This window comes from Onychostruthus taczanowskii, unplaced genomic scaffold (genome assembly GCF_017590055.1).
Source record: "Onychostruthus taczanowskii isolate IOZ18803 unplaced genomic scaffold, ASM1759005v1 scaffold21, whole genome shotgun sequence".
Classification (NCBI taxonomy): Eukaryota; Metazoa; Chordata; class Aves; order Passeriformes; family Passeridae; genus Onychostruthus; species Onychostruthus taczanowskii.
In genome coordinates this window covers 615,109-737,004 of record NW_024499351.1, presented here as the reverse complement: position 1 = coordinate 737,004, position 121,896 = coordinate 615,109, and the positions used below count along the sequence as shown (strand labels likewise).

Here is a 121,896-nt window from a genome sequence, read left to right as displayed (position 1 = left end):
CTGTCTCTCCTTATCTTAAGGTGTTCTTCCCTGTTCTTGTGATTAAAAAAAAAAAAGGAATAAACAAAAACATTATCTATGCCATATTCCATAACTGCTCTTCATTTTCTGACCATTTTAATTGTTCCTTACATAGTAAAATGGGTACTGCTGAGAAAACTAGCATAGGAGTACAATTCCAGAGATAACAGGATGGAGATAGTAACGCAAGAAGATTTTGTGTAAGAACACAAGAGAACAACTAGTAATTGGCACGTAAACAGAGCTAGGAGTTCACAGAAACCACATATACAATTACATTTACAAATTAATGTAAATGTTTGCATTATTATTAAGTTATGGATATAGCCTCAGTTTTCTATTTATAGACAAAAAACTTGAGTATAGAACTTATTCTGGTTGCATTAAAACCTAAAAAGTTTCCCATTTGCAACTGACTGTGGCCAGTTTAAATGTGGTGCTGTGACTTGTGGTACTTGAGTCTTTCAAGTGTTTCACAAACAAACAAACCCACCAACACCAAAACCAACCAACCAAAACAGATCCAACATCAAACAAAAAAAAATTCACAAAACCAAAACCCCCCAAGTTATATATGTTTCATTTCAGAAACTGTAAACCAGCTCAGATCGAGAAGCAAATAATGCTGGAACCCTCAAAACTAAATTATAGCTTGTCTCATTTCAAATGAAAACTTAATGCCTGCAATATTCTATTGGCACTTGGGGTTTTGTGGTTTTTTTTGTTTTGTTTTTAAACTTTTTGTTGTAACATTGTCTATCACCGATGCCAAATTATACATAATAATTAACAGTGTTTGAAAGTGACGGAATTTTTGATAAAAGAAAGTGACACTCTTCTTTTTCCTGATATAAATTTGATTACTGTTCATAGCAGCCATAAGAGGGTTTCATTTTATATTTATGATACTTTATACTTGATACTTTGTTACTTTATATTTAGCGAATCTCAAATCTCTCATCTCCCACCTTGCAAAGCTCTAGAGACTATGACAAAAGCATTAATTCTCACTGAAGAAAGTCTTAGCCTTCCTTTCCACATAAAAATTGGGACTGGAAGGACGAGAGGGAGGGTAGAGAAGAAGAACCAAAACCGGGGGAAAAGCCCCTAAACAATCCATAAAGCAATATCCCAGTCCTAGAATGGTTTTGGCCATGAGCCCTTCCAGGGACAGGGCATCCACAACTCCCCCCAGCATCCAGTGTCTTGCTAACCTCCAGGTAAAGCATTCCCTCCCAGCATTTTATCTGAATCTCCTCTCTTTCAGTTTCAAACCATTCCACCATCACAAAACACCTTTAAAAATCCCTCTCCAGCTATCCTTGTAGCCTCTTTTGAGGCTCTGAAGTCCCTAAAAGACTGAAAGGGACTCCAAAGTCTCCTTGGAACCTTCTTTTATCCAGGCTGAGTAACTCCAGCTCCCTTATCCTGTCTCCATAGCAGAAGTGCTCCAGTCCTCTGAGCATCTTCAAGGCTTCTCTAGACTTGTTCCAACAGGAACTTTGCCTTCTCCTGTTGGGGACCCCAGAGCTGGCCACAGCACTGCAGGTGGCGTGTCACCAGAGCAGAGGGGCAGAGTCACCTCCCTCAGCCTGCTGGCCACCCTGCTTTTGATGACAAACTGCTGATTTGTCCACAGAGAAAAATACATTATTCTGTACTACAGTAAACACTACAGAAAAAAAAAAAATGCCATTGCACAATGAGCATTTTTTCTAATATTCCCTTTCTTATCATTCTCCATGAGACTGAGAGGCTTTTGCCATGCTGACAGCATGGTTCTTTATTGCTATTTTTTCAAATCCCTTAGCATCACTTTTCTTTAGTGCCCATAATCTGTCCAGATTTCCCATTAGGTAGTGATACAGCAATATTCTCAGTGCCAGAGAAAAGGTCAGAAGTGTATTTTCAACTATAAGTGATTCTATAAAAGACCAAAGAACATTAATTTGACCCTGCCATGCTTAATGCTGTGCCTTCATTTTAAAACTGTGCACAGTTTTACCAGCTGTTTTTATTCACAATTACCCACCAGATCCAGAACAACTGCAGAAAGATCAAGTGCAGTAAAATGAGGAGTGAAATTCATCTGTGTATGCAGCTTTCATCAGCTGTGAGCACTGGTGTCAGTAAAACCAGATCAGTGGAACTCAGTGCAGGCTGTGAAAGAGGAAGCACAGCTGTAATTTGATGTTCACAATCTTCAGCTACTCGTAGTATCAATGAAGCTTGATTATAGGTTGAATCTATGATTCTGGCAGGTGAAGAAAATATTCCATTGGCTACAGAAGCAGACATAAACCCCTGAAGGCCTTTCCTAGTGCCTTTTTAGTACAGGTTTGCCAGTGCTTTGCAAACATTGGCCTCAACCACTGATTTCCTGCACTTGGGCAAGTATTTGTCTCATTATTTATAAAAATCATTGCAGTCCCATTGGGCTCCACATCCCAGCCAGTGCAGCCTCAAGGCTGCTTTGGTGTTCCACCTACAGCACACAACAGCTCCAAGCAACTCCATTCCACATTGGCATGGCAGGGAACAAGGCCCAGTGAGAGGGCAGAGTCCCCGTGAACCTTCAGCATCTTCCTTTGGCTCTTTCACTCCTGCTCAGGGACTTAATCACTGAAGTGTCACTGCCAGAACAAAGACAACATTTTACCCTCTGGTTAGGTATTAGCAATTCTCATTCACCTTGTTAAATTTTTATTCAATAAGAAAACCTGTTTTCCAACAGGTGCACACATGGTTTAAATAGAGTTTGTGCTTGGGCACTGGAAACACATCTGGTAACCTTGTCTTTCTGGATCTCTTTGGGGCTTTTGCCAACAGCACCTCAATTCAATGAAAGTTTTAGAATATAAAACCCCATTTCTCTTGTTTTATTTTTTTTTCCCTGCATAAAAAAGGAAAGCAGATCATCACTCTTATGATTTTTTTAACAGACACTTAAGAAGAGTTCTATAAACTGATCCACGTGCTCTAATTACTGCACAGTTTTATATTCTCTTAAAGAGTGGCTGAGACGTGTCTGCTGCATCATGGCAAAGTGTGAGTTTATCTGACCCAACCATATTGAAGCAACTCCTTAGGGTGGAAAAAGAAAGTGTGCTGGCAAGTTGAATTAAATGTAAACTTTTTTTAAGTCAACATAAGACAGTATTTTCCATCCCAACCTTTTCTTACTTGCTCCACACTGATGCACATCTTTAATAAAATGAACACATGAGTATTTCTTGAATCCATTAAGGGTCTAAATTGTAATTTTTAGCTACAGTGAATTAGGGAATGAAATACAATATTAGTTTGACAAAATAAAGTCCTTTTTTTTTTAACTAACACTAGGGCTGAATGAAACCAAGTGTTACATTTCTAGTTTTTAACAAAAAAATTAATGGTACAATTTTATAAAATTTCTGGCACATCAAATTTTGGAAAGTTTTACACACCAAACCATGCTTTTTAGCAAAAATATTAATGGTACAATTTTATAAAATTTCTGGCACGACATCAAATTTTGGAAAGTTTAACACACCAAACCATGCTTGAAAGTGTTTAGTTCTATCCCTGCTTTACCACAAACTCCTTGAACTAATAAATCTTTAAAACAGGGAAGAGAAAACAAGCAGACAATTGCTTTTCTAAATACCGTTTTCTCTAAAGTTTCTTTATCCTCTTTCTTCCCTCAGCAGTGAATACACCTGGAGAAGGGATGGCTCCTAATGTTTCCCTAAATACCAAGGGTTTGTAATTAGAGTAGTTCACATCTGCGTTTAACAAGGAAATCACTTTGCACCAACCCTCCGTCCTCCTCACCCAGAGAAATTCCTCTTATCTTTTTCACTTAAAAATGAGCTGCTTTCAGCTGTAATTTCCTTTTATTGCACGCTCCCCCCTACCTTTCTTTCCTTGAAGCTTGCAACACTAACATAGAGACCTCAGCATCTGATATTAACATTAGTTTTGCCTACAACACCCAGTGGAACATCACAGATTACTTATAACCACAGCGAGATCTGCAGGGCAAGAATAAATGAAAAATATTCTTTATTTAAAAGGCAGATTGAGGGACAACGCTGAGTGGCATTCCTGTAACAGCACTAACTCCCAACACAGGATAAATGGTTTATCTGCACAAAAAAAGCTCACAGTGTGAAAAACGCCAATCACTTGTTTTTAAAATTTTAAAAGTTTAATAGTAATAAAATGGTTATAAAAATAGCAATATAATTAGAGTAATAAAAATTTGGACTATTTGGATTAGGACAATATGAGACAATAAGAACAAAGTTACAGATGGTCCGGGTACCTCTTTCTGGGCAAAATAAGCCCGAAAAAGAATTAATCCTTAAAAGCAATAGCCTGTTGCATATTCATACATTTCACACATAATGCATAAATTCCTTTCAAAAAAAGGATTTTGTCTGGTCAGTGTCAACTTCTTCCTCTTAATCCTAACATCACCTTTAAGGCTGAGCAAGGGGGGAAGAAGTTAATTTCTTCTGATAAGAGGGGAAAAATTCTTTATCTCTGAAAGATTTAGGTGTCCTGTGGCTGCTATCTCAGTGCAAGTCCTCTTTTTAAAAAAAGTATTTTACATAGCACAGTTTCTATTTTAACATTGTTATAATCTAAATTTATTATATTAATTCATTACATTTAACACACTACTTAAGAAAATTAATACAGCATAACTTTCTAACATAACACATATAATATTAATTTTAATATTTGCGAAAAGCCAATCATAAAATACACATTTTTCACAACAGGGACAGATGGCCACCATCAAAACAAGTGAGATCAAAGCCCTTGAGGAAAGCCATAGAGCACCTGCCCCATTATACCACAAAAAACCAAAAAAATCCACTGTATCCTTGGTGCCACAGGCTAGCAGCCAGCTTCGACCATGGTAAGCCTGCCCCATTATACCACAAAAAACCAAAAAATCCACAGTGTCCTTAGTGTCATAGGCTAACAGCCAGCTTCGACCATGGTAAACCTTTAGGAAGCGGAACCCCTAATCCTTAGGGCAACGTTCTAGTCCCAGGCTGGAAACGGAATACACAAACTGAGGTAAGGGTGACCTCAGAGAGCGTGCGGATGGCAGCAGAAAACCCACTCGCCTCAGCAAAGCCGCTCTCCCGCCCTGAACGCCACCATCCCGGCCAGGGCCGCTCTCCCGCCCTCGCCATCCCGGCCAGGGCCGCTCTCCCGCCCTCGCCGCCCCCGGGACAGCGCTCCCTCACCACCGAGGCTTTCAAGGGAAGGGCGCGCGCCCTCCCGCCTCTCCTGCCCGGCCCTGATTGGCTGCGGCGGGAGGGGCGGGGCCGGGCCGCAGGGTGACGCGTCAGCCGGGCGGGTCACGTGGCCGCGCCCTCCCCGGTGCGCTCGGGGGCTGCGGGATCCGGCTGCCGGCACCGCCGCCCCCCACCCTGCCAGCGCCGCTCGCAGCCCGCACCAAGGGGTGAGCAGCCGGCTGCAGTGCTCGGCCAGGTCAGTGCCGCCTGCCGAGGGGGCGCGGGGCTAGCGGGAGTGCTGTAGGGGCTTATGGTGGCGACAGCGGCAAGGAGCGGTCGGTGCGTGCTCTTGAGGAGGTCTTGGACGCTGGAGGAGGTCGGGTCGCGCTGCGGTGTCGGAAGAGCGCTGGGGGAGCGGCGCCGCGCTCTCTGAGGAAGGTACCGGGGGGGTGGCGCGGGAAAGCGGTGGTGCTCTCTCGGCAGAGGTGGGTAGGGCAGAGCTCCCCTGCCGTGCGCAGGCGGCCACAAGCCGCCCCCGAACCCGCCGTGCCTCTCGGAGCCCCCGCTCCGCGCACTCCCCACGCCTCCCTCGGGCCCGCCCCGGGCCCGCCCCCTGCCGCCGCTGCCGAGGGACGGGCCCGCCCCGCCGGCTCTTCCCGCGCTGCCATTGGCCGGGGCGGGCGGGGCCGCGGGAGTTGTCACGTGGTTGGCGGGGGGCAGCTGGAACCGGTTGGTGCCGCGCCGCCCCCTCCCCACCCCCGTCAGGCGGCCCCGGGCGGCGGCCCCGGCAGGAGGGGCGGGGAGCCCGGGCTTTGCTGTCCGCAGCTCCGCACAAAGCCAGCGAGCCCTGGAGCGCCGCTCCTTTCCGCCAGGTTAGTCGGCGCCGCCGGCCGCGTGTCGCGGCGGGACCGCGCGGTGGCGGAGGGGGCGGTCGGCGCGGCTGAGCGGGGTCTGTTCGAGCCCTGTGCGGAGAGGGCGCTGAGGCGCGGTGCCGCGCTCCCCGCAGGACCGGTGTGTTATCTGAGAGGACGTGCGGGAGAGGAGCGCGTCGGCCGGGCACCGGGACGTCACCTCGGGTTCCCCGAGAGGCGGGAAGAGCGCGGCTCCGTGCGCCCGGGCCGGGGGTGCCGTGCCGGGCGGGCTGCGGGCGCTTCGCGCTCCCCGCGCTGTCCGGCCGGGCCCTGGCCGCCACCCGGTGTGTGGCTTGGTGGGCGGCGGGCCGGGGAGCGCGGGGCCTGCGTCTCTGTTTGTTTACGTCGCCGCCTAAAGCCCCGGCCCGGGGCGGTCCCGCGGTTGCCGCATTATGCAAGCGGCCGGGGCGGGCCGGGGACGTGGCGCGCCGCCTCCCGGTCGGGCTCCCGCGGCGGGCGGTGCCGTGCGGGGCGCCGGGAGCTCTCGGTCCGTGTCGGAGCGGGCAGCGAGGGGCGGCGGGCTGGGCGCGCTGCAGCGCCGCTGGGATCTGCCGGGCGTGGGGGTGTGCGCTGTGCTGCCGTCCTTTGTCTCGGCTCTGCGCTAAAGGAACACAGCGGTGGTGCTGCCGGCTTGAGGTTTGATGTTATTGATCGCATAGGAAATAGTGAGGCAGCTCCAGATTAAGCTGAACTTTAAAAATTAATCTGTTACCTGCACCCTAACCAGGCACAGATTCGTTCTTCCATTTTTCCTTTTCTTTTTCCTGTTAAGTTAATAACTTGTCTTGTTAGTATTAGCGTTATAATTTATCAGAGCACGCAGTGTTAGATGGAGGTTAACCTTCAACATATTTTAAATGTTAATGGTTGGATGAAATAGTTGATAAGTGGAATTATTTTTATCGCATATATTTCCATTCTAGCACTGTTTCTTGTACAATAACTATATAAGATGTTAAAAAAATATGAGATTGCCATTGGTCTTGAATAGTTACGGATAGCCCAAGCTGCCATGTAATTAGTCTTTCAGTAAAGCACGTAGCCCCTCAACAGAATGGATGCAGGCTTTGGAAATGTGTTAAAAAAGTGGTTTGTTGAGAGCTGCGGGAAGCATTATACATGTTATTTGTCCAAGTCAATCCTAAATGAGGAATGTTAGTGTGATCACAGAGAGCTAAATTACTCGCTGCCTAAGATCTTGTCAGCCGTACGTTAATAATAAGCAACAATTCACGAAAGAGGAATCAGACTGACGTTGCTCTGTCTCGCTTACAAACGTGCCCCAGCTGTTTCCTGTCTGTTTCAAGAACTTTGCTAAACTGTGGCATAGCTGAGGCGGAAGACTGTCACATGGACAGGTATTTGCCAAATGCTGAAACAATTAACTTATTGTTACTTAAAACCAAGCAGATACATTGTGGGTGAACAGAGAGAATCATGGGTGATGTGACCCCGCACACGGGGAGCTAAATTGATACTGAAAATACAATCCTCAAGATACTTTTCTCACTTGCTGTGTATTAGTGTGATGCAATTTCAGAGGTGTCACTTGGGCTTTGCTGTTTTCTAAATGTCAGTATAAGGCTGTTGGTAAAATTTCAGCCTTTGAATCAGAACAGCACGTCCAGATCTTCTGTGCAAGTTTGTTTGCTGTCCAGTGTTAGCACTGCAATGCAGGAGAGACCTGCTGACTTCGTCCTTGCTCCTGCAGTCAAGGTGCAGTGGGGGGAAGAGGAGGGGGCAGGAAGAACCCTCTTTGGCCTTTGGTTGAACATGAAGGAGTTGATGCTGTAATGCTGTTTCTAAAAATTCTCTCCCAGTTGTTAAAGGGAATGCCCTGACAAATATATCCTCTGACGCTGTTCTAAAACCCAGGTGTCGTCAGCTACTGTTACATAATTTTCTTGCATGTCTAATTTGTTGCTTTAGATGTATGCTGTAATATCTGATACCTCATTAGGACTAACCACAAGCAACAAAATCTGTTCATCATACTATAAGATTAACCAGATAGCACTTGGTATCTTTGGAATATCACAGTATGTGACTTGGGATCATGCCCCTTTGTTCAGCACAGCGGTAGATCTGATGCACGCTGGATTTTCTATTGCTGTGTGTAGCACATCTTTTAAGAAGGTGTAAAATCTGAGCACAGTACCTTCTCCAGCAGTGCTGGGCTGTGCTCAGATTCATGGTTCGTGAGGGAGGCTGTAAGGGGTCAGAGGCTGTGTCAGCCCCAGTGCTGCCAGTGTGTCCTCCCAGCTGTCAGATGACTTTGCTGGGACTGTGGCACCTTTCCCCTGCTTCAGCGTGGAGTTGGACTCCTGGGTGTTGATACAGGTCAGGAGTCTCTTCTCTTAAGTTGGAAAGTATCAGCTCAAAATCACAAAAAACCCCCAAAATACTCCAGCTTTCTAGTTCTTGCTGATTTTATCTTTATATGCAATAAATGGAGAGATATTTTCAAATAATTGAGCATGTTTACATTTAGGATTGTGCACTTCCAGGACGTGCAGCACGATCTGTGAGGAAATGTGTGCTAGCATTATGAAAGAGCCTGTTTGTGCACAGAAGGTGCTGGTGGGTTGACCATGGCTGTGTGCCAGTTGCCCACCAAGCAGCTCTGTCACTCCTCTCCTGAGAGTGAGAAAGGTGGAAAAAGCTCCAAAAAAGGGGTCAAGGTAGAGGCAGTTAATACAGCAAAAATAATTTTATTATCTGCTTCCCCATTAGGGAAGCAGGGCTTCCATGTAGATAGGAGCTTCTCTGGAAGACAAGTGTCTTAAATGACAAACACCCTCCTATTTTTTTTTTTTTTTTTTTTTTTTTAATTTCTCAATCTCTGAGCTGATGTCATATGATAAGGAATGTCCCTTTGGTCAGTTTGGGTCACCTGTCCTGGCTGTGTCTCCTCCCAGGATGTTGTCCCCCCTGCCCCGCAGCCTCCTGGTGACAGTGAGGAATGTTGGAGAGACAGCAGTGATGCTGTGTGAGCACAGCCGAAACTCTGGGTGTTATCCACACCTTTCTAGCTGCCAGTACAAAGCACAGCTCTGTGAGGGCTGTTGTAGGGAAAATTAACTCCATCTCAGCCAGGCCTAGTACAATGGGTTTCATTTTTCTGCAGCTAACTAAGCAAATTCGGTAATAGAGCAGGCAGAAGTAATCTGACACTAAATATCAGATGTCTGAAAGTACTAAAATGCATTCCAGGAATTTCGTGGCACCTGTGTACTTAGTTGCCCAATTACCTTTGAAAAATCCCATTAAGTACCTATAAAATGTATGAGTTTAAAAAAAACCCTACCCATTAAAATGATACTTTGTGAGCTGTATTTTTTCATCTCATTGTAAAAATCTGTGCTGCATGTTATCCTGTCATTTTTAAATATAATGTTACCCAAGAGAGTTTTGGGTTGATAGCTTTCCATCAGAATTTTTCTTACTTTTCAGTTTATTAGATAGAGATTGGTGGCTTTTTGTGCGGAGAGAAGGGGATAAATGTGACACTTTGGTGTGAGTGATACATTTTTGCTTTCTTACCAGCATGTTGCCAAAGTCTGATTATCCGTAATGGATATGCTAAGTGTAACCAGCCTTTCTGCAGCCCTTACAGTCAACTTAGAGTTGATAAAATCAGCCTTTCATTCAGGTCAGTGCAGTTGCTTGAAGTGTTCCCTGCCTAATTTTGGAAGCCCTCTGTCCATGCAATGAAGTTCAAGGCCTTCAGGCTTGTAAGTCTCCACAGTTTAAAAAAAAAAAATCCCATTGTACTTCAAGCCTGCCCTTGGACCACTAGAATCAAAGCCTCAAAACCTCTTGAAGTTGCTATTAAAAATATTGGCTGTAATGGGTAGAGAGCAGGTAACCTGGCTGCATGACTGCTGTGAATTTTTATGACTCTGGAATTTGTTCAGTGTTTGTTATATTCCATGATTGCCCCAGATTACCTGGTGTGTATTTAGCTAATCCTGAAAAAACATAAAAGATATGGTACAGCAAGCAGCCAGCACCTCTTAAATCATATTGGAAAGGTTAGGGAAGTTAAGGGTGGGGCAGAATAATCCACTAAAGCTGAAGGTTTGTGAAGGGCTTTAATATATCACCAGCCCTGTAAGCCTTCAAGGTTCAAATGGACATCAAGATTTGAATTAATAAATCAAGTCCCTGTCCTGGTATATTTCTAGCTACAACAAAAAAATATTTTGGTCTTCCCCATCCACGATGACATTTATTACCTCATTTTAGAGGAAATCTGTGATACTTTGTGACATTTTAATAGTCGATTGTATTATGGCATCTTTTTGTTTCTTACCTGCATTTTCTAGAAGTTCTCTTTTAGAATCAGGGAGAGGAGAGTTTGTATTTCCTATTCTTTTCTTCCTATTATTATTTAATTTTGGGGTTTTTTGTTTGGTTTGTTTTTGTTTTTTTTTTTTAGTGAAGTGCTGATAAGTCTCTACCTGTGTGTGATACATCTTTCCCATGAGGAGAACTGACATTCAAGTGTTCACTGCTTTCTTGCATGTGGTTGTAGTCTATAAAAGCTAACCAAAGGAAGAGGAGCAATTGTTTGCAGCCAGGTTAGCATCTGAATGCCTGTTGCTTCAGCAGATGTGAATTCAGCTTCATTACTTTTGGACTCAGAGGTTGTTTAAAAAGGGTTGTTGCACAAGGATTTCTAGTTTGTAAATCAGCTCAATCGATTTCATTAATATTTGCTGATTAGGAAATGTTTGTCATTTTTAATGTAGCTCTTCTGATTTGCTTCAGTTCTCCTAAGCAGTAATGACATGACCCCTCTGAGCTGAAAATTCTTTGCATTCACCTAAAAGTCCATCATTACAGGAGTGGGGAGGAAAAGAGGATTTTGTTAATTCTTTGCCAGCCTCTTTGGCTAAGCAGTGCTGCAAATCTGAAGGAAGGAACATCCTGTTTCAAAGATGCCTGACACTTAGAGGTCAGAGGATTTGATTGTTCAAGCTTGTCATTCCCCTTTGGGAATTAAATTATTATCTCTTTTCAGGAACCATCAGTAACTAGACAGCTAAACTGAGGTTGTTTGGGTTTTTTTTCCTCCCCCTGCAGTAAAATGTTTTTGTATCATGTCTTGAAAACACAGACTGCTTTTATAAGTGCACTATAATATATCACATAGGTTTGATTCCTTAAAAAAAAGTAGACCTGGTTTTTCCTTGCTGTCTGTTTGCATTCAGTGCTCTGCTAGAAAAGATGGTTTTTTCAGTATGAGGGGTGGTACTTTGACCCTAAATATAAGAGCAATACTCATACTTGCAGTTCTGCTAGAAGAAACCAAGCTCTTGCTTAGTGAAGTGGAATTTTTCTTTTCTTCATATACATCCCTTGGGTAGGCTGAGTAGGCTTTTGAGATAACATGCATTTTGGGTAGAATTTTGGCAATTTTGCAAAGTCAGTTTATCAAAACCTCCTTGCAACTGACTACTCCTATATAGAAAAGTAAAATTATATTACTAGGCAGTTTAGAAAAGCCCACACCTGTCTGGAATGTAGGTACACAGAATTTTGACAAGATTAGCTAAAAGCTTTATAGACTTAGGAAGATTTTGGATGATTCTCTAGGAGCAGTTGGCTAGTTAGTTAATTTGCAGTAGGACACATGCTGGTTTTTGTGAAGTTTAAATTTGAGTCATTGCATTGGCTCTGGAAACAGCTCTTTTTTTTTTTTTTTTTTTTTTTTTGCAATCCAAAAACATATTCTTGCTTTGGGGAACTGGGTGCACCCATCAGCTTTCGTTTTCCTGCTTGACTTTTGCAAGGCATTTTTGCCTACTTCATTTCCCCTTTGGCTCCTCTGCCCTTGCAGTTAAAGGCTGTCCAAACCGGCGTTTGGTGAGCACGGCCAAGCCCCTGACTGCTTGGTGGCATCATAAATGCACACTAGTAATTTTTATTCTCTGCATTACACTGGGATTTTTTTTGTCACATTACACCAGTTTCGTGAGTCCAGTCTTAGTTTCAGCACTGAAACGTGCTGTGCTTCTCTGTCTATAAATAACTGCTAAAAGCAAGTGCTAGAATGTGTCACTTCACATACACAGAGACTAATGACACACAGCTGAGAAAGTCTCTAAAGTTCCTAAAGGGCATGTCCTTCGTGGAATTCCTGCTTATCAGCTGTGCTTATTTCTAGTTTCAGTAGTCTGGCATTTTATCATTTGCAGAATGATAAAATTTGTGAAACACAAATGCAGAATTGGAATATGTGACCGGAAACCTTTATATGTCTACTGTTTTTTTTTCTCTCATTTTATTACTGAAAAGTCATTTTCCTTGACAGGGAGCGGGAAAATAAGGGAGGAGGAAAAGGAGTGTAAAGTAAAGGCAGCTGTAGTTACAGTAGCAATTGAGGAGGAGGGTTAGAATTGAGAGGAGGAGGAGGAGAAAAATCCAGAAGAAACAGTGCTGACGGTTCAGTACCTGCAATAACATTCTAAATGCCCACAAAGAATGAGGTTTGATGATGAGCTTCTTTTTCCCCTCCTATTTTGTATCTATCTTTTGCTTTCAGGACATATTTAACTGTCCTATTCCCTTTGGAGGCAAGGGCTTCCCCTTGTAGTAGTAGAGCTAATGAAAGGCAAATTTTTCTTCAGTGTTGTTAGTTCTTTCTGATATTGTTACTAAAAGATTGCTGACCAGGATTGTACTGAAATAAAGTGCTATTTGTCGTGTTCAAAAACAGCAATAGTAACATTCTACTTCCTTGGTTAAAAAAAAAAAACCAAACCAAACAAACAAACAAAACACACACAGAACAAAAAGCCCCCAACAATGATGTAAAGAACTGGATTAATTGAAAGCATTGCAAATTTATTCTGCACATAATTAGTGCAATTATTTTATAGCCCATGTCCAGATAGATATACTTGGGTAGTGACACTCTAGCAACATCCATATGTGGACTTTACTATGACTGCTGCTTTTGTAAATAATATAAAAGGATGTGATATATCAGTAGTGTTTCTGCTGTAATGGTGAAAATGGGGTTCTGCCAGGTTATTTTTCAGTCAAGGTGTTGTCCATTGGAGGAGAAAATTGAGGCAGTCGTCCTGCTGTCCTGGCTAAAGGCAGTCTCTTCCTGCTGTGCTGCTTTGAAGACTGCTTGGTGCTTCCTTCCAGTGGCTCCTGGTGCTCTTGTGAAAGCCTGGAAGTAGGGGAGCAGAGTCCACAGGGATGGACAAGTGACAGCAGAGAGCTGTCATCTCTTATGGGTTGTTCCCCTTTTCCTTCAAGGTGGTTGTGCTTCTCTGTGGAAACTTTCTTGTGCTTTGTAGAGGATGCTGAAGAATAGCGCTGATGAGGCTGGAGTTACTGTTTGCCAAGGATCCTAATCTTAAATCTCTTAAAACCTTCCAGTGGCCTCCTTGGAAGCAAAATTAGTCAGAAAGAGAGTTTTGAAAAATCTCTGCTGAAGACTGATAAATGCTGCAGAATACTGATATTTGCATATGGTATTTGATTTAGTTGTCTTTTTCTTATGCTAGTGTTGCAGCTGGATGCTGTTTTCTGGGTCTGCAGCTGCTTTTAAAGAGCTTTCTACTTCTACTGCTCACTCAAACAGTAATATCACAAGTGGCTTGCTTCCCTCTAAGTGGTGGGATTTCTGCTTCCTCTTACTTAGAGCAGCAGCAAATGTAGTGATTGTTCCTCAAATTAGTTCTCTTTCTTCCCACTATAGGAGATTTCAACGATCCCAAGACAAAAGTTCTGCAGAAATGACCTCCTGTCAAGTCACTTTTGAAGTAAAAGGATCATCAGCACCAGGTATTCAAGTCATACTTTCTCACTTTTGTATGATTGGTGTAGGAGAAAACAATGGAGCAGTGTTCAAAGGCTGTCTTGTCTGTTTTCCTCAGAGACAAAAGAAAGTATTAGATCAAATATCAAGGTGATACATCATTGTAAAATGTATTAAGACAGAATTTGAAAATGAGAGCTACGAAATAAATTTTACCTCTTTCTCCAAAGAAAAATTTCATAATGTGCTAGGCATTTTGATGCTAACTGAAATGGTTACCATTAGTTTAAAATCTTCTCTCTTTCGTACCTTTTTATTCCATGGAAACAAGTATTTGTATTCCGACCCATGATACTTAGGCACACATTGATGTGTTTTTCCTTTTTTTTTAATCTCTCTGCATCCCTGTTGAAAGTTCTCACAGGATTTGACCTCTGTCAGAAGTTACAGACAGGAAGAATATGCAGCTTAATTCAGTATTCTGTCCATGCAAAAAAAAAAAAAAAGAAAAAAAAAAGTGTAAAGTAACTTCTGTTATCCAAATGAGGAACACAAGGCATCACATCAGGTAGAACATGAAAATCTGGTATTGATTAATTGTGCATATTACGTTGACTTTCATCTTCAGGAACCTGGAAAGAAGGAGTTGTGTTTAACCACAGCTGGTAACTGAGGTCCACAAAACTGCTCCCAGCCGTGTTCCTTCCCAGCTTCTTCCTTCCCAACCCCCTCTCTGGTGGGGAGAGAACAGAAAAGGCCTTGATGCTGTGAGCACTGCCCAGAAATAACTGAAATATCCCTCTGTTATCAGCGCTGCTTCCAGGACAAATTCAAAACACAGCCCCTGCTAGCTGTTGTGAACAAAATTAACTCTACCCCAGCCAAAAACCAGCGCAGAAGTTACACCAAAAAAGTAATTGATTGTTGCCTAACAGAAGCAGATGAACGTGGGAGCAGATTGGCAAAATTCCTGTGCCAGGCCAATACCAGATGGCAGAAGTGTCTCCTGTAGTTGGTGCGGAAGAGAACGATGAAAACACTGTACAGGTTTTGACATCTGCCCTGTGTTAGACCTCTCCTGTGCTTCTCCCTCGTGGTTTGGCATTTGGGAACTGAAAACTGGTACTCAATGTAGTCATGAAGCTGTTAGTAAGGATTAGAGTTTTTTTACAGCATTCTGGAGAAAATTTTAAAACTTGAGAGTAAATTGACCTTAGCTCAATACCTTGCAGCTGTACCATGGAGTAGTGCAAGCTGTGCTCCTTGTCCTGCTTACACTGTTGCTTCCACAGCAACACTGTCACTAGCAAAGCTGACTTTGGATGTGTAACTTCTTCCTGTGCTAATAGTATCTGCAGTGAAAAGTAGGATTAGTGAGAACCAGATCCTGCCTCAGTGGCTGTTCACAAAGAATTATCTGGAAATACAGCATCAAGGGATGACACAAAAGGGAGCTTCTGCTTATGACAACGTTGATATTGTTGGGGTTTTTGTTATTATTGTTGGATTACTGAGGCTGTTGCAAGCTTTGAGTTGGAGCAGAAGGCTTAGATTAACCTTCTTTGCGGTAGCTGAAGGAGCTGTGCCAGGAGCAGCCTTGAATTCCATGACAAGGAGAGGGGAGAAGCTGAGGACCCCCGAGCTTGAAATGCAAACCCAACCCAAACCCCACTGTGTTCAGAATTGCCTATGGAGAGGCAGTTTGCCATGCATTTCACTTTGGCTTTACTGGGATAATTAAGGCAGTGTTTTACAAATCCTAATTCGGCCTCAGTGCAGTTGTTGAAGGGAGTTCAGAGTGGCTGCACATCCAATTCAGGCATTCCTTTTGTGTGTGGTGCCTTACTGAGTGAGAGGTGGTCACAGGTCAGTTTAAAATAGGAGCCCAGAGAACTATTCCAGCTGGCACCTGTTAAGAGGAATATAATTACATGGAGCCTCAAAGCTTGGCTGTGTGTACACGAAGATGCATTAAATACTGCTGTTTTAAAGGGATGTTAAAAGAATTTTAGCTTCTTTTTAATAGCTCTACTCAGAAATTCTACCTGTGTGGTGTTCAGGTGGTCTTCCCTCCCCACTTTATCTCCTCCCTGCCAAAACAAATCATCACTTGCCTCAGGATAAGGAGGAAAAGAGAAAGCTAACATAGGCAATTGCCTACTAAATATACTCATAATGTAGATTTTTGTCTGCATTTGTATGCTTACAGTGAGCATCCAGAAAGCTCTGGCTTCTTTCTTTTTTTTTTTTTTGATGAATTGCAGCAAAAGATTAAAAAAAAATAACCAACTGCTGAAGTTCAAGGTGTTATGTAAAATTATTTCAATAAGCTGCTTTCAGAGAAATATTTCTTTATCTTCTGTAGATTTTTTGCAACACCTGGGTCTGCAGAGGTTTCTTTCATAAGCAGGTCTGTGGTATCCCTTATTAGTTTAACTGGAGAAAAGGGATCCAATTTTAGAGACAAAAGGGCATCCTCAAAACTGTAACTATATACTTTGAAGTGTCAGCTGTGATTTCTGGCTTAGGAACAGGTAGTGTACACTGCTGATCTACTTTGTATCTTGGGATTATTGTGTCCCCCACACTGCTCATTTTGAGAACAGGAAATAAGTCAGAGATGCTTCTGTCATTCTTTCGTGGTGCCTAACTGTACTTTAAAACTCCATATTTTCTCATTCTGCAACAGTTTTTTTATTATGTCTAAAAATCTTGTTGAAACCCTGTGAGAACAAAATACTAATTTGTTCTTTCCGTTAGTATTTATCATTGTTGTTCTTACAGTCAGATAGATAACAGGTTTTATATTAAAAACAAGGGTAAGTTGCAATGGTCACTTGGGATATCCTAAAATTAAATATACTGTTGTGACCTTTTGGGTTCTGTATATATGTGTGCATTAAGATAAGTGTGACAATTTCATGTGGGTTTTTTGTGTAACAATGTTACATTTTGATATCCAGTAAAAACTGAAAGTGTAGCAGCAAAATGAACTTTATTTCTCTTGGGAATCAAATTAGTTGGGTTTGTTGCCTTGGGAATAATGCTAGCAACCTCCTGTTTGTCTGTGCCTTCTAAATTGTTGGCGTGACTTCGAGGGAATATGGACATACATTAAAAAATACAGAGTATCTAGGGAAATAACCATGTTACCTTGAGATGAAACATTTTACTGTGAAGATTCGCCTGTCGAATTCCCAGAGCTGTTTGGAGCGCTATTCCTTAAGAATGGTTTGGAAGCCAACCCTTTTAAGGGCTGGGGCTGGCATTAGTCCCTCTCTCAGGTCCTTGGGGTGGTGAAGAAAATGCTGTTCTAGTTTTGGGTGGGGTAAGAGTCCTTTCTGGACAGGAGGGATTTTAGGTGAGTGATTCTAGTATACATATTTAAAATACTTGAAAGCTTGACTGTGGCTGTACTTTTTAATGCCATCTAGTCTGAAGTAATGATGATTGTGGGGTTTTTTCTGTTTGGATTTTTTAGGAGAGGTTTTTGCAATATGTGGGAGCTGCAGTGCTTTAGGAAATTGGAATCCCCAGCTTGCAGTGGTCCTCCAGACTCCGGATGAGTAAGTTGGTTTTCATTTTTGTTTTTTTTAGGGGGATTTTTTTCTTCACTTTTGAATTTTTTTTACTTGTTCCTTTTGAAGTAGCTGGAGTTCTGGAGCAACAAATTTATTCTGTCTTTGAGTTTGTAAAGTCCCGAGCTGCATGTGCTGTTAGTAGAACTCCAGAATTTCTTGTGTTGCCCTTGAGCACTTTGAACGCTTAGGAATATGTTTAAGAAAATACGAAACTTGGGTGTGCATTTCCAGTTACAGATGGTGCTTCTGCTGTTGTAGCTGGCATTTCAGTAGTTTAGCTTTAGATATCTGGAGTAAGAAACTGCTGTGGGGCAATTCTCAGTGCCATGGCTGTGCAGCAAGTTATAGGAGATGTATAGGACAAAAAGAAAGTAAAGACTATGAAGTTATTATTGTGCTAGATAGAAAGCAATAGGGAGGAGATTATTTAAACTGAGAGTTGCATTGAAATTCTTAAGGGGGAGGGGATGTGTGTATAAGCATGAGTGTACATAAAGAAAGTTTAAATGCAGTGGAAGAATTTAGTATTTTCTTAAAATGGTGCCAGCTTGTGGAAGCTCTGTAGTGAAGGAAAATAAGGTTTGCAGGCTGTGTCTGTAATTCTGTCAGTGACTGGCTGTGTCATCTTGGATGAGTCTCTGAATCACTTCACCATGTTTTCCCCATCTGCTCAACAGGGATGAGAATTCTTGCTCTCTTAAAGCACTTCAGATCTGTCGATCACAAAGTTCAGTTTCAATTCTAAGTACATCTCCTATTCTGTGCATGTTTGGCTGAGGTACTTTGTAATAACTTTCCTTCCAACAATACACCAGACTTTATTTTAGAATATTACTCAGACATGTGTCTGAGGTGGCTTTTAGGCTGTATTTTGAAACTTTTTTTTTTGTTGTTTTTTTTCTTTTTTTCTCCACAGTGTGCCTGTGAAAAGATGGAAAACTACTGTAGAGCTTCCTAGAGGAGTTCCTGTTCAGTATCGGTATTTTAAAGGATACTTTCTAGAACCTAAGGTATGTACAACCTTGGCTCATCCCTAGTAAAAATTCCCATACTTGAAATGAAAAAAGGACTTCCTGAGTTAAACATGAGATTTTTTTTAGAAATAGGTCTTGAATTGCTACATGTGAAACACTAAAACATTTGTGGAAATACTCACAGTTCACGTCTGGAAATACATGACCATATGCTCTTAACTGTAATTATATTCTCTTCTTTCTTTTACCAGTGTTAGTGTTCTAAAAATTTCAGTGTTAAAGAAATCCCTGACATTATTAAAAGCTTAAATAATATGGTGACGTTCTCATAGTTACAATATAGTTGCATATGGATTTCAGCAGGGCATGGATCTCAAGTGATCCGTGGAAGGAATGTGATACTATGTGATATCTATCCTATATGATAGGACAGAAGCAAGTGATAGTAGGAGAAAAATGGTCAGTGTAGGAGGTGCATTAAAATTTTAAAAGTTTTTAAAATCACTGCAGATTTGTTTTTGTGAAGCATGAGAAGTATTAACCAGATTTTGTGCTGCATAATTAACATAAATTCATCTCAAAGTGAAAAGGTGAAACAAGGGGTGAGGCATCCCATTGTTTTGTGTATGTTTGTATATAGGAATTTGCACAACTTGGAGGGAAAAAACAGAGCCAAGAGACTGAGACAGATGTGTTTTTGCAGGTATTGATGTCAAAACTGCATATGACTTTAATGAATTAGAGTTTAATGTATGTGGCAGTGTACTGGTTTGTAAACATTGCACTAGGGCAGGGGGAAATTCTTCAGATGGGAAGAGACTGCATCCAGGAAAAAGCTGGGCTAAGTTGGGAAAATTGAACTCTTGAACTGTTTTTCATGGTAATAACCTTAAGAAATTTAATGCTGCCTTTGCTGTATTTCTTATTCTATTAATATCCTGTAGCTGTTCACCCTGGGCTTTAGTTCCCCATTGAAACTGGGATTATGAAGGCTGTAGCTAAATGTACAAAGGAGTTACAGAACCATCTCATCAATATCTTTTAAAAACTTCAAATTACTGTCAAGAGCATGTAAATTTTTGTCAGCCTTTTTTTAACTAAAAAAAATCAAATTTGATGGAGGTATCATTTCAGTGAAGGATACTAATTTCAAATGAAACACAGTTCTGGTTTTTTCATTAGAGCATGTGAAATAGTTTAGTCAGAAACTGGTATTTAAATTGGTACTTTGAGGCAAAGGAAGGGAAGGCCAGTAATAGATTTATTTTGCTGTGGTCAAACTGAGGTCAAAAGTAGATTAATTCTTACAGCTCAACAGCTCTGATGGGACTCTTATTTATTTATTTATTTATTTTTTTTTTGCAAATGCCCAGAAGTTTAAATGTAAGCAAAAGTAGCACACTCAAAAAGCAGTGTTAGTGAGCAGAGGCTGAGTTAAAAGACAATACAATTTCTGTTTTACCATTTGCAAAAGTTTACCCTCTGTGTTGGTGAGTGTGTTTCTTTGAGTAGGTGCTCTGTGTCGTGCACACTTTTGCACCGTGTGATGCAGGGTCTGCCAAGGTAAGTATGAATTTTATGCAATACCAGCATAAAGGGCTTCTAAGTGTAAAGAGCAGGAAAAAAGGAAACCACCCTACAAAAAAAGGCATGTGAATTACTGGGTGCAGGGTTGTCAGCTTAGTGGCTTTACTTCTTATAAAAGAAAGTCTTTTGAAGGAAAGAAATCCAGGTGCAATGTTGTTTTCTTCCTCTTTTTGTAAATCTCTTGCAGAACAATGAAAAAGTAACAGGAATGTCATGTACAGTATAGTGCAAGTGAGAGAGTACATGGAGAATTTTAGCATTAAGGAAATGCTGATAAGGAAAAGATACTTTTAAGTAAATTATTCTGCATATTTTTATTTCAGAATTTTTTTCATTAGGCATTGCATGTGATTAATCTCCTAAATTTGACAAGCTGGCAATATGTGATCTCTGACACTTAATTTTTTATATCAATTTTATGTGTAGTGAAACAACAGTGTAATCTTAACTATATGTTCAAGTCTGAGTGCACGAATTTGACATCACATAATTAGTAAATTGTGCTGAGAACAGATCCATCTGAAGTTAGCAACTTCTACAGCAACTGCACCTGTGAAGGTGCTTGGGTTGGACGTGGTGGCAAAGATGGGGCTGATACATTTACACAGAGAAATGGTAGTTCCTAGATTACCCACAGTAGTGCTACAGCCTAGATGTGAAAAGAGATAGAATAATGGACGTTTTAGTAAAAACAAAAAAAAAAAAAAGTGATGTGTTTTTCTCCCTTCCCTTTAAGAAGGCCATAATTTGATGTTAATTTTTTTTTTCTTGAAGGAAAGTATGATGTAATGGAAAGTCTTGTTTGTAGTGAAGCATATTGGTGTTAACGTAATTGTGGTTATGTAAAAAGAGCAGGTTTTTTTTTTTAAATACTCAGTATATTGAAATTCGTAGAATTGTTGCATGAATATAAATATATATCCAAAGAACATTTTCCTATAAAATTGGTGTCAGGTCTTGGCTCCTGCATATCAAGAGATTTTACTGTGTTTCAGACATTTTGATCTTAAGCATTTAAAAAGAAAAATGAATACACACACTTGGATGAAATGAGACAGTAACTTAAATTATTTTGGTTGAGGTTGTTCTTTTGTTGAGCATGGTCTGGGACCAATGAGCTCCCTGTGAGGATCTTCCTGGGCTTTATTCTACACCCACTTTCTGTTTGTGGCAGTGGGTTGTGAGGGGGTTTGTGTGAGGCACACCAAAACTCCCTTGGCTGGAATTTGTCTTCTGTGTATTTTACGTTTTAGAAGAACAATTTTACATGCATTGTTTGCATGATGCATATTCGAAAACCTTAGTAAGGAACACACCTTAATCTGTTCACCTGTGTTCTGTACTTGCTTTTAAAACTATAAATAAGCATGCAAGTTCAGGGCTAGTTCTTTCAAAGCAAGTGTGAAATAACTAAGCTGTCTGTGCATGTAGCAGGACTTTAAAAACTGGATTGGAGGACATCTTTCACACTTTCTGCTTAATTACAGAGGATTCAAATGAGGGTTAGATTTACTTTTTTTAAGTGCAATTAAATAAATCCATTTAGTGTCTGGACTGTAGTAATAAAGTTGAATAGGCCTAGACTCAGTAATTACTGCCTTAAAAAAGCTTTTTGTAGATTAAGAACCCATGGTTGTCTTGGTAGTAACAAAGGCATTATTATCTGCTGAGATAGCAGATTGTGTGTGAAGCTGTTATTGGAGGTACCAGAGCTACAAAGTCTCTCCTGAGCTCAGCATTTCCTGCCAGGTGACTTTTATGTGCTGCTGCCTTGCAAGTTGGATGCGATGGCTGAATGGCTTTAATTATTCAGTTTAGTGCTTAATTATTGTCTTCTACATGGTACAGAAATCCAGAGGGATTTTGGTCAGAAATACAGCTTTAGCAATTAAGTCTAATTTAGCTGTTTCATATTATTGAAGTAGATTATTATTCTTGAAACATAGTTTTAATTAGTGAAGTGCACTTGGATAAATGTGTTTGTGTGGCGTTTTTAAGATTTGGTTTGGATTTCCCCCCCCTCTAATGCCTGTCTGTTGTGTTGCCTTGAAGCAGGAACCCGGGAACTGATCTCCTAAATTACCATTTTAAACATCCACAGAAGTGTTTTCATTATTTAATTGTACTGAGTACCCAGGCACTTTGTGCAGATGGTGCATCTGCTTTCAACCTCAGAACCATTATGCTAGATAGGCATTTTCCCTTCATTTCAAAAGTGTCTAATGACTGCTGGAGAGGGAGGCCCCAGCTTCTCATAATGGAAGAAGACTTGATTTTTAAAGAAAGTTCTTGAATGTCCTTTAGAAACTTGAAAATTGAATCAGATGTTCAGCTAATCAAGATCAAGCAACGTAATATTCGTGTTGGCTTTTAAAAAAAATAAAAGTGTCTGTATTAGTAGAAAAAGATCCACAGTGCCACTTATCTCAGTGTACTCCCCATGAGATGCTTGATGTGACATTTGAATGGGTGCCCTTTTAAAACTGTCCTCTAGAAACTCTCCTTTTAGGCAACGTTGCCATCCTGTTAATATTGATGAGACATCGTTTAGTTCTGCTGCTCAGCTGGGCTGCTTTTCAGATGTGGTCAGTATATGCCACAGAAATGACATTACTGTTTTGACCTCATTGTAACAATGGCTTCTGTTACACGTAATTAAAACGTTTTTTAAAAGCCTGTAAACTCAGAGAGGGTCTGAGCAGGAATTGAGGGGTTTCTTAGGGATGTCTGTGCCTTTTCTCTAATCAGTTGCCCTTTTTTTCCAGGTAGCTTTGCTTGGCTCTTGTTAGTGTGGAAAGTGTTGAGGGTTCCTGGGATTAAATGCACAATCAGTCCATTGTATTCCTTTCAGGAGAGGAAATTGTGCTGAATGTATCCGGCATGGTGTCCTTATTGTTGGGATAATGTTATTCAAATTTATTCATCATTTTAGAACCTAGCTTTAGAATGGACAGTTACAGTAGTGTAAGAAATAATTTGATATTTTCATGCAATGCACTGGGGGTTTTACAAGGAAAAAGCTTTGCTTACCTTCTGAAGCAAACAGCTTAGTCCATGTTAGGAAGATTTGCATTGCCCAGGTTCACAAACTAAAGCTGTACATGTGTTCATGGGAGCTGCTGCTGGAGATCTTGCATGCCTGCATGGTGGGAGTAAATGGCAGCCTGCCTGCTGACAAACGTGGTTTGCAGCTTTAGAAACTGTCATTGTGACAGGCAAATGTCACTGGGCTGTGAAAGGAGGGGAAAGAAACTTCTCATTATTTACTTTTCTAGAAATCCTAAGCGTGGACACTGTGACAGTAGTGAGAAGTGGGGAACTAAACTGCCCCATAACAGGAATAAACTGGAAGCAGTAATATAATTTTATTTATATTTTGTATGCATTCTGTCTTTAAAACATAACTAAGCATATGTGTTTTATTCTGACATGACCTTGAAGTGTGGACGCCTCTGAACTCATTAGGAACATTGCTTTAGCTGAAACTCACAGAGCAAAGCCATCCTACTGAGCACTTGTTAAATGTTTGGTGTTGGCTTGCTGTTAACTCACCCAAAGGGTTGGGAGATTAAATGTGCTCAGTGTATGTCAAGAAATCCCATCTGCATGTAAAGAATTTGTTGGGTAATGTAACAAAGCTGTAATGGAACAAAGCATTATGGAGCTGTGTAATTATACTGCTGAGTTTGGAGCTTGTCTGGACGTCCCTGTGGGTCTGAAATCTGTTTAAACAAGAACCTGAACTGCTGGAACGAGCTGGCGTTGAAGTTTCCATGTCTTTGGTAATAGTAGCAAATTTTTTTGGAAATAAGTTACTTAGGCTCCAAAACATCAAAATGACAAATTGCAGCTATTTGATAGTGGTTTTTACATCTGATTGTAACAACTGTGCCATGCTAGGAGAAACTTCTCAGGGTGACTGAAGTGGTAACCAGGCATGTTCTCTGTTGTTAAATTGTGGTTACCTAAAAGCTTTTAACTAGAAAGCTATTTCAAAGTTAAATTTTCTGAAAGAAGAGTTTGTGTTAATTTTCTGGTTATCTGAGTCTTGGCTATGTTTGTCAACAAATGTATTCTTTTGGTGGACAATATTTCTTTTTAATGAAAGTATCTAATTTATCCTGGTCCAGCTGGAATAGACTGCGGGGTATTCATTGCTGGCTGATTGGGTCAATTATTTATGTTTTAATTAGATGATAAATAATTTGCTTTCCAGTACCACAACTAAAATAACTGTGTTTTATAGTCTTTGAATTTAGTAAGGTAAATTTTGAAGGAGAACTCACCCCTGTAACTGCTATGTGCATGAGTAGGTGCTGGATGCTGTTTGGAATTAGAGATGTGGGGTATGTTTTTCATAAACTGTTGCTGTAGCTTGAGAACAAAGTGACACTCTTAATGAATTCAGAGATTTTTTTTTTTTTTTTGGTATTAGAAGGAAACTAAAGTAGTCCAGCAGAGTATCTGTTAGCAGTAAAGGTTTAATGATTCCATGTAACCTCTCTGCCATGTCAGACTGTCACAAGTTTTGTCATATGTATTCACAACACATCAGACAGAGTCATCAGCAGTTGCAGGGGTAAGAAGCCTCATCTGTTTTCTTTCTTTCTTCTTCAGTCTTTTTCTCTCTCTGTTCCTCTCCCTTTCTTCTTCTTCTTCTTTTACTCCCTTAAATCTCTAAGTTTAGTTCACAACCATCCCAAACAGCTTCATGGGTACAAAGTCAGATCTAACAAAAGAAATTATTGCAGACATTTAACTTTTAAATTACAGACTATCGATGGTCCCTGCGAAGTCATAGTTCACACGTGGGAGACTCATCTACAACCACGATCAATTACCCCTTTAGGTATGGGCATCAACTGCATCTGTTTGAGGCATATGCATAAGATTGCTGATATGCTGCACACTGGTTTAGAGGGATTGATACCTGTAGTTGTAAAATACTTAAATTTATTAATGTGTGGGAGGTATAGACTTTTTTTTTTTTTTGCAAAACATGGGCCTTACTCTCAAAATATATATGTATACTCAAAATATATATGTAAGTGGCTTCAAAATGGGAGTGGATGTGAAATTCTTTGCTGTCATCCTTAAGATTATGTGGGTTGGTTTTTTTATTAATTTGAAATTTTAATAATTTTCTGTAAGCTTAATTCTTTGAGACTAAGGATCCATATGATCTATTTAAAGAAAATGCGGGGAGGGTATGAAATCACTGTGTTTTTTAATTTAAGTACTATTTAATTAGTAAAATTTTAAACAAAAAATGTTTAATTAGGCTTCTGTCAGTAAATGGATTAATGAAAGTAGAAACATGAATGCACTTATTTACCCAGCAATTTAGCAGAAATGTATTTTGCTGAAAGAAAGGGTGGTATGCAGACTTGCATATGAGTTACTAATGCTTTTCTGAACAGGGAAAAAGTTTGGGTTGTAAGAGTGACTGAAATAACCTTTGAATGTAGCTTGTAGTTTAGATCTCTTATGCTGCTATGGCATGTTTTATGCACTGTCTTTTCTAGCGCATAAAAAATACTATTTTCTCCACACTTAGAAGTTCACATTTGTTAAGAAACTTTCTAATTATTTGAAAAAATGTCTTTTAGAAAGCAGGTGGTATCAAAGAATCTGTTAGTCATTAATAGCACCATGATCATGTTCTGTTCTCCCTTTGCCGTTTTTTTTCCATTTCAGTTGAGTTAGTAGTGTTTCTATTCACATAAGAAGGTTATTTCTGTATTTGTCAGTAGCTGATAAGAGAAGCAGCCTATCCTCTGCTAGGGCCTAGGCTTTATCTCTAAATTTAGATTACCTCATTCAAAGTAGAGATTTTTTTTTTTACCCAGGTAATACTGAATTCTTCATAAGCAGTTTTTAAGAAAATGCAGCAATGCACAGTATGTTAGCCCTGGGTCATTTTGATCCTAAATTGTTGCCTGTGGTTATTAAGAAATTAGATTAGGAGCCAAATGATTCTTAGGGGAAAAAAAAAGGGATTAACCACTGTAGAGGCAAAATTATGTGAAGTTTCATGTTTTGAGAAGTGGATGGTTTGTTTAGACTATCTGTTCTGTTAATACTGATGAATTTACTTAGTGCCTTAGGATTTCAGTTCTTAAAGCTTTGGAAAGAGTAAGGATGAAAGTAAGTGTGAAGTGAGCGTTTTCAGTATTTCATGCTAGGTTGGTTTCTGTCATGCAGGCAGAATAAGCATTTTAATTGTGACTGACTCAATTTAAAAGCTTTAAATCTGCAGCAGGACAACTTTCTTGTATGTTTGCAAGAAAATTTAATGTCTTTGACACTATTTTGACACGTAAAGCATCTTATGTTAGTGGGATGTAGTTATCAGCAAAATACTGCAGCAAGCCAGAAAACAGTGCAACCTTTTTACTCAGTTCAGATTATTTGATGTGAAATGTGGTGTTTTGTGTGTTGGTTGGTTTTTTTTGTGCAGAAACTGAGAAAAAAACATAAATTGAGATCAATCTTTAGAGAAGTTTGCAAAAAACATGCTGCTTTGTCTGTTTCAGTTCTCCTGCATTTTTTTAGATACACTTTTTAGAAGTGGAGAAGTAGAATTAATTTAACTTGGCAATGATTTTTAAATGTGAATACTAATTACTTTTTTCCATTCTTTTCCATTCCTTTTAATTCTAGAAAATGAAATTACTGTCGATGATGGAAACTTTGGAATCTGTAGTAAGTGAGCTATATTAACCTTTATTCTTTACCTTTATTCTCTATGAATTTAATTTAAGCAAGGTTAAGTCTTGTAATTGAAAAATGTTTGAAATTATACGTTTTGAGAAGAATTGCCTATGATAGTTTTCTATGCTTTTACAGTTATTTTTGTATCCAGCATTTGTGAATTCACAATCAGGCTGTTACCCCTTCTAGTGTTAATAAAAGAGTTCTAGGAAGAGTTGAAGTCTTGTCACTCTGATGGTGTTAAAGGTTGAAATTTGGGAACTATAAATCTTGAGCATGCATTTTTTGAAAGTACAGAATAGGCTTAGCTTTTTCTTAATACCTAGCCTTAGAAAAATTCTCATGGCTGGAAAAACATAATCACTCTCACTGAATGTACCCACTCTGCCTCTTCAGTCAGAGATGCAGCTGCCGAAGGGTTCTTGTAAGCCCACACTTCATATTTTTGTGTGTGCACAAATGTCTCACTTCTGACAGTTCTGACCCACCTCTCACTTAATGTTCAATCCTCTGACACTGAAAGTAACTCCTTGTCATACCTCATAAATCTTGTCTTCAAGCTTTTCCATTTCCCCCTCATATCCTCATCAAATGATGGGTTTGGCTCTTTAGGAACTCTTCAAAACTGTGGGGTTTGCTTCAGCACCTGCTTTGCAGCTTGTGTTTCTGGTCCTCCTGCTTGCAGGTTTTCCTTGTTTTGATGTTCAGGGTGTGGAGTCTCCACAGTTTTCATCACAACTGTTGCTGTACCCTGTCCTGCAGACTTGCACTGCTTTGCTGGCACTGATTATGATGAGCTAATGGACACTCCTGTACCTCATCAGAAACAGGGAGCCTCTGACTGCTTTGGAGCCTTCAGAGTTCCTGTCAGTATTATTCCATGTGCTGAGAGATCCCAGGACAAGGGAATGTTACTCAATGCTGTCCTGCAGATAGTTTAAACATGATCATTGTTCCTGTTTAATCCCATTAAAATCCAGCAGACAACTGCAGTTCTTGGTGGCTGTTCTGGGTAGTTCAGAAAGTTTGGGAAAAGGCTGCACCCAGCTTCTTGCATTACTGTGGATCAAGGCTGGTGATAAGGAGGATTATCTGGGAGATGATGGCAAGAGGACCTGCCTAGATCTCCCTAAAATAAGTTACTAAAATGTCTTCTCCTCTTTGTTTGGCTTTTGATAGATGGTATTGAAACTGTGGATGCTGGGTGGCTGACATGTCAGACAGAAATAAGGCTACGTCTGCATTATTCCGAGAAACCCCCTGTACTGATTTCTAAGAAGAAATTTAAAACATCAAGGTTTAGGTAAGAGCCTGCTCATCTCAGTATGCAATTTACCTCATGTTAATTGTCAATGCTAGGGATATATATTTTTTTACTTAATTGATGTAACCTTTAAATTCATTTTGGGTTACTAATAGCCCAATTTCCAAGTGTTAAAGCACAAATATTTACTCCATAATTGTCTTGGTATTTCTTGCCTTTTGGCTGGAACTGCAGTGTTCTTAGGTTCTTCTAGGTTCATCTTAGTTTCTTACAAATCAGTTTGGTGCTGTTCTCTGCAGAGGTGCCTCAAAAAGCAGGCATTTTTATAACTCCACAGTTAATTGTCAGAAATGGGTATCTTAGCCCTGATGTTTAGAGCACTGCTCTGTTGCACACAGTGGATAAGGATTTGGCTGGGTGGTTGCCCTGGATGTTGTGGTCAGCAGCTTGATGTCCCAAGTGAAAACCAGGGATGAGGGGTGTCCCTCAGGGTTTGGTGGTGTTGGTGACATGGAAAATAGGGTTGAGTGTTTGCTGGTGGCAGCAGCCTGAGGGGTGCAGTCACACTGGAGGAAAGGGATGCCATCCAGAGGAAGCTTCACAGGCTTAGGAGTTCAGATCTCACCAAGGCCAAGTGCAAGGTCCTCCACTTGAATTGGAGCAATCCCAAGGGCAGGCCCAGTGGAGAATGGATTGAGAGCACCCTGAGGAGAAGGACTTGGGAGTGTTGGTGACGAGAAGCTCGATGTGACCCAGCGCTGCACGCTGGCAGCCCAGAAGGCCAAATGCATTGTGAGCTGCAGCAGGAGCAGCAGCAGTGGGGCCAGCTGGGTGAGGGAGGGGATTCTGGCCCCCTGCTCTGCTCTGCTGAGACCCCACCTGGAGAACTGCATCCAGGGACCCCCAGGATAAGAAGTACATGGAGCTGTGAAAGTGAGCCCAGAGGAGAGAGACCGTGGAGGTGCTCAGAGGGCTGGAACACTTCTGCTGTGGACACAGGATTAGAAATTCTGTCTTCTTCAGCCTAGAGAAGAGAAGACTCTGGGAAGACCTTTGCAGCAGTCACTAAAGAGAGCTGAAGAGGGACTTTGGACAAGGGCCTGGAGTGATAGGACAAGGGAGAACTGCTTTAAACTGAAAGAGGACAGGGTTAGATGAGATATGAGGAAGACATTCTTTAGTGTGTGGGTGGTGAGACACTGGCACAAGATGTCCAGATTTGTAGGTGCTGAGACCCAAGAAGTGTTCAAGGCAAAGTTGAATGGGGCTTGGAGGAACCTGGTCGAGTGGGTGTCCCTGCCTGTGGTAGGGGGGGTTAGAACTAAATGATCTTTAAGATCCCTTCCAAACCAAAGCATTCCATGGATCTGTCATACTTGATTTATTTATTTTCTTCAAGTTTTGATTTGATTCCCCCTCCCACCAATTCCAGATTTGCTGATGAGGGGAAGATTTATTTAATATGATGCTCTTCACTGAGATTTAATACTTGCATTGTGTTCTGTACAGCTTTGCCTGTTTTCCTTGCATGTTACAGCAGGTAGAAAAAGCAATTTCTGAAGCCAGCTTCTTGTCTAAGTTAAACGGTTGAAAGAAAACTCGATAAGCTAGATGCATTCACTAAATACTCTGTCCTAAAATGTTGGATCTGTCCAGTAGTTGCTGTGACTGTCACTCGCTATGGCAGTGTCGTCTTTCAAGTTTCTGGAGTACCTGTGTTATAACTTCTTTTCTTTTTTTTTTTAATGAGTATATATTTCAATGTGGACTTGGTGTAATAGATTTCCATGATTATAATTATTTCTTTGAGATATGACTTCCGTTTTACTGGTAACTTGGCATCTATAAATGATAATCCTGTATCTCATCTGCTGTGTCTGTGATGCAGGAAGGGATTTGGTTTTCTCATGTGTGCTTACTTCACTGACCTAACTAATTTTGTCTGGAAGGTTTGCTCTCTATGATAAAGGACGTTGAGTCTCATGGAGGCTTATGCTTCTCAGTCCAGGATTTTTCAGAAATCCATTCAGTTTACATGATCATTTAGGATTTTTCAAGGGACTTAATTGCATCAGCCTATATTACTTATGTCTATTAGAGTACACTTATCTGCCTTATCAGAGAGACATAGCAGCAGCCACCAATGTTCCAGTCTTGATCTTGATGATGACTGTTGCTGTTTTCAGTGCTTTTCCTGTTGGCATTATGGGTGTCATCCTGTACAGGAAGGCTGTCTATTTGGCAGCCCGAATAGTCTGGTGGAGTGCAGCTTTTCAGACCACTAGTAGAGTTTTCAAATGTACCCAGGTTCAACTTCTAGCAGTGACTTGAGCACTGCAATCTGACTAAAATAGGATTTATACAATGGCTGCAAACTCTTGCTTGTGTGAGGACACTATACAGTCCTGTTCTGTGAGTGGTGGAGTTGAGAAGAATTCTTGTGTCATACGAGCTTCTGCTCAGGCTTCTTCCTAAATCTTTATCATTTGTAAAGGCACTGCGGTGACTTAACCATTTGTTTTGTGTTTCTGGTTGAGTAGAGTAAAATTGACCCTAGAAGGGCTAGAGAAGGATGATGATGAAGAGGGCCAAGAGAAGACATCCCCTACTGTCCCTCAGAAAATGGCAAACACGGTGGAGTTCTCCTTGATCAGTGACAACGACTACAAATGTCGGCACTCTCAGCCAGACTGTGGCTATGCTTTGCAGCCAGACCGATGGATAGAATACATAATACAAACCATGGAGCCTGATAACTTGGAATTAATATTTGATTTTTTTGAGGTATGTCTCTTTACCCCTAAGAAGCAACTCCAGTCTGCCTTTTGGAGCTCAGTTGTTGTGAAGATTCCACTGTTGAAACAGAGCTACTGCCTGATGTTCTTCATCTTTTGGATTTATTTACACAAGTGTGAGACTTGACTCCCAGCCCATTGGTAGAAAGGTTTTTGTGAGCCTTCTTGATGTGGAGGAGGTTTTTCAGTTCTGCTTATTTAGAAGTCAGTACAAATTAGACTTGAATCTGTGTGTCTGCAGTATTGCATGCTGTTAGGTTGGCTTGATATTAATCCTTTATCAGAGCTAGGTTATGCTTCTCCTGCTTCAGACTGTACAATGTGTGTATGGACTGGTTATATCACAACTATCGAATCTAAATTTTTATATTAGAAGCAAAAGACATTTCTTTGAACTAACTCATGCAGATTAAAACTGGATTCTCACTGCTGTGTCTGTTATTTTTCCCCTGAAGGGTCTTAGTATTTGAAGTTCTTTTTAAAAGAAAGCAACTAACACAGAATAAAGTTTTTTAAGCATTCTCTTTTTGGTCTGAAAATGCCTTCAAGATCACTTACAGTCATAATTGTAAAATGTCTACATAGTTCCTGAACTTGACTGTGGTCAAGTTCACATTCTGTATATTAGTTCTTCCCTGCAAATGCATACCATTTTTTTTAGCATTTTAAGCATAAATATTATTCCAGTTAATTTTTGTTCTAAACAGAACTTGGGCATTTTAGAAGACAGACTATTCCATTCATGCTATTTTGATGTGAAAAGCTTATGAGATGTAAGGGGTGTCAAAGAAAAATGTGAGTTTTTTAGATTTCTGTTAAAGTTTTCATTTTCCTGATAGTAATTCATAACTCACTGCTACATTAAACAATTTTAGCTGAAATTAGTGTTTTATGTAAAACACAAGAAACTTGTGTTGTGTCCTGAGGAGAAAGCCAGAAGAGTTTGTGTAGATTTCTCATTCACAACTAACAGTGGGGGTTTTGGGGTGTTTTTTTTTTTTTGGTTGTTTTCAGGAAGATTTAGGTGAGAAGGTGGTACAAGATGATGTGCTCCCAGGTCACGTAGGCTCTGCCTGCCTCCTGTCATCCACAATCGCAGAATTTGGAAGGAGTGCTGGAGTTCTTACACTGGCTATCATGAGCAGAAATCCAAGGAAAACAATTGGAAAAGTTAGAGGTACAGTTGATGGCAACAACAGATGCAGATAACTTTCCTCAAAGCTGTCTGCTGTTTACTGACATGTGAAGCATTGCTGTTGTTCTTGCAGTGGACTACATCATTATCAAACCCATCCAGGGATACACTTGTGATATGCAGGCTTCATATGCAAAGTACTGGAAACCAAGAACAACTCTGGATGTTGGACACAGAGGAGCAGGGAATTCTACAACAACAGCTAAGTAAGTTTGTTTGCATTTTAAACTGGGGAAATTGTTTTGTGTCACTGACATCAGTTGAGGAAGTGGACAGTTTACAAAGCTGCAACCCATAGTCATTTTCTTCAGTATCAAGTTGTGGGTATTCCCTAAAACAAAAACTTCTGATTTGTGTTTCTGTTGTTTTAATTCTGTGCTATACTGCATCTAACAAACCCTTTTTCCTGGCTGTTGTTTCAGGCTTGCTAAAGTTCGAGAGAACACCATTGCATCCCTGAGGAGCGCTGCCAGTCATGTACGTGCACACATTGTCATACACACAGCACCCGTCTAGTGCAAACTAGATTGGCTTGTATACTTAGTTTGCATGATTCAATACAGTGAATGGTAATTGAGCTGATGTAAATTAGATGAAATCACTGTGGAAATGGCCTGAGTTATGGGAAGTTAATAGTAGGTTAGACTCTCATTCTCAAGTCCCTTTAAAAAATCAAAACTTCCGTTTAGTATATTCTGCTGGTGTTCTAATACAGGGAGAATTTTAATCTCGACCCCGTACAGGCAGGTTGAACAAATGAATCAAATTTTGCCACTGCTAGAGTCTGTCAGCATCCTCTCATGTGGCAAAGGTCTTGCTCAGGGACTGCTGTGTACTGAAACTTGCTGTCTGAAAATGTGACTTGGGAGCTGAGCTGGTAGAATAAACCAATCCTTGTTTTGGTGCTTGCTGCAGTGAAGACTTGAAATCTTAAGACAGAACTTTCAGTTTGGGAGATAATAGCTCCATGTGCCTAAATTCTGTGGTGGAGGTGGTCACTTTTATTCCTTCCAATAATCTTGATCACTGAATAAAACCGTAGCTGCTAAATGAGTATTTTGAACGGTAGTTCTTAATCCTTGAGTGGACACTACAGGTTTATAGACAGGCTTTTAGAATGCTCACAAGAAATATGCACTGAGGCAGAAATTTGCTGTGAAGTCATCAGCTGCATCACCAGAGAATTGCTTTCATCTATTTGCAGATTGAAAAGGCTGGCAAGCCACCACTTTAAAAATATTTCTGCTGAGAAAAGGGCTGAAAAAACCCCATGTCCTCTTTTCTCTCTGTGCTGATTGAAAAAGTGGGAGTCAGGGTGATAATTTGATGAATGGTATTCTTGGGGGCCTTCAAAGGAATGACTTGCAGACAGTCAATATGATAAAAAACCCCAAACCTTTTACTGTCTTACTCTTTCTTTCTGGCCCTCCCTCTTTTCCAGAAGGCTGTACTTCGAGCTTTTGGATCTTTCTTCCTTTTTTAAAGCCTAACAGAAAATCATTTACAGCTGAAAAGAGCAGGATGCAGCTATTTCTGCTCTTGCACAGATTATAACACACTGCTGCTGTGTTACTCACTAGTGACTCCAGAAGTCTGTTCCTGTATGGAATATCTCCCTAAAGCCTTGGCAATGTGGAGCCCTCACTTGTCTCTTGGTGTGGTGGTGGGAAGGAGGGAGGAAGATGCCTCAAAATTATCTGTGTTTAAAACATTTGTGTCTAAAAATATTGTCTTGGCCTTTCTCTGTAACCAGGTTCACAAGACTTGAATCTTATTAGAGGGTTTTACAAGATTAAGCAAGATACATATATATGTGTGTGTGTGTCTGTATTATGGTAATTAGGATAATTTGCCATATATTTTTTTCATCTTTAATAATCTATTGCTGAACATGATTTAACTGGTAGCAGCTAGGTGTATTCAACTTCTGCTTGATGTCCAGGACCTGTGAATACTTGACAATACTTGCATACAGTTCTATAGTCCTTGTGCACAAGTAGTTAATGGGCTTTTGTTTTGTTCTGTGTGATTTTCGATTCTCTGTAGGGAGCAGCATTTGTGGAATTTGATGTGCATCTTTCTAAGGATCATGTGCCTATAGTATACCACGATCTCACATGTTGCATGTCCATGAAAAAGGTAAAGGAGATAATAGCTCTATTTTATGTATAGATATGCCCATTCTAGAAATTTAAAATGTGAAGCTCTCATAGAAATAATTCTGGACTCTCAAGGGCTAGAATGGCAATAAATATGCAGCATTACCTAGTGCATAGAGCAGGGAAATGGAGTTTTTTCCTTTTGATGTTGTAGCAACAGCATTTCAGATGCATGGTTTGGCACTCTTCAAGCTCACATTGTAATTACTGTTTAGTTTCTTTCTGACCTACAATTTGGAAGAAAAAAAGCAGACAACTCTGCTATATTCTGTGGTGCCTATGGGGCTGTCTTATACTGAGGCCTGAATGTTTGCACTCTGTCCTGTTCTGCTTATCTTCCCTCCTAGTGCTGGCAGTGAATCCAGAGAGAGATTGCAGAGCACACTGCTCTGTCTTCTTGGCACTGGGTCTTGTGTTTTCAAACTCCCACACTCTTGGCAGTATTGCACTTTATAGGCAGCTTGGTTTAGAACAGCTATGGAAATGGACCTTGACCGGGGGGAATGAATGTTCAGTGTATCTTCACTCAGCATTGTCTTGCTCAGTAAAAATTTCTTAGTGAAGAGGGGAAGTGAGAAATGGACAGAATTTTTTTGACACCAGATCTTTATTTTGGGAGTGGTCTGTGTGTGTGAATTTTACCCCAGGACATTTACCTTTTTTTTATTAGTTTCTGAGACATTGGATAAACAGCAGTAAAGTGAACTGCCTTGGAATATTTTTAACTGCATTTCTTTACTTGTAAACATCTTTCCTGAATACATTAACCAATCAAGTTTTTACAGAATATGCTAACATTTTGGGAGGCAAGAACTTTAAAGCTATGACTTGCATGAAAGACAAAACACTAGGTTTCTTTCAAATTGTTTTGTGCTTTTAGGTGCCTGTGTTGTTTTGTGAAAACTGATCATCTTATTAATAAGATATCACTTGTATCTTTATCAATAAAATATGAAACGTTAATTGCCTCTATGGCTACTATATGAAAAGTGTGTAGGCTTTTTTGTTGTTTTCAGCAATGCTTAATTATGTGTTGGTTCTCTTCTAAGAAACTGGACACGGAGCCTTCGGAACTGTTTGAGATTGCAGTCAAAGAACTCACATTTGATCAGCTGCAGTTATTAAAGGTATTGTTTCCTTGCCTAGTACAATACGCTGCGTGTAGAATTTTATGAAGCTTGGAGGTTTTGGGAGTGACTACAGATAGTTTGGGAGAGTCCAGTTTTAAAAATAGTACAAACAGAACAATTGGGTAATTCCAAGAGAAATACTTTTGCACTGTTTTTACAACTTAGATAAATGTTACTACTTTTATCCTCTAGAAATATGGTATCTAATTTTCAAATGATAAAGGGACTGTGTTGAACTGCTCTACCTTCCAAACAGAAGTGCCCTGTCTAGATAAAAAAGGGATGAGAGGGCTGCTGAAGACCCTGCTGAGATACCTGCCCTCAGTCAAGGAAACCATCTGGCTGGTCCAAGAACCATATGATTCTTTTTACTTAAAATTACTTGGCCTGCTCCCTTTTGTGAAGAGAGCATTTGAATGGAGCAAGGGAGTTGGCTGTGTCTGGCCTGATTCTAGCTCAGCATGTGTGACTGTAATGTAAAACAGGTCAGCCCTTTGCACTGGATTGAAACACAGAGGAGGGATTAATGTTCAGACTTCTTCACATCTTGATGTTGAATTATAGTTTGTATGGGTTTACCCTTAACACGACTCCTGAATTTTCAGTGAGCATGTTTTCAGTTTGGTTTTGAGCTTTTCTTGAAATCGTTAAAACAAAGATTGAAAGAAAATTGTGATGTATACAATATGGTCTTTTATTCTTTTACAAATTACTGTAACTATGTCTGTAATAGACTTTTAAATTGTAAAATTATTTACAAGCAAAATTAGTTACGTTTTACATGTAGGAAGATGTGGGTAGAGTGTTAATGTTGCTCTTATGCTCTTCAGCTGGCTCACGTGACGGCCCTGAAGTTAAAAGATCACAATGGTATGTACTAGTTTGGAGGAGTGTTGGGATTGATTTGTTGTCATGTAATTGTATAAATTCTGTGGTTGCAGTTGCTTATTGTAATCACATTTGTCCTGAACATTTCTAAATGCTTATGTAGTTAATTTTGTGCATGCTGTGGAGGTCTTTACTGGGAAGGAAATACTTTAACAGAAGTTGGGAAGCAGGGACAGAAGGGTAGAAGGCAAATATATAGAACAATATATATTTCTGAATAATTATAACAAAATTGCCACTGATGTTTCCATCTTATGCCCCTCCAACTGTACCTTCAGCTCTTCAGACTTGCTGGCAAGAAGTTTGGTAACTGCTGCAGGATGTCTTATCAGTGCTGTAAATTTTTGGCCTTAATTATCCCCTTTGTAGGGACAGCAAATTATCTCACACATTCTACTTGTATAAGAAAAGATAAAATTTTAAAAAATCAAACAAATAAGCCTTCATAGCCATGGCTTATTGTGGATATAATTCTCTGAGTGAAGTGGTGAGGGATGGGAGAAGCCATTCTGAGATATATATATATATATATACACATATATACATATATATAATGGCAAGGTTTTAAACTCCAAACCAGGAATTGCCAACACCATCATGGGAGTATGTCAGTGTTAGAGGAAAAGATGTAAGTAATCATTATTCACTCCTAAAGGCCTTACAATTTTGTGCCAGTCTTTTCGTGTTGGCATTACTGGGATTATGTTCTGTTTGTTTTAATTCAATATTTTATCTTTCTTTCCAGCATCTTTTAAAGAGGAAGAGAACTCTGCTTTTGAGATGCAGCCATTTCCTTCTCTGCAAACAGTAAGTAGTGAATATGGAGCAGGATGACTTGGGAGCTTGAAAACCTGTGTTTTACTTTCAGCTTTGCACACATAGCAGGGGGATATTGATTTTTGGGTTTAGGCCTCTGGTATCAATACTGGAACTGAGAACAGGGGTTTTATTATTTATTTATTATTTAAACTTAAGTTTAAATTTAAGTATTTATTATTTAAACTGGAGGGTTTTCAGTGCTTACAGGTAACAGTCTGTGTGTATTTCAAGCTTCTGAATTTGTGAGCCCAAGCTGTGTAGCTCAGGGTGCACTCAGTTTTACAGCTGCCCCAACATGTGGGCATTGCCTGTTAATGCACTGTCAGTTGTTTCTAATTGTGAAAGAAACCACACCTGGCCTTTGGCAGTTCCTCACAGTGTCTTGGGCATCTTTCAGAGCCAGACACTGAGAAATGTTGAGTGAATTTCCAGTGTGTTTCCATTTAGAACTGGTTTGTGTTAGCTCCACCTTTTGAAATCACCTTGCAAAATTCTTCACAGGAATTTCACATGAAAGAACTTCTGTTATCATGGTAATGACAAGCTCCTGGCTTTCATACTTAAGATGCATTTTGCATTCAAAATAACTTCCTGGAGAAAGAAAAAAAAAATTTCTTCAGGAGTACAAATGGGGTGTTTCTTACATGTGTTAAGGTGAATTGGCTCACATCTGTATGTTTGTCTAAATCTTGTCCCTAAGATTGTATCCACTTTTATGTATTCATTAAGTTTAAACTGGAGTAGAAAAGGGTGTATATGTGTGTTGTATAAAATGTTAAAAACCTAGGGTTTTGAATTTTAGTGTTAGACACCATTATTAGCATTAAACTCCAATGTATTCTCCAAACAATTACCTTCACAGTGCTCTCTTGTGGGGTCCTCCTTTGCTGTGGGGTCACTTCATGGTAAAATTTTTTTTAGGTCCTGGAGTCTGTTCCTAAAGATGTTGGGTTCAACATAGAAATAAAATGGATCTCCCAGCAAAGGGTAAGTAAACATACATGTGATTTACTTTGTTTGTTTGACATTCTTATGCCTAAAGCTTGTAATTTGATGTGACAATTTATGAGCTGCAAAGGCATAATTTTTGTGGGGGTTTGTGCCTTTTTAAAAAAAATACTGCATTATTTTTAAACTGGGAGTATAGGAGCACCACTCCAACAAATGAGCAGTTTTATTCTTAGAATGATAAAATTTATGGGATTGAGTTCAGACTGCTTTTGGCAGGAGATTCTTTTTAAAGTCAACAGATCACAACAGGGCAGGCAGGAAAGTGCCAAGAAATTCAGCCTCTCCTGGCCCTGTGCAGGAGCAGCTACAACATGGTGCAGTAATGCAAGCAGCTGCTTCCTTCTAGGCAGCAGGGCTGCAGATTCAGCTGGATTGTGCAGCACCCAGTCCAGAGGGAAATGGTTGTAAAGGCTGGGATTGGAAGCCTGGAGTGGGGGAAGGAGGCTAAGGAGAGTGGTAGGTGGAAGTCAGTATGCTAGAAATAACAACAGAGAGTAGCTGCTGTAATTATGCTCTTCAGGGAATTTCTTTGTGTTTTTGTAGCTGTAATAGGCATGCCTAGGAATGCATTCCTTGGATGGGGAGACAGGGAGCTTTTCAGTGAATTTCATTGCTGTGAGAATTCAGCTGCACCTCTCAGGCTGTCAGTCCTGGAGAGCTGGAAGCAGCACTGAACAGACTGAAGGATTGATTCTGCATTCAAACTGGCCAGCCCAGTTCTGACTTTGCTCAGGTTGATTGAGAGACTATTGCTGGTTAAAATAATTTTAGTAAGCATTAATTTAAGTGACTCAAACTTGTGCTTTCTTTTTGCAGGATGGACAGTGGGATGGCAACTTGTCAACTTACTTTGATATGAACACTTTTCTAGATATTATTCTGAAAACTGTTTTGATGAATGCTGGAAAAAGAAGAATTGTGTTTTCTTCTTTTCATGCAGATATTTGTACAATGTAAGTTAAGATGAGAGAAATAATGTACTTTGTTTCTGAAATTTATTTTTATTTGGTAAAATTTACTTTGTATTTAAAAATACACACCAGGAAATAAATAACAGGTGTTTTCCTTAGACATAAAGTTTGGATACAGTTCCCAAAATAGTTGGGAACTGAAGTGAGACCACTTTGCTATCTGGAATGAGCCTGAAAAATAAAAATAGGTGAACAAAGTCATAGCGGATATTTTTGTCAAGTGCCTTTCTGGATGCATCACTCTTGCTTAGCACAACAAAAAAGGTCAGGGTTTCTTCTGGTATCCCAAAGGCTTTTCCAGTCATACCTGGGGGTTGTGCAAGCCTAACTTAGGAACAAATCATCTTGTTACAGTATTCAGCTTGAAAAATGCATTAGTAAGGTTAGGGGCTGTGTATTAACCATGTTTATAAATTCCTGTCATGGATCTTCATGATCATCATGAATCTGTGCATTTCAGAAGAAAATTACAGAATTAAATGGCCTTTGGGGATTATATGTAAATATTGAGGATGTAAGGCTGAGTTCAACATCAAGTCTAGCTTCCCTTAACATGTGTGTTAATTTCCAGTAGTGGCAAAAGGACTCAGTTGAGCAGTTTGTCAGCACAGTTTGATGCTAAAGTTTGATGCAAGACCTTGCACCAGCTAGGAGCTAGAAGAGCATGCAGGAAAGAGAGGAATTCCCCTTGAAACAGTGAGATCAAATCTTTGTTGTTTTTTTTTTTTGGTTTTTTTTTTTCCATTTGTTACTTGTGGACTTTTTTCCTGGCAGGATCCGACATAAGCAAAACAAGTATCCTGTGTTATTTCTCACCCAAGGGGAATCTCAACTCTTCCCAGAGCTGATGGATCTCAGATGTCGCACAACTCCCATTGCCATTAACTTTGCACAGTTTGAAAACTTGCTGGTAAGCTGACAAGTTAAAATCAAACTGAATTATTACTGCTTGTTTTAAATCTATCATTTTTGGCACTAATGCTTTAAATTATAACTAACCTCACAAAAGAAATACACTAATATTGGGTAACTGCCAAAAAAAGTCCATTGTTTGAAATGGTTTTTAATACAATGTTTTAAAAATAGCACTGTAAATAAACTCTCTAATTCTATTAAATATTTTTATTATTATGGATGAAACAGTAAGGAGCTGCCAGTGTTAAAAGATTAAAAAAGCTGATGTAAATGTCTCAGAAACGTGGATTTTAATTGATTCTGTATTTCAGGGAATTAATGTGCATTCTGAAGACCTGCTGAGGAATCCATCATTTGTTACACGGGCCATATCCAAAGGCCTGGTTATCTTTTCATGGGGCGATGATGCAAATGACCCGGATAACAGGAAGAAGCTGAGAGAATATGGTGTTCATGGGTTAATATATGACAGGTACTTAGCTGTGGCTTTTTGAAAGAATAATCATAATCACCACCATCATCAAGCTTAGAAACTGTTGTAAATTGATTCTGGTGAAAGTTCATGTTGCTTCTTGGTTGACTGGGTGCACAAAGTACAAGGACCCCATAAACCTGGACCAAGAATAAGTCTGGCACCAGTTCCCACTCTTTCAGTTGTATCTCTGAAGCAAAATAACTTTTGTTTTCATATGTGTAATGTTTTCATATATGTAATTTGGTCCTTTAAAGAATCAGTGTATGGCATACACGTTTAAGATGCTGCTAATATTCATGATAGTAATTTTCAAGTTATATATGTGATGTAGTGAGGAAAATGTTATTGAATTGTTTGACTGGAAGTTTCAGTGTTCTACATGGAGCTGTGGAAATAGTTAACACAATATTCTCTTGTGTTTCAAAACTGTGAATTCGCATTTTCCTATTAAAATTAGCTTGGAGTGACTCCAGGGCAAACTACCAAATTAGTAATTTCAGAAAGTAGCTATTACATCCAAAAATTCAGGTAGAAACATCAGAATACTGTGTTAAATATTTTAACAAAAGTGTTGTTGTGTTATTTGGTTGCTTACAACAACCCAAAGTTTTAGGTCTTTTGTCTTTGAAGATGAGAAATTCATCAATATGAGATGAAGTTTAATTTGAAAAGCTGTATTAAACTAGAATTTCCAATAGATAAGAAAGTATTTGGGAAAGCATTAAGCGTAACTGAAGTTTCAAATTACAGAAGGCTTTCAAACCTTCTGCTTTAGCAACAGTATTGCTTTGTATATTGTTTTACCTAAAAAAAAAAACCAAAAAAAAAACAATACAGAGGAAAGGGGGATCAATAATTGTCAAAGGCTCTGTTTTATGAAGTGAAAATGGAGAGCCAATTTAATCACCTCTAGGGGCAAGAAATCAAATATGTTTGCTCCTAGGGTTCTAGGCTCTCAGTGTAAAAATAGTTAACTCTTTTCAATCTGTTGTTGACTGCTGAGTCTCCTTTCAAGGTGGTGGGTCCAATGCTTCTCAGGTTTGCCAGAGGTGCCACTTCTTGTGCTGTGCAGAATGTCTCCCATTCACTGGCAGTAAAAAAAGGAATAACTAGGTTTTTGCACTGGGGATCAGCTTCAGACGGAAGACATGGACACATAAGTCCTCTTTCCTGCTGCAGCAGTGCTGTGTGCTGCACCTCTGCTACAGCTCAGGATTGGGGCCCCCTTTAGTCACTGAAAAATACCTCTGGACTAGAATGCAGGCGAAAGAATCCTCTAACTATGTAATGTGCAGTCATAGGGTAATGAAAATTTATTCTGTGGTATGCATAAGCTAAAGTGATACATTACTGGTGGGGTGTTTTAATCAAACACCACTGCATAAAGCATTTGTGAAATGTCTCTTCATCTCATGTCTACTAATCCAGTCTTTCAGAGTTGTTAACTACTCCTTGTGCAATAGATACTCACTACTGTGGTAAAACAGTAAAGCAGGGCACAGCCTAATTTCTGATTTAATGTTGCTTTTATTGCTTTAGATACTCCATGCTACTTAAATGTGGCATTTGTGTTGAGGCTGCAAGTCAGCTACTCAAGTCACCTTATGTGTCCTGTTGTACTGTTTGGTGTGTTTTAAGTTGTAGTAGGACAGTAGAACACCTTTTATCTCTCTTTCTGATAACCAGCCAATTCATGTGAAGGCTGAATTCCCTTGTGGATTTAACTGAACAAAAATTTCTGAGCCTTCCTTCGCTGTTTAGATGATCTGGATTCTTGACAGTGTTCATCTCTCCTCTCGCTGCTGCCTCCTCTGTCACTTCCACTCCAACATCTTCCCATTTTTTGGAGAGGAGCCCCAAAATTAGTATTAACTCCAAAGCTGTTATTGCAGGCTTGTTAAGTGTAATTTCTAAATGTAATTTCCCTTTTTTTTCTGTAGGCCAAAACAAACAATGGGATGTCCCTTTGCAATTCTTAATTACTTTTCAAGTTTTACTAATTGTGTGAGTAAAATTAAATTCACTCTTAATGCAGGTTAGGGATAGGACAGTTTCTGAAAGTTGCATCAGATGTCTCAAGGTGGGCATTTTGAAATGCAGGTGGTACCTGCAAGTCCTGGAATGTAAGGATGTAAAAGCTGGCAGCAAACATTTCCACTCACAGCTGGAGCTGCTGGGTAAAGAGCCAGACTTTCAGATCACTTGAGACTTGAAGTTGTTATTTAGAGATTAAATAGGTATGGTGTCATCATCCATATCCTGTGCTGTTTGGAATTTAGAAATAAATTTAAAACTAAATTTAAAAAGCAGGACTCAAGAGAGAGGTATTTACATGACTGTTCCAAGGTCTAAGTGATAAGTAGGGACTGCAATAATCTGTTTTAGTGTAAAGCCAGTTCATGCTGTTGTTGTGTCTTCAAATTCCAGAATATTTCCAGGGCTGAATTAAGATGGTGCTTCTTCCATTTCTGTGTTTTTGTTCTCTGGATTTATGGCCGAGTCCAGATACTTATCAAATATGGTATTTTGTTTTGCTGTTTACTAGGCCTTTACTTACACCATGTTATGTGCTAATTATCTGAATAATTTAGGAAGTGAGTAGAGGAATTTTAGTGAATTTTAGGTTGCTTGTATGTGGCCCTGAGTTACTGTGTGCAGTAGTTATTTCTGAGATTATGAACTGTGTGCATAGAGATATTTTTGTAAGCTATTTTTTTCCGAACTTTAATCATCCATGTAGAATTGACCAAAACACTGTAGCCAGTTGTGAAGATGGCAGAAAAACTGTGTCCTGAATACCAAAAGTTGGTGATACCAAGCACTGGGCAAAAAAAAAAATGCAGGTAGGGGGTCTGGCTTTGCTTTGCATGGAGAAAAACTGCAAGACTAAATCTGGGAAGCTTACAAATGCCAAAAATATTAAAAGGCTGATCTCACTGGGGCAGAGGAAAGAACACAAAGGTACTCCCTCCCCCCATCCAGGCCTTTCTCCACTTGGGCTGCAAATTATCACAAACACCCAAAGTCATTAATTCAAACAGATGTTCTGGGATGCTGGGGTGGTGTTCTCCTGTTTTCCTATGTTCAACTACCATTCATCTCAGGGTTTAACCAAATTATTTTAATTAAAAGGGCAGCCTCTACAGAAAGGTGCCATGTCTGCCTTCAGGCTTTTATTTGGGCTCTTAAACAAGAAAATGCTTTATGTGCATGATTGGGTATCTTCTGTCTGCACAGAAATCACATCCTTAAAATACTTTATTAGTCTGATGTCTCAGTTTTAATTAAAGAAGAAATTTCAACCTATTGTGAAATTCACTGGCTTGGTTAAAACGCTGATTTTTAAAGCAGGATTTCTGAGGTGATTTATCTGGCATTTTTCTCCTGGATAGGCTTTGGAGACAGTCCAGAAAATATTTCTGTATTTGAAGATACTTAACTCAGTAAGAACAATGCAGCCTTGTGTTTTTACACCTGCTGGCTGTACATTGAATACCAATGTGGAGAGGGGGTGGGTGCTAGCTTACACTTGCATCATCTTTTCTCATTCACTTTACATGATCTGAATTTTGTTTGTTGAATAATACACAGAACTGCATAAAAATACTAAATCACTATTTCCTAAACATGGATGCTGAGAGCTTTTCCATGAGAGCTTTGTTCAAATACTTCAGTTCCTTGGGCTGCATGTTGCATTTGCAGGCAAAAGCTGTGCTTGACTGGTATTAGTAGCTTCCCAACATTTACACAAATTTAGCTGGCAATCAAATCAAAAGCATTTTAAACACTTCTCAAAAGCACAAGACTGCTGAAATCTGGGCTGCCCTGTTTGCCTGAAACTGCATGTTACTTAAATAACAGCATGGATATGTGGAGGAAGTGTAGTATGAGTTGATTTATAATCTACTCAGTGACTGAATTAAGATGTTGTGCAATGACAGTTTAAGTCTTCCCTGTTTTGTGAATTGCAAAGTAAACCTGGAAGTTTTTCTCGAGATCTAAAGAAAAGTGAAAAGCTTTAATCAAAAGCTTCAGAAAATCTTTTAAGCATGAAAACAGTATTTCCGTGGTGCTGCCTCTTGTCTTGTATATGTTGTCAGAGGTTGCAAAATACCTTTCAAGAGCCAAACATGTCAGTTTTACACCCACTGCGGAGCCCTGCAGCATCCTGCAAGTCTTTTGTAGAAGGTGCTTACTTTAAAAAGTAATGTTTAAAGGACTTCTCAGTCTCCTGCAGGGCTTGCTTGTTAGCAGGAGGTTGGATGGAGAAACTTCGGTGGGTAGTTGTTTACAAATTATTGTCCTGTTGAAGAATGGAGGATAGGGAGATTAGTTTATTCCTTATCTTTACAGTGGTGTTGGAAATAATTAGAGAAGCCCTGGAGCTCTGTTGCTGCAAGCTAGTGGTGTGTTTTTGTGGACCCAGCATGTTTGGGTCCACAAAAGTACACCACTAGTTTGCACAAAAAGTAGGGTCAAGAAATTCTGAATTTTTGCTTTGAGTTGTCTTCTCTGCCTTTGGTTTAAAAGAAACCAGATACCCACATTGGAGTGGACTGGCTCTAGTGGACAGCTTGAAAGGAGCTTGGAGGGTTGAATTCATCCAGACTCTCAATTGAAAAGAATTTAGAATGGAGCAGGAATTAAAGAGTTTATATTTGTTGTAGTAAAGAACTAGTAATAAAATACTTGCCAGAAGCTGCTTAGAAACATGCTTAGCCATGTTCTAGGAACAGGGGGCTTAGAAGAACCATTCTTTTGCTGTTCTAGAATCTAACTGATGGGAAAGACTTCAGATTCATAGTTTCTAACATGTGTTTTAAATAGAATACTATCCTCAAGTTTGTGTTCTGTCTGGAATTCACAGGGAATTCATAAGGTGTCAGCTGACTCAACTGAAGAAAGCACAGGAAGGAAGGAAGGTAGAGCTGTTATTTTGCAGAAAGCTTCCATTGGGCAAATTTGGGTCATATCTTAGGCCTGTATTGGATTACAAATGGTGTGCAAGTAATTCAAATGCTATGCCTTCTGTTTGGATTTCATCAAACTGGACAGCATCTGTCCTCACTTCTAGGAGTTCCTTCACAGAAATTGTCCTTGACCTTGCTGTGATCCATATCAATATTTCCTGTGGAAGTGTTTCCTCACTTGAATGCCATTATTGTACCCATCTTTGAGCTGCATGTTGGTTTTGGTGTCTTGGAGTTGCCAGCAGTCCACAAGTTGTATTTTCAGGGTAAAAGGGCACCTTGCACTCTCTCACTTGAGCACTACATTGTTTTGTTAGTGCCATTGGTTCCTTTTGGGCATAACTTGAAAATGTGTGAGAGATAAAGGATGATGAAATAAAAGCAAACTGCTTTCTTGAAGGAATCCTAGTGAAGTATGATCATTCTTAAAGACTAAGACAGAAGCCATGGTAACTTCTTGCAGAAGTTTTCATTTGAAGAAGAAAAACCTGAAGACCTGCAATACCTGGAACTGTGTATATGCAGCAACTAAAAATGAGAGCAGCTGGGTTCCAGGATTAAAATTTTGAATATAAACATGCTGATATTAAAAATGGATGTTGGGAAATCAGGGTATATCCTTGTTACAATATGTGTTGTACCAATGTTAGGTTACAGGAGCACCAATGCATTTTCTTTGTAATGAACTACACCAGAACAGTGTTGGAGTTGTGCTCAGTGCTTGCACTGTCACTCCAAGTGTGGTTTGGATTTGGACAATCTGGTATGATGCTGACACTTCAAATCTGCAGCTTTGTTTACATGTGTGAAAACAAGAAAGTGAAAAGAAGACAGACTGTTTAATCTGCATTAGGTGTGCAGAGAGGTCACATTTTCTATTTTTCACTCTTCACTTAATATTGTGGTAATGATGGTAATTTAAAAAAGAAAAAATTCTGAACTGGGGGAGATTAAATACTTCTTGAAACAGGAAGTGTACACTCAATGCAGTATTATGTGCAAGCAGTGTATTACAGTCTGTTCAAATAATCTCAGGGCTCTGAAATTTCTTGTGCTTTGAGCTTGGAAGCCTGGAACACTGCTCTTGTGTCACTGCTTTGTGCCACCTGTAAAGTCACATTTGTCAGGAGATTAAGTGAGTGTATGCCAGCAGGTTTTTAGTTCATATCCAGTGAAACACTAACCAGTCTGTGTAAAGGGAATACCATTTTATATTGTGAGATAAGCAGCAAAAATTAGGGTACTAACCCCAAACAAACTGACTTTGGGACCTAATTTTGCTCTGTTAAGGAAAAAAACCCAGGTGCTTCATCTGGTGTGCATTTCTGTGGGCTGCTAGTTTATACTGATCAGTGTTTTTTTCTTTTCTCATTCATTCAGGATATACGACACAAATCCTGAACAACCAAATGTATTCCAGGTGGAGCAGCTGGAACGTCTCAAGAAGGAGCTGCCGGAGTTGAAAAGCTGTTTGTCCCCCTCAGTTAGCCACTTCACACCCATAGCTCCATGTAAATGCCATCATTGTTACCTGGAAGAGAAGGCTGTAGATAACTTGAAGAGTGTTCAGATGCAGAAGGACTAATTGTAGGCAGAATGCTGTTTTGTATCTATAGAATTTTCACCATTGGAATAGTTCTGTCTATGCTTTTAGGTTGGTTTGGTTTAATTTTAAGTCTTCAAATAGCAATAACTGTGTTCCTCCTTCCTGACAGTACTGAGTGAAATTTCAAACAACGTTAAAATATTCAGCCAGTAACAGTTATTGTTCCAAATTACATGTACAATTTTAACTTTTTCCTCACATCCTATCAAGTCTTGAAAAAGAAAATTATTATTATATTATTTTGCTTTTTTAAAAACCAAAAATTAAGTAGTCTCAGTAGTGAGAGCTCAGAAGCTAAACTGTAGAGAAATTACAATAATCTGATATTGAATATGCTGAAAATTTGTTTTGATTTTGATTTTACTTACAGGCTGACAAGCTGTAGCATTTATCTGACAGCAGGAAATTGAGTGGTTTTAAGATACATATAAATAGATCTGGCCTATAAAAAGATCTGAACAAATTGGTACCTCATGTATATGTATTTGCACTGGTAGATCCACCTGTACAAAGCTTTGTGCCATTTTAAAATATTTTATTTTTTAGCAAACTGCAGCTCCTTTTCCCCCATTTCATTGGACATTGAGGCTGCTGCCTTTGTTTCCTCAGCCCCCAGTTCAGGGGCACAGCAATCAGGGGGGAAGCACGAGTACAGGTTTTTCATTAATCACACACACGCCTGCTAAACTTTAAAAATGTTGCTAATAATCATGACAGAATTTACAGAAACATCTTCAGTGGTCGAGAATCTTTTTTGCACAGTAACCTTAATGAAGAGTATGTACCCTGCACAAACTCTACAAAATGCATGCTTTATCTATTAAGCATGAATTTTAGGTGTTTGCTGAGGTCCTTGCATCTTTATGGTGCTAGTTATGTGTGAAGGGTGCAAGGACCAACTCAACAACTTAATCTCCTTTGCCTGAGAAACCACAAGCCTGTTATTCACAAACATTTGGAGAAGAGGCTATACCATACGTGGTATGTATGTATACCATATGTGGTTTGTCTTACTTACTTATAATGCAAGCTACTGGCTTTTGTATTTTGCAAAATTTTTGGCTTTTACCATGGAGCAAGAATCACAAGTGTACTGGATTCAGATAATCAGTATTCTGTTGGCTGGTATCTATCCTGTGTAATTTATTACAAATTCATAGTTTAGAGTTCTTAGTAGATAAGTATGCATGTCCCTTCTCCTCCTGATGTTGCAGGTCATGCCAACACAACAGCTGTAACTTTCTACTGAAATGTTAATGTATAATAAGAATGGAAAATATTTATTTTTTTTCTCTTGTAAATCGACAATGAAAACAATAGTATGTACTATATTCTTTATATACAGTCATTGCTACATATAGAACTGATTGTACAAAGAGCAAAGCCATTGCAAATAAGTGCTTGAGCCTGCACTGCTGAGCAGTTTGAAACAGCTTGTTTTGACTTGTGCATTTTAGTATTTAAAATTTGTTTGTCCTGCACAAACAGCACAATAGTATTAGGTATCTGGAAGCCTTCTTTTATTAAAAAAAAAAAAACAAAAAACAAACAAATGAAAGTTACCATGGAGCAAGAATCACAAGTGTACTGGATTCAGATAATCAGTATTCTGTTGGCTGGTATCTATCCTGTGTAATTTATTACAAATTCATAGTTTAGAGTTCTTAGTAGATAAGTATGCATGTCCCTTCTCCTCCTGATGTTGCAGGTCATGCCAACACAACAGCTGTAACTTTCTACTGAAATGTTAATGTATAATAAGAATGGAAAATATTTATTTTTTTTCTCTTGTAAATCGACAATGAAAACAATAGTATGTACTATATTCTTTATATACAGTCATTGCTACATATAGAACTGATTGTACAAAGAGCAAAGCCATTGCAAATAAGTGCTTGAGCCTGCACTGCTGAGCAGTTTGAAACAGCTTGTTTTGACTTGTGCATTTTAGTATTTAAAATTTGTTTGTCCTGCACAAACAGCACAATAGTATTAGGTATCTGGAAGCCTTCTTTTATTAAAAAAAAAAAAACAAAAAAACAAACAAATGAAAGCGCAAAACAACCCTAAACCAAAACTGGAAGTGTGTGAGCTGTGTTTTTCAAAAGGGGAGGGGGCACTGAACCAGAATCTTGGCATCAGGAACCTGTGGCTGTTACTTGATATATTCCTCATGATGTGATAAATTCTTTAATTTCTTTTCTTAATTTTTTTTCTCATTTGTGTACCCTGTGGGGTCCTCTTGACAGGTCTTGAGGGCTTTGCCAGCTGTTGCTCAGCTCCTAGCAGAGTTTGTGTCACGGCGTGTGAAAGCTGGGCAGCACATCCTCAGAGATGCTGAGACACCTCTTCTGTGCAAAGGGGGTTTAAAAGCTGTGCCTGCTCAGACTAGTCCTGGTGAGATGCTCAGGCACCCTTAAAATCTTGTTTCCCAGCCTTCAGTGCTCAGGGAATAGCACTTGCCAGTTCTCTTTGAGGGGAGTGGGGGTGGAAATAAATCCACCCACTGTGCTGACTTTACAGGACAGTTTTGAGCAGTGTTAGTATTGGTGTTTTCTTGCTGACTCCTTTGCTTCTGAGTAAATTGTATCAGCAGCTTCCTCCAAACCTGAGGAGCTTCAACAGCACTCCTGCTGTGCCAGTTCTTGGAGCTGAGCTCACAGCTTGGGCACGCTGAGCTGCTGTCACTCAGCCACTGGCATTGCAGAAGGGATAGAAGGAACCAGAGAGCAGGAATTTGGGATCTGGCAGGGGAAAGTGCCCCCTCCTGCTCTGGAGTGCTTGTTGGAAACCAGTGTGGGCCAGGGCAGAGATGGCTTTGCTCCAGCCAAGGGACTGCTGCAGAATTTTAACCCAGAGATGTGGGAGCTGTAGTAGGGGAGACAGAATTTCTCTCTTGATTTTGGAACATTTCCTTCTGCCCCACCCAAAAACTGGGCTCTACAGCTGTAGGATTGGTTGCTGAATGACACTCCCACACCATGCCTGTACTTGTGTGTGTGTATATATATATATATTTATATATATATGTAGCTGGACAGTGTGGGAGCTGGTCATGACAGAGCTGGTGTGTTATGATACACAGTTAGCTGCTACATCCAAAATGTCTCCTAATAACTGGGCCTTCACGTATTTTCAGTCACACAGATCTTGTACCTTAACTGTAAACATGCAGCAAAAGTCTTGGTCACAACAGCTGCCAGCTGAGGAAACACTTGCTGACCCCACATTTGTCTCACACCTCTGGAATTGCACCCCACATCCTGGAGTTTTGCACTTTCCTTCTCAGCTGCATCCATCATATCAATCTCCCAGAGCCCAGCTTTGAAGTTTGAAACAGCCAGCAACTGCTTCCATGCTGTTCCTGGGGACAAAACCCAGCCCTGGCCTTCCCCTTCAACTTGCAGCCTGTAAACTGCACCACGTGCAGGTCTTTGCTCTTTCTTTTCACTGTGTGTGCCCTCAGATTATCTCACAGAATCTATGTCCAAAATTGAAAAAACTCTAGCAGCTGCTCCCTCAGAGAAGGTCCTGGAAGAAAGAGCCAGTGCTGGACTACACCTTTCTTCTGTAACTTATAAACTGCACTGAGGTGATTCACTTTCCCTTCTTCAGTATCCAAACCTGAAGCCCTCCCCTACTTGCTCCCACTAAAGGTGCCAGGACAAAAAAGATGTTGGCTTTTACCTTCCCACTGTCACCATTCAGCACTCCACCCTCTATTCCTGTGCACTTCCTAGCCAATTAAATGTCCTGTGATGCTGCCTCAGAAACCCAAAGGGCACATCTGAAGCCAAAAGTGTCTAGACTGTACTGGCAAAATGTGCCAGGGCAAAAAGAAACACATTTATTTTGGAAGGCAAGCAGCTGTCCCTGGTGTTCCTGGTGCAGATAAGAGGCTCCCCAGGGGAGGTAAAGGCCAGCAGCTGCCTTTTTCACGGCACTTCCTGTGTGGGAGCAATCCCCTCCCAGGAGCCCTGCACCAAAATTTGAGTGCTGCTTCCAGTGTTGAATACATCCACCAGGGACTGCTCTAACACTGAAGTTCTCTCCAAGGAGCTGCTGCTGGTTTCTACCTCCCTGGGGCAGCATCTCCTGCACCACCAGCGACGGGGTGAGGTGCTTTCCTTAGCAGATAAAGACATCCTCATCCTCTTTCTGGAGCTCACCTCCAGTGTTTGGATACCAGCTCCAAAACTGTGTGTGTCCAGGAATCTCTTTCAGAGAAGCCTTTCCAGAACAGAAAACTCTGGTTTATACCTCCCTAGGGAACCCTGTAATGTCATCCTTTTCTTTCAGGTGGCCAGTAGCTGACAAGGATGAATAAATGTCTGCCTTATTTAAATTGACAATGATTAGATGAAAATATAAAAAGAGAAAAATGCAAAATGGCAAAACATCAATCTGATCAGAATTACTTACTGCACAGTAAAGCTGCTAATACAGTGCTCTAGGTATTGCACCAATAACAGAGCCAGCTTAATTACTCTCTAATAGGGGTTGATGTCACTCATCCATGTCACTGACCATGGGCAAGCCTCTCACTCAGCCTCCAGAGCTGTCCCTGAGGGGTGTTCCCACCCAAGGGAAGGATCTTCCTGCATCTCAAGGAGATATGCTGGGAAAACTGGGACTGATCTTTTGTAGTATGAAGAGGTTGATTGTCCTGCAAAGTTTAGATTCTGTGTTGTCCTCAGCAGAACATGTTTGAGTCAGATGTTACCAGCTCATTGGTTTCTGCTCAAAGCTTCCATCTCTCACTTCCCTACCAGGCTCTTCCACGTCCCTGTTGATGCCCACCTCAGCCAGAGGGGCACCCTCAGGAGGGGCCTCATTTGAAAGAGTTTGGTCAAGCTGTCTCAGCATTCTTCACCACTGAGCCCAGTGTTCTACTAAACCCCCTGGTTTTTAATCCATCACCAAAAACTTGTAAATAAGACAAAGAAGGGGTTCTTTAAAGCTGTCCCAGCCCTTCCAAATGGAACAGCTCTAGTGCCCCTGCCCCTCATAATGCAGTTGCTTGTTCCACACACCAGTCCTGTGGTCCCAGGAACAGGAGAGCTTCATCTCCATCCTTTACAGAGAGAGCGAGACCCCTCTGGAGCTATGTCTCTGTCTCCAGCTCCAATCCCTACATTCCCACTGCTTTCAGCTCTCCCTCTTGGCTGACTGGTTTCTAGGTTTGCCTCATATCCAAGTTTTCATCCATTACATGTGGCTGTGTCACCTTAGGGCAGATGGAATCTCACTGGAGAAGTGGGAAATCAGGTGGATGCATCAAAAACACTCTCCCACCTTTGAGTAAGTCATGAAGGTCTGCACGGACTCTGCATTTAAGTGAGAAAAGGCCTCCAGAAGAAAAAGAAAGATGGCATTATCTACTTAGATGTTTTTGCTTCAATAGACTGGAAATGGTAGAGTTCAAGGTCTGGGTAAGAGGCATCCATCCCACCCCTTCACTGCCCCACCAGCTTTGTGGTTCTGTGCTTGCTCTGCCATGTAACCCTGCCCCTCACTTAATCTGCTTATTAAAAGCATTTCCCCAGTTTTTCCAATGTTGCAGCCTCTTCCACTCATTTGCCCCACTGCTTTCTCCAAGGGACAGGTTTTATCCTGCCTTCCTTTCTCAAAGAAAGTCCTTTCTTTGCACTTTTTGGCCTCAGCTTCTGGAGTTCTGTGGTTTTTGCTGTGTGCCCAAGTGTGTTAAAAAGGAGTAAATATTCCATATGAAGAAGAGGGGGAATAACTTGCTCCCATGGACTACAGACAAAAAGATAAAATTTAAAAAGAGAAACTGCCTGGGAAGCCTCATCATTTTAGGTCATTTTTGTTACCTTGGCATTTCCAATCTCCTTCAGAGATGATGGCGGTGGCTTGCCCTGCAGTTTGATTGCCCTCATCCCTGGGTGTCTGTGGACCATTTCTAGGCCCCGCTGCTTGCCCCGTGTCACATCCTGGCCTGCCTTGGCCACCAGCCACCCTCGTGTCCTCTGCCGTGACCACCTCAGGGGTGCGGGGCCAGGCTGGCTCGCTGTGCAAAGCAAAGGGGACTCCAGGCTGTCCAGGTGGATGGACACGGGTGTCCCCTGCTGCCCTCAGCTGTCACCCCAGTGCCACTCGGCCCTGCCCGGGGACCTGCCATGCGGGGACAGCCGAACTCTGCTCCCAGCGCCCCGGGGCTGCCCCTGCATCTCCGAACGCCTCCCATGTGACTGCAGGTCACAGGGCTTGGCCACACCTGTGCCACTCACAGCTATCTTCATCTGTCAGCAGGAAGCAGGGAGGAAAGGAACCAGAGCAGGAAGGGGAGAAAAGAGGAAGAAACGAGAGCGGGAAGGGCAGGAAAGGAGGGAGAGGGAGAGAGAGGTAAGGAGGCTGCATTCAGCAGTGAGGAGCAGAGCGGACAAGCACCGTGCCAGAGGCTTCCAATGTCCTCCTCAACTTCCACCAGCACTTTGCCCAGCGGCCTGGCCGTCCTGACCACCTTCCCAGATGTGCTCTTCATCCCCGAAATCGTGAGTGCTGGCTTGTCCCTGGGGGAGGGCCGTGGCTGCTGGCTGGGCACTCAGCACGGGTCATGCTGCAGGTGTCCGGGGGTGACACTTGTCCCCAGACACACGGCTCGGGGTCCCTGAGCCACAAGGGGCTGGAGGACATCTCATCCTCGGAGAAAACCACGGGCTCTGAAGCTCTCCTTTAATCTGCAGTGGGATTTTCTGGAGCCTTTGAAAAAGGTTTTGATTTCCTGCCTGCAAAACCAGCAGGGGTTGCCGGTGGGTTTAAGCAGGTTGCCAGACGGGGGTGGTTGATTACCTGGCAGTATTTTAGCGGATAGCACAGGCAGAGGATGAGCTGCTGGCTTGGAGCAGGGTTTTAGGGCGAGCCGAGGGAATTGTGTGCAGCGGCCGGGGCCGCGCTGCTCCATCGCGGCATTCCCGAGCCGCAGGTGCGGAGCTGCCGACCCTGGGCGTGTGGGTGAGCGAGAGGTGAGCAAAGGGTGAGCAAACACCTCGTAATTTCTTTCCGCATTGTCACTTCACTGAGCAGGAGGAGATCACAATCTTTAGTGGCTTTGGCGCACGTGGTGGAAAGTGTTCGCTCCCAGATTAGGTTATGAGATAAAAAGTCTCAGCTTGAACTCTTCCCCCTGTCCTCTGCCCCACTCTTGGAAAGAGCTCCTCTCACAAGAGCTGGGGAGGCTTTTTTCCAAATTCCCAGCGCTTTGGTCCTGCGTTGAAAGCTCTGGCTGGGTATTGTAGGATGGCATTCAGATTATTCCCTGCTAAAAACTTCAGCTTTGCCATCCGGCACCAAATCCTTTCCTGTCACCCAGCTTGGTCTGCACTCCTGGGATTTGCAGCGTTTCCTTTGTTCTCCTGGTGATAACACCGTAGCAAAGAGGATGTAGGAAAGGCTTTGCTTCAGCCGCTCCACTGCGCTCTGCAGACCTGGTCTCTGCCCGAGAGCAGTGCCAGGTGTCCTGCAGCCGCAGGAAGGAGGATGCTGAGTGCCTGTGGAGGTTTTGGCTGGGCTGACATTGCCAGCCGCCCCTGCCACTGAGTCGTGTCAGTCCTGTTGGCCTCAGAGAGCTCATTCCCCTTGAACTGTTTGTTTGCAATCCCTGTCTCCAGGGGATTTGGCAGGGCAGCTTGCTGAAGTGAGCGCCCTGTCCTTTGGTTTGGGTAAGATCTGGAATTGTGCATCCCGAAGGCCCAGGAACCACCCAGGAAGGAGGAATGCTGCACGACTGGATTTCTCCATCTCCAGGCAGATTCTGGGCTGTGCTGCTGTGTGACCTCTGCTGTGTACAAAGGAGGCGGCTGCCTTGAATCAGAGGGATAGAGAGTTTCTCATTCCTTGGTGGAATCTCAGGTTGCCTACCATGGGCCAAGATAGTAACATAACAAAACAAAACAAAATTGGCATTTTAAATGCTAAGAGTGTTGTGAAATTTTCAGAAGATCCTGCCTGCAGCTCAGATGATTGCCACATTTGCATGGGCTCATCAAAAACTACCATTTTTAATCTCTAAGGCTCATTTTAATTATTGTAATCTATTTAATTTGAAGAACTTTCTGCACATATGGATACCCAGACCTATGTGGAAAACCTGAAACAAGCTGAAAGCAGATAAGTTTACTTTGTAAAAGCTGTTTAAAGGACGAAATTTTTTTCTTAGACTGCTGTCCACATCCTGCTGTGAGTTATTGAAAGCCTCTCAATCCTTTTTATGAATCTTTACCATAAAACCAAAGTCAATAATCAAACCACACCAAACCGACTTTTCTGAGTGGGTCAGCACAGCCTACAGGAAGGAGAGATGGTGAGGGGTAGGAAGTGAGCTGTGGTGCTTCTTCCCCAACCTCGCATCTCACCTTAATTTGTGCTTGATTTTAATGGAGCAGCCGTAACGCTTTTCCCCAGGATTTTTAGCTGCAACACACTCATTGTGTCAGCACATGGGTGATTAAAAGGACTGGATTAATGCTCAAGGCTTAGCCTTTGGCTGTTACAAGAGGGCCCAGAAGAGCAGCACTCTGGAAGACCCATTTTCACTCAGGTCTTTGCCACATCTCAACCGCATAATTGATGTAATGTGCCAATTTGCATAATGGCACCAACAAACTTTCCTACAACTGTGGGGTGACAAAAATGATGTAACATTTTCTGAGTTACCATAAATCAGAGACTTTCTTTCCACTTGCAAAATGATTGGAAGGAAATGGAAATGGAAATGGAAATGAGTATAAGCTGCCACTTGGATGCTGTCTGGGATATGCTGGCCATACAAGGATCAGAATGACCTTAGAGTCAGCAAGGCTGTCCTACCTCTGGACATTTGCCTGAATCCCAGAGTGGCTGGTGGTGAGGGATAGGTCCCCAGAACAGCACAGGTCCCCAGAGTGTGGGCTCAGCTGTGGAGCTCCTTATCACAGGATGCTGCACAGACTGAACTTTACACAGGTCCAGGGAGCAGCTGGGCTGATTTGTGGCACAGAACAGCTCCTGAGGGCATTTCAGTGCAAAGGCACCACTTGCACTCCAGGCATTCCACAACACTGAACATAATGCTCCCATCCTCTTGTGCAGGAGTCTGCTGGTGAAGGGATGGAGCCTAGACATGGCTGTGTACCACCAGGAAACCCATGGCAAACTCCCAAGGCTGGCTGAGAAGGTCCCACCTGCTCCCACACCAGCACCTGGGACCAGGCACAGCTCTGGTGTAGGCAATGAAGGGTGACCCAAAGAGCTGGAGCAGCAACACAAGCTTCCTTTCCCAAGCAGGAACTGGGGACCTCAGGCTCTTTTCCCCTCCCCAGGTTTGAGGGAGTCCAACCTCTCCTCAGCCTGTTCTCTCCTTTCAGAGCGATAGTTGCATGTGACCTTTGTGAGGGCAGGTGTCTGTGCTGCTCGTGCAGGTGAGCTGGGTTTGACATTGCTCCTGGCAGAGATCTGACACGCTGGGTGTGAAGCAAACACACCTCTCCTAAATCAGCCTCCCTGTTCACTAAAGCCAGCCCTCAGAGGGGTCTGAGCCAGCCTCCTAAGCACACTGGTGTAGGGAGGGTGTGAGTGGCAGTGGCACCAGTGAGGAATTTTTTTGGGTCAGGATCAGTGGCAGACTCCCAGCTGAATGCCCATTTTCGAGTGGAGGCTGGCAAGAACTCATGGGCTGCTGCCATGTGCAGTGCCAGAGGCGTGAGTGGCTTTTGGCTCTGCTCTGGACAAGCCACCTTGTCCCACGCTCACCCTGTCCCCCACTTTGACTTGCAGATCTTTGGGGGCCTTGTGTGGATCCTGGTGGCATCCTCGAAGGTCCCAGACCCCATGCTGCAGGGCTGGGTGATGTTTGTCTCTGTGTTCTGCTTCGTCATGTCCATCTCCCTCCTGTGCCTCTACCTCTGCGGGGCTCACGGCGGCGGCGGCAGCTGCTGGGTCACCTTGGTACGTGCCTGTGACAAACCCTGGCGTGGGTTTGTCACCAGCAGGGTGCTGCTGCTGCTCTCCAGACTGCAGCCCAGGGATGGTTGTAGGGGCAGTGTGACTCTCTCGGAGGTGACTGTGTGATCCTTGTTCCTTAGGATGTCATCTGCCACAGCACGGCAGCGCTGTTCTACCTCAGTGCCGCGGTGCTGGAAGCCTACATCACCTATTCCCTCAGCTTCTTCCTGCCCCTGGCACAGAAGTACAGGGAGAACATTGCTGCCGTGGTGAGTGCCTGGCAGGAGGGCAAGGAATGGCAGCAGGTGGCTCTGGGGTGGCCTCAAGTGCAAGTCTGTATTTGCACCAACAGTTTGGGCAGAGGGGAGAGAAACTGGTCGCTGTCTCAGCATGCACGGGTGTCCCCAGACATGTGGCACGTCACGAGGCGTGGGCTCAGTGCTGGAGTGGCACAGTGCCACAGAACACTGACGGGCTGGTGTGTTTTTCCATCCCAGGTATTTGCATTCGTGGCCACCCTGCTTTACGTGATCCACAAGGTGTTCTCGCTCCTGCGGTGGAAATCGTCCTGAGAGCCTGAACAACGCCAGGAACAACGTCTGCCATCTCCAGGCTGGGTTTGGGTTTTGGTTTTTAATGTATAGCCTAGAAACAAGCAGCTTTTTATGTGGGATCTTGGTGATGAAGACATGGAGCCTGCCAGAGAAAGGAATATCCTGGCACAATCTGTTTCCCTTCAATAGCTTACAGGCTGGGTACAGTTTGATTATATTGCCAAAAAAAAAAAAAAAAAAAAAAAAAAGCCATCCAGCTTTAAAAAAACATAATATAGTTGGGTTCAAAGGGCTAAAATATCCCTGGACTTCACCTTTATGTGTCCAGGATTGTTACTGCTATCATGGGAAAAGTGAACAAGCACCAAGAGGCACAAGTGTGAAACTGTGTCATTTTAATTGCTGTGTGCCCATTTAAGTGTGTTTCCCCTCCTAAAACTGCTGCACAAATTAATATTTTCATGCAGTTTCTGAAAATGCCTTCTCTGACTTGCAATGAGCAATGGGAATATTTACTTCAGCTCAGGAGCAATGTGGATCACTGCAGCTCCTGAAGGGTGCTGTTGAATGCTGAGGCACGCCGTAAGGTCAGGAATTACCACTGCCCTTGATCTCACCCCTACAAAGCACAGCCTGGAAGGGGCCCAGTGGGCTGTAGGAGAATTCCCTGGGTGATCAGAATCAAATCCTCAGCAAGCAGAAGCAATCAACTCCTGCACTTGGTGGATGGCTACTCTCTCACACACTGCCACGGTGTCTCTAATAAAGATGGGTTTGCTGTGATTTTGAGAATGGGTGAGTCCTTGCTGCTCTTTTTCCCTTTGCTGCACCCAGGCACAGCCCCAGGAGCTCTGCACCCTGACAGGGCAGTGCCACCACGGGGGCTGAGTGAGTGGCTGTGTGGAGCTCAATTGCCAGCTGGGGTTAAATCTCCACAAGCAATGAACTGAAATGGGATTTAGACTCAGGAAAGGATGTTTTCAACATGTTAGAGGTGCCTAAAAACAGTGGTGCTAAATTATCTCTTCCAGCTTGTGGGGCAAAGAATGCCTCCGTTTTAAGTCTGAAGTTCCTGGAATAACAATGAGGACTAGAGGACAAGAGGGAAATAAAAGTTGACTTGGAGGCTCCTCTGTTGCTTCATATCCGGGGAAACTTTTCACCTGTGACCATGGGTTTGGTTTGAAGCTTTTTAATTGCAAACTAAGGAAAACATTTGTGGAGATTTTCTCCTCCTGAAAACCAGCCTGACTTGTTTTGCTTGTGTTACTGTGACAACAGGGAACTGGTTGCAACAGAGGTGGAAAGAGAAATCCCTTTTCAGAGCAGGGAGGGAACTCAAAGCCACTCTGGACAATGGCACACGGCTCTGAAGCTCAACATCCACCTATTGAAACTGGTTCCATCATCCCATCATCATGGGGTGTGTGTGGGGGTGTTGGTGTCCAGGTTCTATTAACGCCCCTGAATGTGACAAGGGAACACAAAGATGCCTTTCTGCTTGGATGTGTTTACAAAGGCAGGGATCTGCAGCCCTACCCTGGGCCTTGGGATGAGCTGTCTCTGTTCCACCTGCACCCAGGTGTGCCCAGCACCCAGTGCTGCCTGTCCCCTCACATCCCTGTGCCTGTGCCTTGTGGCCAATCCCATTTACAGCCCATGGCCTGGCACAGCCCCAATCTCCTTCCTGCTTTGCTTTGCCCTTTGCTTTCCCCTTGCCCACCACACACCAGTTCACACCAGTCTGCACCAGTCCCCCTCCATGTCCTTCTGTCCCACCCTGTTTGCTCAGTGCCTCTCCCACAGCACCAGCCCAGCCTTGCTGGAATACAGCAGCAGGGAAAAGCAGCCAGGTGCTGCTGCCATGGCAGTCTCCAGCGGCTGGAAGGACACCAAGGGAGGCTCTGTGGCCCCAGTGTCACCTGGGCCCAGCTTTTGCCTGGGGGGGGGCTGGGCACATGGAAGAGACTTCCCCCCACCACTCACAGGAAATGGAGCTGGAACTTTGATACCCTCCTGGTGACCCCAAGTTCAACCCCAGGCAGCTGAGCAGGGGAAGGGGGGTCCCCACTTGGCACAGGGCTGCAGGGCCAGCATGGGACAGTGACACTGGGACATTGCTGCTGAACTGCAGCAATGTGCACCTTCCCTGCAAGGTGGGAAGAAGAGAAAATGACATGAAAGAGGCTCATCATGCCCAGCTTTCCTGTCACCTCAACACAGCCCCAAGGACTGCCATCCATGCCCTGGAAGCTGGGCAGCCCAAGGGACCTGTCTGGAAAACGGCACTCCCCCAGCACTTCCTGAAGGGAGAGATGCTGCCCAGAGCTCAGAGAATCTCCCACGACCTCCAGACCACGTGTGCAGCACATCTCTTCCCCACAGAGAGCCCTGAGGGCAGCACTGACCCCAGAATTTGCTGACACTCTGCTGGAAACATGGGGCATGATGGACACTAGTCTAGCAAGCCTTTTCCCTTGGGGACACTTCCATGGGGCCAATGGCATTCTGGCAGGGCTCCCCAGGATGCGGGATGGCTGGCCCTGCAGTTTGTTCATCACAGACATTGCAGTCCCTGCCTGCAGAGCTGCTCCCAGCCTGGCCCAAAATCCCACATTAATGGGGGATTAGTAACTAAATCCCACATCAAATGCCCTGTACTTGCTCAGGAATTCCCAGATCCCCCCAGACTGGTATCCCTCCATCGCTGCGATTCCCTTGCAGATGTAACTGGATGGAGCAGCCCATTTTAAAAGCCACAAATCGGGCTTTTTTTCAGGGCATTTACAAGTCCCATTCACACAGTTGAAACACTGGGTCTATTGTGCCCCTGCAGCCACCACCAGCTTTCATCTGCTTGTGTAAGTGGAATCCTCATCTCTGCTCTTCTCCAGCTTCCTCGGCAGGACAAAGTCTGCAGGCATCTGCTCTGGAGAGCAGGCAATTACATCCTAGTTAAACCAATCTGTGCACCTGAAGGCAGGCAAAGCCTCAGTTCCTATTAAACACAAGATTGCAGACATATTCATTAACTATGCCCAGATTGTAATCTTGGTTGCTCTTGCTTAACTAAGTGGTTTAACCACCCTGTTAACTATTCTCCAAATATTTGCATACTGGATACCTTGCCTCCAGCAATGCAATGAGTTAGGAGAACCTCCATCTTCTCCTGAATTGCAGGAAAAGAATTTGATTTTTAACAGAAAATTATGACCAGCTCCATGGAAAATGCAGGAATTTCCCATTTTACAGCCAGCTTTTTCTGTGAGCAATGAGCAATCTGTGTGCTGGGTAAAACACAAGCCCCTGTGTTAATATCAACAAACCTGTGGGAACAGTAAAGCCACGAAAGATGGATTTTACGTAGGGACCTAGGCTCAACAGCAGAGATGCCAGCTGAAGGTGAGCACACATTCCCCAACAGCAGCTTGATGTGCTGGGACAAGAAACTTTGCAACCTGAACACCTGGAAATCCCTATTGAAGGTATCTTTTGACTGAGGTATTGAAGGTATTTTTTTCCTAGCAAACAGGGAAAATAACCTTCATCCCACTGCTCAGCAGGCATAGCCTTGGAAATAGAATTTTCATTGCAAGAGTGAGATAAAACTCAAATAAATTCACCCTGCCTGTATATACACAACTGCTGTCTTTAGAAACCTGCACTGAAATCAGTGTAAAACCTTGCTTGTAAATGTCTTTAACATCAGAACGCCAAATGTAAATTCCCAGGCTGGTTTGAAGGATTTCTAAGGTATTTTCTCCCACACTAACAAAAGAGGTGGCCCAAGCATCTTTTGACATTTGGGGAAATGCCATGACAGGCACTCTCAACTGAGGCACAGAACTGAACTCCGGAGCCCTGGCAGTGAGACACAGGGTGCACACATGAGCTCCCACCACTGCTGCTTGCTTCAGCATCTCCCAGACAAAAAGACCCAAACAAACCCAAATTAAACCCACTCTGATGGTTCTTTATTGCTTTCACAATCGTGTATTTTCAACAGTTTCCCACGAGCTTGTGAAAGAAACATGGACAAACCACCCTCTGGAATGGAGTAAATGCATGCTCGAAGCCGAAGACTCATTCTCTTGACTGCTTCCGTCTGAACATTCCCACTCGGACAGGCTCAGGGGAATTGTGGGAAAGCAAGCAGTGCTTCTGGATGGCAGCAGTGACATGGATGGCACGAGAGAGCTCCTGCTGCCCTCCCCTGAAACTCAAGCCCAGACCCCCTTGAGCCAGGCTTTCCCAGCCGCACTGAGCTGGAGACGTGGAGGGCCCGAAGCTGTCAGCACGCCGCCCGTCTGACACTGGCCCAGGGGGATTTCACCATTCCCTGCGCTTCCTTCACCTCCCTCCACTCCAGCTTCGTGTTTGGAACCTCTTCCTCAGGCTCAGGCTCCTCACGGACAGGCCCCTGGGGCAGGGCCACCACGATGGGCAGAGGGCCCTGCTCCTCCCGGAACTCCACCACGTAGAGGCTCTTCTGGTTTGCCAGCTGCTGGTGAGTCTCCTGGGAGCAGGACAGGGAAAGGACAACCAAAAACCATGATGGCTTCACTTCAGGCCAAATCTACAGAGGATGTGGGGCAGGGGAAAATGGCCCCAAAAAGCAATTTCCTAATAAACAGTTTAAGCACTGTGTAAATGAAATGACTTGTCAGGCTTATCTTACTAGGCAAAAATTCTGATAGCCAAACCTCAGATACACTGATCAGCCCTACAGTGTCATCCCAGAGGAATTTCCTTCTGGAAAGACATAATACCCTGCTCATAAACATGCTTGCTGGCAGGTTAGTGTTCCTGCTGGAAGGAACATTTTTATGTCTTTATGTGGATATAAATTTTGCTTTGATAACAGAAAAGTGCCTGTTAGTGTCCAGACAGGTGGCATTAACTAACATACATTCATAAAGACATGAATGTAACATTATTTTCAATTACACCTGTCCCTTGCCTACAAGGTGTTTTGATAACACTCAGATTTTACAGAGTAAATGTTTACAGGTGACAGGAAAGTTTTCAGGGCAGTGAAGAAAACTTATCAAGTGCATAACTCCAAAAGCAATAATTTATACAGCAGGCCTTTCTCCTGTTTGTTCTGTGGAAGATTCTCAGAGACACTGATTGAAAATACAATGCCAGACTTCTCCAAGTGTGACTGCCCTGAGGTATTGCTAAGCTGGGAGATCTGTGACTCCCATCAGGCAAAGAGGATCACAACCCCCTCACCTCCTGAGGCTCAGCTGGTAACATTGGCCAGGACAGGGTGATAGACTTGACAGCTACAGCTCTGCAGGGCTGTATTGGGAATGGAAGCAGCCAAACCTTGGCAGCCACCAAAACTGCAAGCAAAGGAGATAACCAGGAATTTCCAGAGGGCTGACTCATCCTGAGGCTGCTGTTCAAAGGAAGTAGGATGAAATGCTGCATGTTGGAGCTTTTCCATCAATTCCAGGCAGCTGGCTCAGACAGAGACATCTCCACTGTGAGCACTGAGAGGTGGAGGGAACACCACCACCTCCCTGACTGAATTCAGAGATCTCAATTACAGCAGCAATAGAAGCAGCTGGGGCTTCAGTCCTTGCTCAATGAGAACTTAGAACAAGCAGCAGTAACCAAACGTGGCCCACAATTCCCCCTGCCCAGGACTTTTCAATAGTCACCAAAACCCCACCAAATGAAAGCCCAGGAATTCAGATGTCCCCTGCAGACACCTGGCTGTGGAACAGGCAGAATTACACACAGCTCTTCCTGACTGGACAGCTCCATAAAACTGCTGAGGAATGACCCTCTTTGCTGATTTTGTTTGCTCTTTGTAAGATTACTTCATTTTAAGCCTGGAATATAAACTGTTTGCCCACGCACTATCACAATATCCATCCCCTCCTGTCCATACCTAATGGGCACTGGGAGTGCACCCACCTGCAGGGTCAAGCCTCTAAAGAGAGCTCTGGTGATGTTAATCAAGTTTTTGGATCCAGTGACCTTGGCATACATGTCCTTAATGCCAATTAGCCTGCAGATGGTGATAATGGCTCGGTGGCAGTGCAGACCATATCCTGGGGGAAAAAAACATAAATGAGCATTGTGTGATTATTTGTAAGCACACAATTTACTCAGAAGAGAGCACTGGGATCTCTTCTTTGTTGTTTTTCTTTCCCAGCATGGTAGAACACATTAGATGTTGAAAATGGCTCCAGGGGCTGTGCAGAGGCATCACTTCCCTTTTCCTGGCCCAGCAGTTGGAATGAGTTAGACTTTATCATAATTTTAGTGCCACACAGTGAAGGACATACAAACATATTTCAAAATCCACAAACACAACAGAGGTTTGTGTGTCACCTGCATCCCTCTCATCACAGAGATGGAGATTTTATCAACTCCAATGCATAACTGTACTACACTGGCATTAATTGCAGATGGTTTCTTACACTTGCCAGGTTTTAATGGAGGAGATATTTTTTTGAAGAGTCTACTTTTGTTCCAGAGAGGTTTGTTCCACATGGCTTACACTAGTGATCTTTAAAAAGTGCAGGACAGTCTTGCTGCTGCTGAGTAAAGGACATAAAAAAGAATTACATTCTGGGGACCAAATAGCTGGAAAGCTGCAGAAAAGGGCTAGAATGTTTATTTTAGTGAGGCTATCTGATTGGAGACCTTGTCAATTAGGAAACTGAGGGAGCAAGGAGAAACCAGAAACAAAATATACAGAGACACGGATCAGAAAGAAACCCGAAGAGACAAGGAAAAGAAAAAAACCACCCCGCCCTAACTGATGAGCTCTCATGAAACTTCAGGTGCCACTTCCAGGAGGATCAAACTGACTTCACCACCACCAAGGCTGTAAAGAAAGGGAGACCTGGAGTGGGAGGGGTGTGAGAACTTGGAGTTCTATACAAACCCACCAATGGCTGGAGCAGGACCAGGCTCCACACCTAGGTAATTGAGAACTGAAGGAATTACACTTGGGAAGAGTGAGAGAGCTCCCACCAGTGTAAAAGGGACAAATCCCAATTTGCCAGAGCAAAGCCATGTCAGCAGCAGTAGGTATTTCTAAAGAAAAATGACTGATGATTTTCAACATTTAAAACATGGTAGACTAGGCACTACATAAGTTAAATTCATCAAATAAATACCAGTCAGTAATTATGAAAAATTCAAAACTTAAACTTCTTTAATTACCTTTGTTTTGTTTCTTCATGCGGATTTTTGTCCTTTTAAATTTCACAGAAATGTCATGGTAAACTGGAGGGGGGAAAAAAGGCATTACAGATAAATTCTTCCTTCTAGAAAAGCTTTAGTTAGTGCCTTTCTTTTTCTGAACTGTGAAGTTGGTTTTACTCTCCCCTGACTTCTTTAAGGAGGATGATTAGTCTAGCTAGATTTCTGGAGTAGATTATGAATGCTGAAATACCTGTGAATACTATGTTACTATTGAAAAATATGTAGGTGTGCCTCCAGTGAGCCTCATTTAGTTCTGAACTGAGCTCACATGACACAATTTGACTCGTATTTTTTAATAGTCTAGTTTCTAACCTAAGATTTCCCCACAGGCATCAGCATTCTTGGATTTTCCATACAGAATACTAACAAAAAAAACTACCAGGAAACATCAGGCTGACCCTCCAGCCCAGGTTCTCCCTGAGCTGCTGGGTCAGCACACATGGGCTGAGTCACAGGGAATCATCTCCTCTGACACAGTAAGGGGAAAAGCACAGGAGTTGTAAAAAAAAAATGCCCTGACAGTATCTGTCTCCCTTAACTCAAACTGTGCCAGAAAAGATCTAATCTTGCTATTAAGAGCCTGAAATAGTATGCATTAGGTATCCAAATTTTAAGCACAGAACCATGGAATTGTTTGGGTTGGAAGGAGCCTTTTAAAGATCAGCTGGTCCAACTCCTCCACAATGAGCAGGGAAACCTTCAACTAGACCAGGTTGTCAAGAATTATAATACAATGCATCACACCAGAAAAACTTGATTTAACGTTTTTTTATGTTTTGCAAGTAGTTGCAACCAGTTCTTGCTGGCATATTCAGTGCTTACATTGAAAGAATAATACTTACTTGTGTGGTTCTGATACAGCTCTATAAAGTGTAAGGAGCTTATTGCTTTATTCTTTGCCTAGGGAATGAAAGCAGAAAACATTTTTCTCCTTGAATTATTCTGCTAAGCATTTGCAATTTACCATTATTCAGTTAATTAGATATAAAAAAAAGAAAGAGGAAAACAACTTAGGAAAACAGATTTGCCACATCTAAACTCTGTGGAAATGAAGATGTTTGGTCTGGAGAAGAGGAGGCTCAGGGGAGACCTTGCTGCTCCCTACCTGAAAGGAGACCCAAGTGAGGTGGGGGTCGGTCTCTTTTCCTAAGTAGCAAGGGATAGGATGAGAGGAAATTGCCTCAGGCTGTGCCAGTGGAGGTTTACAGGGAAACAATTCTCTCCTGCAAGAGTTACCAAGCACTGGACCAGGCTGCCAGTGAAGTGGCTCAGTGACCACCCCTGGAGGTGTTTGAAAGATGTGCAGACAGGGCACTGAGGCTGGTGGAGGACTTGGCAGTGTTAGATCAACAGCTGGACTGAATCATCTTAAAGGGCTTTTCTAACCTAAATCATTCTATGATTATCTGGATCAAGACAGACAAAGCAAACGCATGGACTTACTTCTTTGCAAAGACTACAAATTATACTGATTATTAGGGAAACACCTGTAAGTGTAGGTATGAATTATTTGTAATTGTCATCAAATTAAAAAAAAATCAATCAACATACTTTCCTTAAAGCATTTGTCCTGTCACCTGCCTTCCCTATGGCAAAACCTGCAAGACAGAAAGAGGCATTTTATTGCTGAGACACAGATGATGCAGATGATCTTCAGAAAGAAAACTGGAAAAACCCAAAGAACTTCACAGCCATGTTTAGCATTTAAATTTCCACTCCACTGCACAGGCCATACTCAAAAAGTGGTTCAGAGAAAATCACACAGACAAACAGTTTAGGAGTTGTGAACACCTAACATCTGGATGCCAACTGCTTGTTGTCAAAGGAAAAAAAAATTAAGGCTTAAGCTGTTTTTCTGTGTTTGACCAAACTTTGTTTCAAACAACTGAATAGTGGTGACTGGTTCAGACAAAAGAAATAGTCCACTCTGTTTAAAACTAAAGAAGGGAATGAAGAAAAAAAGTCTCGGACAACTTCAGTTCCATCATTTAGGACATCTGGATTACAGTGATAACACATTCCATGAAGAAGCTTTTCAGAGAAGAGGCAGGAAGAGTTTTTTTCAGAGTAATACATCTTTCTGAAAGAGAACCACACCTTCCTCTCTTTGCAAATATTCCTCCACTCCCAAGTGCAAGCAAAATCCAGCTGGAGGAATACACGAGGCCTTGAATCTTTCACATAAGCAAAGTTCAGCAAAACTCTGGCTGACCATGGACACAGCTGTCTTATTAAAGCTGCCACAAAATATGTCATCCTCAGATGTCACCTTGTACATACAATAAATACATACACACAGTACATACCTGCAGCCCCTTTACCATTCCCAACAGCCACCAAGGCACGCACTGATTTTTTTCTGCCTTCCTTTGCCTTCATACAAAACACGTTTCTCACCTGAAGAAAAAAACAACACAAAGTTTCCTGTTGTTGCACATCATCCAAATGGGTTGGGTTTTGTTAGTTTTTCTTTCTTTTGTTTTTTTTATTTTAATTTAAGAGAGTCAAGTTTGCCAAAAAGGGTATCAGAGGTCTGTAGTACACACTTAAAATATCTATACTGTCTTTGTCAATGGGTAGCATCTGCAGTGGGACACTGGCTTCAAGGCATTAAATACATAAAGGTTAAAAAGTTACCTCATGAAAGTTACCTTTCATGAAAGTAACATCTCTGTTGTGTTCAGCTGAACAACAGATAATGCTCTAATGCTACCAGCTTTATGTGTGATTTCAAGCATGATGAAAAAAACATGGGAAAAAAGTGGAAAGTAATGCTAATATTGAGAAAGTGACACCAATATTGAAGTGCCCCCCCTCTTATTTTAACTTAATTTAGAAGCACTCTCAGGAATTGCTCAAGGTCTGTTGTTGCTCTACACGAATTAAAATTCAGGGTTGAAATCTACTTGCATGCTGCAGAAGGCAGACTCATTACAGAGATGACAGCTGCTGGAAAGGAGATTCCATTTAAGAGAGGGGAAGAAGAAGGAAATAGCCTGAAGCTGTGTCACGGGAGGTTTAGGTTGGATATCAGGAAAAAGCTTCTCACCCAGAGAGTGCTTGGGCACTGGCACAAGCTCCCCAGGGCAGTGGTCACAGCACCAAGCCTGACAGAGCTCAAGCAGGGTTTGGAAAACAATCTGGGGCACTTGGTGTGACCCTTGGGCTGTTCTGTGCAGGGCCAGGACTTGGACTCAGTGATCCTGAAGGGTCCCTTCCAAGTCAGAATATTCCATGATTCCATCAGCAAGTCACTGCTTACAGCCCCCCACCTTACATGGCGTAAAACATCCCAGAGTGGACAAGAAACAGATGTACAGCTGGGAGGGAGAGCATGGTCTGGGAAAAGGGAGGAGAACCTGACCTAGAGAATGCAGAATGTGGCAAAGGGTCACTAAAATGATGAGATAAGGGGAAGAGACTGGTTACATGTCAGCCCAAACCAGCTTTGGTCTGCTGGGGTTTAGAAATACTTCAGAGTTTGTCCTTTGGTGAACCTGGCTCATTTTGATGTGCAAACTACAGCTCTGAAGCTGAGGCCTGTGAGTGGGGACCCCCAACAGCAAACAGGAATTCAGAATGTGCTGTATCCTTAAATCCACATGAGAGACAGCCAAGCAAGAAGCAGCTTAGCCAAGCAGTGATGCAGATTCATGATGGAGAACTGTAAATAATCAAACTGTAAAAATATGTTTGTATTTTTGGCTTTCGGTGTGTTAGCTTTACCCACAGCACCCCTGTTGGAGCAGAACTATAAATAAATCAAATAGCTCCACTGTGTGTGCATTGATTTCTTGCACACTGGGTGAGAGAACCCAATTTCTGGACAACAATCTGAGATCCTTTGTCCATCTGTTCAAGTTTCCTTGGTTTTGTTTATATATTGAACTAAATGTTTATTTAAATACAGACATACAGTTTATATGTAATACATGAAAATCCTTTTTCCTATATGCAATTCTTCAGTAAGCTACTCTGCCTCTAGTGTTATGCATCTGAAAGTAGATTATTAGAAAATACATGGTCATGGTTTAAACATTATTACTAAAATTCACCATAAGAAATCCAAACCAAAAAAAGCAACCCGAAACCAACAACCCCCCTCAAAATTCCAGTGTCTTCAGTAGGTATAGATTATGGTTAGGGTTTCAAAAATTTCACCTTGCTTTCACTACAATAAAGATGCTGCTTAATTCAAGGTGCCCACACATTCTAGAGGGCACTTTGAAGAAACATCAGCCTTGCCAATTGCTTATTCCGAGCTATTTTTCTTTTTTCAAACTCACTGCTGACAAGAACAAGCTAAAAACCACACCCCATAAGATGAAAGTGCCTGTGTAAATGGGCTATTTAGAGAAAATGCAAAATAATAATGGAAGAGAAGAGAGTGAAGCTGAGTCATCTCCCCAGGAGCATCAAGAGAATACTATTTTTGCTTTGCACACACTTTTATCTTCTGCTGCCAATCTCAGTAGGTCTCTGTACAAAAATAGAGTCAGCACGCCAAAAATAAAGGATGTGATTTTGTAGAAATCTCCTCATGGATTATTCCTCTCCCTTTCCAGAATGTGGCAATAAAGACACATGCAAGGAGCATCAGTGCCACTCTTCAAGGAGCACAGCCTCTGAAAAGTGACTGCAACCCAGGCACAACCACCCCTATGATGAGACTGCCACTCAAGTTAGACTGAAAGCTGAAAGCAGATGTTGCTTCGAAAGCAAGTTTTAAACTTTGAAAGCAGATGCAGCACATGCTCAACCTAAATCACAGTGTACCCCAAATTAACTGTCTCCTTGTATCCAGCATCCAGTGGTGAAATGCTGCAAACTCAGCTTTCTTTCTAGAACTGAGGGAAGAGCAGCACCTCAAAACCAAAATGAAACCACCTCAAACATCCATTAAGAGGAGAAATGACAATGTGGAAGCAAGTTACACTCAAAGAAAGCCTGCTAAACATTATTATGCTTTCAGCTGTTGCACTTGGTTGAAAAAAGGGTCAAAATCCAACACTTCCTGTGAGGTTTTGTTTCTGTAAGAGCCAAATGAATGACTGGCCAACTTGATTGCCTTTGGGAATCCCTCCTTTCTAGAAATCCTATTCTAGTCATGATTTCTAGGAACCTGTCACCTCTAGGCCACACTCCTGACACTGCCACTCTTTTGCTGCTGTTATGCAGAGAAATGTCTGCACAGGCTGATCCCCTCATGGGCTAAGAGCCTCTGGTGCCAGTAGTTCTCCAAGGTACAAGGGGAAATGAGATAAAATAAGAGCAGGGTGCAGTGCTGAAAGAAAAGCACTTCCATGCCAATGAGCCTAGACAGGCTCAGGGGCACAGCTAAAAGGTTTGGGAATCCAGTTACCTAAAAGAATTTTGCTAACAAAACCCAAACCCATGGTAGCTACATCATGTCTCTATCAGCATTCTGTACACCAAGGGTAGAGCAGATTGGTACCACAATGACAAAACACCTCCCAGCTGCAACACTTACATTGAAATGGTTCTTATCCTTGCACCCTCAGAAGAGGAGATGCTCTCCCCATCCAAGTACCCTTACAGAAAGATGGGGATGCAATCCCACACTGAGCCCTGCAAGCCAACACACACAGAAATAGCAACACTCACACAAACACAAGCAGCACTAATAACCTTGTCCTGTTCCTCTCTCTCTCCTCTCTCAGTGTGGCCTTGTACTACAGCTCCCAGCTGAGTACAGATCCTTTGGATTGAGTCCCCAGTATTGCATCCTCAAAGTCATTCTGCATGTGAAATGGCTTTATTTCCTTTTCAAAGGATGAGCCATAATTATGCCCAATTAGAAGTCACTCAAAAGCTTCTGGGTGTTCCAAATGCCAGTTATTTCTTCCATACAGCCTGATAGGTAAGAGATAAAAATCATCAAGTATTTATTAAACAGAACCAGTTGAGGGTAGCATTCCCAAACTCTATTTTTAGGGCAGGCCAAAATCTTTTGAGTACTCCAAGAATATCGGAAATAGTGCACAGCTCTGACCTCTCATGTCTTCCTGTAACAGATAGCTTCAGGTGCTACATTAAAAACTGTCTGAAATTTTCACTGCCAGTCTAAAGACACTGTCAGCATCATCTAGAGAACAGAAGACTTACCTGTATTCTAAAAGCAAAATCTAGAGCCTACAAATACCCCAAAAGTACTTCTGAGGCAACATCTCATTAGAAGTAAATTATTACTCAAAGAGTATCCTTTATACCATATAATTTTTTAGTCAAGGCTGTCAAACAATGGATCTCAGACACTGTAATTCATGCAGCATTTCTTTTTCACAAGACTTTTTTTTGGTTTTTTTGCACTCTTTGCAACAACAACTTCCAATGACTTATAAAAAGAAACAAAGGGGTTTAGCCTGTGTATTAAAGAATATTGTTTTTGTCACAAGCAGCAAGCCTACCAAGATGAGTCAAGAAGAGGCCTGATGTAGGCAGGGAAGCAGCTTCCTCATGTCACAGCAACAAGGCAAACAAGATTTCCAGGAAGGAATAGGATCCATTATGCAGCCACTGCCACCTAGAGCTTTCTGTCCCCTGCAGCCACCATCCTTCCATGCTGTGTGTCTGGCAGTTCCTCAGATTCCCCTAACTGATGGCAATGGCACAGATCACATTTCCAAGCTGGATGACATCAGTGACAGAGGTGCCTCCCAGTGGCACACCTGCACTGCGACACAGGAGGAAGGAGGAACACTCTGACAATTGTTGGTTTGGCAATTGTTTTCCTCACAGTTATCAGTTATGAACTAGGAACTGTTGAGTTAGAAACCTCATGAATTAAATGAAGAACTAATGAATTCCTGTCTAGATGAGTCATTACAAAGGGGATTGAGTCATTGGTTGTTTTCCTGCCTAGCAAGCTCCTGAAATGAACTTTCATTTACAGGTTATGTTGCTCTGCAAATCTGAATGATCCAAATGGACTGAGACAAGAACACCTATTGCTACTTTGCATTCTGTAGTTCAACACTCAAACACAAATCTCTGAGTGTTTTTGTTGGTTTATTTAAAAAGGACAGTACCACACCTGAACCATCTGGCTCAAAACCGGATTTATTCTGACACTGGAAAACTTGCACTGACCCTGCTAAAATGGAGCTGTGCTTGCACAAAATTCTTCAAGTTGCCTTCACCAGAAACAGGCAATGGAAACAAAAAAACATGAACAAACCAGCAAGTGATCACAAAGCACAGTTTTCACAACTGGTAGGAGGCAATTTCAGTGTTGGACAAAACCCTTTTGAGATCTGTCTTTTGCAAAGGGCTTTATTTATAATTTTATCTTCTCCTTTAGAAAGCTCCCCTTAATGAGAGACTCCAAGGGCCACTAACCTCATGCTCTGTGCCTTCAGGCCCTACTGAGCACAAGGTCTCACTTTCTAATTTTAATTGCACTACAAGGCAATTACTATTACAGCACAGGATGTCATGTAGGCTACTTTTTTTTTTTTCCTATGTTACCATGTTCGTTTTGGAGAAAAATAAAAGAAAAATTCATCTGCGGGTTGATGACACATGAAATGAAGCCTTCCAGTGAAAATAATAATGGCACATGTCAGCTGCACCTGTAGATTTTAATTACCTCTGTGATTATATTATGTTAGAACACCAGTTAAGCATTACCATCAGTTCTATTTAAAGAGATTGTTCTTATCTCTAATATATGAGCAGAATAGGAAATGTTGCCTTAGGCTGGCAGGGAAAGTAAGAAACAGTTAACCCAAGTTCCCTGTGACAACTTTAGTTCTAGTTGACACGAAAATCTGAGCTTGTCTATACTCTATTTTTTCAGTTAGGAGAAATCAAATTACAGCTTTTCTGTTTCTACACTATAAGAAAACACTTTAATAAGCAATTTCTTTCTTTGTTTAGCAAAACAGCACAGCCTTTTCAGTAGCATAATCACAACAGAAAGGGCCTATTATACCTTTCTTCATAAGGCAGTCCTTTAAAAATGGCTCTGAGTTTCTTGCTGTGAAGCACAACTTCCCAGCAAACGTTGTTTTAATCTCCTGTACTGTTGTGAAGGTAAAGAGAATGGAAAACATCCAGAAATAGCAGCATGTCTCTCACCTATTTAAGCCAGGAATGCTAAAATGATCTATTTATTTCAAAACTCGTACTTGTTATCAGAAAATTGTAAGACTCAATTATCTTGAGCTCACTGCTGATTTTGAACAGAGAATTTTTGCTGCTGCTATTTTTCTGCAAAAGCACTCCACTTTTTCAGTTCACGTCTGTGGCGATCCCATGCAACAGCAGAGCCTCAACCTGCTTCTAAAAGCTTTTTTATTACTCAAATATAATAAAGCATTGAGACAGATTTCTACAGGACGTGGAACCACTGCAGAGCAACTCAGCTTTGCTATTTGTAAATAATTCAGCCAGTAGAGAAGGGCAAACTCTCACTTTGGGTTGCTCTGGCACCCAAAGTGAGAGCCAGCTCTGCCATGGCACAGCAGCAGACCAACACTCTGCTCTGCAATCTGCCCCTTCAGGCAGCAGAAGGCACTGCCAGCTGCAGGGCTTGGGAACAAAAATCACTTCTTTCAGAAACAGCTCCTATGCAATTCAATTTTTAAAATGGCCTTCAAACACAGACTCAGCTAAAGGCCAAGTGCTCCAAATGGTCTTTGCTGTATCAGTCAAAGCCCATAGTGTGGCCCAGTCCACTCTGAAAACCCACTGAGATATGAAAATGGGTTAACAGGTCACAGATTTTGTTTCCCCATCCCTTCTGACAGATTATCTAACTTGTTTTTAAAAGCTCCAATGACAGACATTCCATATACTCCCAATCCATTCCAGTATTCAAATTCCCATTTGCAAGTCATTCTTTATGTCTAAATTTACCTTGCTTTTTATTTATATCCACTGCTTTTTACCATTTGCTTTTTATCCTTACAGCAGACATCTAAAACAGTTTACATCTTTCCCCTCTGCAGGATTAAAAAAAAAATAGAAACCAACTCATGATTTTAAATTACCCAGACTGAGATTACAATACAGCATCATTGTTTTCCACATCTCAGGAGGTACCAAACCCACTGCCACAAGCAAAGATTTGGATTTATCTAGAAAACACTCAAACCACTGGATAGAATTCCAATTGATGGTCATCAACAAAATGCAGAAAGATAATCAAGGACAAGGAAACCCATTTGCACATTTACCAGAACAGGAGAGAAACCTCAGATGCTTTTCTGGAGTACAGCTGTCAGGTAGCTCAGCTTCTGACTTGCCTGATTATTCTTTTAACTTTCAGACAAGGAGCTGTTGTGAATCAGGCTATTTTGTTAAGAAAATGTTTCTCTTAGTCCTTCTCTCTCAAATGAAGAGACAAGGCAACTTATTTCTCATAGGTTGTGCAGCTGAAACAGAAAACCAGACTAATTCCTACTGCTATAACACTGACTTGGCAAAGACTTGTTAAATAATTCCAGGGTCAATATAAAGTAGTGATAATTCTTCAAAGTCTCTGGAAAGATTTGCAATGCTTACCTCAATGACTCTTGCTTCAAAATCTTCATAAGTTTCTGTAGGGAGAAAAACAGGGTGTCACATTTCCTTGTGTTATTTGTCTATCAGCACACCCCCCTGTAGGTGTACAAATTAAGAAGGACACAACTTCTATGGAGCTGTAATTTGTAAAGCAGTCCCAGCAAGAAGTAGAAAAGGTAAGATAAGAATAATTTGAACCAGCAGTGTAAACTGTTTTCTTCCCTAAATACTCCTCCAAAAGTGCAAATAAACCTCAAGTTTCATATATACAGAGCAAAAGCTGTAAATCATTAAAATCACCAGATGGGTCACTTCCATTATGACTAAGGTATTATCCAATATTTTTCAGAATATTCTGAAGCTTTTATAATACAATTAACAGGGATTCAAAGACATTTGGGTTTGGGCTAGATTACCTGTAAAAAGCCTCTTCCAACTCAACCTATTCTTTGATTCTATGGAAATGCAAGTACTTCTTTACCCACATTTTTGTGAAATTCCAGAAAGGGGAGGGGGAGCATGAAACAAAACAATATATGACCACTTCAAATAAACATAGTCCTTACAACTTCTTGGTTTTCCAACCATTTTTCTACCCCATGAACAAGAGCATTTCAGTACAACACAGAAAACCTTTACTTGGTGTAGTTACAGTGAGATTTTGGAGGAAAGCTTAAAAAGTCTGTAATGATGTAGAACTGGGACCTCAGTCCTTGACCAAACATTGGTTTATTATTTACACAAAACCTCCAAGATGTTTATAAACATGATCATCTTGGCACAGTTTAGAGATGTGTCAGGCTGCACAAAGCAGATTTCTAGCTGACAGTAAGGATATGATCCCAGCAGCACTCTGCTCCCTCTGAAGCTCTTTGGTTGCTACAGAAACACTGCAAACTTGGGAGAAAACTCATTTGATTTCTAAGTGGAAAATACTGTTCTTTCTCTACTCCTAGCTAGCACAGTAAGTGACACCAGGGAATCCAGTCATGCCACAGTCTCAGGCCAAAAGGATTCATTGTGTTTGGCAGTTTCAGGTCTGCTCTTCCAATCACCTTGACATTGCTTTGCACACAGGGATTGTCCCAATTCCCCTGCAAAATCATTAATCCTCTGAATAAAAAGAAAGAAACCGAAAGAACTGTGGGGGCCTGAAGATCCCCAACGTTTTTAGCAGATTAAAAGGAAATCAGTGCATGCTAATCAGAAACTGCTTTTTCTCAAACTCATTTACTGTACAGGCTGACAGCTTCATTCTCCTATTTTGATTGCAGTGCCCTTTCCTCTTTTTGGCAGAACTTGATCTGACTAGAACAGGCTCCACACTGCCAACTTTAATGCAAGTAATCCATATCAGCAGTACCAGCCAAAAGCAAAATCAAGGAAAACACCAGAAGGTAAAGTTCACAAATGCATAAACACTGTTTACAACAGCTGTCACTCCTTTTAGTGGAATACACTCAACACAGTCTTGTGTTCAGAGTATGGAACTAGAACCATGGTATTTCCTTGACTTGCTCCATGTTCCACCACTGACTTATGGAGAATTTGGAGCAATTAATCTCTCAGATCTCCTATTTTTACACTGAAAGATTCAGTGACAGTCGGCCAAGTCCACTGTCCCATCACTGCCTTCCACAGAATATTTGCTCTTAGGGAAACAAAATGAAATGCAACAGTGCTAGAAAATATCACCTGTGTTTCTTAGCTCCCCTTACTATAAAAGTGTACAGAAAGATGGCAATAAGCAGAGTTTCACAACAAAAACTCAGCCCAACAGGAGCCGACAAGTCTTTTTCATGTCTAATCAGCTGAAAAAGATGAGGCTTCTAAATGTTAAAGCTACTACAGAATCTCTGGTAGTCTGAATAACAGCACTGTAAAAAAGTCACCTCTCTGCTGTACATGTAAAAGCTCTAGCTTCACTATACTGAAATACATAAGGAAATAAAAAAATAACTTTTATAGTTATTATGGCAGTTATTTATTGCAGCTTCTTCTAAAAGTTACATTCAAACTACATAATCTTTAACCCTCTTTCATTATTTGAACTAGAATTTCAACAAGATTGATTTATCCCACAGGATCCTTTAAGAAACTATTAAAAAAACCCATGACTATACTTCAAGACAATTGATGCTGGAGACAGAAGAACATTTCCATCCTTCAAGACACTTGTAGCAGCTGTGACAGAACAGAGTACTCTGTAACACATGAAATCATTCAGTCTATAATGTAACAGAACAGTCTAACAGCTGCAGGAAATAAAGCAGTGTTTTAACAGATTTCATTGGTGTGAGCAGCAACTGCTCTTTGATTTATCTTGCTTGTGTGTGGGCCTGGAACAAAGCACAAAACCAACTGTCAATCACAGAACAAGTCTGGATCTCACTTTCTCCAGGTCTCCCCTCAGAAAGTTGAAGAGAGATGAAGAAGATAATTGTTTTTCTTACCTCCGTTAGGACCAGGGTCAGGAGGATCCAGAATGACACCTCCCCAGCACTTCCCACTCCATCCTCCCTCTCTCTGAATTTTTATTTTCTTTTTCTTCTCAAATGTATCTCTCTGCTGAATGATTTCAGACTGAATTCTGTCTCGCTCTTCTTTTTTTCGTTGGGAAACTTCCTGCACTTTCCCGGTTTGCAGCACAGGAGCATTAAGACCAGGCCAGAGGAAACCAGAACGTCCTTAGAAATAACAGAGAAAAATTATGCTTTGCTCCAAAGTAGAACTGCAACTCTGCACTCAGGAAAAATGCAACAAAATGGAAAATTCTCACATATTTCAAATGCATTCTATGATGCAGAATTTATAACTGGAAAAGCAAAACCAACATTAAATAATCATATCAAGATTTTTTTCTTTGAAGAAAAAAATATCTCAAGCAGTTCTGGCATCACAGAAAGGAAAAGGAATTTGTCCACTATGAAATCAAGAAACACTATACACAAAAACACCAAGACATGTCTTCAGCTTTGTATTTGTGATCTACCTTCACCAATCTCCTGGCCTCTATTGAGGTTCTTCCTTAGCTTTTTCTTCTTTTTCTTTCCTCTTCCTTTCTTTACTCCCACGCCAGTCTCTGCCAAAGCTCCCTTCCATAGCTGATCAGCTGTCACTGAAATAAAAAAAACAAAACAACTTCCTTAAGTTATATTCAAGTACAGGTTACACTGGAAACTGAAGTTGAACAAAAAATAACACCAAACTTGAAATCTGCTTGATCTTTGCTTTGCTGGAATTTAAACTGTAGCATTACTGCCTTGCCAAGAAAGTAATTTCTTACTCTGTGCATCTGTATTTGGTGCAAAGATGTGTTTGTACTCCTGATTACTGCACTGAGAGAGGCCCACAGCCAAAGGCATGTTTTTAACAAGGTTTTCAAGAATGATTTAAAGACAAATATACCTAACAAGTAACCAGTATGGTATTCATTTCCAGGTCATGAAAAGAAAACCATTCATTAGTAACTCAGAGCAGCAACACCTTGCAGTACTTTCCAAGGACACTGATCAGTGACAGTCAACTTGAATCACCCCTAAAAATATCCAAGGGCTACCCTCCTTTAAAATGCACAAAACACAAAAAATTAAGCAAAACATAAACCTGCTGCTTTTCTCAAGTTCTGAAAATATAATGTCCCCCTTACTGCCTGTGTAAGTGGAAAGGAATGTAAGGAGAAGGAATACAAAACACTTTAACAGCATCATCACAGAGCTCTGGCTCTGTCAGGCCTCCTCAGGCAGTGGCTGTGGCCAGGACTGCTGGGTGCTTCACCCAGCACAGGAGAGCAAGACTTAGGAAACACATTCAGTAGTTACCTGCAAACTCCTACTCACCTAGCTGATGGCAATACAGGACACCACAGCAGCTTAGATAAAAAAACCCCAAAAAACCAAAAAAAACCAACCCCCCCCCCAAAAAAAAAAAAAAAAAAAAAACAGAAGAAAAAAACTATACCAAAAAGAAACTGATTATGTGAAAAGACACCATAGATAATATTTCACAGAATCCCAGAGGATGGGTCAGGCTGGTAGGGACCACCGTGGGTGATCTGCTCCAACCTCCCTGCTCAGGCAGGGCCATCCCAGAGCACATGGCACAGGAGGGTGTCCAGATGGTTCTTGAATATCCCCAGAGAGGGAGACTCCACCACCTCTGGGCAATCTGTCCCAGTGCTCGGGCACTGCACAGGGAAGTTCTTCCTCATGCTCAGGAGGAACTTCCTGAGCCTCAGCTCCTGCCCCATTGTCCCACTGCTGAGCAGAGCCTGGTCCATGCTCTGGCCCCTCCCTGCAGGCACTGGCAGACATTGGTGAGGCTCCTCTCAGGGTCTCTTCTCCACTTTCCACCAGCAATTAATTATTTTCAGAATAACGTGCTTGAGAGATCCTGCCCCACAGACTGGAAAATGTTTTGGAACTGGGCAAGCTCTGCCATGCTGACAACACAGTGAGGGACAGAAACAACCCAGGATGCCACTAAGTGCCCAGGTTTATTTTTGTACTAAGTTTAAGGTGTCAAGGTGGTTCTTCCAAGAGTTTGACATACACCTATTCACTCAAATATCTTTTTCCAAGTAGGAAGCATAACTGGTTCCTTTTTGAGAATCCTGAATCCAGTAATCAAAGCTCAGTACATTGGAAAGCAAGTACACAAGGAAGGACACACAACTCTGCAAGTCCAGGGAGCTACAAAATATTACCTCAAGACAGCCAAGAGCAGAGTGGCCTCCAAAGTCACCACATACCCAAAAAACATGGTGTATGAACAGCTCATCAAGGCAAAACATGTAACACGGATTTTGGCTCTACTGCAGACAAGTGGAAATCTGTGTATTACAGACCAGCACAAATGCCCATGGATAACACCAAAGTTTATCCCACTTCTTATATGCTGTGAGGTAAGAATTGAAAAGCCTTCTGGGTAGGCTTTAGTCCCTGTAAAATAGAAGTTTTTGTCTGAAATTACATGCTCTTTTCTAGACATTCAAGTGAACCCCAATGTCCAGAGGTTTGGAAGTTAAAAAAATTCCCACAAGCAGCAGCTGCATTAGATGTCTTAAAACTAGTGTCTGAACTGTCAGCCACTAAAAACCTTCCAGCTGACTACAACACACCAATGCATGTAGCTGTGAGCTAAATGTGTGGGAAAAACAAAACCAACAAAAAAACCCCATCAAACTAACAAAAACTTATATAAAAATGCATTACCTCCTTACTACAAATTTTTTTTAGGGGGAAAAAAAAAGCAAAGTAGTTAATGTGTTTTTCAGTAAATTCATGCTAACTGAACTATGGGGCTGCTCCATTAGGTGGAAGGCTGATCATCAATCCTGTTAAGGATTTAACTCTTAGTTGATTCAGAAAACACTGTGTAACCAGCAATTATTTTCAAAAAATTATAATCCTGCTAGCCTGGAAACATAGAATCACAATAAAGGTACTTCTATTTTTCTTTGCAAGGCTATTTTTAAGCTGGAACAGTCCTTCAATCTGCAGTTTGGGTGACCCTACAAAGGGTCAAACAGCTACAAAGGAGGCTGCAGAGGGGCAGCAACGAGCAGTTAAAAGAAAAGACCAGCTCTGGAGCTTGTAATATATGCCAAAAAAATCCTGCACTTTGAGCTGCACTCCAAATACACATACAATCAGATCAGTTTAATTCCAATAGAGGAAAGTAGCAAAGGTCACAGAGTAAGGACACTGTCTTGCACCAGAGGAGAACATTCAATGCCAACACATCCATGAAGAACAGGTCAGGCCGAGTCAAGCTTTGGCCTCAAGCACTGCACAAATTCTGACAAAATTAGAACCAGATGAAAACATCACATTTGGTCCCAAAGTGCAGTTCATCTCATCAGTCTATAATAATCCCATCATGTGTTTGGAAAGCAGCTGCATTTAATGAAACACATCAGAAGCCTGCAGGCTGCAGAGCTCAGTTCTTTATAGGATGGAGGTATCACGCTGATTTTAAGACGAAGTGACAAGAATGGGATGTGAAAGGGATAGGCCGTCATCAGGAAAATTGCAGTGGTGGGGACATTGCTTGTGACAAGACACCACTGGAGAAAATAAAAATCTGTGTGTAAGAAAGGTCAATCTGACTTGGCAGCAAAGCACCAAGGTGATTAGTGAGCACACACACAGGCAGGAGGAACGTCTTGATTTGGAGGAAGTAACTGCAGACAGAAAGGAGGACCAGAGCACTGCTTTCACACTTGTGCAGATGCTCTGGAATGAAGACACTACAGCAGATATGCAATGTCTTTGAGATTTATGGGCTTATTTTATTTTGCCTTTGTAAAATAGGATGTTGCATGCATTCCTCAAGAGCTAAAATAAAACCAGTCATAAAAGCCACTACACATTTTTAGTCAGTTATCCAAAAGCGCAGAGCTACTGAGTGGGGGGAAAAAGTGTCATCTGTAAGATTTTATTTTATAGACTAGAAAAAGATCCACTACTGAACTGAACTGAAAGCATGCTTTATGCAAGCTGATCACTAACAAGAGTAAGTCTGTGTGACATCACTCCATTTTGCTTAATCTACACAAAAGGTATTTGTAATACTCTGGAAAGGATTTGGGTTTTTGTATTTTTATATTATCCCTGAATATCAGGAATGAGACAGGTGATTATCAGATTAATATTTGGCCACACCTCAGTAAACCAAAAGTATTGAAAGACTTGTTGTAAGCCCCATCAGAAACCAGTATCCTAGATACTCATTAACTGAGATTAAAATCAGATTTCTTTGTCTCCTGCAAGATGAGTTCACAGCTTGCTGAGCATACAAAGAGCAGTAAGCTGGAAAACTGAAGGGAGTAAAAGGAGAAGAAGGAATCAATTTTGTAAAGCAGTTAAGTAGGCTCACTTCTTTCCAATACAAGTAATCTTTCCCTAAGGATTTTGGTGACAAATAGCTTGTGGCAGCACAGCAGCAGAGATACAAAGACATTAATATTGACATAATAAAAAGACTAAAGAACTTGTTATAATAATCATACTTCTACTTATAATAAACAGTGCCTCAGTGCACTGTTATCCACTAACACTATTACATTTGTGCAGCTGTACTACCTAAGGAACTCAGTAAGGTTTTTTCAATCACTTACATTCTCTCCCAAGTTTCATGCTTTTATTAATTGATGAAATCTTAGAAAACACCAATTGCCACCATCTCCAAACAAAAACAGGATTTAGAAAAAAATGCTTCGTGCATATGGAATATGAACGAGCAGAGAAGGTGCTGCTACATATTCTACTACAAATTTAATGATAAATTACAGTCTATACACAGCTGCTTAATGACCACAGTGAGACATTTCTTCTTGGATGCAGTCCTTTACTTCATTAACTTACCCCTTTTACTTAATCCAGAAGTTTAACACACTTATCTGGAACCTGGAGACCCCCACACTTCCTGATTTGAAGGACTTCAATTTTGGTCTCCCATTTTCTGCAGGAATATACATCTCTCTGTTGTTTCACAAACACCATTCCAAAAAATAACTTTCTGCTTTCAGCTCCCTTTCATGAGTACTTCAAAGATTCCTAGGACAGAGGCTGGCACAGAGCAGGCCACATCAACCACTCTAACCAGGATTTGGCAAAGAACTGCAATTTCAGTAGCTTAGGTTAGGAAAAGGAGTGATCCAAAAATCTAAACTTAGGATTCTCTCTCCACCATCTTACAAAATGTGCCTGACAACAATATCCTTAACTACAAAGCGTTTAGGGTAAAGGTGCTAGGAAAAAAAACTTACACAGAGCAGCTGTCTTAAGAGCAAAACCTACAACAGTGGCTGAACATGACTCAAATAATTTAGATGTCATTTCCAATTGCATGTATTAACATTCAACTTCAAGCTCAATTCTTATGAGTGGCTGCAGTCATTCTTACAATTATATTAAAACAACAGCAGTTCCAAAACAACAGTAGTGAACCATCCAAAACAAAGATGGAGTTTGACTTTATACACCTTAATCATCTTCAGCTGAACTCATACACTGCTCAAAACCTGTCAACTCAGTTCATACCATCTGTTATTCCTGAGAAGTTATGTTTCTAATATATTTTCCTCTTAGCTTTAAACATGGAAGTCTTTAATTCCAAGACCTACTCAGGCTTTGTAAAGTTACTTATGGAAAATGTTTAACTCCTCTAGGTTGAATCCTCTCCTCCATGATTCAGAAGGGAATATTCTGCAGATGAAAATACAAAGAGATTTATTAATGAGAAAAAAATGGAACAATGGCACTCTAACACCAGAGGGATCACTTAACATGTGAGATTCTACAGCAGATTCATCAACATCAGTGTGTTCATCCCAAATGAGAACTGCTCCCTCCACTTGACCTCTGAAATGCAACTGTCTGCCACTACAGGACATCAGGTTCTTGATTTCCTGTCTAACCCTGGCCCATGAGCAGAAAAGCATGGATCTATAAGATCTATACAAAATGAAATATTGTGCCAGATTATTCTCAAGTGTATTAAGTCACCACACTCAAAACATTGTTTTCTTCAAAGAAAGAGACCATTTCTCAAAAGAGACCTCTCAGCCTTGTTAAATGGCAGCATATGATGCATATCTGATATTGAGTTCTGCTGGAAGGTAATGAGAAGACAAAAATCTCCCCCTCCCTGGTGAGGCCATTAAATACCAGGACTGCTTAGGCAAAATACATGCTCCTCTTTGCAATTCTGCCTCCACCCCCTGCAGATGTCACCTTCTGAGGGCATTATCTGTGAGCTCTCCAGGGCCTTTACACAAACCTTGGAAGCCCTAGACAGCCACTACTGAGTCCCACAGCATGAACTGCAATCCAGCTGCTCACTGCCACAACCTGGGCACTGGAAAGGTCTCACCAGGACAAGGGCTACAGCAACACCACAAACACCAACATGGGGCCATCCAAGAGATCACTGACCACGGGACAGATATAAAAATGGTTTTAGATAAAAGTTTACAGATTAAAAATAAGAATGGCACATACTAGATATGTTTCCACTGAAAACTTAAGCTCAGTTCTACTTCTCACTGCTAGAGGGATTTTCACAAGAGTGAAACAGGAAAAAACCCTCATCTACTACCAAACTTTCTCTGTTTGATTTTGTTAATACAAGTCTGAAGCTCTTGGGGCTACCTATCTATTCACAGCAATTTAATAACATTGTTAAAAATGCAAATGTCCAATTATGTGGATTGCATAAAAATTTTGTTTAGCTGGGTCTGCAAATTTGTTGGCAAGACATCTATAGTCTAATTATTTTTTTTTCCACCCAAGATAGAAAGGAGAAAGTTCTGGGCATATTCCTCAAAATCCAGAAACAAAACTTGCATCCTGATAGTAAAATAAAACCTGGAAAATATTCCAAAAGATGCATTCACACTGCTACACTGACACAGGGAATAACTCCACTTAACTGCAAACCCTGAGCACACTTCCACAGAGCACTCAGATCAGAATTTCACATTTTCTAAAACTGGCAATTTGTCACAATGTCAGCAGAAGATGTAGATGTGGGACTGTCAGGTTGATTGTCAGTCTCAATTCAAACCCTGAATAAATCCAGCTACAATTCCAGCATCTGAGAAATTTTATTTTTTTTCTTTATAACACTTTATGAAAAACCAAGGACCTTAAATGTGACTAGTATATGTTATTGTGAATGCTACTGTCTTTTGAAGGTTGCTTTGATTATTAAAGCTTTCATTTTTTATTTTTAGTAACTATCATGTCTCAGTGTCACCAGATGGATATGGAGAAGAGAAATTTCAGTGAGGTTTCTGCAAACCAAACACCTTTGGCTTGGTTCAGTTCCTCAAAACAAAATGAAAACCAGGCATACTTTCTAAATGCCTTTGAAAAGTAATATCATAAAACTATCAAAATCAATACTGTAAAAAACCCCTAATCAAATCAAAACCCAACAGAATTGTACCTCTCCAGGTACAATTAACTATAAGGCATTCAGTCCCCTTTCTTTTGACTAAAAGCAATTAACTAACTATTTTTCAACATACAGACAACTCTCTTGAAAAGGAGAAAAAAATGAAAAAGCAGTTGTTCAGATGTAACGCTTTACAACCTTAATGCTGAAATATCAAAACTCTTCTTATGGTACCACTGACAATGACAAGAGGCAGCTCTGTAATTATTTATCTGGAATGCTCATACTTCAAGAAAAATTCTTTGTAAATTGAAAAAGTAAGTATTTTTAAATTCTGATCATGGAGTTAGACATGGCTGTCAAAATGAACAATTTATCCCAAAGAAAACTCACATAAGACTACAAAAACATGGAACAAAATGTAACTAAGGAGCAGCCTCAAAGAGCACTGGAAGGTGTCCCTGGCCACAGAAGTGCCTTTGGAACAAGATGCTCTTTAAGGTCCTTCCTACCCAAACCATTTCCATGATCCCATGACTGGCTCCCAAGGCTAATGGAATGACCTGTGACTAGGACAGTCTAATTTTTATATAGTCCCAGTATCAAATAAAAGCTCTTTATCTCGCATGCACTTGGATACATAACAGATGCTGAGAAAATCATGCTGGTTTGGTTTGGATGCCTGGGGTCAAAGATAATTCCTAAGGCTGGGAAACAGCCAAATCAGTAAATGAAAACTGAATTGCTTCCCATGGTCAGGAGGGTGGAAAGAGGAAAGAATAAGCCTGGAATAAGAAGATAATTTTACATTATTTCATTAAAAACTCACTGAAATATGTCATAGGACAGGAATAAATCCCTGTGTATGTTTTTGTGTCAGAGCTGCAGGAGAGAGCTACCAGGGTAAGGATCAGAGACAAATGCCTAGGGTAATTGCAATTCCTCCTATTTAAATGAATTCCTTGTATTTAAACCAGTCAAACCATTAAAAATAACAGTTCTGCTGAAGGTACAGAGCAACAAGAGCACAGTAATATTGCCCAAGGAATGATGGAAGATCATTAAGCATTCACTAAGGAGAGAGAAAAATACAGTCACCCTTCTCAGGCACAAAGCTCTGCCATTTGGCTGACATTTCACTTGACAGCTAATCCACATAAAATGGTCATATCTGCATTTTAAATGTTGCCACTTCTGAGGCAACTGCACTGCTAATGATTTGAGTGATTTATACTGTTTGTATGCAGTTCATTTGAATTGTGAAGATTCTGCTTTTTACTTCTGTAAGAGAAAGTATATTTCAAATTATATTGAATGTATATTTCAGTGTATTTCAAAATACAATTATTCCTAGAATAATTGCACTTTGAAATACAAAACCTGAGTCTTCTGAATCTCATGGCTACTGTCTCTGCTTCACACATAAAGGAGGTACACTTTCATTTTTCCAGGCTGTTACATCTCATTAAATAAGCCAATAGTTTTAGGTAGTTTGCCTAAATGTAGCAAATTTTACTAAACAACACGGATGCCATCACAGCAAATATTTGTAATTCAGTCATTTAACCAGATGTCTGGAAAAGCTCCTGGTAAAACAGAGCTCATCCAGAGCTTGTGAATACGAATACAAGGCTAATTAAGGAAATAATCTAACCTACAAATCCTAATCACACTGCAATCACTTGTGGTGCTACACGTTTAATTTAAGATAAACAAAATAACAACAGAAGGTGGCATCTTACATATTCTCATCTTGTTGCTGCTTGTCTAAACGAGTTCTCCCTGCAGGTGGCATCCTTAGAAAGCCTTTTCCATGCAGAGCCTGCAGCTCACACCGCAGCCTTCCCCAAGCCTTTGGAGACTCTCCACCCTCAATTACTTGGAATCAGTCAATGGTCAAAATTTACTGGATAAATGAGCAGCAAGCCCAGCCTGACTGTTTAACCCCTTTTTTTGAGCAGATGTAAAGAAAACAAATGCAGTATTCTGCACCCAGATGTTGAGAATGGGAAGAGACCACCAGCTCTGAGAGCCTGATTCTGCAGAGCTCTTAAATTCTATGGAATAGAAACAATCAAGTTTTGACTCTCTAATTGCTGCAGTTATCTCTGCCAGAGATTGCATCCTTACCATTTCTTCTCTTCCCCTATGGGACAGGACAAGGAAGCACAAAGCAGGTGGAAAAGCCCCCCAGCTACCTCAGTTCACAGCCCTGAGTGTGAATTTAAACAGCATCATTCCTCAGCTGTGGTAAGCATGGGTGAAGTTCCTCTCAGGGCAGGAGGCAAACACTGCACCAGAGCAGACAATCTGCAGGGCTGTTACCAACAGTTTTTGTGTAACTCCTTCTTGCACTGCAGCAATTCCACTTTTGGGGCAGCACAGCTTGAACAGCAGGCCTTGCCCGTGGCTCAAAAATAATTTAGGAGACAAACACACAATTTATACTCTGGATAAAGGCCTAGGAAACAGAAGGGAAGCTGCTTCCTCCTCCCATCCCATGACATAATTAGATGGATTCACTGTGACACAAAGCAAACCCTTCTTTGCTGTTAAAAGATGATAAACTGATTTTGTGCACACACTTCTGTCAACACCTGCAGCTGCCACTGTAATCCACGACACACTTCTGTCAACACCTGCAGCTGCCCAGGGGACACAAAAGAGTCAGTATACTCAGATTTTCATGACTGTATCCCTCCAAAGCAGTGTTTTCTTTCCCTCTCCTGACTGTTACAGTTAATAATTTTTATCCAACTCAGGACTTACAGGTATTGAAGAAGCTGCTTTTCCTGCACTGCTCCACTGTCCCAGTCCAGGGGGCACAGAGGGAGCACCGTGTCTGGAAAGCCCATGCCAAGCTGGAGTAGGAACTGCAACTCCCTTTCACTGGCACAGAAGCAAACCCTGGGAACAAAGACAGACAGGTGTTTATAGATAGCACATTTCCTTCCTTAAAACTGTGTTTTCTGCAAATACAGGCATAGGAAGAGAAGTCAGTAATTTTCAAAGGGAATCAGACTTGCACCTTTTGTCTTGAAGTGCAAAGCAGAATGTGGGAGGGAAAACATTGCAGCACAAAATGTCACAAAGAGAAGAAGCACTCTACCTTGCTGATAGAGTGATTTTAATACATTATTAAGAAGTAGATGTAGCTTTTTAATTTTCCTGGTTTACCTGCAAGAAATGGTTGGGGTTTTTGAAGGATATTCTTGTGACTAGGCTGTGGAAATGTTATCCTCCACTAAGGAAAAACCACCAGCCTTAAAAAACCACCAGCCCTTCTTAATGTTCAGGCTCTAATCACAGTTTGGCACCCCTTCATTATAGATTGCCCTGAGGATCTAAAGAGACCTGAAATTCATTAACTGCTTTGATTCTGCTGCAGAAAGGAAAGGCAAGAAAGTTTTCAGAGCACTGTAGAAGACAAAGACATTTTCCCTTCTCTCTAAGTATACTTCAAAAAATAATACATTTGAGTTTCGAAAAGTGACTGAAGACAATCCATGTGCCCATGGATGCCTGGCTGTGCCCATGAATGTGCCCATGGATGCCTGGCTGTGCCCATGGATGTACCCATGGATACCTGGCTGTGCCCATGGATGTACCCATGGATGCCTGCATGTGCCCATGGATACCTGACTGTGCCCATGCATGCCTGGCTGAGCCCATAGATGTGCCCACGGAAGTGCCCATGGATGCTTGTGTGTGCCCATGGGCAGACGTCCGGCTGTGCACTCTGAGCGCGCTCCCCTCGCCCTGCAGGGAATCCCCCCGCCTCCCGCGGCCTGCCCGGGCCGGTGGCCGCTGCCCTCCCCGCGGAGGCTCCCCCGGCTCCCCTCGCAGCCCCATCACCTCGCCAGGCCGCTCGCAGCGCGCCGCGGGCACACGCCCGCCCGGCGGCCACCACCGCCGCCGCCATGACGGGCCCGCAACCCCTCCCGGCCACCGTAGTGAGGCGCCCCGCGCGCTGCCTGACGGCAAAGCGCAGCGAGCGAGCGCGGCTGGGGATGAAGCTGGGCGGGAGGCGGAGGGCAGCGGCTGCCGCTCAGCTGGAGCCTTTGTGCCGCGCTAGTGGAGCCTCTGCTGGCGCTCTGCCCTGCACCGTTAGCAATCCCACAGGCAGGCAAGCGGTGAACAGCCGCAGGGGGAAAGCCCCGGCAGGTCCCCAGTGCCGCCATGGCGGGGCCCGCCCGTGTGTGTGTTCTGTGGGCACTGAAGCCTCTTTTGGAAGCGATTCTTTTTAGTGCTTCTGTTGCAGCTGCACTGGTGCCTCATAGTTCGAACTACACCTTTGAAGCTGTTAATGCTTCGTTTCCCGATACTTGCAATAAATGCTGGCACTGGGGAGGCGTTTAGGATTTTGCTCCCATTCCAGTTCTGCTGTTGGCCGCCAACATCGGTGGACAAGCCGATATGCACACACTCGAGAGAGACAGCCATTGTTCATTCCAGAGCTTTACAGACCTGGGCGCTCGGTGATACTCCAGAAATCAAGGAATGAATGCTCATTGGCTACAAGTTACACAGGCCTCTTGTTAATCCATATTCTCCATTGTTTAATGACTCTCGCCTCTCATGCTGATTAGTCGGCATGCTCAGGCTTTCCCTTGCTCTGACGTGGGCTCTCAGCTGCTGGTTGATGTGGAAAACCAGAGTACCGGGAATATTTCTCTGCCTGTCTTCCTTGTCTTGGGAGTTCTGCTCAGCGTCCCTGGGGCCCATAAATTCTGCATTCTTTGTGTCCACTATCAGTGGTACATCCTTCTGCCCAAGCCTGGTTAACAGAAATAAAAACTATATCTATATAACAAAGTTACTTTAACACTATACATGTAAAACCCATTTTAATTCTTGCAAAAAGCCAATATTATGGTGTGTATCTATGACAAGCTGTGAAGAGTGCTGAGGTCACCTCTGAGCCTCCTTTTCTCCAGGTTAACCCTCCCAGCTCCCTCAGCTGCTCCTCACAGCACTTTTTGCTCCAGATCTTTCAGCAGCTCCATTGTCCTCCTCTGGAGCCTTTCCAGCCCCTCCCTGTCCTTCCTGAACTGAGGAGCCAGCACTGGACACAGCACTGGAGGTGTGCCCTCACCAGTGCCCTGTACAGGGGACAATCCCTGCCCTGCTCCTGCTGCCCACACTACTCCAGATCCAGGCAGGTGCCACTGGCCTTCCTGGCCCCCTGGCTCACGTTCAGTCTGCTGTCACCTGTGGGAAATGAGTCTGTAGAGAATTTTTCAAGTCTGATAGAAGGTTTGTATGGTATGTATTTGTATGTAAATTCTGAGATCAGAAATACTGATTTAGAAATGTTAGGGAATAGGCCAGATATGGTTGAGAGAGAAATAGAATTAGAAATAATTAAAGGATGGTTTTGTAAATGAGATGAGTAATTTTGTCAAGAGTAATTTTAGATGATTAGCTTTAAAGTATTTATAGTATAGTGCAGTAAAAGTTGATAAGCTAAGAAATGTTTATAATGTGTTGTAATTAGGAAATAGTTGTTTTTTGATTGTAATGGTGTGAATTATAATATTTGTATTGTTTTATTTTTTTATATGAGATTGAAAATGGAATACAAGTTTTAAAAATGTTTTTTAGTTTAGATGCTGTCTTGAGTTATCTCTGTAGTGTAAAATGTTTTTGATTTTGGGTGTTTTTGTTGGGTTGAAGATAAAGTTTTTGTCCTGAAATATTGATAAATAGTAGGTGAGGTGTCTGTCCTGAATTGAGGGCCCAGCACTGGACACAGCACTGGAGGTGTGCCCTCACCAGTGCCCAGTGCAGGGGACAATCCCTGCCCTGCTCCTGCTGCCCACACTACTCCAGATCCAGGCAGGTGCCACTGGCCTTCCTGGCCCCCTGGGCACACCTGGCTCCATTCAGTGCTGCCATCCAACACGCCCAGCTCCTCTTCCCTGGGCCCCTTCCCAGCCCTCTGCCCCAGCCTGTGCTGCTGCCGGGGCTCTTGAGGCCAAAGTGCAGGAGCTGGCACCCGGCCCTGTAGAACCTCACCAGCTGGCCTCAGCCCGTGGATCCAGCCTGCCCTGGTCCCTCTGCAGAGCCTTCCTGCCCTCCAGCAATCAACACTGCCACCAAACTGGGTGTCATCCACACATTTACTGAGGCTGCTCTCAATCCCCTCATCCAGATCATTGATAAAAGATATTAAACAGGACTGGGCCCAGCAGGAGTCCTGGGGACACTGCTGGTGGCCAGACACATTCTGGAGGCAGAATTCCCCATTCCCTGCCACACCCTGGGCCCTGCCATCCAGGCAGTTCTTACCCCAGCAAAGAGAGACTCTGCCGAAGCTGTGGGCTGCCAGCTTTTCCCAGAGAATCCTGTGGGAGATGGTGTCAAAGGCTTTGCTAAAGTCCAGGTGGACACATCCACAGCTTTTCCCATTTTCCCAATCACTAGTCAGGTGATTTGGTCATGGAAGGAGATCAGGATGGTCAGGCAGGACCTGCCTTTCCTAAAACCCATCCTGGCTGTCCTTGATCCCTGGCTGTCCTGTGTGTCCCTGTGATCACACTGAAGATCTGCTCCATTACCTTCCCAGGCACTGAGGTCAGGCTGACAGGCCTGGAGCTGCCCAGATCCTCCTTCCAACCCTTCCTGTGGACGGGTGTCACACTGACCAATCTCCAGTCACCTGGGACCTCCGTGGTCAGCCAGGACTGATGGGGAGTGCCTTGGTGAGTCCTTCCAGCAGCCCCCTCAGTGCCCTGGGATGGATCTCATCCAGTCCCATAGACCTGTGGGAGTCCAAACGTGCTTTAGGAGCTGCTCAGGACCCTAAAGTCCCTCACAGCAAGGGTGAGAAGGTGGCCTGGCAGTCCAGCTGCACACACCTTGTCCCCTTGGGTGCAGTCCTCTTGGGGTGGGATCTGTCTCTGCCCAGTGCCTGCCACTGTGGCTGTGGGCCATTGCCCTGCCAAGGATGAGAAGGCAGAATGCTGGGAAATGAATTCTTGCTCTTTCAGATCCTTTTTCTGAAGGGAAGATGTTTCTGGAGAGGCTTCACAGCAGGCTTTGCTTTTTTTTTTTTTTTTTTTCCCTTCTTATTTTCTCCTTTCTGTGCAGCAAAGGCAGTGGAGTTGTTGGTCTGAACAGCATCTTCTACAATAGAGGCATGTCTGTATACTGCATTACCAATCTCCTTCCTGATGTTTCAGAATTAAAGACTACAGGAAAACAAATTGCTTCATTGGCATCAGTGAGCAGGAGCACACAGCCTACAGTGTCCTCAGTATCTGTCATACATTCAACATGCAACACAATGATTGCTTTGTACCTTATGGGACAAAAATACACCCAGAAGATGTAAAGAAGAATTTCCTGTAGTGTTCTGGCAGATTAGCTGCTGGCAGAAAATTGATGCAAGACATAATCTTTTAAACGGGGTTTTTATCTTACCTTCTGGCACTTTAAATATGCCCATTGTCACAGTGTTAAAATATCACATGTGCCAGGACGTGACCTTGCAGTGTCACCCTGGGTAAAACCAATTAGTCCCTCATAAATTCCTGCAGATATGTTCACTGAGGTCTTTATTTCCAGTTCTTCCTTTTGGAAGTAATTGTGTCATGTAGAGAACTAAACCTTCTTTTATATTTATGCACTTGGCGATGTAATGGAAATGCCACTTTCTGCGCATCATTTACCAAAGAGAAGGAATTTGCCTTGTACAAATTTGTTACCCAGGCAGTGAAATGGCTCTTTAGTCGCTGTACCTTGTTACACTGGGACAGCTATTCAGTGCCAGCAGTGTGAGCAGAACTGAGTTTTCTTGTCTTGTGCCAGTGGGAATTGCTTTATGCACTAACTAGCCTCTCAGAATGCTGCATAGAATAAAAAAGATGGAGAAAAATAATATACAGTCCCGAAAGCCAGTTCCTAAAGTTCAGCTTAAAGATTTAACTCAAAGAGGATGAATTTCCTCCTTCTTGAGAGATACTGCACTTATTTTCTTCCCACCCCCTCTAAAAAATGAAGATACATTTTAAGGAAAGAATTTCTGAAAGGCTCTAAACCATCTTGGAGCAAAAGCTGCATTTAGTATCCCACTGTGCTCCTGTGAGACACGTATCAGGTCTGCCCTGCACTGGAATGCTTTCAGCAAGGTGATGTTAACAGCTATTTCTTTGCTGTCTCAGGGCAAACAGAAAACAATTCCATCATATCTGATAACTGATTTGAATCAGGATTAGTCATCGATTTGTGAACGGTGCAGCTGCCACTGGGAGGGGCACAATGCAGGCTGATAATGGACCATACAAGGGCAGGCTTCCTGCTCCAATAAAGGAGGAATTGTACACTCTAATGCTAGCAGACAAAAATTCCAGAGGAGATGTGATTTTGATTAGGGATTTCCCCATCTCTGAATAATAGCCAAGTCTCAATCTAGTTAATTTGTATCTGCAAGACTGATAATTTTAAACAACTGATAACATAAAACCCTGGGGTTTTTTTTGCCTGGCTCATTGCTTGTAACTCTCTAATGTTTTAAAGTCACTCTCTAGTGCACATTTTCCCGTTGTAAAAGCAGTATCAAACAAATGCCTCACGCTGCTTTGGCTCCTCCTTGGTAGGAACTTCAGATATGCAGGGAGAAAGCAGAATAGATTCTCCATGGAAACCTGGGGTTTGCTTCTGTACATCTTGGGGCTGATGACTGAATCCTGTTTCAACGAGGTGTCATGAAAGATGCCAGACCAAGGCCATCAACAGCAGCCATGAGGGTGTGCCTTGCCAGAGTGCAGATGCCTTCAGTACCAAAGTGGTTTTAGGGTTTCTGCCAAAAACCTGTTTCTCCTCAGCCAGGCAGCAGTGACTGGCACACCATCTCCTAGGTGGTCATTCCTTTGTTTTGTGGCAGCAAAATCAAAATTCCCTTTGCAAATGCTACCCCTACAGTTCCTGCCTGTTTGTGTCATGGTTTAACCCCAGCCAACAAGAGCTGCTGTAAGATCTCTGGGACCAAAGATCAGATGCCAAGGAGAGTGGCAAAGCCAATACAAATCTCTGCTAATCGAGAGGTGCTGTACAGCTGCTGAAAGCAGGAAGCTTTCAGTAATTTGGAATCTTCAGGGGGTGTTTAATAATACACCTGCTCATTGATTTGGGGTCAGAAACATTCCTGCCCTGGTCAGTGTGCTTTATCCCCCTCTCTGTCTCTCCCCCTCTTTTTTCAGTCCATTTGTCTCACATTTGTCTGATCACTTGTTTTCTTCAGGAGTTCCAGGTACCTGACTTTTCTTATTATTTGGGCATAAGCCTCAGTTTTATGGAGGTGATGGTGGCATGTGAATCCCAGGTGTTTTCATTGTCAGGGATATCCACGACAGAGTTGCAGCAGCTGTAGTGATGCTGCCCCCAACAGCACTGTGTGATGTGGCATCAGGTGAAACCCTTGCTGCCTCTTCCCAATAAAAAATGATACCAAAAATGATATCAATGTTCATATCTAAAGCACTTGCTGGTTGCTCTGCCTGGCTGCTCCTTCACTTTTCATACACAGCTGGTCAGCTTGGGCCTTGCAACTGCTGCTTTGTGCTGGGAGTCACGCAGGAAAATCAGTCACTCGTAAAAGTTAACCTGTTTTGAAGGCTGTGCACTCAGAAAAATAGTCAATCAGTTATACAGACCAATAAACAAAGCAGGATCTGGCAGGCTGCTCAAAGATACCTCCCATCCAGGATAACATTCATCTCACCCCTGCTTGGCCACACATTTCCTCTGAGGTGTAAATATGATTGTTACCTGGCACCAAATGCTTTGTACTTGGATTCTGTATTGCAGCAGTCAGACACACAGGAGCAGTAAAAAAAGCAACTGATCTGCTCTTCACATTATTTGTGTGCTGTCCATCCTATTGCTGGCAGGAACAATCCATACTCCACCTGTCTCACACACATTATTTGCTGAGCAGAAGGCTGCTGTCCCCAAAAACCTGTGCACTCAGGTGTACAGTGGGCACATCCAAAAGCTCTGGCTGAGTTCTGCACTGGCAGCAGAGCTGGGACACACAGACACTTGCTGTGGCAGTGACAGCACACCTGACCAGTCCAGGGTCTCTGTACAAGTCCCCTTGTCACTGTTGTGCTGGCATGAGCAGATCCCAAGAACAGGAAATCAGAGGGGTCTGTCACACCAGGTATTCTACACTTGACTTCCCCAGGACCTGATGTGAAATAGAGGGTGCAGGAATCCTAGAGAACAGTGAGGAATCCTGCAGGAACAGCCGCTGCAGTTAGGCTGGACACTCCTGTCTGCAAACCTCCTCTTCCAAAGGCTCCTTGCCAGGGCCACTGTCACATGGCAGCAGGAAATACAGCTACAAGCTGTTGCTGGCAGGCTCAGACCCCTGCCTCTGGCTGAAGCATGAGTGTAGACAACAAAAAACAGAAGAGAGTACTTTGATGCTGGCCACCCTGATGGATACCAGTTACCACAAAGGAAGGCAGAAACTTTGTACAGGACCAAGGCATTCCCTACCAGCACTAGACCTACAAGCTGGAACCTCCAAGTTGGAACCTCCAAACCTCTAAGTTGGAATTTCTCCTTTGACTATGTGGGATTTTTTGTTTTCCTTCTCTAAAAACGTTGTACCGAGTGAAATAAGAGCAGTATTTGTCATGGAGTCACTCCATGAGGAATTCTTACCTATGTGCTATCTGCCAGGATAACAGGTTACTTATTGACCTGCAGGATCTCAATTTTTGCAATGACTACAGGACCCTCAGCACAACATTCTCGTGCATATTCTTGGGTTGTTAAATAAGCTCCGGCAGTCAGTGCTGGGAACCCCGGTGACTCAGAGCTGGCAGGAAAAGATAGCTTAAACAGTTCTGCACTTACTTGGGTTTGCTTGTCTCCTGTGCTGGTGGCAAGGACGGTCCTGCCACAAAGTTCACCTTTTTTTGGACTGCACTCCCAGACTGTCCTGCTCCCTGGCAGCCCAGCACCTCACATTCACTTGTTTCCCATCTGCATGACTTGTCTGAGCCACACCCAGCTCCAAGGCTTATTCATGAGATAGCAAATACAGTGAAGCACCAAGGAAAAAGTTAAATCTCATGTTGGTTGCCCGCAGTCGTAGCACAAAATTAGGAGGCTGGAGTGCTCAGAGCTGGTACTGGGGGACTGCTTCTCTCCCAGCAACAATGAGAACCAGCCTGCCTCGTCTTCCTGAGGAGGAGCCCAGTGTTTTCCCAGAAGTCACTCAAGGTCCCTAGAAATCAGTTCTAATAAGAGTGACATGTTGCCAGGGACTGGGACATCTGAGAGAATGTCAAGAAGCCAAAGGGTACATTGTGAATAGCAGAGATGAGGAGTTATGGCTTAGAAAATAGATGCTTTCAGGCACAAAATGAATGTTCATTTTGCTTGAGAGAACTTTAAAAAAATTAAAACATACTGTCATCTCCTCTTTAAACTACATCTCTGGAACAGAGGTGATGAGATTTCCTTTTTTGCCTCCCTGACAAGTCAGAGATTAAAGAAATTTAAAATTAATGCAACACTCAAAAATTAAAAAAAAAAAAAAAAAAAAAAAAAAAAAAAAAAAAAAAGTAACTCCCTGTCTGCCAATTCTGTGAGCTGGTGGAGGTGACCTGGGCCAGGGCAGCTGAGCTGGTTTGTGTCAGGGTCTGAAACACAGAACAAACAAAGGCAGAATAGCTGTCAGACAGGTCTGAACTCTGCCTCAGACATCCCAGTATACTGAGGGGGAATCTCAACCCCTTCTGTCTTGGGTGTGATAGGTAAGCATGAGCACACTGTCAAAAAAGGATGTGAAAAACTACTCTGCCTATGAGGAAAGGCTGAGAGAGCTGGGGCTGTTCAGCCTGGAGCAGGGAGGGGGCTCCAGGGAGAATTTACTGTGGCCTTTCAATACTTAAAGGAGCCTTAGAAGAAAGACAGGGGCAAACTGTAGAGCAGTTAGTAGAGCAATTATTTATTTATTTATTTATTTGCAACAGAATGGGGGATAATGGTTTAAAACAAAAAGAGGGTAGATTTAGGCCAAGTATAAGATATAGTTTTTTATAATGAGAATGACAAAATGCTGGAACAGGTTGCCCAGGGAGGTGTCTCATCCCTGAAAACATTCAAGGTCAGGTTGGATGGGGCTCTCAGCAAACTGGTCTAGTTGAAGATATCCCTGTGAGTTGCAGGGGGATTGACTAGATGACCTTTAAAAGGTGCTTATCAACTCAAATGATTCTATGAGGGCTGTCAGAAAGCCTGGCAGGTGGCTCTGGGAAGGGAGGCTGGTGAGAACAGGCTTCCATGAGGCACCTGAAACAGGCTGGGGAAGATTCACAGCAGGGACAGACAGCTGCATCATTTCTAACACAGGCTGTGAGATGTTCCTTCTTCTTTTTATTGCTCCCTACTTATCTGTGTTCTCCTCTCCAATACTGGTTTACCCACAGCACAAGGCTACCCCTGGAGGGGCCCTGGCTGATGCTGTGATGTGTTTTCACAGGTTGAGATCTCCAGGCAATTACAGACTGACTGGAAATCAGTGGAACAACTTCACAGCCACATCCTGTCAAGATTTGATCTAAGCAATTGTACAAAAATTGAGAACTAGTATCTTCACATGCATAATGCATGTTTTGACTTTCTGCTTGCTTGGCATCCTTCTAAAGAAGCTGTTGAAATATTTCATCAACAAATGAAGATCTCAGCAGAAGTCTGGGATAGCATGCTGAAGGAAAGGAAACCAAAGCAATGTGAGACACTAGGTTTTCCTGAAGTCCTGTCCTGCTCCTCAGCATTCCTGGAGCAGATCCTGACCTATGAACAGTCCAACCCACTGCTGAGGGCCAGAGGTCAGGCTGATGTCTGGCCCTGGAGTGCACAGTGATGTCCAGGCAGCTGCACCAACAGCAGTAGCAGCTCCCAAGGGCACACCTGGAAGGATGCCCACAGGAGCATATCATTGCTGTGGCCAATGCTCTCTTGCACATAAAATAGGCATAGAACAAGGCAGAAACCTTTTATTTGTACTGGGCTTTGGGAAAAAAATTAAAGCAAGAATGTTTGGAAGCCCAAAAAAGAATGGCCTCCTAAGAAAGAGGTTTAATTTCCATGCTGAGAAATTTCACTGAACTCCAACTTCAGTTACTGGGTTTTGCCAGTGTTTGTAGCCACAAATAAAATAACTACTCACAGTAGCTTCTCCCTGCCCCCCAAGTAAAGCAATGACATTTAAATTACGTGCAGTGAATAATTTTTAAAAAATACTGCATAGAAAGTTGCTTGAGTGCTTGTAAGCAATTGAAAGGGATTATTTTTAGCAGTGTGTTTGGGGTGCTCTGCTCCAGAACACACCCTGTGGAATGCTATTAGCACAGTGGGCCAAACCTTTCACTGGTGGGAAATGGCATAGCCCCAGTGATCCCACGGGTTACACTGACCCCACTGCTTCCCCTGCCTCCTCCTGCCTTGGGAAAAACCTGTCTGCTTTGCCAACAAAGGATACTTCAGCCTCAGAGAGAAGAACTCAGTTACTAATAACTGAACCAAGTGCAATATATCCAGTCCATGGTCTGCAGTCTGTGCAGGCCTTTGAAACCACTCAGGGTGTGCAAACCCCTCCATTTTACAAGGAAAGAATCCCATAAGTGCCATGGCGTAGTTCAAGACCATGGACTGAGGCTAAAATTTTGGGAGCTTCAGGGCCTGAAGTGCAGAATAAACTCTAGTAAGAAAATTTGGTCTTTATGCCAGATGACCCATGGTGGGACAAAGTCATTCAGCAAAGAACAGAGGTCTTTCTTGGTGAAGGCACATTGTGTCCCCAAGGATCCTATTTCCAAGCGGTAGGAAATCCATGCAGAGAAATCTGCTCAGTCTGTATCTCCAGGACATCTTTAAAGATCCCCAGAAGAAACCATGGATAAAAGGTTCTTGTCATTGCATGGTCATGCTACAGAAGCCAACTGGGAGCCTTATTCTCTCTTTTTGGAAGGCCATTGAGAAAATATTGTTTTTAGATATATCCTTGCAAGAGTATGAAGCTGAACACCTGACTTCAGAAAATAGCAATTCTCTGTCAAGGGAAACAAACTGAGGGAAACTAAGAGCAATGGCCTTCCCTTCCCTTCCCTTCCCTTCCCTTCCCTTACCTTCCCTTCCTTTTCATGTTGTCTTCAGCACGTGAATGAAAGGCACATGCAGCAATAGCTGTTCCCTCTCAGGGTGGGAGAGGATAAACCCTTAGGCTGAGCTTTTCCCCTGGCAAATATTACCAGGAGGTGGAGGTCAGGATTGATTGTGGAGGTTTCAAAGGTCTTAGACGGAGCCAAGTGTCCCAACCCTACTGGCCATCAACAAAAAATATATCTTGACAATTGTTTCAAGAATCTTCTTTTTATTCCTCTGAATGAGGCAGTCACATGAGACATCCATTGCTCCACCCACAGAAAATAACACACAGAAATATGTTAATGCTGGAGACTTAAAACCTTGAAGACTCCAAGTGTTGCTTAGATTTATTGCTGGCTTCAAACCAGTGCACTTCTGCTGTATCACCAGAGTGAAGTAATACTAAAAACAAAAGAACAATGCTGAGAAGGTAAACCATTGCTGTGTTTAAATCCTGAAAATAATGCATTTTAAAGACTGGGTTAGTTATCAGACCAGCCAGAACAATGAGGAGTAGAAAAGTGAGTTATCCAAGCTACTAGCAAAAACCTGCTCCAGGCATTGTGAGAAAGGCACGTGTTGACCTGTAACAGGTTCACAAGGAGCTCCTGAGCTAAAGGGCTCTCATGCAGAACTGCAGAGCATTTGTAAAGCTGATGAAAGCCCAGAACAACATGAGGAAAGGCACGAACTGACAGGGATGGGCAGTGTAAGGAAAACAGACCATCCTGTTCCAAAATCCTTTGAACTAGATGATTGAACTGTTGCCACAGGAAGAAATGGAGACTATTGCCACTGCAGCCAAAAGCCAGCAAAAGGTAAGGGCATGTCTGTGGTTTTGTGAAGGTTTCAGATATTGCATCTCATTGTCATTTTGAAACCAACATAGAATCACAGAATTATAAACGAGTCCAGTTGTAACATCAATTTGCTTGGGCTTGAGCACTCCTTCCTAGAGGATCTCCAAGGCAGAGATGGGGCATACATCTGCCTAGACCTGTCCTCATGTAGCTTGGGAAGTTCTTGGAGTGATCCCTGCCTTATCAAAGGGGAACAGGTTCCTGCCCCAAATACTCAGTGTAAGATCCCTGTCAGCCTCCAGAAGTTCCCCATTTTGCTTCAGGGTTTTTTCTCAGCAGCTACATGAGACTGGCTTGGATCAGCTGCTGAGGGATGTAAATGCTCCATGGTGAGCAGAAGTGACACCCTCACTGAGCTGCCTTGGGGTTTTTTTGTGTCACTTCACCCACCCAGGGTGTGCAGCCGAGCTGACTCACGTCTGGCACAAGAGCTGCACAGACCTTCCCTGTGCTCCCAGTGGGCTGAACCTGCCATGCAAGCCTCTCACCCCTCAGCCAAAGAAAATCTCAATTACTAATGTCATGCCTGTTACCCCATCTCCTCTTGGTGTCTCCATGGTTTTTGCTCTATCTGAAGACACTCACCAGGGTGCAAAGTGTTAGCATGTCCCAGACCCTGGGGTACTCTCAGGGTGTTTTACTTCTGCTCTCACTAACACCTGCAGTATTTACCCCTGAACCAAGGGAAGCTTTTCTCCATGCACTGCTGGTCAGTCTTCAGGGGCAGATTCCCCCTGCCATGGGACAGAGGTTCTGCCCATCCTGTCATCCTCACCTTCTCCCAGCACCCCCTCTGCCCCAGGAGCAGGCAGGGACTGCACAGTCCCCACTACTCTCCCAGGACAGGGCAAGACCAAAAGCTCCATGAAAACAAGAATGAACAAAGGGCTGTATTGGCTAAGAGGATGAGCAGGAAACTAATTCCTGTTTCTCTGCTTTGAGTTCACCAGGAAGGCTGGAGGAGCCTCTAGAATTCTCCATGGCTTTCCTGATTTTCTTCCCTCTGTTTCCTTCCTGCGTGGATGATGAGTTGGGCAGCATCCAGGGAACGGAATCCCGAGCTCAGCCAGATGAGTGGAAAAATCCAGGACATAAAGACCAAGATGGAAAATTTGTCTGTGTTCAAATGATCATTAGATTTAACAGAACAAGAGGAATACTTTCCCCTAAGAGAATGAGTGTCTTGTTTTTTGTGGGATCTAGGAGTTGTAGGAAATCTGCCAAAGAAATAACATCTCAATTTTCTCTGCCCCTGCTTCCCCCTGCAAACTTCAGTGAAGAGAGTTTGGAGGTTTCCATAGATACACAGCACCATTAAGCAAGAGGGAAAAATAATACCTTGGGGACTGTGCAAGAAAAAGAAAAAATGTGTTTATTAATAAGTCCAGTTTAACTGCTCCCTGTTGACTACATCACAATTAAATTAGCTGTGTAGCAGAAGGAGGCTGCTAGTGAAAGTCCTGTGAACGCCCCTTTCATTTGTGGGTGTCAGACTTTGCCTCAGAGTGTGATGTCTGTGGTACTTCCCTGCAGCCTGGTGCTGCCAGTGCCTGAGCAGATAATGACCGGCGTTCTCCCAGATTCCTGCTCGGCAGCACATTAAGTAGTGACAATGGGGACCTCTTGTGGGATCCCATTACAGCTCATCACCAACAGGCAAAACACCATTCCCCTACCCAGGAAGGGAAGCCTGGCAGCAAATTTGCAGTAAATTCTCAGAAGAGGAGGCAAGTTTCTCATCTTGCTCTGTTTTCTGGCTAACACTGAGCTTTGCACACTGTTTTGTACTAACAAGACAAAGAGGTTTCAGTCTATGGCAAACTATTTGTTAAGAAAAGTGGATTGATTCAGGAGTTTTCCATCTCCCTTACAAACACCATCCACTGGTGGAAGTCAACAAAACAAAACAACTTTTTGAATGACTCTAGGACGAGGCCTAATATTCCAAAATAAGATTTATGCCAATTAACTTCCATTCTCTGGTTACAAAGCAACCTACAAGAAAGCTGCTAAAATATTATTATAGTCAGTTCTGTCTTGAGGTTGGGGTGTGTGTCCCTTTTAAATTTAGGGAGTGTCCCATATATCTTTAGGAGCATTGGACATTATGATGTAATAAAGTACTTCATTTTTATAATGGATGCCATATGTCACAATAATTGTTAGGAAAAACAAACTCATATCACCACTTATGAACAACAGAAGTGAAATTATGGCTTTGATGCTCTGCAGATAAGGTACCTGGAAGAGGCACTGTGGAACAAAGGTCAACCCACAGGGCTGCAAATGGTCCTCGATGAAGAGAGAAGCAGCAGCAGCACAAAGGGAGAAAATACTTGGTACCTATGGATGCAGGAGGAGAAACACAGAAGTCCAAAACGGGACAACAAAATGTGAAGAAATCCCAAGATTGCTGTCTGGAGGAGTAGGATGAAGACAGGAGAGAGAGAAGGGTGTCAATTCCAGAGCAGATGCTTGATTTGCAGGAGGACCTGAGGTGCTCAGATGGAAAAGTCTGCCAGGGCCATGCAGTGGGTTCACAGGCAACATTCCCCATTCTGTCTGGATGTTGATCCCCCCCTGCCATGTTATCAGCTGGGAGGGCACTGGATTGAGATGAATGAAAACCACTCTCATGAGGAAAGCAATATTAGTTAAAATGTCTTCTCATACATTTAGTTAATTACTAAGTGAATTGCTTTAATGCTACACAGAATACACAGCTGTGTTTAATGAGCTGCTGAAAGGCTTTCTGGGCAAACTTTAATAATATCAGTATTCTTACTGAGGAAAATTGCTGCAGGGGAAAATGCAGCTGTTTGCACCTCAGATGTTCTGAGTGACATCTCGCCAGCTATTATCTTTAGGGCACACGGGACTCTGTTTCATTAATATGAAATGTTAAATATTTATGCTTATCACCAGCGTGCAGCGCCTGGGCAGGCGGCAAGCCCAGTCTCTCTGGTGACAATTTCCAGGATAGGTTAAATAAAGCCAACCCCTCCTTTTCACTTCCTGTCACAGCTCACCTTTCCCAGGTCTCAGAGCTGGAACCACCTCAGGCTTTCCCTGGGACTCTCTCCAGCAGGCCTACATCCCCTCCAGGAGGAATGGACACAGCTCATACCCGGCTCCCCAGCCCACAGCTGACCTGCTCCGATTAGCAAAGAACCAGCTGATTGATTACTCAGGTGCAAGGAAGCCTGTGGTACATCCCAGTGCGAGGCACGCTGTTGTTATGATATTTTATGAAAAGTCTTTTACTAAGATTTTTCTCTTATTTTAGCTGAGAAGCTTCAAAACAGAAATGTAAATAATTAACTATCTGATAGTTATAGAATGTAGTTTAAATATTGTTTATTAACAAGTGCATCAGTGATTGGTTCATGTAAGTTGTTTCTACTTAATAACCAATCAAAGATGCAGCTGCAGCAGACTCTGAGAGTCACAAGATTTTGTTATTCATTCTTTTCTTATTTTTTCTAGCCTTCTAATAGATTTTTTCTTTCTATTCTTTTAGTATAGTTTTAATATAGCATTTTAATATAATATTATAATATAATAAATCAACCTTCTGAAACATAGAGTCAAGATTCTCATCTCTTCACTCATCCTGGCACCCTCGAACACAACCATAGCACGCCTTCCCTGGGACAGCACAGTTGTCCCTGTCTGTGCCTCGGGTCACTTCAGCAGCTCTCCAAGCCAAGCTCCTGCCCAGGCAGAGCCTGCAGTGGGCTGCACCTCGTTCATGGCTCCAGCTGGCAGGTGGGAAGGGCAGCGTGCTGACAGTTTTCTTCTGAGAACTCGCCCCGGGAGTCTTCTGCTGCCTCAGAGTGACTTTGGGTACCGTGATGAGTTGAGACAACCTGGAGCACTCAGGGATCTGAGAACACTGCGAGAAGCATTTGTTTATCTTTGCTTGGAAGAAGCACAGTCACTTGGGAAAGATGAATTTCAGTGCCGTTTTTGACATCCATAAACAAAGTCAAATATTTTGACTGTAGCGATGTAGTGACTGCCTTGCATTACAAATAGAGTCAGAAGCACTTTCTGCTGAGCACTTGAGCAGGCTGGTGGGTACTTGGTCTGCCCTCTATTTGTTGCCTCATTCAGAATAAAGTACCAATGTTCTGAATATAATTTGTGAATACATTACTCTATTTTGAGCTCAGGAAACGCTTCAGTCTTTTCCGATTTTCAGAGTACTTGAAGGACCAAGTGCAAACATTCTTGCCTGTATCATTTATTGAGGAAAGAAACCATTAGCTGCAGCAAGAGCAATATCTTAGCTGTGCAATTATGCTTATAGCTTGTCATCTGCCACTAATGCCTGGGGGAAAGAGAGCTTTTATAGCAGAATTATGCTGAAAAAGAAATAAGCACCTGTGTGCTGGGGAAATCTTGCCTTAACTGCTCAGCAATAGTGGCCAGGTCTGTTTGCTCCTTCTCTTGATGAACATTCTTGCTATGGGGTCGTTCTGCTTGATGACTCTTTGCTCAGGTTGCTATAGCTCACGAGTGAGGGAATGCTGTGGATGCTCCCAGCCCACTCTGTTGTTCCCCTGGATGCCTCTGTCCCTGTCTTGCAACAGCCCTTGGAATTACAGCCTGCTCAGGACATAAACATATTTGTGAATATACATGGGGCCATCAAATCCCACTTTACATGCTGCAGTTTTTAGATCACTGCTTTGAAGGAGGCTCACAAGATATTTAACTGGCTGACTTGCTGGATGGGAAGTGGCTTGTGGATGGAGCTAAGAGCTTTCTGGAGATTTTTTCCAAACTAGGCAATTCTTCTCTGAGCCTCTTTGATCTTCAGTAACAAGACTTCCCAGGAGACTTGCAGCTCTTCCTGGCTTCTGCCAGCCTAAAGAGAAGAGTATTTTTCTCTCCCTTTTTTCTCTTATTGAAGCATTTTGCCTTCTGGGCACAGTTTCCCTTCATAATAACCTGATTTTTCTTTTTTTTTTTCTTTTTTTTTTTTTTTCTTTTTTTTTAAGGAGAGATGGATTGGAGAAAAAACCCAAACCAGCAATGAAACTGAGGCCAACCAAATCTTTGTCAGGGCAGATCTAATGTTATGACCTGAAAGGATATTAAGAATGAGAATGTGTCCATAATCAGTCCTATGGAGAGAAGGAGAGCCACGGACAGGCAGAGGGGCTGTGCACCCCCTAGTGCAGTGTGAGCCAGCAGCACAGTACAGGGCTCCAAAGTTCACAACAGACACCTTGGAAGTGATGCTGGCAGTTCTTCATCTCATCTGGGAGTTCTTCATCTTCTGCTTTCTCCCAGCACTGTTCCTGCAGCAGGTGACAGCACAGAGGAAAACCAAGAGAAGCCTGGATTGTCCCCTGAGCCACCAACCTGTACAAGCCCAGGACCTGGATTTCACTCCTGAAGTGACAAAGAGAACATCAGTTCCACAAAGGAACAACAAGTTGTTCTCATCCCTCATGCCCAGTGCAGAAGTCTTGTTTTCTTTGCTCTGCCTGTGACTCATAGAAATTTTCCTCCAGGTGTGCAACAGACGCCAACAAGGAGAGGAGCTGGCTAGTGACAGTCTGTAGGATCACCATTCATACAAATTCCTGCAAGTCAGTTGGATTCGTGCACTAATTTAACTGTCTCTGACTCCCTTGGGTTTTTGGTTTTGTCTTTTTTTTTTTTTTTTTTTTTTTTTAAATAAGAGAAGAGCTGTCTTGTCCAAGTAAGTAAAACATTCCAGGCCTGAAGGGTTTTGCCAAGGGAATTGACAGTTTCCTGTGAGAGAGCACATATGTGGAAGTGCCAGAAGAAGCAGCAGGGCACAAGTCAAGGAATGGCAGATATGCAGCAAGTCAAGAGAGCAGCTGTGCCATCCAGAATGGAGCACAGACCATTCCTGGGAGCTGGCAGCAGGTGGGATTGTGAGCACTGCTGGTGCATGTTGGTGCCGGAACACCAGTGGTGTGACTTCTCCCTCTGTTGCTGAAGCCAACTGAGGTCTGGGCTGGGTTGTAAAAGTAACAGTGACACAGTGTCATGGGTGCTATCAGGAGACTTGGAATCTGTTGTTTCTGATCTTCTGTGTCCCCACAAGGAACCCTGGACAGCCACGCCTAGATGCTTGTGGGTGCTGAAGAATGGGAGAGCAACAGAGAGTCTTTCCAGAAACCAGAAACGGTTTAAAATCTGCTTTGTTCTCCCCTTTTACAGTGCCTCACCATGAGTTTTGCCACAGTCCTGGGAGCTCTCCACTGTCTCTGCCCATTTAGCCCCCGGGGAGAAATGCCTCTTCTGACAGCAGGAGCTGACCAAGGCGCCAGCTCTTGTGTTTGGGATGATCACTTTGGCATCTTCATGGGAGGCTGGCATAGCCAAGCCCAGATCTCCACAGAGATGGGGTCTGCCAGCCATGGAGGCTGCCAGGACACAGGCAAAGGCATGATCTGGTGGCACCAGCCCAGCTGTGGGTCAGGGGCTGGGGGCTCCATGGAGCCATTCTCATGTTAATGAAACTTCCCTATCGGAACATGCAGGAGCCACTCTGGAGTCTCCCTTGCACCCCCTGAGCTGGGACTGAAGGCCCTTCTCAGCTACACCCCCCACACTCAGAGTCAGATCACGTTTCCTTACCAGCTCAACCACAAATGTAAATTCTGTTTAATTATATAGCATGGCTCCTGCATGGCCTTTATTCCTAGAGATACTCTGGACCTCTGCTACTTTGTGCTCTTCTCATTTGTGTAGCCACATAAATGAGTAGCTTAATAGGAGATGACCTGCAGCTTCCTTGGTTACCAATGGCATGAACAGCTGAATTTGGCAGCTGTGAGCTCTTTTTCTCCAGGGACTTGTGTCTAACAAATGCTGAAAGCCATTAAAGACCTCACCTGAACTGATCACTTATTATTCATGTATTAGAAAAAACCCATTAATGTCTGCCTAATAAATAAATGGTAAAGCCATTAAGTGATGCATTATTTTTATTGTTGGTAGAAAAATCCATATGGGTAAAAGATGTGCGCAGGCATGGCCTAGGATGCTTGTCCTGACCAAATGCCAATGCCATGGAGGAAAAAAGATGGGAAAACTTGATCTGTTTGCTCTTGTGTCTCTATCTAAACAAGAGCCCTGGGGCTGACAGCCCTCAGCAAGGCTACTTCCCACCTAGAGGAACGCTCGTGTCATTGTGTTCATTCAAGTCAGAGCAAGAGCACACCAGGAGGCAGAGCTGAGTAGCAGAAAAACGCCCTGGGAGACAACTTGGAAAAAGTAGGTTTATTCTCAGCTGCAGGACAAAACTTGTGGTCGAGCCAGCTCCTTCATCTATAAAGCAGACATCTGTGCTTAGAAAGTCAGGTGCTGGAATTGTACAGGAGCTGCTCTGTGGAAACAAACCAGCTTAAAAAAGGACAGTTGTTCTTGGAAATAAGTCATATGTGTATATATATATATATATATATATTTGAAATTTATACCTACCTATATTTATTTGTCTACATAAATATGTATTTGTGTACCTATATTTATGTACAAATAGGTGTATTTTTTTATATATGTGGATGTATACATACATACACATATTGACGTGCAGAAATAAATGGATTCTGTGCAGGACCAGAATCTCAGCTTGTGCTATTCTCCTTCTCAGTTCTCCTTCTCCTTCACTTTCTCCTTCTCCTCCTTTTCCTTCTTCTTTAATGAAATGGAGTGAAAAGGCTTGAAACTGTGAAATGAGTGCCAGGAGGCAGAACAGAAGGCCTCTCTATCTGTGTGAGGATTTAAATAACCCAGCTTTCAGGGGCAAGGCTCAGAAGTTCTGAATGCAGAGGGCTGGTAGATTGCCCTGCCTCTAAAAGCAGTTCTCAGGCTGCCCTTCCTGTGGGTTCCTCCAGCTGACATCTTGCTGTATTAAATCTTGCCAAATTAGGGGGAGATAAATGGTGAGGTGTACAATTTATATGGTGGTGCTTTTATGGTGGTATTTATATGGCATTTGTACTTCTGCCCTGCATAAGAGAACTTTTGGGCAGGCTTACATCAGTGGCCAAAAGAAGGTCAGGGTCCTTGACATTGTGATTTGCTCTTCCTGTGATCAAAAAAACCATTTCACAGAGGGACAACCTGCAAAATGCCCAGGAGAGGCATCTTCCTTCCCCTCAGCCTGTGAGGGGTTCTCTGCACAGCTGGACTCAGATGTGCCACAGTGGTTTCACCACAGAGCTCCAGCAGTGCTCAAAACCTGTGCTTAGGTCTTTAAGAATCCTTTGAAGTAGCTTACCCATCTTTTAATCAATACCAAGACGCTTTGAAAGACATGGAAACAAGGAAAGCAAACCAGAAAACTTCACGCAGTCACTAAAATCAAAGTGTGTAACAATGGAAGAAGAGAGCGATGGCGCGTATCGAGCTGGAAACAGCAGCATTGCACATCCAAGTGTGTGCCTGCCAAAACAGAGAAAACCGCAGTGCATGGAGCAAACTCCCAGTTCTGGGGTTCCCAGAGCAGTGTGTTTGGGTTAGAGACCTTCCAGTGGCAGAGGAGGCAGTCAGGGGTTAAAGAATCAAAGATGTCATCACCAGCTCTTATTCCAGAGCCCAAGAGAGGAGGAGGCTCTGGGCTCTATGCCAGGACCCCATCACACAGTAACATTATCCAAAGTTCTAGTTAGAGCTGACTGGGAAGATTTAGACCAGGCAACAAACCCTAAGAACATGCCTTTCTGTCAAAGCTGGAAAAAAACTTGTGAGAACTGTGTGGTTCTGACAAAAAAACACACAGTGAAAATGTTTTGCACTTCATTTTGGAATATTTTATTGCATCTGCTGTTATTTCTTGATTTTGTTTTTAATATTCTGACATCATGGGAGAAAATATGGATTCAGTATTTTTATGGGAAAATACCATGGTCGGAAATCTTTTTTTCTGTGACTCTCCATTTAACAGGGCAATGGATTTTTCACAAAATGTGCTGGAAGAGGAACCAGAGTGACTGTGGGATTGCCATCCCTGCAGATACTCACACCTCAGCTGAACATGGCCTGGAGCAAACCCTTGTAATTGGACCTGCTCGGAGCAGGGAGTCAGACTTGAACTCCTCCAAGCCAACCTACATTATTCTCTATTCTGTGATGCAAAGGATGGGAAGAGGCTTGCTATGACACAGGAGAATGAAAGCCTAAGGAAGATTTTTTCCCTGTTTCACTCTCTTCTCCACAGAAAATCATGAAGTGCAAACCATTAAATTTCAAAAACCTAAAAATATTCCATAGCGCTGCCTCCTCTGGCAGAAGGGTGGTGGGGTCATTTGATCTTCCTTTTAACACAGATTTTTTTTCTTTTCAGTTTAACTTCAAACAGCTCCAGTCAGAAGTGGGACCTGAAGGATTTGCCCTCCTTGGACCTGGCCTACTCCTGCAGCGCTGTGATGAGGCAATCCAGCCTGGAAATTCACGGTGCTGGGTGGAAGGCTCACAGCAGGGACTGACAGCAGCACCAGCTCCCCTTCTTCTGCATTTCCCAGCTGCTTTTTCCACAGGGCCAAACAGGATTCTTTGCTTTTGCAGATGGATCACCACAAGTCCCCGTTCTTTCATTTTAAAGGCAATTAGTGGATATTTATAGTGCACTCCACGTGGAGGGACAGCTTTGGATTTAAGTGCTTTGGCCCAGTCCAAAGAGAGATTCGTGACTGTGGCTGCCTCTGCTGCCATTCTTTAACTTCAGAGTTAGTAACCCTCAAACAGTTTCTATTTCCTCTTTACTCAGTGCTTCAGTACATCCACCTTGACATCCCCACCTCTCTGAGACCCCAGTGCTGGTGGTTTGGGAGCAGAGAAGCTCCCAGGGTTTGGAGCAGGAGATGGAAGCAACTGCCTGCACTGGCACTTCCCCTCTGGCACCTGCCAGACCCATCCTGTGGTCTGGATGAAATGTGCATGGAATATCCTGATGCTGTGCCATGTTCTGGCTACCCCTTGCAGATTCCCTTGCTGAAGGCACTGATTTAAACAGACCCCAGTCTAGAATTAGTCCTCTTTCTCTCTTAATAACTCTGTACTCCGTACTGTAAATACTTCTTCCTGTGCTCTGCTACATGCAGAGAAAATTAGGCAGCACACAAACCTTTGCAGTTCAAGCGTCCCAAATACCATTACACAGCCACTTTCAAATTCTCAGCATTTGCCATCCAGGCTGCTTAGAAGGAATTCACATTAACAATATATTATAGTTAAATATTATGCAGTTAGAAAATCAAATTTCCTCTGTAAGATAGACATAAGCACTGTAGAAAAAAAGCAGTTCATGACATTGTAATCAAGCACTTTTGTGGGGTGGGGGAGAGTACAATAAAGTTCACACAGGCAGCATTAAATCTGCTACCTGCTAAATCATGGGTACTTGAGTTTTACAGTGACAAACATTTTCCTTTAATGCCTTTTCCTGTTATGCATTTCCTTGAGCCACAATTTATCCTGGGCAAAAATCCCTGCAGGTCCCATCTCCTGTGTTATTTCCCCTAGGACAGGTTGGGAATGGCTGGAAAGCCTGAACTATGGTTTAAAACTTCCACTTTCATTGTAGCAGGGCACAAGCCTGATGGGCAGGTTGAAGCTGATGTGGATGGAGACTCCACACAGTGAATTACAGACACTGAGGAGCCAAATTCTGCACCTCAAATCCTGCAAAGGAACCTGTGAGGCTCCTGGGACACCCACTGACTCACCAGCCACTGCCTCACCTGCACTCCAGCTCTTACAGCACCTCCCACTTGTTAAGGCCAAGCAACAGCTTTCTCCTGCAAATCTCTGTGCTAATCTTAGTTGAATTAAAAAAACCCCCAACCCTTCAGATCCAAATAGCAATGCCAGTTAAGACTTCTTCAGATGTTAAAGCAAACATCCTCCTGATTTTAATGTGTGCCTGACACCAGGCGCCTCTGAGAGGATGGTGGGATCTGTTCCCTTGCTCATTTGCCTGACCCTGGTGCAGGCTTGTACACAATTTACTGCACTCAATTTAAATTTAGCTGAGCCATCATGAGAGGAGGAGGCCCAGGAAAAGCTGCCACCACCAGGCATCTCCTTGCAAGTCACCAAGCTTCCATGGCCATTTTTCTCAGTTTAAAAGTATCACGGTGACTTCCCACAGGGAAATGGGTACTTCAGTGAGTTTAGGGGGAAAGCTTAATTCTTGACATTCTCTACTCTCAACTTCTCCAGCATTCACAGAGCATTTCTCTTTCTCTTTTTTGTTCACTTTGACCCTGTTCCAAAACTATTCCTCCTCTTGATGTGGATTTCAGCACTTCCTCTTCTGCCTTCTTTTCAACATCTGCCCAAACATGCACCAGCCCACATGCACAGCCACAGGAGCTCCTTTGCAAGAGAACTTTGGCCCCTGAGAGAAATGAAAACCCCAGTTGCTTATTCAGCCTGCCCAATAAGGGAGACTGTTCCCTGCCTTGCTTTTACTTGCTGTGAGTAATTCAAGTTTCACAATTGCATGGTCTTTTTGCTTCTGTGATTACAAGTTTGCAAAATTTGTAAAAGCTGCATGAACTGAGTGCTTCTTAATGACTGATAATAATTCTAAATCACATTAGAGCTTGGGGATGCACCCTGACCTCCTCCTTATTTTAGCTTGGCCCTCCACTTCTTATTTCGATGAGTTGCTTACGTTGGGCACTTCTGACATTTGAGAGAACACAGTGATACCTTTTGGAACCTTCCAGGCACATCACAGCCAAAATCGCAGCTATTTCTTGAACCAGCCCTGCAGTGGCAGCACAAAATGATGGCTGTGAATTACCAATAGTTATAAGTAGCGTTTTACAGAACATTTGCCCCTCTTTGCAATGTGTGTAGATGTGAAGCAAATTTGATCCCTGCTGTTAACAGGCTGGGCAACCAAACCACCTCTGTGGTAATTCTAATGGTCACCATCAGAGCTGCTGTTCTGGAAGGAAGAAAGCAAGTCTGAGAGGAATGATGCTTCTCTCAGCAGGGTGCCTCTTGGTTTTCTTTCCTTTAATGCTCTTTTCTTTTCTCTCTCAGGAAGTGATATGTTATTAAGTGTCCTTTGTGTGAGAGTTCGGGGAATGATGGCAGTGATCTGAGTCTCTCTTTTGCTGGTTGCTAATGCAAACAGCATTTCGGGTTCGTTTATTTGAATGGCACTACTCTAAAATCAGCATTTACCTTAAAAGCACTAAAAACTTCCTTCTGAATAAATGAGAGCAATAGATACTGAAAAAGCCCAACATATATTTTTGTTAGGAGCACACAGTGTTGGCCCCTGAACACTTATGATGAACTTCACCTTCCAAATTGCTTCAAGAAATGCTTTCCACTCAGCTGCAGGACTCATCTCTCTTTATTCTCCCATTGCTTCTGTGCAGAGCAGTGCAACTAATTGATGTTTATTTCCCTGGCTGTTAAGAAAATGAAACAATTTCCATTGCTATTTTTGTTTTTAACTGAGGTCCCTATGAGTTAAAAATACATTTCACATTGGCTAATGAAGTTTAGCTGGAAAATGACTGAAAAATAGAAGTTGACAAGAATATAAATTTGCATTAAAAGTCCAACATAGTGCATTAAAAAAGGCAAGAGTAAGATTTTCTGAGCTGCTGTGAGCAATCTGGTGAAACAGCATAGACTCTGTAGGACATTTTGGTGTCAACTGGATCTGCTTTGCTGCTTTCCCATTTTTGGGAACCAATTACACTTTCTTCACCCCACAGATTGTGGACTGCTGCTCTGGCCACAGACCCCGTGTTGTGGTGAGCAGAATGCAAGTGTCCTGTCCTGAAGAGATTTATTAACTGCACTGAGCAAAGACCTTGTAATTGGGGATCTGATTCACAAAGCAGACAGGTGTTGGTGGAGCCTTGCCTTCAGCAAAATCCTGCTGCCTGCAACACAATTGAAAATCCTCTTCAGAGTTGATGCTTGGGAGCTTGATATCTGACTGCTTGGAGGAATGCTTAGTCATACTCAAATGTCACATTTGGATTCTGCTTGCATTGTGCTGGGGTGTTGCTGTGTTCCTCAGACAAAGAGTGGACAATATCTCCCAGGTTTTACAGGGTTTTGCTCCCTGCAGACACACACAGGAGGAGTAGATATAGGTTCCTGTAAAAATCATGAGCAACCAGGCCCTTACAATACAGTAGGGTCTAGTGTTTACATCCCAAAAGGGTTTTATAACATGAAGTTAATTGTATTTGATGTATCAACTCCTCTGTTCTGTAGAGCTCATAATGAGAGTCTGGCAAACAATTTCTTCAGAATAATTTGCTGCATGAATCCAACCCCTTTCCCAGCTGACAGAAGCTGTGAACACTGTGCAATTCCTTCAATATATTCAGTGCTGCCTGAATTAATGGAAATATTTTGTTCCCAACTTGCCCTTCTTGGTTGGGAGGTCAGGTGTAAAACCAGCACTGCCAGCTCCTGGCTACTTCACCAAGCTTTCCCTTCCTTTGGTGGGGTAGGGCAGCCTGTCTGCTCCCCAGGTGAAGGGGACCAGGATTTCTGTGGCAGCTGCTCTCTGCTGCCTGTCTTTGGGGCCATGTGAAGCACCAGCAAGGAGCAGGGGCAGTATCTGGGCAGGAAGGATCCCGACAGAGCAGGCAGGTTCTAGCTGCACTGTCCCCAAGTTCAGCTGCATCCACACTCTCTTAAAATCAGCCTAAATTCACAGCTTCAAACCCTGTGTCATCCAATCCATCACCTGAGCTTTACTTCCCTCTTAGGGTAGAAAGAGACCTGGGAATTAGTCTGAAGTTGGCTGCAAATAAAACTTGCCAGAACTGCAAAGTCAGCCCCAGAAGAGGGTTGTGGTTTTGGGGTTTTTTGAGACTATGAAAGCTGATATCCAAAATATCTTAATAGCAAGCCTGCTGGAAGAGAACAGGTGAGTGTTTTTTTCCTCTCTTAGTCCAGTTACCTAGGGTCAGTCTTGGATCATAGTTAAGAATTGGATACTCCTTTGCCCTGATTTTTTTTTTTGGGGGGGGAGGGGGGGGGGGATTTGTTGGTATATGGAGTGGGGTTTTTCTTTTTCTTTTAACTGATCACCCTCCAAATAAAACACTACTGGAGAAGACATGTGACTTTGTGAAACACTTGGTGAGAGAAGACTGACAGAAATATCTCCCGACCCCATCAATCCTGATTAAGAGGGCCAGGAGAAATTATCTGTTGATTTTAGAGTAGTAGATAAAATACTGCTGTTGAAAGCAACTGCTAAACAAAGGGGCAGCTTCTTGTGGAACTTGGCACTGTGTCTTTTTTGAGCAATTACATGGTGTTGCTGTGTAAACAGCTCAGTGCCATAGCTTGTCGTGTTCTGGTACCTTCCAAAACACGGCACAAAGGCATTAAAATTAACCTTAGTGGTCCACCAGCAATCTTTCCCCCACCCCCCACCCCCCGCCTAGGGATTTCCTAGCTCTGTTTTACCCCATGGCAGTGCGGTTAAGGGCTAAGTTTGGGAAGATGCAGTCAGCTCCTTTCAACAGGAAGAGAGGCCGCATTCTTTCAGGGCAAATGGAGCATTAAAGCTCATCACAGGCCAGTGGGAACAGAATTCCAATTGTTTTGAAACAGGTGGTTTCAAAAGCAAAGACAGAAAAAGAATCAAGATGGTTTTTCACCTGCTGCTCCCAGGACTGATAATTCAGTTTGTCACTGTGACTTTGGGTGGAGAACAAAAAAATATTAATTTTTTCCACCTGAGTGAGCTTTACAAAATGTGCCCATTGAAGGTGTGAGAATGCCTGAAGGGATGTGATGCTGTTTGCTGTGCAGTATTCATGACTGGTGATTTTATTTCTTCTTTCTGCACAGAGTTCATTCCAGTTGGTGCATGAATCTCTCAGCACCATTCATCTTCCAGCTCATGCAGCTCCCTGGGAGGCACAGCTGGTAATCTGGTTTCTAAAAATGCTTCAAAGTCCCAATAATACTTTAAAACAACTAACAGGGGTGAATCATCTCTTTAATTTAGGCCATCATACTACCTGAACCAATAACTCCTTTAGCTCAGAGAGAATCCAGTGCTGCCTATTCCCTCTTCCTTCTTTTCTCTGTTTCAAACTGATTGAAGAGACTCACTTGCCACGACTCCCACACTGCTCTGCTCATTTCAGACCTGACCACGCTGCAAACATTTCTCATCACAATTATTTAATGCTTACTTTTCCCTCACAAAAGGTCATATTAACCCAATTTCTTCACAAAAGAAAAATTATCATTCTTGCAGACGCCTATGAGGTGCTGGCTAGGAGCCATGGCAGGGTGTTTGCAGCAGACATATTTCTCCTGTCTGAAAAGTCTTATCAATGTGAAAAGAAGAGGAGAGGAGAGGAGAGGAGAGGAGAGATTTCAGTTGGATGGGAGCTACAATGATCATTTAGTCCAGCTGCCTCAGTACTTCAGGGTTGATAAAAAGAGAAGTTACAATTGGAAATGAGAAAAAAATGTTCCCCATAAAAGCCATGCCATTGTGAGATGCCCTTGAAAAAAACCAAAGTCTATAGAGAAGTCCTTATGTCCATGTGCCATTTCCAAGAAGTTTAACAGGCTGATCAAGAGAGGTTCTTTCCTGTCACATGACTTTCCTGTGCAATCACTATCAGTGATAAAGAAGGCTGAAAACAGCATTTCATTGTGATAAAGACCCATCAGCCTCTTTCCTCTTGGTGGAAAAGAGCTTCCCACTGCACTAATTCCAGGGCCCCTCCCCAGCACTGCTCCTGGAAGACCCCTGACATGGGGATGGAGATGCAGCCAAGCAAGAGCAGTGGAGAAGTAGGAAAACATTGGTTTTCTCTTTATGGATTCTGTGCTTGAGTCCTTCAGGCCCCAGAATATGAGTGCCCTCTAGAAAACCCTGAATGTTTTGTTTTAACATTAATTACAGCCCTTCTGCACTCGCTCTACTTGGGCATCATCCTGCTACAGAAGTGCCCAAAATGACCCAGTCTCCTTGAGGCAAGGTCCATCTCTGCTATATCTGGATAGCACCAAGCACAAAGTGGATTTTAGCCCCCAACTATGCATCTTTGGCACAGCTCTAATAATATCCAAGAAATAATATTTTTCAGGGATATATTCAGGGGGAGAAGTAGTATCTGAGTTGGGATCCATTGACTTTTCTCCAGGCTTTCTAAATGTGCAGGGATTGCTGAAAGCCTCTTAGCTACAGCCATGTACCTGCCTGATGCAGGATGACTGTACAAAAATTCCAGTTTATTGGTGCTTGCCATCTAAAGTTCATCTCCACCTCCCTGCTCTTGGCTGGGCAGAAGGAGAACAGCTTTCCTGTGCAAGACTTTGTTAAGATTGAAGAATTGTTGCTGTGTGCAGAAATATTTTGTGTAGCAGGGCTTGGCTATGACTGATGCTTTATATTAAAACTGATTAGTGCTCACAGCAGAACAGATGTGGACCTCTGATTCCTTCCTCTGTGTTAGTTCTGCTTTTTTGATTGTGATCCCAAACACCTTTTTCCTTTTCTAGAGAGAACATCCATGGATCTATCCCAGCAGCACAAAGCTCCTGGGGCACCACACTGTGGAGAGTGGGAGAGGGGTGGCAAGTATGGGGCAAACTCTGTCCTCAGGGTGCCTTGGGCTGGCCCAGGTCACACAGCACATGCCAGGACAGCACACTGTGCCATCAGCAGGGCTGCACTGCAGGGTGGGAAGCAGAAGAGAACAGGGCTGAAATGGAGTGCTGACTTTAAAAAAGGCTCTCAAGGAAGAGCTGAAATTTAAGTCCATTTCCCAAGGCCCCTCCACTTTCTGGGGGCTCTCCATATTAGATGTAACTACTTCCCTTGGTTCTTGGCAAATTAATTTCTGAAAAAAATTGAGTGAAAGAAAAACTTTTCTTGATGTGACTTCAAGCATGGTGGCATTGCAGGACAAAGCTGGAGCCTTTCCTGCAGCAAGCTCCTGGGGACACTCCTGCCAGAACACTCACTGCAACAACGAGTTGAAAACATTCTGCTCCTTGCAGGGGTTGGACTGAATGGCATTTAAAAGTTCCCTTTGAACTCAAAACCTTCTGTGATTCTATGATCCCAAGGGTCACAAGCCCCATTCTGCTAGGAAAGCCAAGGAGTAAGGAAGCAAAGCGAGCTCCATTTCTACCTGTGAACAGAGGGATTCCTCCAGGGCAGTTCATTATCACCTGAAAAAACTCTGCTCTCATAGAAAATTTTTATTAACGCCACAAAATTATTTTATTACTGTGGCAAAAGCCAAAGCAAGCACTCAGAGCCTTTGCACCCAGCTGTGGCAGCTTGGAGAGGGAGAGGCGCCTACACCTGGCAAACAAAACTTGTGAATTTTTTTTTTTATTATTATTCAGGTAAGTTTTCCAACTCTGTAATACTTTTCTGCATAAGCTTCTGGAAGGCATTTGGCTCCTGAACCTCAAAATTGAAACAGGCTGGGTGTCTGCTGGCTGAGCTGGGGGTGATGAGGCTTTGGTGTGAGAGTGGGTTTAGGACAGAGCACAAAGACCATGTGCTAAAATAATTACAACCTGGCTAATGTGATGAGTATCAGTGGTGTTGTCAATGCTGATAACAACTTCAGATGAGCAGGAACCTACCAGGAGCTACATACAATTAGGTACACCTATGTATAATAAACGTATAATAGAGTGCCTAATGAAAATGATAGGCCACTTAGTTAACTTACACAGTAAGTATATCCCATTTAAGGAAGTGCATTTTAATTAGGGATGGACAGACAATATCCACCATGCAGGAAATGCTAATGCTGCAATGTTTAATTTAATTATGGAGCGGAAAGAAAAAACCAATATTTCAGCATCGTTTCTGGAGGATCAATTCCCCCTCCTGCACAAATTCTTTTAACTGCCTTAAAGGCATGGATGGGCAAAAGTCATGCTGTGGTTTTACCAACTAAATAATGTAAGGGGGTGTGGATTATGGAATACATCACTCTTTGTGAAGAATATAATTTCTTGCTGTAGTTATATTAAGCTCAGATTAATCAAAAGACCACATACAACTTTATTTACGTGAAAGGAGAAAGGTGGAGGAACTGGGGTGAGGGGCAGCTGCTTCTTGCTTAAATTCTCAGTTGCACAAGAATGTTCTGTTTTCTATGGTTCCAATCTTGCTCTCTGTGGTTTTGATCAGCAAGCATTTTCAGAAGGGGAAAAAAAAAAGCCTTTTTTCCAGGTCCCTGTGTTAGTGAGGGACACAGGACCAGGAAGAGTAAAGGGGGATTCATGGGACTGATGGTGAAGAGGGACAATGCCACCCAGCTGTGCCAAGGAGCCTGGCCCTGAGAAGTTTGTGTGCCAGGCCCAAACCTGTGTTTCCTTAAAGGCTGCTGAAAAGCTGGATAAAATCCAGAGAAGGACAATAACACGTGGCCAGCAGCTGGAGATGATACTTTGTGAGGAAAGAGAGCTTCTTCTGCTCCAGTTATTGAGAGAGAGAGGTGAGTGGTGCATGAGCCTTCAGGAGATGCAAATGTTGAAAGGATTTTTCACTGAATGGGAAAAGAAAAGCCTAATGTTTCTGTTTGGGATTGGACTTGGGGCTTGCTTTACCAGAAAGCAGATTCCTGAGACCAGTGCAAAGGAAATGCAGATGTTTTTAGCTGGCTTAAGGGGTGACCACTTGGTGCTGCATGCACCAAGCCAACCTGGCTTTGGCAAACCAGGGGCAGCATCTGGCTGCAAACAACTCAGAAGTGGCTCCTTGATTTTTTCATGCCACTTCTACATCCCTGTGCACTGCACTGCTTCATCTCCTCCAAAGTGGGACGGGGTAAGGCTGAGCCTTCAAAACCTAAGTAGCTTTAAATGACAGTCCCACTGCTTTTGTTTTAAACCCATTATGTAATGCTTAGATACCTTGACAGAAAGTACATTATAAATTTGGATAAATACACCATGTTCCTCTGCTGTGTAAGGTATCCTTGAAAAGCTTGTGTTCTTTAGCCTTTCCCTCTGAAGACTGCCACCTTTTCCTTTTTTGCACCACAACTATGTTTTGCTGCCTGTAAACACCAGGCAGCTCTGAAGGATCTGCTAAAAAGGGCAAGTCCATTGCCAGGAAGCTTAAATGTACCTGCACAAAAAAATATCTAAGGGCCCAGAAGATAAGAAAACTAGATGTCAGCTTAGTTGGCAGCTATGAGTATACAAAGAAGGAAGATCTATTGTAGTCTTTGCAATGGTGTTCAATATTTAAAGTTAAATGCCCATCAATTAACTGGAGAAGAGAGGTCTAAGAACATTTCCCTGAAGTGACTATAAATATAATTTGCTGTAATTATGAAGCCCTTTCTGTTGCCATAGTGACTTAAAATGGCTTTAGTCTACCTGAGAACTTGGTTAATAGATTTTGACTTTAGCTCATTGTCGTGGTTTAACCCCAGCAGCCAAGCCCCACAGCCACTCACTCACTCCCCCACCAGCAGGGCTGGGAGAGAATCAGAAGAGTAAAAGCTGGAAAACTCATGGCTTGAGATCAAGACAGTTTAATGGGGAAAGCTGTACACACAAGAAAAGCAGAACAAGGAATGGGCAGGCAGAAGTTCAGCCATCTCCAGGAGAGCAGGGCTCCATCACACATAATGGTGACTTGGGAAGACAAGCTCCATCACTCCAAATGTGGTCCCCTTCCTCCTTCTTCCCCCCACATTATACACTGAGCAGGATGTCACATGGTCTGGAATATCCCTTTGGTCAATTGGGGTCACCTGTTTTGGCTGTGTCTCCTCTCAACCTCCCCTGCACCTCCAGCCCCTCCATACCAGCAACTTTTTCAACTAAGTATGAAAAGCAGAAAAGGCCTTGGGTCTGTGCAAGCCCTGCTCAGCAGTAACAAAAACATCTCTGTATTATCAGCCCTGTGTTCAGCACAAATCCAAAACACAGCCCCACACCAGCCACTGAGGAGAGGGTTAACTCTCAGCCAAAACCAGCACATTCATGTATCCATTTTCAAGGAGCTGATGGATTTTCATAGGGGTTTTTTGGTTATTCAAAGGTGGATAAGGACACTGATGCTTTGTGAAGGCTGACCTAGAACAGAGAGTAGACAGAGCTAAAAAATAAAGTGGGTATTTGTTAAGTGGCCTCAATAGATCCATCTTGGGCAGCACAACCCAAAATGGTCACAAAATGGATGACCAGTCAGGGTTCTCTCAATTTTATAAGTTTTGGTCCATTTGCATATTGGAGCTAATTGTCCAATTACAGCTTTAGCCCATGAAGTCCCATCCTTGTTTTCCCTCTTCATTCCGTGTTGTTTGTGCTCTTGGGCCTGAGATCTGGATCAGCTGTCCTGGGTCCCCAGCTAGAGAAGGAATTGTTTTGCCTACCTGCTCTGTGAAGAGAGCTTACTGTTCCCTAACTTGAAGCCTAGACTTACACACTAAAGCAGAACAGAATCTGAAAAATAGAAAAGCTAAACCCTAAGGCATCAACCCCATCTGCATTTGGTGCCTGTGTGAGCACAGAACACCCCAGGGAAAAGACCACTCCAGACAGAGATCTGGCACCTTGTTGGAGCGTTTGTCCTCCTGTGGAACGAATCCCTCTTTGCTTGGAATGCAGCTGGGGTTAGGCGAGGAAGGTAGGAAGGCATTCATGTTTTTAGTGAGATTGCAGGGAGAATATCCATAGCCCCTGCACACTCTGTTGTGTAACCATGACCTAGATGACAACTTGTGGGCTAAGCTTTTGTCAACGCACTGTTTTGATTTAATAGGGCACAATCTGTTTAGCTGGAGCATTTGGCTCCTAGGTATATGAGCTTGGGAAATATCTGAATGTTAACTTCCATGCTCCTGTCTGCTTTCTAAACGTGTCTGAATGCTCAAATACATGCTTGAAGTTGCCTTTATCCCAGATGGCATCTCATTGGAAACAGTCATGCCCAATGTGTGCAAACAGGCTATGATGTGCAGGAATGTTTACGAGGCAGCCATAGGTCAGCCGGCTCCTCTGGCTGCTGCCGAAGGCCCAGCACTTTCTCCCAACCAAAGGGAAAAGCTCAGTTTCTCCCTCCTCAGCTCCAGCGAGGCTCTGGACACCGCAGCCAGCCATCAGTGGTGCACGTGGCTGGGGGTGGCCTGATGCAGTCCCCTCCAGGTCACCGTGTGTCGCGGGGGACCGCGCGTCACGGTGAGGGGCAGGGAGCTGCCTCCCTCCTGAAACCTGTCTCAGCAGATTTCCACTGCCAGCCTGCCTTTCATCCAGGAGAGGAGCGAGGCATATGGAGGCAGGTGAGCACAAAAAAGCCCACCTCGTGCTGGAGGCGCTGGGGCTGTGCCTCGTGCGTGTGAGGCTGACACGCTGGAGCTACCTTGCTTGGAGGATGTGACACAGCCTGTAAAGTTCCACACTGCTGAAGTCTAGGGCAGCTCCTGGGGGAACAAAAGATGTGGGAAGCGAATGTAATTGACTTTCCATAGGATATACATTCCCACGGAATATGCATTCCCAGTCGCACCAGGAGCATTTGAAAAATATCTGCTCTGAAAGCCCCTGAGCCCTGAGCACAGCCTTCCCTATGCATGGATGCCCCCTGTGCATTGTAATTTTTCCTTTGACAGGAGTAACATATCAGGCCATTTAAGAAGGCTGCTACAGATTCCCCTTCATGCTTTGAAATTAAGTCTCAGGTAACCTAGGTTCACACATTTTTTCCATTCTTAGGAAGAACTACAGGAAAGGTATAATAAGAGTGATTAGCCCCAGGTATAATACCTGATATTTCCATGTCTTATCCAGGGTCAGATTTCATCAGATCATTACGGTCTGACCTTGGCACATTCCAAGATTTTTCCCCCTATTATTGTTATCAGCTTCTCTGCTCTTTAAAGAAATTCTCCATCCACGTTAACGAAACTTTCCACTAGTTGGAAAAGTTGGACATATTTTAAGAGCTGTGTGGCCAGGGGGTTTTTTCCAAAGTGCTCAGGTATCTGCTAGGAGTGTTCCAGAAATATAGCTGTCAACATGGAAAAATGCTAACAGCAAAATGCTCAGATGAAAATTTAAGATGTACAGAGGGGAAGATATTAAATTTCTGATGCCCTGACGGAGGTCAGAGAATCAGAAAACTCAGTCTCTCAGCCTGCTCAGTCTCTGTCACCTGGAAATGCTATTGAGAGAGAAATATTACCAGCTCATCTCATTGTGGGGCTGCTTTGTTCTCCTCCTCCTGGCTCCCTAACATTTTCACTCTGTCTTGCAGGCTCACTATCGGATGGAACTATTTTTCTGTGCATGGGGATGAAGGTACTGATTTTTTTAGTTTTCCCAGTGGACTAGCTCCAGGAAGGGCAAGGAGCTGAAACTGTAATTTAAGTGAATTCCATCTCTGATTTGGAAAATCCAACAGCCTTTATTGCTACATCCATTCTCCTTTATGTTTCAGGCCTGGATATTGCACTGGTAAATATGGGTCCCAGTTCCTTTGTTTTTGGCACAGGAAATGGTCTACCAGTGACAAGTTAATGTCATCATCTAGATATTGATATTTTAATATTTGGATATAATTCTGGTATTAATTAGTAATTTGGGCTCTTAAAGCATTGAAGACCAAGCAAAACCTAAGAGTCTTGCAAATCACACCTACATTTTGTAGTCATTTACTAACCACATATTTAGCAGAGGACAAAGCTCACATGAAGTGGTAGGCGA

General features: G+C 42.6%; 3 protein-coding genes across 17 annotated transcripts; 2 read left to right on the top strand and 1 right to left on the bottom strand.

Moving 5' to 3' along the window:
• Positions 1 to 5,368: 5,368 nt before the first annotated feature.
• Positions 5,369 to 48,433, top strand: GPCPD1 (glycerophosphocholine phosphodiesterase 1). 12 transcript variants are annotated; one of them, XR_005952645.1, is made up of 22 exons: positions 7,509 to 7,527; positions 13,890 to 13,975; positions 17,431 to 17,515; positions 18,447 to 18,540; positions 24,865 to 24,940; positions 26,755 to 26,796; positions 27,985 to 28,108; positions 30,610 to 30,853; positions 31,879 to 32,041; positions 32,133 to 32,265; positions 32,482 to 32,536; positions 34,106 to 34,198; positions 35,268 to 35,345; positions 36,179 to 36,218; positions 36,982 to 37,043; positions 37,977 to 38,042; positions 38,883 to 39,019; positions 39,812 to 39,947; positions 40,264 to 40,424; positions 43,168 to 43,270; positions 45,295 to 45,349; positions 46,778 to 46,913. XR_005952645.1 is itself a non-coding variant. In XM_041404295.1 (21 exons), the coding sequence occupies exons 3-21, from the start codon at positions 13,927 to 13,929 to the stop codon at positions 46,980 to 46,982; spliced, it is 2,043 nt and encodes a 680-aa protein (XP_041260229.1). In that variant the 5' UTR covers positions 6,663 to 6,805; positions 10,611 to 10,752; positions 13,890 to 13,926; the 3' UTR covers positions 46,983 to 48,433. The 12 variants fall into 12 exon arrangements, 11 of the variants coding, with proteins under 11 accessions (XP_041260227.1, XP_041260228.1, XP_041260230.1 ...); XM_041404295.1 differs by lacking the exons at positions 7,509 to 7,527; positions 43,168 to 43,270; positions 45,295 to 45,349 and adding exons at positions 6,663 to 6,805; positions 10,611 to 10,752 and having other exon boundaries at positions 46,778 to 48,433; XM_041404291.1 differs by lacking the exons at positions 43,168 to 43,270; positions 45,295 to 45,349 and adding an exon at positions 6,663 to 6,805 and having other exon boundaries at positions 7,456 to 7,527; positions 46,778 to 48,433.
• A 135-nt stretch (positions 48,434 to 48,568) lies between these two features.
• MAL (mal, T cell differentiation protein) lies at positions 48,569 to 58,282 on the top strand. 4 transcript variants are annotated; one of them, XM_041404299.1, is made up of 4 exons: positions 48,569 to 53,518; positions 56,778 to 56,948; positions 57,086 to 57,214; positions 57,443 to 58,282. In XM_041404299.1, the coding sequence occupies exons 1-4, from the start codon at positions 53,432 to 53,434 to the stop codon at positions 57,515 to 57,517; spliced, it is 462 nt and encodes a 153-aa protein (XP_041260233.1). In that variant the 5' UTR covers positions 48,569 to 53,431; the 3' UTR covers positions 57,518 to 58,282. The 4 variants fall into 4 exon arrangements, with proteins under 4 accessions (XP_041260233.1, XP_041260234.1, XP_041260235.1 ...); XM_041404300.1 differs by lacking the exon at positions 57,086 to 57,214 and having other exon boundaries at positions 53,226 to 53,518; XM_041404298.1 differs by having other exon boundaries at positions 53,376 to 56,948.
• Positions 58,283 to 61,451: 3,169 nt separating this feature from the next.
• Positions 61,452 to 88,099, bottom strand: MRPS5 (mitochondrial ribosomal protein S5). The gene is made up of 11 exons (XM_041404444.1): positions 88,016 to 88,099; positions 86,930 to 87,067; positions 77,250 to 77,375; positions 76,711 to 76,944; positions 74,258 to 74,292; positions 67,036 to 67,126; positions 66,281 to 66,327; positions 65,572 to 65,629; positions 64,688 to 64,750; positions 63,428 to 63,564; positions 61,452 to 62,015 (listed from the first exon to the last, which is right to left on the bottom strand). Exons 1-11 carry the CDS (start codon positions 88,080 to 88,082, stop codon positions 61,791 to 61,793), a joined length of 1,221 nt encoding a protein of 406 aa, XP_041260378.1. The 5' UTR covers positions 88,083 to 88,099; the 3' UTR covers positions 61,452 to 61,790.
• Between the last annotated feature and the right edge of the window lie 33,797 nt (positions 88,100 to 121,896).

Excerpts from the sequence above, each read along its gene's own strand:
- GPCPD1 (XM_041404291.1), top strand. Across the intron at positions 32,266-32,481 it reads AATTCTACAACAACAGCTAA|GCTTGCTAAAGTTCGAGAGA; the intron begins GTAAGTTTGTTT and ends CTGTTGTTTCAG. Across the intron at positions 40,425-46,777 it reads CATGGGTTAATATATGACAG|GATATACGACACAAATCCTG; the intron begins GTACTTAGCTGT and ends TCATTCATTCAG.
- MRPS5 (XM_041404444.1), bottom strand. The coding sequence starts at position 88,082 with ATGGCGGCGGCGGTGGTGGCCGCCGGGCGGGCGTGTGCCCGCGGCGCG. Across the intron at positions 66,328-67,035 it reads GAATGGTAAAGGGGCTGCAG|GTTTTGCCATAGGGAAGGCA; the intron begins GTATGTACTGTG and ends TCTGTCTTGCAG. Across the intron at positions 63,565-64,687 it reads CATGAAGAAACAAAACAAAG|GATATGGTCTGCACTGCCAC; the intron begins GTAATTAAAGAA and ends TTTTTCCCCCAG.
- MAL (XM_041404298.1), top strand. The coding sequence starts at position 56,685 with ATGTGCAGTGCCAGAGGCGTGAGTGGCTTTTGGCTCTGCTCTGGACAA. Across the intron at positions 56,949-57,085 it reads GCAGCTGCTGGGTCACCTTG|GATGTCATCTGCCACAGCAC; the intron begins GTACGTGCCTGT and ends CTTGTTCCTTAG. Across the intron at positions 57,215-57,442 it reads GGGAGAACATTGCTGCCGTG|GTATTTGCATTCGTGGCCAC; the intron begins GTGAGTGCCTGG and ends TTTCCATCCCAG.